Here is a 144,179-nt window from a genome sequence, read left to right on the forward strand (position 1 = left end):
AAAGAATTAAAAGTATTTCCTAGTTATTGAAAACTTAAGTTTCTTATGGGAAAATGTCTAAAAAAAACAAGAGAGAGCCAGGTGGTAGTGGTACATATCTTTAATCCCAGTATTTGGGGGACAGATGCAGATGGATTTCTAAGCTTGAGCCCATCCTGGTCTACAGACTAAGTTCCAGGACAGCCAGGATTACACAGAGAAACTCTGTCTTGAAATACAACAACAAACAACCGGTAAAACAACAACAAAAAAAACCCTACAACAGTCCCCTCAAACAAGCAACCCCCCCAAACACCACCAAAACCAAACCAAACCAAAATAAAAACCCAGCAACAATGAATGGAGAACAAAACATCCCCAAATCAAAGGAATTATTTGTTAAATTTTAGTGCATATATATATATATATATATATATATATATATATATGGATTTTAAAAGTCTTCAATCGTACAGATGTATTGAAAATAATTGCAGTAGTGTGTACTTTGAGAATGATAATTTGGAGTGCAGATATGGCTCTGTTGTGAAGAGCGATTGCTGCTGTTTCAGGGGCCAGAGTTCAATTCCCAGCACGCAGGTTGGGAGGCTGCAAGTGCCTCAACTCCAGCCCCAGAGTGCCATGGGCCCCTGCACACATCTGTATGCACACACCGTGTGCACACATGAACATAGACTCACACATGTACACATAAAGTACAAATAAGAGCATATTACAGCATATATAGCTCTTAATTGACACTTCATTGAAATGTAAATCTAAACAAACTGAATATTTTTACATTTTTGGCAAAGTTACAGGTATCTTAAATTTCTGGTCTATGCTGCCAGATTACTCTGAAGAAGGATATGCCAGCGAGGCTGGTGGCATTTTGTTAAGGCTCCTTGGCCTAAGTTATTTTAAAGTCCTCTTTATCTAGTAGCAACAGAAGTCTGTGAGAGCCCTCTAGTGGCCAACTTAAGTTTTGTAAAGATTATTTTTTTGTGGTGTTAAATACAAAGGTTTTTAATTTTAGGATTAAAACACCAAAGATTGTAAAATCTTAGCAGAGGTTTATCTTAGCTGTTTAAAAGGCCTTTTCTTAACTAGATGTGGTGGCGCACTCCTTTAATCCCAGCACTAGAGAGGCATAGTCAGGTGGATCTCTGAGTTCAAGGCCAGCCTGGTCTACATGGAGATTTTCAGGGCAGTCAGGGCTACATAGAAAAAAACCCTGTCTCGAAAAACAAAAGTAAATAAATAAATGATTAGATAGATAAACAAATAAAGACCTTTCCTTGTATTTGGAAACTGATGCCAGTTGTTTTTTTTTTCCTTTTTCAAACTCTGCTTTTGTAGTAATTAATGAAATATTTCGAATTTTACCATCATAAAAGTGCTCATGTTACTAACAGATTTATAGCCAATTAATTAACTTTTTAAAAATAGAAACTAATGTTTATTGATCACCCTCTACTTCTCCAAGCATTTTACATATCATCTACTTCATGTACACAGACACATATACATACAGATACACAGGCAAACACACACACACACACACACACACACACACACACACACACACACACACACCACCCATGCACCCATTCTGTCATATGGGCCCCATGGTCAAACTCAGTTCATCAGGTTTGATAACATGTGCTTTTAGCTGCTGTACTATCTTGCAGGTCCATTATCCATCTCTTGTTTTTATTTCCTCTTTTTTTAATTGACTCTTAATTGGAATATAAACTGCACCTTCATTTTTTTACAGCTACAGTGAGATAATTACTATTAATAATACCATTTTGTTGGTGGGAAACACAATGCTAGTTACAAAATGGGAAGGCTAGACATGTCATTCGAGTGATGGAGCCAGGGTTTCAACCCAGTGTTCATAACCACCTCACAGCAATGTCTCCTTGGTGCTTGGTGTCCAAGCATGTCCCCATTCGGGATAACCCAGAAAGAAAACTATTTATGTAGAAACAGAAAGGGGACTGGAGAGGTGGCTCAGTGGTTAAGAGCACTGACTGCTCTTCATGAGGATCTGGGTTCAATTCCCAGTACCCACATGACAGCTCACAATGAAACTCCAGTCCCAGAGGATCTGACAACCTCACACAAACATACATGCAGGTAAAACACCGATGTACATAAATAGAGTTAAAAAAAGAAACAGAAAGAAAAAGACAGACATGGTGGGCATGCCTGTAATCTTAGCATAGAGAGCCTGAAAAATCAGGAGTACTAGTTAGAAGCCAGGCTAGTGTACATGAGACTCAATCTTGGAAAAAAAAAATAAATAACAGAATTTTTCTTTTTCAGAGAATTATTTTTATTATTTTAAATCACAAGTGTATATGTGCATGGGTATATGTACACAGGGCTTAAAACTTGACAAATTGATCATATACCAATATCCCTTATAGTTAAAAGACAATGCTTGTTCTTACTGTCTGAGCTACTATACTTAATGGTGGGTGTTTTAGATTGTTTTCTCATTTTCCATCGATTACCCATGTATTTTATTATTGTCATGTTTTTAGGAAAATGTGATCTCCAGTGTAGGGTTGACACAAGTGATTCATGGCTGAAACCCACGCCATCACACGACTCTTCTTAGGCTTCTGGAAGAGGACCACAGAAAGGACTCAACCCCAAATGCCAGCTGTTTCTCACATTCATCACTTCACCTGTGTATCACTGGAAGGAAGGCAACTTTGGGATAAAAATGGCCTCTGGGCTTTCTTGAGTACAATTCTCACAGTTATGGAGGGAGCTTCCTGCAGCACACAGAGGCTATTACAGAGAACCACAACTGAGAAAAGGCAGAGACAATGACTGTGGAGTGTCCAGCCCAATAGGACATTCACAAGGCAACACTACACCCAAGGCTCAGAGAACTCTGAAAATGGCAGGTAAAAAAAACGGAAGCTGAAGGGTAGGCAGGGTTTCAGGCATACAGCGTCTCCTGGACAGGGCGGGATGTGAACTGTGAACTCTCAATATTTGTGATTGTCTGCAGGACCTGCACAAGACCACTCAACCTCCCAGCACCGATGGGTGTCTTAGTTAAGGTTTCTATCGGCTGTGAATAGACACTGTGGCCATGACAACTCTTATAAGGAAGCATTTAATTGGGCCTGGCTTACATTTCAGAGGTTTAGCCCATTGTTGTCTTGGCGGGAATCATGACAGCACTCAGACAGACATGGTGCTGGAGAGGTGGTGGAGAATTCTACATCCAGATCGGCAGGCAGCAGGAAGAGAGTGAGATACTGGGCCTGGCTTGAGTATCTGAGACCTCAAAGCCTACTCCCAGTGACATACTTTCTCCAACAACATCACACATACTCCAAAAATACCACACCTCCTAATATTGCCACTCCCTCTGAGTCTGTGCCGGCCATTGTCACTCAAACTACTAGCAGTCCACTGAGGGAGAGTTTCTCCAGGGACGAGTCCCTTGATGGATGGCCCATGACCACATAGTTAGCACTATCCTTCCGCATACCGGCGTATGTGGAAGATGACACGAATTTGAGAGGGAACTGTTAGGAACTAGCAGCCAGCTGACCCCTGCCCCGACGATGGGCAGGACGCTCATGGCTGTGTCATCGCTACATCAGCTTTACCTGGTGGCTCAAGCTTTACCTGGCTGCCAGAGGACTCAGTTATGCATGCGCAAGGCCCCCTTTTAAAGCAATCGTGCCAAGAGCTCCCTTCTTTCTGGTCTCTCTCTGGTTTCTCTCTTGCCCCCTCTTGCTCTCTCTCTCTGCCCCCTGCTCTCTCTCTCTCTCTCTCTCTCTCTCTCTCTCTCTCTCTCTCTCTCTCTCTCCTGCTTTCGGTTGGCCACCAGCTACCCCCTCTTTCTCTCCCTTCTCTCAATAAGCTCCACGTGGGCACTGAGTCTTGTGTTTGTGTTTTATAGGCATTAGTTGCATCAAAAGAACAACAGGAACTATTGGGGAAACATGGGAGGAATTGGAGGAAGGAGGGGATAGATGTGATCAAAACACATTGTACTTGTGTGGGAAAAAAATTAGGAAATAAAAATGAAGACTTTCGAAGAACTGGTTTAATTGAAAGCGAAGGCCCAGTAATGGAGCTCTGAGAATGTTTCTAGAAGCTGGATTAAAAAAAAATATTTACTTATTTTTGAGATTGGATCTTACTATGTTGCCAGGACTAGTCCCAAATTCCTGAGTTTAAGCAATCCTCCTGTCTCTGACTCCTGATTAACTGAGATTGTAGGTGGGCATGATGGCTCCTGGCTTTCACCAGAGTCTGATGTTCTAGATGAAGCAACGTGTGGAAGTCACTCTTTGCCAGTAGGTCTACAGAAGAGGTTGTTGGCAACCCTGAAAAAGCAGAGGTTTTGACTACAGGCCGAGCAGTCACGTCTCTTCTGTTGGAAAAGCTCTAAGGATAGCAGGCAAGTGACTAGGACCACAGAGGCTAGACTCTGCCTTTGCCCATTCCCTAAACCAGTGCCGATTTCTTGTGATGCTGTCTGCACGCAGTGTCCAGATCCCCTTCCTAATGGGACTTGGAGGCTTTGGAGTTTTGGCAATCTCTTTTTCTAATTCTGTGCCATTTGATTAGCATCGAATGTCCTCTTTGGTGCCTGTGCCACCATCGCAGGTTTCAGTGGTAAACACAATAGACAAAATCCTGAAAGCACAGGGCATTTAACTTTTTAAGTCTTCTTTTGAGACCCTTGCTTACTCGTGAATCTGTACGACAGTGATTCTAAAAATAGGTATGTGAAGGTTTTGTGTTATCAATATTTTAAATCCACCAGAAAAAATTGTCATTTAAAAATAGACGCTATTAGACCTGGTTCAGTTAGTAGAGTACTCAGAAGCAAGGGTGCTTGATCTTCAAAGTCTATGTAAAAACAAAGGCTGACTTGGGGCTGTTGATGGCTCAGCAGTTAAGAGTAGGTACAGCACCCACATCAGGCAGCTCACAAAGACCCACAGTTCCAGCTCCTGGAGCTCTGACACCTTCTTCTGGCCTCTTCAGGCACTTGCATACATATGCACACACCACACCACACCACACCACACACACACACACACACACACACACACACACACACACACACACACACTAAAATTCATTAAACAATTAAACAAGAATGTGTGCTTGGGAATTCCACTGTCTGGGAGACAGACAGACCCCGACAGACCCCTGGAGCTAGCTAGTCAACCATGCTAGCTTACTTGTTTCACTCCAGGCCAGTGAGAACTGAGAACAAACAAAAACGTAGGAGGTGAATGGCACCTGAGGAGCAAGATTGGATGTTGTTTTCTGGTGTTTTCATGTGCATGTGCACACCCACACACATGGGATCCCACCCTCCCACATACATGCAAGATACTTAATTTGTAATCTTAGAGAGTTGGGTTCATATACATCTTGTATTTTCTAAAGAGATGCGTATGTTTAGCATATAAAAAAAAAACTGTCCCAGAAAATGCAAATTTTAGTTAAGTCTATCACCCACTTGACATGTGTGACATCGAGGTTAGGTTAATCCATCACTGGGTTCTCTCATAACTCCCTTCAGGTTTTTTTTTTTTTTTTGTTTTGTTTTGTTTTTTTTTATACCTATACAACAACGAAATCACTAGTGGGCGCTAAGAGCACACTTATTTGACCCAAAGTTCTCAGTGTGAGCTTTATGATGCTTGCTAGCAAAAGCCCTAGCCTTGTGTTAAACTAGCACTCTAACGGAATAGCCAGTTTCATGGGTAATTGGCCCTCTAAACTCCCTGTCAAATATCTTCAGGTCAGAGGACAGCAACTCCTCTAGAACTTTGCAGTTCTGTGACCAACTGTGGGAACGTGGAGAGGTGACCCGACAGTTTCGGTGAGAAAATAAACCGAGATGAGACAGTCTGGGAACCCACTGGTAAGACTTTCTGGGTGTGGTTGGACCAGGATCCACGTCAGGGTGGAAGGGGTGCCTGACATTCCGAGGGGCCTTGGAATACTGGCTTATTGAGTTGTATTAGGTGGGAAGTCAGATCCCTATCACAGGGAAGACTTGAGATGCAGTCACAGTAAGGAATGTGGGAGAACCCCTACCTCAAATAAAATAAATTGAAAAAGGAAAACAAAAAACAAGAGAGATCTGATGGACTTTCACCAGAACCCAGAGAGCCTTGCCATGGGATTGCATCCTCCACATCTAGTGCCCAAAAGCTACATCCTATGGATAGTGAAGGACTCTCAGGGCTTTTGTCCACGTGTTGGTGACTGGTCTCTGTGCTTCAGTGGCTTCCTGGCTTCCTTTGGAGTGGATAATCTTTTGACTCATGCCTAATTTATAAAGCCATGTTATATGCCTGCTGCTCCCTCCCCAGGTAGCATTTTGTGTGTACTTGTCACCAGAAAATGATAATAATAATTAGTTAGCTTACATTTTCAGGTGCTATATGGTACCTTAATCTTTATAATACACCTAGGGGAAAATTCACCCTTCTAATTCCCAAGTGAAGATGGGTGAAGGAACTTTTCTAGAAGGAATGTGTACCTTGGATGTTGTTCTCCAAGACAGAAATTTTGACAGCTTAGCAAGTCATTTTACTACTTTGTGCCTGAGTTCTGAAATCTGACTTTGAAAATGTGTGTGCCTCTGTGTGTGTGTGTGTGTCTCTCTCTCTCTCTGTGTGTGTGTGTGTGTGTGTGAAAGAGGGAGAGAGAGATTGTTGGCACTAGTATGCATGTGTGAGACTTGTGGGCAAGTAGGTTTTACTCAACTCTGATTGAGCTGTCATGTGTAGGACATTAATTCTAATGGGGTTCCAAGAATATAAATTTCATAAACAGTTTTGCACTGCTTGGATTTTTAGAAACATTATTATGTGTACTGATGTTTTGCCTGCATGTATGTTTGTGTGAAGGTGTTAGATTGAGGAGTTACAGGCAGTGTGAGCTTCCATATGAATGCTGGGAATTGAACTCAGATCCTTTGGAAGAGAAGTCAGTGCTCTATAACCACTGAGCTGTCTCTCAAGCCCCTGTGCTTGGGGTTTTTTATATCTTATATTGTACTTAGTACAAAGCTAGTTTTGGTTGTTGTAAGAGAATATGGGAAAACATCCAGGTTAATAAACCCCATGATGAAACACTCTGTAGACTTGATATTTCATTCAAAAAGAGGATATAGTCCTACAAAATTGTTTGTGCAAATGCTTACCTAATATGAATGCAAGAAGGATGCAAAAGCAAGAATTCTGAGCACCATGGTAGCCAGGTTTATTGAGTATTTGTACCAGACATTACTTTCAGCTCTGTACGTATAGTGACTTGCATACTCATAAAAAGAATTACATTAGGTTCTATGTCCACCCCCACTTTACAAATAAGAGGGGCCAAAGAAACATTAAGTAGGGTTGGTGAGATGGCTCAGGTAGAGGCACCTATCACCAAGCCTGAAGACTGGAATTTGATTCCTGGGACCCACACAGAGGAAGAGGAGAACTGACTCCTGAAAATTGTCCTCTGACTTCTACACATGTGCCAAGCAACACACTCACACATGTATACATGCACACAAAATAAGTAAATAAAAATGTAATTAAAAAGGTATATCTGTGAAATTTCTCAAGGAATGAATACAAATATTATATTTTAAAAAAGCACTGTGAAATGTTTTGATCCCATAGCCAGCAGTTGTGGAGCCGGGAATAGAACTGTACAGCCTGGCCTGGTTGCACAAACAGTAACTGACATTGTCAGCAGTACCAGCCCCACACCAAGCGCACTGCAGGGTTATCCCACTGAGCCCACAGTAGCACTAACAAAGTGTTTACCATCCTCACTCCAAAGCCAAGAACACAGGCTAAGAGACAGTCCACTGTTTCCTCAAGGCCAGTCACTCTAGAAGACTGGGTGACATGCAGTGACTTCAGCATGGGAGTGGCTATGGTAAGCTCTACACCAACAGTGCATGATTGGTATCTGAGGCTTCAGAATGTTGAACACTAAGTTTTTGTGTTTGTTGAAATCCTTCACCATCTTAAATAGAATAGGTGGGGAACAGAAAGTGGCCTACATGACTAGGTCAAGAATACTTTCAAGAATAGTTCAGGACATACAGTAAGAGAAGCCAAATGCTTGCAAGATTTACAACTGTGCAAGCCTGAAGCTATAACTGAGTGGCAGATCACTTGTCTGGCATGCTCAAGTCTCTGGGTTCATCCTCACCAAGTACCTCCTTCCACCCGAGGGGCACACAACGGGCCTAATCCGAATGCACATAGAGAAGGAGGCTGTCAGGCTGTGGTTGCTGATAGCTTCTGCTTCCCATCTATCTGGGTTGGCGATTTCCTCAGTGGACAATAGAAGCTAACTTATTTACCGTGATCTGGGCAAAGTGCCTCACTTTTAATGTATCAGAAGTGGAACACCGAGCTCTGTAGGGACGTTCAGAAAGTGATAACCAGACTGGGCTCCCAGGGACACTCAGGGACAGTGATGAGATAGGCCCAGGGATTTTCATTTTCTCCTTCCTGTCTGTGTGAACTTGAGGAACTCACCCTTTTGGGGGCTGATTCTTTGGTGTGGAATTGACAGTTGTTCCCACTACAAAGTGTGAAGAATTCAGTGAGCTATAATATAAAAACACATGTACATAATAATCATTAACAACAGTGCTGTGTGTAGCTATTGTCATCGCTATTGTGGCTGGAGCTAGCTGCTGGTTTGCCACCACAGGAAAGCATCTTTATTGTTTTATTCATTTCTTGTGGAGTGTGTGTGTGTGTGTGTGTGTGTGTGTGTGTGTGTGTGTGTGTTGTGTATGCTGTGCATTAAGAGGATGACCCATGTCCTGCTCTGGCACCATCCACCACTGAACCTGGAGGTAGGGTGGCAATTGGCTAACTCCAGAGATTCTCTGCCTCAGCCTAGCTGCACTGGGGCTGCAGGCCACACTGGGCTTTTTTTGTTGGGCACTGAGGATTGGGATTCAGATTCTCGCGTGTGCGTGTGTGTGTGCAGCAAGTGATCTCACTAAGCCATCTTCCAGTCTTTTCTTGTAATAACATCGGAGTGCTGGTCCCCTCGGTTCCTTAGGAAACTTCAATAAGACACTGTACTGGGTACCTTTGGAAGAGTTTACAGCTGTGAAGAGAGAGAAGTTGAAGAGGAAGACCCAAACAGAGAGACGAGAGGCCTCAAGAAGAGAGACTCTGCTCAGTAAACAGGAGCAGGGTACGCCCCTTGCTCTCTGCTGGTCTCCATTGGGATGGGATTAATTTACTTTTTCCAGCACTGACCGTGCATCACCCAGCCCCTGCTGCCCCTCCCCGCCCCCTGCTTCCTTCCACACCCCGTTCCGGAGCCCGGCTCACGATTGGCCGGCTCCGCCCGGAGCTGTCTCGGATTGGCGCTTCCCAGCCGGGTCCACCGAGTTTAAAGAGGGGGCGGGGGCGCGCTGCCCAGCAGCTCTGCTGTCCCAGCCTGCGCACCTGTTTTCACAGCAGCGCTTGCAGCCTCTCCAGCTCCAACTCGCGTGTCCTGGAGCCAGAGGATCGCGAGGGCGGCAGAGGGCAAGCCTAGGGCAGATCCTGTCCTGGCCGGCGCAAGAGGCACGCACAGTTTGAGGGTTGAGCCCCGTGAACGTCGCTGCAGCCACTATGGTAGCCACGTGCCTCCAGGTGGTGGGCTTTGTCACGAGCTTCGTGGGTTGGATCGGGATCATTGTCACCACGTCTACCAATGACTGGGTGGTGACCTGCAGCTACACCATCCCAACCTGCCGAAAAATGGACGAGTTGGGCTCCAAGGGGCTGTGGGCTGACTGCGTCATGGCCACTGGTCTCTACCACTGCAAGCCCCTGGTGGACATCCTAATCCTCCCGGGTAAGGACCATGAGCTTGCAAACAGCTTCCAGAGGCAGGCTGGGCCAGAGTTGGGGGTTTTAGACAGGGTTCTTGGAAGTTTGGGCACTGAGAGACCTCTGGGTACATATAGTTTTGACATTTCCAATCCCACTTGTAGGAGAATTAGCCCTCAACAACCACCTGTTGGTCTCAGTTTCTTTATCTGGAGCGTGGGGTAACAAAGGCAATTTGGCCACCGGTTACACTGGTCAATGGCTTTGAAAATTTAATGAATCCAATCCTATACACATGGTAGGAACCCACTCTTGTTAATTCCCATTGCTCCATCATCCCAGGTTCCCAAACTAATCGACCAAAGATACTGAAGGCTGGCCCTGCCTTCTCTGATGTGCTTCTGATTAGCGTCAGTCTATAGCTCGCAGGAGGAAAGCACACAGTACGAGTGAGCAACCTAGTGCCTCCATAAGTATAGGCTGAGCTTCTGAGACCGGATGGGACTCAGAGCCATCCTGGTGAGGTTATGTTCACACTCAAGAACTCTCTGGATTGGCCAGATTAGTGAATCTCAGTTGTTTCTCTCAGGGCCTTATCTGATCCATCACCCCCTGGGGTCCTGGGGTCCCTCAACAGCAGGCTACAGTGACACCCCTCCCCTGCTAGGGTGACACCCTCCCCCAGTTCCTCTGAGCAGGCTGCTGGGTATTGAGAAGCTCCAGTACCCTGAGAGAGGGACATTTCACCAGAGACATAGGTCAGTGCTGAGGGTCATTCCAGGGCTTGTGGCTGTGTGCTCAGGAGTGTGATGAGCCTCTGAAACGCTGGGTGAGGCAGTTTGGGAAGGGACATCTCCTTTTGGGTGCTATGGGAAAGTTTGTGGAAACAGTTTAAAAACCAGTTGGATGACTTGGGAGGTTGTGAGCACCACTTACAGATCCCTGCTAGAAATCTGTCATGCCAGTGGATTTATTGTCTCCTAGGTGAGGTTGCCTAGCTCCCTCTGGCCTTTGATGATGCGTGTTATTTAAGACAGCCAGTCCTTAAGATGAGGCGAAATCAGCCCTAAAGTTACTGGTCTGAGAGCAACTGAATTTGTGCCTTCTCCAGAATATTTGGCTTTCCAGAGACCCTGTACCTCCTTGAGGAGCCCAAGTGCTCCTCTCTTCCAGACAGAGCATTTGGAATTCACCTTCCTCCACCCAGCTCACTTACTGCTAACTTCTAACCTTCATCCCGGGATGCAGTACTGGAATTGAACCTGGGGCTTTGTTCCTGTTAGGTGAGCTTTCTGCAGACTGAGCTATACTGCCACCCCCCACCCCCATTACATTTTAAGTTCTCTTTGCATTTGCTTCTGGCCCACACCTTGCCTCTACCACATAGTAGGAGGGCACAGTGCAGGTCAGACCTGTCTTTCACTACGACTTTCTCCATTTGGACATTTGGAAGGCCAGGCATTAGGGAACCCTGGTGTGGTTAATGCTGGCTTTGGTAGACATGGGTCAGACTCCAGGACTCAGCACTCATGATCTGGGTAACCTGGGACAAGTTGCTAACCTCAATAAGCCCTAGTAGTCTTCTTTAAAGAATTTAAACCAAACCAACCACTTATCTTTCAGGATTGCTTGCAGGAGTCAATGAGATGAGAAACCAAAGGCCCCGTTTGAAGTGGGAGATGCTCTAGAAAGGGAAATGTCGTTTTCTACTAGCAGATGGGCATGGCAGTAGAGATTTCTGACTGGTGCATGAAATCCTTTTGTTTCCTTCCCCTGGAATTACATTTCCTGAGCTTTCGATGCCAAGAGGCTTGTTTTCAGAGGACACAGGCAGGCCATGCTGGGGGCAGGGAGTTTTTGTGGAGAAGCTTAATTGTTCTATGCTTCCTTACCTTACCCATCGTGTGGGGGTAGAGACACTCCTCTATCTCTGACTTCTGACTCCCAGACATGGCCTTGGGACTGTAGCGCATGGACAGCCTTGTGCCATGAATTTCAGAGCATCAGTTTAACTTGACTGCTGCCTTTGTGTAGGCCCTGGCTCTTCTCCCAGATGCTAGGAGGGGCTGGGCTTCAGATTGTTCTGGGGCTCCTCCTGGGATCCACAAGTCTATGATACCTGATAGGTCTCTCATTCTTAAGATGAGATGGACAGTGGTTGGAAGGGAGCCCATGCGGCATACCTTCTTAAAGGGCAGTGCTGGTGCTGTACATTGGCACAAAAGGGAGGTTGGCTGGGTCTGACATGGGGTCCTGCTACATGGGAAAGAGTTAGGGTCAGTTCTTGACTTTGCCATTAACTCAGCCTCACTCAGGCCTCTAGCTCTAACTCTGCCTAAGCAAATGAAACAAACCAGACGGCCATCATTTATAAATGCAACACTTTTTTTTTTTTTAAAGTGGGGAGAATGTTTCAATGAGAAACAATAGATGACATAAAAGTAAACAGTAAATTTAAATCTGTGAAATTCTCCTGGTATCTGTTCAGGTTTATTTTACATGACATTGTGCTGTAAAGTTCTCACTTAGACATTTTATAGTGTGGATATCTTTGTTTTGCATTTTTCTATCAACTCACCTTTTCCTACGTGGATAGTTAGCTATGTCATCTGTTATGGGGACATGAAGACCAAGACAGGTGTCTACAGGAGTCCCCAGGGTTGGAGTAAATGCTTGGCTGCTGCATCATGGCCAAGTTCCTGCTTCTGTTTTTCTAGCACTCACACTGCTATTATCACCAGGTCCCTTTAAAAGTACCACATCAATACAGACCAATAATGTCAGTGATATTTGCTGCCAATTGTTTCAGTTCTTAGCATAGAACATTTCCTAAAGACTCTTTGAACTGTGGATTCTGTTGCCAGTGGAATTCTATTAAGGAGGTGAAGGGCCTTTTATTATTATTATTATTATTATTATTATTTTCACTCTGCAGAAAAACAAGTTAGATGCAGTAATAACTGACTTGCTAAGGTTCCACAGGCAGACGGTATCGCAGTAGACTAGGGTGAGTCAACAATCCACCATCACAGGTGACCTTTTGAGCATTTGAGTTTCCAGCTGAATCTTTGACAAGTTGTTATAATAATGTAAGTAAATGCTTGGCTGCTGCACTGTGGCCAAGTGGTCTGCACCCTTTCCTGTTCTGTTTTTCTAGCACGCACACCACTGTTTTCACCAGGTCCCTTTAAAAGTTGAAGGTGCGGTGATCTTGGACATTTATCACATTTTAAGTCTTATAGAGGGGGCAAGAAGGAAGAGGAAGGTGGTGTTGAATTCCTGAGAGAGGTGGGATTTAGGAGTAAGAGGACCCCTAGTCTAACCCACCCTTTCTGTTCTCTTGTTCCCAGGCTACGTGCAAGCTTGTAGAGCCCTCATGATTGCTGCCTCAGTTCTGGGGCTGCCAGCCATCTTGCTGTTGTTGACGGTTCTTCCCTGCATCCGAATGGGCCACGAGCCTGGAGTGGCCAAGTACAGGCGAGCCCAGCTGGCAGGGGTGCTCCTCATCTTGCTGGGTAAGCTTTCTTTTTGCCCCGCCCCCCAATTCTAGTGAATGTGAAGGAACTCAGTCCTTACAGTTGCTACTTCAAGAGAAATGTGAAAAGAAGTCAAGAGAACATACCCGGCAACAGAAACCCAGAATGGGTATCGCTTTAGATCATATTCCAGAGGAGTTTAGATAGGCCCCTAGGTTACATCCATGAGAGGAGCTGGTAGGTTAACAGGAAATGACTACCCAAGCAAAATCAGAAGGAAGGGGGTCACATGGAGCTTCTCTAAGCAGGCTCCCCAGTACAATCCCTTTAGAATGACTTGTTCCCAGACTTCATAGCAGATCAGTTGAACTGGAACTTTCTGGAGATCAGGTCAGGAAAGATATTTTTAGGAGGCTGCCAGGGTGACTCTCACTTCAATAAGAAATGAGCGCCTCATTAATATATAACAAAAGAACAGGGGAAGGGGAGCATAAAGGAAAATGTGTGTGTGTGGGAATGGGGTGGGGTAGACCAGTAGGTGATGGGTCAATATTTTTTCAGTAAGTGTTCATTAATCAAGCATAACAGGCCCTTTGGTAGGGCAATGGGGACCATGATGAAGAGAAGGAATGTCTTCTTTGGGTGTATATAGGCACTCCAAGATACGGATTCTGAGAAGGGTTGCCTTAAAATGGCTGGTATGCACTATACAGGGAGGAAGGCTCCCACTGGAGGGGTTTCCCACTGCATAGGAATCCAGAGGGTTGAAGAGACAGTGACAGGTCATTGTTTGGAGGGAGGACCAATCTAAACTCAGGAAGTGGTGTGTGCTCATTCAGTTTTGTTGATCATACCTGTACACAGGAGCTTGATCTGACTCCCTGCTGAGGGTCTTGTCTCCTGTACTGTAAAACTAAATGCAGGCAAGATGTATACATGTATTCTTAGCCCTCCCAAGGTGAAGGCAGGAGGATCAGAAGTTCAAGGTCATCCTCTTGGCTAATGAGGGTAGCCTGAGATACATAAGACTCATTGGGACATGAGATACACTGTCTCAAAAAATACAGTTTTTCTCTTCATTTCACGTAAGAGTTCCAGGATACCTCCAAGCGAGACAGAACATTTCAAAAACTGCAGACCAGCTTTCAAGAAGGACAGGAACAAGTGAAGTGAATAGATGTAAATTGTGGTTTTTGCTTTATTTTGTTTCTGGTTTTTGATTTGAAACTTCCCAGATGAATTGGCTTATCTTTTTTTTCTTTTTCTTTTTGAAACAGAGTTTATATAGCTCTGGCTGTCTTGGAACTTGCTCTGTAGACCAGGCTGGCTTTGAACTCAGTGCTGGGATTAAAGGCATGTGTGACCACCACTTGGCTGGGTTCTTTGTCTTATGACTTTTTTTTAACATATATTTATGTGTGTGCACCTGCACAGAGGTCAGTTGGTTCTAACCTTCCATCATGTGAGACCTGGAGAACGAGCTCAGGTTCCCAGCCTTATCAGCAAGCTCCTTTGCCCACCGAGTCACCTTACTGGCCCAAGCTTTCCCCTACTTTTGAAGGTGGGTAGGTGTAGGAAGACAGTTTGACAGCCGAGGAGAGTGAGGCGGGGCTGGAGAGAGGTGTGCATCTATGGGTCCCTGTTGTCTGTCTCCAGCCTGCTTGTGGGAGAAAAGAGACCTGAGCCCAAGGAAGCTTCACCTCCGTATCAACTCACTGTAAGAGTGGGATGGAGGAACGTGCAGTCCAATCCTAACCTCACACTTTGATACTGCCTGACTCTCCTGATTGCTGTCAGATTTCTTTCTCAGCAGGTCTCCCCTGGCCTTGAGTCTCATGTTGTGTTGCCTGGATGGAGCTGGCTCGTTGTTTCAAGGGTGTTATCTGCTTCTTGTCTTCTCAGTCCCAGCCACAAGAGCCTTGTCTCCTACCCTTGGGGATGGGTGGGAGAAGCCACAGTGTGAAGGCTTCCTTTGTATATAGCTTTGGGTTGTTTCTGCCTATTCACTCTCTGGGGAGAAGTTGGTCCTGTCTGGGCCCATGCTCTGTCCTGGGGTCACCGACGATGCCCCAGCAGAAGTGTGGCTGCTGAGCATGAAATAGAGTGGCAGCTGGGGGACCTGGAAACGGGCAGTGTCACAGCTGGTTCCGATGTGGAAACTGAGCATGATTCAGTTCTTTCTGGCCCTTAAAATCTCTTGACTGTTTTTCTGAAGGCTGGAAAGAAAGCCCGCCTTCTGGTCAGCTCCATCTTCTAAGTCTGTATATGAAGGGACAGGATTCTGTGACTTCTCAAGCCAGAGGCAGTGTTCGAAGAACAACATATGCTTCAGAGATGGGGAGGATTGAGGTGAATCTAACCTGTCAATTTTCAAGGCATAGGGCCCTGGGCCCTAACTTTTTTCATTTTGTCCGGTGGAGTCAAACCAACCACCCGGAATCAGGATGTCACTGTGTCACCTGGGGTAGCTACTGTCCCTGAACAGCTGAGCTTCCTTCCCAGGTTAGTGAGAACAGCAGTGAAGTATGGGAAATACTTAGCATGCCATCTGGCACATAGTAGGCCATGTTTACCATGTTTGCATTCTGTAAGGGTCATGTCCATGCACAGAGCTGGAGAGGAGTGGCATGATATCGCACTTCCGGAAGTATCACCGGCATCCCGACTTAGTGTAAATAGTCCTCCATAGAAATGAGAATGTGGGCACCCACAGCAGAGAAAGCCATGAAGGAACCCTGACTCCTTGTTCTGATTAAGTTCCTTCTTCTCTTGCTGCACAGTGGAAAGCCCTTCCGCTGGATGTCTCTCCGGACTGGGCAGGGAGGAGCCAGTGCTCGGCTTCCTTAGTGGCTTCTTTCATCTTTTCTTCTCCCCTTTAAACATCTGGGCCTGGTGGCTTTATTTATGGTGGACAAAGTTGTTTCAACTGCAAACTTTCTGGTTAGTGGTGGATTGTACTAGAATCAAGGCTGTGGGCAACTGTGAGATGAGCTGCTTAATGTACTTATAGCTTTCCTACAGGGAAAAGTGAAGTTCTTAATCCAGGCAGAGGAGAACAGCTGAAGACACTTCCCGGGCGTGTTTAGTGTATACACACAAGACCCTCATCTAAATAAAAATCCCTCTGCTTAGTGGAAATGATGGGGCATCTCAGTATGGCGGTGACTCTGATAGCAAACAGAGACCCTAAATGCTGTGTGAGGCCTTTCTATGACTTTTCTTTTCTTTCTTTTTGAAAAATATTAACAAGTGCCTGCATATGTGACATAGTGTAAAGCATCTGGGGACTATCTTCAAACCCTAGCGACACATACACAAACAATAAATAAGAATAAAATTAAATTTAACAGATAACCATGAGACTTGTTTAAGAATGCTGTAGGAAAAAGTAGATGGTGGTGCATGCAGTCAAACAACAGGAAAAAGTCAGTGTTGAAAGCTGGCCAGGAAAATAATGGACTCGCATATTCCACTGCCTTGATGACAGTAGTAAATGCTAGGCTTTCCTGACAATCACTGTGTGTTAGTATGACCATTGTTTTAGGAAACAATAGGCAAAAAAAAAAAAAAAAAAAAAGCTCAAGCCTTTCTAGATCCATATGGGAAAAGAACAACAAATAAATAAACAGCACAGTTCACTGAGAGATATTACTTGTTCCTTTACCCGCCCCACCCTGCCCCGCCCCGCCCCAATTCTGTATGTGGACTTCAAACTTACCATCACAGTGTAGTTCAGCTCCACCCCACCGCTCTTCAATGTTTCCATCCCCGCTGCCAAGACCTTAGATGTTTCTGGTGACTGTCTCAGCATACCGAGGAGGATGCAGTCAGAACACTCAAGTAATTTAGCGGTGCTTTAAAAAAAAAAAAAAGCCTGAAAACTCAAGTGAACATCATGGAAGAAGAGATGTCAGTGTCTGGGGATTCTCCACATTTGTTGTCTTTTTCTTCCTCTGTTTTTCTCTCATTTGTTACCTAAAAATTCAGACACATATGTATTCATTTTATTTAATTTCATCATATCTTTTCCGCCTTTCTGTGTATGTGTATGCACGTGTGTTTGTGCATGGATGTGTGTGTGTGTGTGTGCAAATGTGTGTGTACGTGTGTGAGCGTGAGTATGTACATACGTGTGTGTGCACGTGTGTCTGTGATGTGCATGTACGTGCATGAGTGAGTGTGTGTGTGTGATGTGCACCTGAGAGGGTATAAGGAGAACTTTGTACTCTATCACTTTTTGCCTTATTTCCCTGAGACAGGTTTCACTCAAGTTGGAGTGAGGTCAGAAGTCAGCAGATTCCAGTGACCTTCCTCTTCTGTCCTCTATAGTTCTGGGGTTACAGGCACAAGAGGCTATGCCCAGATCTTCACTTGGGTGTTGGGGACTTGAACTGAGGTCCTCATGGTTGTGCAATAAGTGCTCTTATCCATTGAGTCTCCTCAGTCCACATTTATTTTTCTTTTGCTACTTTTTTAGTCAACACCTAATAATTGTACTGAAGAGGTTAGTATATCTTATTTACTTAATTTCTGAATATTACCAGGTGTTATTTAACCCCTAAGAAGATGGAAAGATACACTTTAGTTTCCCTTTTGTAAACTGACTTCCTAAATACTTGTTAAGTTAAGACAGATCATAAACTTTTAGCAAAGATGTGTCCTGTCAACTAAAAAACTCACCATATTGCATTATTTAAAAATTGTCCCTAATACAGGCAAATGTTCTTACTCTTTAACAAGGAAGGGGTTTTACTTAGGAGAGGACTAAATTGGGTGTGTGTCTGCATAACTTTCTCCTCCTCCCCCTCCTCCCTTTGTTGTTAGCTTCCCTCTCCCTAAATAGACTGCAGAGCCTTGCTCCTTCCCTTGTGGGTAAGGATGGCTTCTACTGAAGGAGAAAGAGAGTCAAATTGCTGCCTTGTATTAAAGACTTAATTTAAAACAAATTCTGATATAAGTAGAGAAGGGAAACATCGGGTTATTCATCTTTCTTCTCCTTATGGGTGACTGTGACTTTTCATAAAAGCCTACTGTTTTTTCCCCCCAGATAGCAGGGCCATTTCTAACTCCTGTTTTTTGGTGGTGGGATGGTAGGTACACAGATGGAAACAGGCCTAGCAAGCCTCTGCCTTTGGGAACGCCAATAGAGGGTGCGGTTTTATCACTCCTCCAGAGTTTTCAGACTGGACAGTCAGCACCCCACACACCCTCACCTGTCCAAAGCTACTGCTGATATGAAGTATATTCTCCTATTCTCCTTTGTTTGTGTCTAAACATTTTCCCTTCCGGTTCAGCTGGAGGTCACTGCAAGTTGGCCTCTAACTCCCTTTTATGTGTGGTGGCCTGTCATTTCTCAGCGGTTTCGATGTGGCTGTCTTTGAGTGCCACAGGAATTCCACCCTGAGTTTATTCATCTGCTAGGAAGGAAAGAACTGTGGGTACTCATTTCCCTTGTTTTGCATGGATTATAAAAGAGGGGAGATTTTAATGAGGTAAACTGAGTTTGTGACTCTCATTGTGTTAAAGTCACATTAAAGTTTGTGATTGGGGTGTAGGCAGGAGAAAGCAGAACCAAAATGAGACTCCCTTTCTTTTATCTGTCTGTCCATCACACGTATCCACTCATCCATCTATGTCTTGTATTTGCCCACCCACTTATGCATCCAGTCCTGGTCATGATATAAATGTATAGGCATTTCCCCCCTTGTCTAGTGAGTTTCATACAGTAAATCTAACATCCCCAACACATGCAAAATCAGCCATCAATCCTGGAATGTTGAGCCTGATTTCCTGGCTGCTTTATCTGTGCTTAGGAAATAAAGGAGCTCTAAATGGATTGGAGACCATTTCTAGTCTTACATGTGAAAGCTAAAGTGAATCTGAATGTTCTTAGTTTTCACAAAGGTGAGGAATGGTGTAAGTGCTCATGGGTGTGATTGTGCATGTGTGTTCTGTGTGTAAATAAAAGTAGCCTAAATGTATAACACTTATTTTGAAGCATGAAGTATTTTGAAACCAGTAGCTGTTCATGGTATAGACTGGTTGTATTGACTCAAATTAGTTGTTTGGCAATAAGACCTTTCCCCCCTTGCTTCTCAATCCTCCGGATCCTCTGAGGGTGCCTGGGCATTGAGAAACCTCTACTGGTGGCTGGGTGTGTACTCTTTACGGCTAGGAACAGCCTCTCTTTATTGTGTATCTATGTCTTGCTCAGGAGGTGCATCTAGTCCATTGTCAATGAGAACTGTTGTAGGCTACATGACAAATATGATGACTAGGTAAGACTTGAATCCTTAGTTTGCAGTTGTTGTTAAAGAAAGACTGTTTCCTCTCTGTGGTTAGATAGTGTGAGCTAGCAAGCCTGAGTAGAAACCAGAAAGATAGCTTGCTGCATTAAAGGCAATAAGGGCACCCTAGGTGGCGTGTGGTGCTGTAACTTGAACTTGTCCATGGTTTTTAGGATGCCAGCTAGAAGTCTTGTTGTTCTGATTAGTGTCTTGTCTGGCAACTCTAACCAGCCATCTCAAGTTAAGGTTTTTAACTAAAATACCTGTCCTGCTGTGGTTGAGAGAAATCAGAGTGCACTAAAGGGAAACCATGTGTTTCAAGCTGTGTCATCCAGTAAAATAGTCATTAGACATATGTGGCCATTTGAATGAAAATCACTAAAATTAAAAAAAAGCATCAAAATTTCAATCTCAGTAGCTCCACGGCATAAGTGAAATGGCCCTATGTAGCTTGTTGCTACCCTATTTGGTACAGCCAATTTAAATATTTAAATTCCTTAAAAAATCTGGACTATCAGGAAGGCTCAGCAGGTAGAAACACTGGCCACCAAGCCTGACAGTTTGATTTCGATCCTTGGTACCCACATGGTACCCTGAAACTTGTTCTCTGACCTCCACACACACACCTCATGACATGTATGCTCACTGATACACATACACACATGCAGTAGATGAATTAATAAAAAAATTAAAAACCTTGACTAGATGAACTATTTTTTTTTTAACCCAAGAACTGTTCATTTGTGTGTTGGTGTTTGTGACCATGATCGACACCATGCAACACAGGATCTTGCCTGGTCCTCTGTCTCTGCCTAACAATGTTCACTCCAGCAAGGGAAAAGGAGTAACTCGTCCAGGTCTTTGTAATGTGCACTGACTACCTCAAGAAAATGGTGTGGAAAACTGAGATGAATACCATCTTGTTTCTCATTTTTGAAGAGCCTGATTATACTCATTCAGCCAGGAGACACTGAACTAAACACTGAGTTTCTACACATTAAATAAAGCATAGCCCCTGCCTTCACAGAACCCAGAGCATGGGGCAAGCAATAGACACATAAAGCCATAAGTCTAATATGATCAGGTAAGTATAAGAGAATTGTGAATGTAGAGATGGGGATGAGGCTCAGTTAATAAAGTATGCCTGGCAAACCATGGGGTTCCATCCCTGGTACCCCATAAACTGGTTGTATTAGCTCATGCCTAAAACCTCAGCATTCCGGGGATGAGATTCAAGGTTATTTGCTACATAACATGGCTAAATAACGAGTGCAAGGTCATCCTGGACTATAGGAGGCTTTGACCTGAAAAAACAAAACAAAACAAAACAAAATAACAGCAACAAACAAACACACATGCATGGAACACAAAGTAAAAGTAACAGGGAGTATAAGTAAAAACAAATACATGGGTTTGGGACTTAAATGATAGATTATATTAAATCTTTACAAAGGTATTTGTCTCTGCTGCCTGTTGAGAAAAACAAGGACCAGAAAAACCAATGGACATAGCCTACTGTAAGTCAACTCATTCTGTAGGGCAGAGGTTGCCAAACGAGCAGTGCATTGTGTATTGGCATCTTTGGAGTTGATTGTTAGGGCCATGTCTGTGGAGTGAACTTGCCGGACCAGTGCACTTGGTGTGTGATGGGTGTGCCCACTCACCCTCTCTCCCTGTCTGGTCTTTGCAGCTCTCTGCGCCATTGTCGCCACCATCTGGTTCCCCGTATGTGCCCACCGTGAGATCACCATCGTGAGCTTTGGCTACTCGCTGTATGCAGGTTGGATCGGTGCTGTGCTGTGCCTGGTGGGTGGCTGTGTCATCGTCTGCTGCTCCGGGGATGCACAGTCATTTGGAGAAAACCGTTTCTATTACTCGTCTGGCTCCAGCTCGCCAACGCATGCCAAAAGTGCCCACGTATAAGAGGGCTGCTCCACTGCCCACCGAGGTGCTGTAGATGCTGGGCCTGGGGCCCTGGGTTTGCTCGCCGCAGTGGGGGAGAAGCCCACTCTCTGCCAGGCACTAAAGCCAAAGGTCTAGAAAGCATCCTGCCTGGTGGTTTCCAGTCTTAACACCCCATCCACCCCACCACTTATTGGTTCTTAAAAAAGAAATCTCTAGCTCAGATTATGCCCACATAGTTTTCTCATTGTGTTGCCCGCTGTTAGCTCTTTCCTCGGGCATTCCATTGTTGTTGATTAAAAAAATATTTTGTTTCTCTCTTAAATTCAAATGTCTTGGGAACATTGCTGACTTGGGTGTGGACTGGGAGAGAAACAGAAGACGTTGTTCAAACGGTTACCAACCACAATGGAACCCTCATAGAGACACCTCACTCTGGTTTTTTCCCCTCTTCAGTTTTAAGGCCACTTACACATAAGAGATAGAAAATGATAGACTAGGGGACACACGTGGGAGGGACTTGGGAACAGTCTCTCTGTGAGAATGCTTCCCTTTGATAAGTTGTGGGGTTGGGGCTCTTTCTTAGTTTGTGATTTTACATTTATCTGTACATACTTTTTCAAGATTGATTGTTTTTATAACCATGGGTTTCCTGAAATTCTCAATTCACCAATATGAAGGAAATGATCCAAACAGACTTTAATATGCAGTAAGTAACAGTACGAAGATTATAACTTTAACTGACCGTCCACGTTTTCCAGGTTTGTATGCTGTAGTTTTTAATTCTACAGTTGTGTGTGCTTCAAATTAACACATTTCTCCCCCTGCCATCTCTGTTAGCAATCTTGAAGTGATGTTGTTTAACATAGATTGTACTGTTGAATTTGGCTTCCTGGGTGTAAACACTATGGTCTGTCAGTATCCGAGACGCCAAACAGGGTTGGTGCATTTTTTTCAGGTAAAATCCATGCAATAAAATAACAAAGTGTCTCCAAAACTGGCCTTTAGTCTTCTGTTGTGTTCAGAGTATCAACTGATTAAAAACAAAACAAAACTCAGCAAATTAATTTCTAATCCCCAACTAAGAACAAATCATTTGGGGTTGAGGAGTGGGCTCTGTTGGTAAAGTGGTTAAATACTGGCATCTAAATTCAGTTATAGACAGCTAAGTAAAGAGTTGGTAACCCCAGTGTGAGAGATCTTGTTTAAAACACACACACACACACACACACACACACACACACACACACGGGGGAGGGGAGGGATGGGGAAGGAAGGGAGAGAGAGAGAGAAAGAGAGAAAGGGTGTGAACCCTTCTGGATTTCCTTGGCTGGTTAAACGCTATGCTTTATTCACTATCTCATGGTGGCGGTACATGATCATGAAAATGTGACCTCACTGTTCTTGAGGTATCTTAAATGTGACTTTCTTGTGTCTGTGTCAGGGTAAACGTGTAGCCACAAGAGCCAAGTCATAAGCACAACACAGCCCAACTATGGCTTCAAACACTCAATGAAAAGACTGGCTAAGCCTCAAGGGAGCCTTGAACAAATTCATTTTAGATGTGTTTTGTCCAAACATGCGCAAGACAATTTGGACAAAGTGTGGATTTATTTATTTATTTTCTATTCCAGAAACTGTCAGGCTGTGAGCTTGCTCTAAGAGACCAGATTATAATATATTTTGGTTTTCTCCCAAATTATTCAGGCTCAGGAGAAGGCTCAGTGGACAAATTGCTTGCCATGCAAGCCTGAAGGTCTGAATTCCAAGCTCCAGAAGCCGTGTAACAGCTGGAGTAACATCTGGAGGCAATAATGCTGTATGCCCACATCAGGAGGCAAAGGCAGGGATGGGGCAGTTACCGGAAGCTTGTGGATCAGCTAGCAGCAGTGATCCCGAGAGACCCAGACTCAAAAAGCAAGGTTGAAAGAGAGGAAGGACATCCAGGGTTGTTTTCTGACTCCCACTTGTTCCATCGTACATGTGCTCCCCCAACACACACACACACACACACACACACACACACACACACACAGAGAGAGAGAGAGAGAGAGAGAGAGAGAATGAAAACATGAAAACACTAATTTCATTATGGAGTATCCGTAAGATCAACAAACATTCTCTTCGGAAATGCCCATGCTCAGATACCACAGTAGAAATGATTTCTAATTTACTTAGGCAGAAAAGGCCTCCTTCATGTTAATAAACATGCTTAATTTGTCAGGATCCAGTGTTTGTAAGGCTGAGTCATATGAGAGGACATTCTTTGCCACACTGCCCTGTCAGGGTTTTAGGATTATGAAAGTGAAGGACAGAGAGTAGGTACATGAAGCTGGAGGCCTCCCGTTCTCCGCTGGTCTGAAGCATCATCATGTAGGTGTTCTCTGTCCAGGGGGGGCTTGTGCTTTTCCTCTCCTGGATCTTTCTCCAAGGCTGCTGCAAATGAGAAATGAGACTTTAGTCTCCTTGATGATGTTGCTTGACTAATCGAGGAGCACATCTTGCAAGCCATGTCTGAAGTGTTAGGGCTCATTATCAGTTTGTGGTAGGAGACGAGATGATCTTTGAGACTACCACCATCCAACAGGAAGCTGTGAGCCATGTCTGAGACTTGAAAACTTCTGATAGTCACATTTAAAAAAAGCTAAAAATGGACAAGTGAAATGAATTTTAATATATTTTATTTAATGTAATCCATTCAAATTATTCTCATTTCAATATGTACACAGCTATCAGATTCTCCACAATGTTCTCTTGGTGTTAGGATTTTGGGTTCTGGTATGTTTTATACTTACAGTTTGGATCAGCCGTATTGCAAGGGGCAAGTAGCCGTGGGCTAGAGGCCATTGAATTAATTAGCCCAACTACAAAATAATAGGTTCTGTCTTTGTGATCCTAAAATGAATTCAATTTTATTTTATCTGCTTTCCTAGAGTTCCATCAGAATGCGGCCAATACACCTTTTGGACAGTCAAAGTAAATCATAATTCATGTGGAGACCCCCCCATCCCCAGCACACCCCAAATGGCAGTCTTAATGTACTATACTGTCCACCTAAACCACAGGGAGCAGAGAGCCCCAGGTCTTGGGACCTGGTCCCGCAGGAGCTTTCCATCTTTTATCTTCCCACAGTCCCTGCTTTTTAGATGAGGAAATCAGAGTGGAGTGTTTATGTGGCTTGTACAGTACAGAATGGAAAGGGACTTCAGCCTACATAGAGTCTTCATTCTACACCTAAAATCCTCATCACTCTAGGGGGTCAGATATTCACTTTCTTCTCTTCTGAATGCTCACTCAGTAGATCTGAGTCCAGAGCCAAATGCATGGACATTTTTGGGTGTGTCCTGTGGCCACTCTGCTGGGGTGGCCTCCAAAACACACTTTGAGAAACTGGATTGAAAATGTTTTTTTCATGTTTTTCTGGAGTGCGGAAATCCCATCCCTTGTCTCCTCTTTGACGCTCACTGGAGACAGGATGATTTTGAGAGTGAGACCATCAGTTCTCCAGCCTGCTTTGAATAGACAGCACGGAGGGATCTTTGCATTGAAAATAAACCCGTTCTATTCATGCTTTCCAAGAACTTGATAGGAATCAAATTAAAGCTGAGAATGTTTCCAGGGAAGCGTTGGATTTGGAGATGCTGGTGACAAGGCTGGGACAAAAGGAAAAGCCTGTGAGCTTGGAGAATGCAAGTTACACACCCGTGCTGCTGGGTGGCTTGGTGTAACAATAGAACAAGGTCCGGCTGTCTCTTCATGCCTCTTTTCTTGTTTTAATTAAAAATAACCTGCGTGTCAGTGTTTCTCTATACAATGTACACAGTGAGCTGCAGCATATTAAATGTTTGGCAGGACATTCGTGCTCATGACATCACACGCTGCGAGGACAGGGAGGCCACTGTGGGACTGGCCCTGGGGATGGGCAGCATCAGTGCAGCCTTTGAGATGGCCCCACAAAAGAGTGTGTGACAGCCAGATGTGCTGCTCATGGAGACTGAAGCAGGATTGTGGGAGGAACGTTGGCACATGCTGCTCGAGGCTTGAATAGCAGCTCTTGAGGAATCTATACTTCTTTAGCTCATGCAAACCAGAGCTCAGGCACTGCGGCTGTGTCTGGAAGAGTGAGTGGAGATGGGGGTACTTGTCACTGCTTCATGTCCCCTTGTAGAAATAAAAAAATGTGGCAATGTGGCGCCATTCCTAGAGGACTGTGGAGGACAAGAGTCACGTCCAGGGAGGTTCCAGAACAGCAGTGGCACCCATTGTCACAGCCCAGACCTGTGTTTAACTAAGACTGTTCTCTCTCTCTTTTTCTCCCCCCCAAGCTATTTGTAACTCAACTGTGAGTCTTGTTGAAATGCAGATTCTGATCAATCCAAGTGGTCAGGCCCGAGATTCTGCATTTCTTAAAAACAATAGCATGGGAATTCTCCACATAGTGTGTATGTGGAGGCCAGAGGACAGGGGACCAGTTCTCTCCTTTCTACCACATGGGTCCCAAGGATTTAGCTCAAGTTGTTGGACTTGGCAGCAAGCACCTTTTCCACTGAGCCACGACACTGGCTAGGTTCTGCATCTCTAACAGGCTTTTAGAATCTGCTGGGATTCCTGATCCATTCTGCACCTGGGGTGACCATCCTCCCTGGGCTGAACACAGGCCGTCCTTATGCACATACATCACAAGGGTGCCTCTTTTGTACACATTTCTGGGACTCAGTTGGTGTCTTTCTGAATAATTTTGAGCTTTGTTGGCTGATAATTGTGGTGTAGAACCATCATTTGACTTCGGGGATTTGTTCTTCATGAAGGCATTGAGTACCCTGTAGGCTGAATTGTCTCCTCAAAAATGGCCACTTAAGGTCTATGGATTTTGTTTGCCAATTGGTATGAGTGGATCACTCTCTTCCTGCAGATCCAGATGTAGGCCTCTCAGCTCCCACTCTAGCACTACATCTGCCTGCAGGCCACCATGCTTCCCATCATGATGCTGTAAGCCAGCCCTAAAGAAATATTTTCCTTTATAAGAGGTGTCATGGTTATGGTGTCTCTTTAGCTGAGACATGCCTGAAGGCAACTATCTTTACCTACAGAACCATTTTGCTCTCCTGCCTTCTAGACATTTAATCCCATGCTTGTGTTGGGTAGACAGCTTACTTTTTATGTTTTGCCTGGTTTTATTCACTGTTTTAACAAAAGGTAATGGAAACACACCTTGAGATAGATGTGAGGAGGCCCTGTACTTGGGCAGCTGAAGGTCTTTGTGTGTTTTCTTTGTTTTTGCCCTGACCTTCATGAATAAGGTAGAACTTTCCATAACATAGTAAGTAACCTCACTCATGTCCTGGTCTACAGGCTGACCTGGCTGTGTGACTCTTCCAGATCACCCCCTCAGCTCCTTCAATAGGACAGATCTTAGCTTGTTCTGGTCATAGATGTCTAAACAAAGATCTGTAGTCATTCTCTCTAATATGGGAATCATCAGACACACAACTCACTCAGTCAAATTTGTGGCCCCTACCCCATCCCTGGGTGTGTAGGGTAGGGGATCCTTGGAAAAGAGCCAGGTTATTCTTATCCATCCTTAAGTTTAAGAACCATGGAAAAAGGCAAAATGAATATAAGTTAAAATAATTTGCCCTAGGCCATGTTGCTAGGGAGTCATGTCCTGATTTTGAATGGAATACCTAACTCGGGCTGGACCAATCATGACACTTCACTTCCCCAAGATGAGTTGGATTGGTCCAGGAAGTCACCATTTCACCCAGTCAAGATCTGCCATATCCCACCCTTCTTTGGAAGTGTGGTTGAGAGCATATTTCTCCTTGGCAGCAGACCTGAAAGATGTGAGTCTAGAGGCTCCCAGTAGCTGCCATATTAGCTTTGTGGAAGGAAGTAGAAACCAAACTGAACCAGAGTCTGGTCCAATGAGGTCAGCATGAAGAGGGAAGAAGGAATCTTAATACAAGAAGATAACGTGTGGGACACCAGAGGCCCTTTGGTTATACAGACAATATCCTCATTGAGCCTTTTACTTTTCCTCCTTGGGTTCTGTCAACTGTAGCCTGAAGCATCTTGCCTACATGGTCTGTAGTGACAAGTTACCATGGAAATACCCCCTGGATTATCTGCTTCTTGGGAACATCGAACCTTTTCATTTACTAGATCTACAATCTGAGTAGATCCTGAGTAGAATCCTGACCCTATTTAATCACCTTTGGAGATCCAGAAGGTGTGTAACCCAGGTCAGGCCAATCCAGTCCTGTTCTGGAGGTCTCATGCTCAGGCCCTCAGTTATGAGGACCCCAGTACTCATGGTATCCATTAGCTTTGTGTGGAAGACTGTCTGTCGTGATGGAGAGGAAGTAGAAATAAGACCCAGAAAACAGAGAACCAACAATGTCAGGTCTCTAGTACTAGGTAACGATGGAGCCAGCACATGACATATTTTTTTGGCCAAAGCTAGTGTATTAATTGCTTTTCTTGTCAATGTAATAAAGTACATGACAAAAAGAAACATCGAGGGCACAGTCTATTAGGGGGTAAGGCATGGCAGCAGGAGTGTGAGTGGGTTACTCTGTCTATGATCAGGAAGCAGAGAGAGACAAATGCTGGTGCTCATCTTGTGTTTACTCTGCTCAGTATTCCAACCCATGGAATGCTACCATTCACAATCAGGGATGCCCTCTCATTCTCTCTGGCAATACTGTCGTGGACACACCCAGAGCTGTGTCTCCTAGGTGATTCCAAATCAAGCACTCAGAGATGCATCTCCTAGGTGATTCCAGATCAAGCATTCAGAGATGCATCTCTTAGGTGATTCTAAATCCAGTCAAGTAGACAGTGAAGACTACCATTACAAGTGGTCTCAGGTGAGGTGCTGTCCCTTTTTTTTTTCCTTTTTTCCATCTTCTCCTCCCTCCCTTTCCCCCTCCTACACCCCTTCTTCTCCCCTCCCCCAACTCCTCCTCCTTATCTTACTGCTCTGAGGCAGAGTCTCACTTTACAGTCCAGGTAACCTGGAGCCCACGTTGTAGGTAACTCTGGCCTGGAGACTCACAGCAGTTATCTTGTCCCACACCTGAGACCTTTCACCAACTACTGGGATTCTGTGTCTGAGCCACAACATGTGGCTAATAGCTGTTATTTTCAGCTAAAAACCTCTTCGGGGGAGCTGGAGAGGTTGCTCTCAGTGGTTACAAGAACTGCTCTTGCAGAAGACTCAGGTTGGGTCCCCCAGCACCCACACAGTGGCTCACAACCATCTGTAACTTCACTTCTAGGGGATCAGGTTTCTTCTTTTGGCCTCTGTGGGCATCAGGCACACATGTGCAAACACTCATACAACATATAAAAATAAATAAATCTTAAGGGAAAAAAACCCAAAAAATAAACCAACAAGGAGAGGGGATGATGAGGCTGAGAGGGTGCAAATGATGAGTGTCCTTGACACTTACCAGTGCCCAGTGGTTTAACTCAAGCTCTTAACTTCTTGTGCACTGTCCCCACCCCCAGCTGCTGTCGGTCCGTGACCTCACCGAGGGCAAATCAGACACTAAACAAAGGACACTCTGTAGGACTGTATCCTGCAGAATTAACTGTGGCAAACTCTTCCCCTAAAGCCACTTACATTTTCAGTAAGTCTACACAGTTTCCAATAACTAAACTATTCCCCTATCCTGCCTTCCACACAGAAAGGCTTCTGAGTAAGCAGGGTGTGGTGTCAGCTATGGCTGCATTTTGTTTCTCGATCACGTTAGCTTTCTGACACAGGAATTGGAGATCTTGCTAATCTGGTGTTTGAAAAATCACAAACTCTTAAAAGTTTGGTCATCTTAACAGATTTTGTGAGCATCTACTGAGATTATATTTTGTGTGTATGTGTCTGTGTATCTATGTGTGAGTGCATGCATGTTGTCCTTGATAGTTTTATGTCAACTTGACACAAACTAAGTTAACTGAGAGGAGGGAACTTCAATTGAGAAAATATCTCCATAAGATCCTACTGTAAGGCATTTTCTTAATCAATGATTGATAGGGGAGTGCCCAGCCCATTGTGGGTGGAGCCATCCTTGCGCAGGTGGTCCTGGGTCTATGAAAGAGCAGGCTGAGGAAGCCATGAGGAACAAGGCAGAAAGTAGCACCCCTCCATGCCCTCAGCATCAGCTCCTGTCTCCCAGTTCCTGCCCTGCTTGAGTTTCTGTCCTGACTTCCTCTAGTGATGAACAGTGATATGGAAGTATAAGGCAAGTAAACCCTTTCCTCCTCTACTTGCTTTTGGTCATGGTGTTTTGTCATAGTAATAGTAACCCTAACTAAGACAAATGTGGAAGCCAGAAGACAACTTTGAGTGTCATTGCCCGGGCATCATCAGTCTCTTTTTGGTCTGCAACTCACTAAGTTGGCTGGGCTGACTAGCCATCGGGCCTCAGGGATCTGCCCATCTCTGTTCCCTTAGCACTGGAATTACAAATGGGACAGGTCCTCACTATATAGACTGGCTGGCCTGGAACTTGCTGTATAGACCAGGTTGGCCTTGAACTCACAGAGATCCTCACATCTCTGCCTCCCAAATGCTAGGATCAAAAGTGTACGTCATCATGGCTGGCTATACTCCACTTTGGAAAAAGTAACATTTATTATGTGTGTGTGTGTGTGTGTGTGTGTGCATGTGTGTGTGCCATAGAACACATGAGAGAGCAGAGGGCAACTTTTAGGGTTCAGTTTTCTCCTACTTTTATATGGGCTCTAGGGATTGAACCCAAGCTTTCGCGGCAAGCATCTTTATCCTTTGAGGCATTTTGCTTGCCACAAATTCAGCTTTCTAACTTTTTAAAATTAAAATTGTTTATTTTTAATGAGTGCTGGCTTGCTTGCATGTGTGTACCACATGAGTGCCAGGTGCCCAGGGAGACCAGAAGAGGGTGGATCTCCTGGAACTGAAGTTACATATGCTTGTGAGTGGCCTTGTGGGGGCTGGGAATCAAATCAAACTACAGTCCTCTAGAAGAGCAGCAGTGTTCTTGACTGCTGAGCCATCTCTCCAGCCTCTATTGCTTAAAAAGGAATATTTTTAGTTTATTCTCTGACAGTTTCATGCAGGTAAACATGTATCTTGACCATATGCACTTCCAGCTACCCCCTCCTGCTCACCCTAGCATGTTTTCCTCTGTTTCATGTTCTCCTTTGCTTTTTTTTTTTTTTTTAACCCACTGAGTCCGATTAGTGATGCATATTGGATGTTGGCTGGTGTTAGCAGACAGTTGCAGCTACAGTGAGTTAGTTCATGCATGTACTGGAAGTCAGAATTTCACACACTTCTTCCCCATTCTCAGGCTCTTGCGTGCTTTCAGTCCTCTCTTCTGGGATATTCTCTGAGCTTTTGGGGTAGTGGTTGATATAGATATCTCCTTTAGGGACATGAAACAAGGGCTCCAGGGATTAAACTCAGAGTGCTTGCAAGGCAAGCACTTTATCAACTGAGCTGTCTCCCCAGTCCTACACTGTTGATTCATCATTCTTTTGTTGATACAATAACCATGTAACGAGCACTTGTTACATGACAGCCACACAGTAACCATAAGTTATAAAGTTATAAAAGGGCACATAGATACAGCCTTAGCCTTCAACTAACTCAGTCTAGGGACATAACTCAGTCTAGGGTTTTAGTTGCGAGTGATGACACTGCCAGTGCCTTGTGGTTTTCACCTTGAATCTACACTGGGCAGCCACACAACCAATGCCCATCACTGGACAGATTACAGAGAAACTGTATTACGTTTGATGTGCACATGAACACTGACTTCAACCTTGCATATTTTTATGAGCTAAGGGAGTCAGGCAATTCCTAAATTTTCAGAAGCCTAGTGGTTTAATCATGAGGAAACAGTGAGGTATTGGCAGAGAAGTGCCTGTTTGAGGCTTCCTCAGGACTTCCTGCTGAGGCTCCTGGAGGAGCATGGTGCTCCCTTTTAGGGCTACACATTAACTGAAGGCATCAGTCTTTAGTTTACCAAAATTATTTAAAAATTCACCATCTAAGTGTCAGAGCTCAGCTTCTGTTGTGGATGTGTAGTGAGAATACATCAGGTTTAGCTGGCCCCCTTGTCAGGCACAGGAAGTGAGCAGTGTGAAGCAGGAACTTGAAGCAACAGCCCCTGTGCTGGGGACTGTGCTTGGTTTAAGGATGCTGGTCTGTCCCAAAGGGAAATATGAAGAAGAATCTGGCCTTGCATAGTTGCTTTAAAAGGTACTCAATCAACAGACAGTAACAGCATACATCTAGGCACTGACTGACATTTGGGGCAAAGACACCATTGACGAAACATTCCTGAAATCCATTTTACAGAGCACCACTATGTGATCTAGCCCAGGTCTAGTCTGGAAGTGTTCATGAGGGATCCCAGGTCCTTCCAGACCGCTGCTTCATCCATCCCAGGAGGCGGGCGATTCCCTGTAGAAGACAATAGCATACATATTGCTGGTGGGAAGGGCCAAGATGGGGAGCAAGATCCATGACTGATCTCTCTGGGGAAATTCTTGACATTACCACAGGACTGTCTCTTTCTGTATGCTTGTCTAAATAAAGGCCAGAGGACATTCTTAGTTATCATTCCTCAGGTGCTGTCCACCAATTTTTTTCTTTTTAGGTAGGCCCTCACAGTGGCCTGGAGCCTGCTTGAGTAGCTAGGCTGCTAGCCAGTGAGCCCAGGGTCTGTCAGCCTCTACTTCTCCAGCACTGGGATTACAAATGAACAAACAAACAAACAAAAAACAAAAACAAAACAAAACAAAAAACAAGTGTATACTCATACCTGGCTTTTCATGTGTTTTGGGTGTTAAACTCAAGCCCTCATACTACAAGGCTTTACTGACAATCTCCTGAGCCCTTACAGGACTCCTCAAGTTATGCAACCATGCATGCCTAGCTGCAAATGAGGCTGAGGAAATACAGCTGCTTCCAAGGCTTGTAGCATAGCTCGAGGTTCTCAGTGTGAAACAGAAATGTAGGATGGTTTTTACTTCCCCATTGAAGGTATAAAAGCACAATACTTTTTGGCTTTTAAAAATGCTCTCTCTCTTATTGTGTTTTTACTATTTAATATTATCCTCAGTAAAGACAAATACTATGATGAATTTTGCCATTTTTTTTTTTTTTTTGGTTTTTTGAGACAGGGTTTCTCTGTAGTTTTGGAGCCTGTCCTGGTACTAGTTCTTGTAGATCAGGCTGGTCTTGAACCCACAAAGATCTGCCTGACTCTGCCTCCCAAGTGCTTGGATTAAATGCTTGTGTCACCACCGCCCGGCTTGTGCAATATCATTTTAAAAGAAATACACATTATTACTTTTGTTTGTGGATGTCTGTATGAGTGCATGGTTTGTATGGGAACCTGTGGAAACCAGAAGAGAGCATTGGATCTCCCGAACTGGAGTCACAGGAGGTTGTGAGGTGCCAGATGTGGTTTCTGGGAACTAAACTCTGGTCCACAGCAAGAGCAGCAGGTCCCCTGTGGCAGCTCTCCAGCTACAATATAAAATTTAAATACAAGCAAAAGAGCATTTAACTTTCACCTCAAACAGAGAAATATGACAATTTTTATTGTCACTTGTATGCATATTTATATTTTGCCTTTTTAATGGAACAATGAAAATATTACAATAGCAACTGGAACTCTTTTTGAGACAGGGTCTCATGCAATCCAGCCTGGCCTCAAATTTACCTTGTATCTGCTCTTCTTAAGTGCTGGGTTTAAAGCAAGAGCCACCATGCCAGATTTGTATCTTAATAAAAGACATTTCCAGGTCTGGAAAGAATGCTCAGTGGTTAAGGGTGCTCTTGCAGAGGAGTGAAATTTGGTTCCTAACACCCACATCTGGTGACTCCAAACTGGTGGTAACTCCCACTTCAGAGGATCCCACACCTTCTTCTGGCATGCTTGGGCATCTGTACTCACATGAACACACACACACATGCACACACACACTCACATGCACACATACACTCACGTGTACACATGTTCCCATGCACTTACACACAACTTGAAAAGTAAAATAAATCTTAAGAAGTATTTATTTCAGTGTGTACAAGCTGTTCTCCTGAGCCAGCAAGGACTGGGGCTGCAAAAAAATATCTTTCTCTCTCCCTCTGTATCATCACCTTCATTGTAAAGTCACTGATTAATAACAGTAAGCTAGCAGAAGTAACGATGTACCGGGCTCCTTGGTTATTTGTGTTTCTCAGAATTCTTAAAAGAAGTTCTGGTTTTAGTGGAAAGCATGGTCTCTTATAACACCCCCCCCCCCATACAGTGTGCATCTACTCAGTTATAGACATAATATACTCTTAGCTTTGAGCTTGCTGAACTTCCTATCCAGCAGGGTCTACCTGGCTCTGTGTTCATGGGGCACTGTTAATGAGTGGTACCCACCTACAAGTAGGGCAGAAAGCTGCGTGCTTGGCGAGTGAGCATGTATCATTGACCCATACACTTTACTTACAAAACATGACTTCAGTGATGACATCATCAGAGATCTCCAGAGGTTGACAGCAGAGCTTTAAGCTAATGGCAAGTTCCTTCTGTGTCTGAAATGCTGAGGCTGGCATGGTGTTTCTTTGTGAAGCTGGGCACAATCTTTTAGCTAGCTGGCTGGATGCCCAGGAAGATTTTGATTAAGTCTGTAAAAAGAAGAGACTAGGTTTTGAGGGAAGCTTTCAGCCTAAGCCACACTTTTAACAGTTCCTGGGGGGAGGTGTCCTTTCCTTGTCATATGAACTAGGCGTGGCTCAGGGAGCTGCAGTAGGAGGCAGGGTGACAGCCAGTAAGAGCCTTTGTCCTTGTGCTCAGGCTGGCACCCACCCTGCCGTGGTGTATGTAATGAAGCAGAATCCTGTCTATTCAAATAGAAGGAGCAAGAAGGAAGCAGTGAGGATCCACCATAGAGCATAAACAGGAACAATTCCATTTAAAACTGTAACGTATCATACACAGCTCAGGGATTTATTCATTTAATTCATTTCCCCCTACTATCTGTGATTAAACTTAGACTCATGCATTTGAGGCAAGTGCTCTACCACTGTTATATATTTTATTTTTATAGTGTCTCAGGTAGCTCAGGGTGGCCTTGAACTCATTACATAGTGAAGAATGACCAGCAATTCCTGTCCTTCCTTCCTCCATGTCCTCCTGAGTGCTGGGATTGCAGCTGTATGCTTAGTCTGCCTTATGTGGTGATAGGTCTGAGAGTCTGGGCTTCATGCCTATTAGGCAAGTGCTTACTCATATAATCCTTAGAAGTCCCATATATTAGAGTATTTGTTTTTCAGAAAGAAAACAGAGACCCCGAGAAGTGAAACAAACTTTTTAAGGCTTCACAGTAAAGATGAATGCCATGCAGCAGCAGAACCTGCCCCAACCCTGACAGACAGACAGACAGACAGACACACACACAGACACACACACACACACAGCCCAAGGTGCCAACAGCTATGCTAGCCCAGTGAGAGTTTTCCCCAAGGAAACAGCGTGAATCCTGTTGGAAAGCCATTTCTGGAAGCACAGGTTCGAGGCTAGTGTTAAACCCTTGGATGTAAAATAATAGTTTTAGGTGCAGTGTTAATTTCTGCATCTCTGTCTTCTGAACTGACATTCTTAGATAACGACCTTTCATCTGTCATCAGCTGGGAATAAGGAGAGACCAGGCTTCTCCACAGCGTGAGGGCAGTAGGATCCGGGCTCTGGAGAGAGCAAACATACTGCTCGATACCACTCCACACATGGGTTCTCAAGAAGGGTGGATCTTAGCCAAGGGTGTAGGCTTTGAGGACTGAGTAATGGGGAAGATCACGGTTTATTCCAATGGTGGAGTCACATGGGAGCTCCTGTGCTAGGAGTGCTACAGGCGACTCAGCACTTTTCCTGTCTTAGGTAGCAAGGGACAGTGTTCAGGCTGTGGGTTTGATTTGCAAGCAAAAGTCTGCGAGTACATGTACTTGCGAGGGAGCATATGAGGTGTGTGTATGTGCGGGATACCTGCATGCCAGTGTGCAGGTATGCGCATGTGCAGGCCAGAGCAGGACCTCCAGTGACTTCTACTATTACTTTTCACCTTATTGCCTTGGGATAGGGGTTCTCACTGAGTCACAATCCCACCACTTAGACTAAGCTGTCTGGCCTCTGAGCTCTCAGATCCATTGTCTCTGTGCCCATCTCAGCCCTGAAATGGTAGGCATGTGCAGTCCTGCTGGGCTGTGTATGTATGCTAGTGACTAAAAATCAAGCATTCATGTTTGCATGACAATCTCTCTTACCACTGAGCCACCTTCCCACCCACACTCTTCCTTTCTTTTTAAAATTTATTAATAAGAAGTCATATACCTGGAAATCCTTGGGCATTCTGATTATTCAATAAAGCCTCCTTAGGAACAGTGTTACAGTTTTTTAGAATCTTCGCAGTTAACCAGTTTCGGCTTAACCATTGAGAGCACATGAGGTCAGCAGGTCCTTCTGAGCGAAATTTAAATCCTAGAAGGCTCTTAGAGGGCATCAAGACCTCTGTTTGCTGTTTTAAATTTGGCCCTGTGGGGGAAAAGCTGGAGAGCCAGGGATCTGATTTCTTAGTGCTGCATTGTCCTCCCTGGGCCAGGAGAAAGCATTACAGGGAACCTAGGTGGCCATCAAAGGGTCCTGTCAGCATTGGGAATGCCCTTCTGATGTGAAAAGAACAAAAGCATCCCTGGCTGTGTCTATCTGAGAGAATGCTGCCTTCTAGGTGGGGCAGGGGGGTGGGCTAAGTACTCTCCTCGAAGACCACCTCCCCCATCCAAATCCAATGCTTTCTTCTCCAGCAAGCTGGAGCATTATTCTTCACAGATTCTCTGAACCCTCCTTGAACCCTGAAATGTTCCAGCTAGCTTGTCACTTGGAGTTAACAAGCTCCGTATGTTTACCACCCATGGTGAGAGTAGCTTTCCCTTTTGTTTGTCCTCAAATTGTCTCGTGCAGGCTAGTTACTTTACCACACCAGTTGTTCATTTGGCCGTCTCATTAGGTTTTAACACCTGGAAAAGCCATTCACAGGCGAAAGTCTCACAGAGGAAACCCAGTTAACTGTTCTGCAGGCTTTCTGCACAGAGCGATGAGTGAAGTCAGTTCAAAAGGATCTGTCTTCTAATCCGTCAAGTGGAAGCATAAGCATAGCAGAATCAGCCAGAAGAAAACTAAACATGTTTCCATCTCATCTTCAAAACACTAAACTGCTACAGGATGATAAATGATGAAAATGCCTCTGATTTCTTCTTGTCTTCTTTCCCCTACTGGCTGGGCATTTTCTGGCATAGCAGACTTTCATCATAGCCATGAATCCAAAACTTATTTTGATTTTTCCACACCCAGAAGTATACACTTTCATTGTTCTAATCTTCGGAATTATCTCTCATGTTGTCACTTATTACTCATGTAAAAAAGAACCAGGCGTATGGGAATAATAGAGTCATCATATCCACTGGGTTCCTAGTGGGCTCATCACATATTCACTGTAGGTTTAGAGGTCAATACCTGAGCTCACGTCAGTCAAATTACTGTGTTCTTAGGAGAGTTACTAGATGTGTTTTTGTTTGGTATGGTGAACTTGTTTAATTATCAGGATTTTCCAGAAAATGGCACATTGATTATATTTTCAAGAAATGTTCCCCCTATGTTATATTTTCTTACATGGAATATATATATATGTAACTTCTTGTTACCTTTTATTCAGCAGGACAGTTCAAATTCTAGCCTGCTAAAATGTTAGAGAATTTCTTTCCCTACAATTATTATGAAATAAAACAGTGGAATTCCCTCCTGTATTAGCTACTTAATTTGCTGCTGTGACAAGATAAGCCACACACATGAACTTAAGGTGTCTGTGTGTAGTCTGTTATGCAGGGCAGGCTTGGCAGCAGGAGCCCTAGCAGCAGGCCACACTGTGTCTGCAATCAGAAGAGAGACAGAGGGAGGCTGGTGTACAGCTGGCGCCCTTTCCCCTCCTTATTCAGCCTGAGACCCAGCTCACAAAAGGGGTGCTGCTTCCATTAAGGCTGGGTCTTTCCACCTCACTTAAATCACTCTGGAAAAACCCTCTCAGACATGGGTATAGGTGATTTAAAATCCAGGGGATGGCAAAGACTGACCATTTCTTCCTCTCCCTAGTTTTGTGTCTCTTATAGAACTCATGGTATCTTAAAAATCTATTCTAGTAAACCTTATCAGGTTTTCACTATGTGAACTTTCATTGGCTATCTTTCTTGTCTAGAGGTGTATGCATATGTTTAGTTATTTTTAGATGTATAATTATATACAGGCTGCACATTTATACATAATTATACAAATGTTATGCATGGTATAAGATGATCACAAAATATTGGAATAATAGAAAAGACAAAGCAACACTTAAATTTTGTTTCATGTTATTTATTGATGACACAACTCTTTTTATATCTTTTAATACTAATGATGATATCTTAGTGAGACAGTGATTCTGCCCTAAAAGCCTTCTCTCTGAGGACTAGCTTCCATAGCACTAGACGATGTTATGAAATTTGTCACAGGAGAAAAGTAATCAGTAGTCCTATCCTGTTATGATGCCTGTGAACCATAGCAATGACCATCATAGCAAGATCGCTCCAGAGGTTCAATAGTGACACTTAGATATTGGCAGTAACCAACAGTTGTCTAATTGAACTTAAGACCCACTCAACAGGAGGGAAATCAAGCCTTCTACTAGAAAGCTAGCCAATTAGTCCTTTCTGGTTAGGCCATGGGACTTAGAAGAGAGCTTATTACTGCCATATTCCCAAACCAGTATTTCTGAATCCTTTCTATTATTTAATATTTACATTAGAAACTCAGTATCTCATTAGTGTTAGTCACTTATGCTTCTTTCCCTTTCATATCTCCTTTTAAAAAAGGACTTATTTTTAAGTGTGTGTGTGTTTTGTGAGTGTGTGTGTGTGTGTGTGTGTGTGTGTGTGTGTGTGTGTGTATGAATGCAGAGACAAAGAGGTCAGAGATGTCAGATCGCCAAGGCAGCTGTGAGCCATCCGGTGTGAATATGTGAAACAGAATTATAGTCAGTTGCAAGACCAGTACATGCCCTGAATTGTTGAGTCATCTCTCAGTCCTGACTTTCCTTTCCTTTCCTTTCCTTTCCTTTCCTTTCCTTTCCTTTCCTTTCCTTTCCTTTCCTTTCCTTTCCTTTCCTTTCCTTTCCTTTTCTTTTCTTTCCTTTCCTTTCCTTACTTTCCTTCCCTTCCATTCCCTTCCCTTTCCTTTCCTTTCCTTTCCTTTCCTTTCCTTTCCTTTCCTTTCCTTTCCTTTCCTTTCCTATTCTTTCCCTTTTTCTTCCTCCCTCCATCCCTCCCTCCCTCCCTCCATTCCTTCCTTTCTTTCCTTCTGCCCCTTCCTTTTCTCTCTTTCTCTCCATCTTCTTCCTTCCTTCCCTCCTTCCTTCATTCCTTCCTTCCTTCTCTCTCTTCATTTTGGTTCTGGGGATTGAATCAAGATCTCTGTCTCTTTTGTTTTTTTCTTTGATTCTTTGTTTATTTCTCTCTTTCTCTCTCTCTCTCTCTCTCTCTCTCTCTCTCTCTCTCTCTCTCTCTCTCCCTTCCTCCTCACTTGCTTTCTCTCTCTTTCTTCCTTTTTCTTCTTTGTACTGGGGATTGAAACAAGAGCCTCATGCACAGGACATGTTCACTGGATTACTAAGATACACCCTCAGTCCCTTAATGGCTCCTTTGGCAGTGAAATATCTTTGCTGCACATATAGAATCATATTTGGAAAAATATATCAGTAGATAATTACACTCTGTGTCAACTGCTACCAATTTTACAAAGACTTTGTGTTAAAATCTGACAGTTCTTATTTTCATGGATGTTTTTCTTTTGCTCTTGAAAACTCATCAAAATACATTGTACTTTTATAATTCCGAGAAAGCCCAAGGAGGCTCTTCTTGATATGCAAGATTATTACCCTAATTTTAACTAAAACTATTGACGGTTTGCATAGTTGAAGTACATTACATTTAGAAGATTAATATCTCTTTAAAAACTGGTCTTTACACAGTATTAATTTCCTTTGAAAATCAGTTGCTTCCTCACTAATTGTTACATGCTCATAGACTAGCAATGTTTAGTGTGTTTTAAAATTTCCACCAAGTAGCAAACTTTTGTACTTTTGCCGTTACTATTTTTACTGTAATGGTGTCTTTGTAAGAGCCTTTTAAAGCAACTTTTTCTGATAATGTAGTGTGTAAAGTCCACTTAAATGGGTATTTGTGATCTACATATACCATATCTTATGTGCCACCTTCTCATACTATGTCCCAAACTTTTGCACAATTGCTGTGTCAACTACAACATTTCTTAAAATTTTACATTTATTTATATATGGGACATGGGGAGATGGTTCAGTTGGCAAAACACCTCCTGCACAAACATGAAGATGTGGATTTGGATCAGATCCTGGGTTAGAATGGCTGGTTGTGATGGAATGTTTGAAACCCCAGTGCGGGAAGTTGTGTGTAGAGATAGGCCAGTGAGAAATAACTGAAGAGACACCCAGTGTCAGCCTCTGGCCTCTGTGTTCACATGCACAAACATACACACAGTCCAGCACCTATGGGAAGTTGCTCACAGACACCTGTACACACAGTACAGAAGCACACATAAAAACCACATTTTGATTAAGGAGTGATCCTCACTGAGGGGCATCTTCTTCCTTGATTTGAGGCCCATAGAAATGTGGCCTGATGGTTGCATGGCCCCTACAGAATCTGTAATAAGCTCTACAATACAACACAGTGCAATGTAGTGCAAACTGCTTTTTTATATCAAATATATGACTTAAATTTTTCTTAACATTTAGGTTAGGAATAATCTAGAATAATTGTTCTCATATATGTATATTTCATATCTTCTTGGACACTTTTGATATATAGAAGCAAAGAGACACATAAGCAAATAGCTGATTTGACATGTAAAATATGATTGTAGATGATGAAGAGGGTTCCATGGAGCAGGAGACATGTGGTTGGAGGAGAGAGGGATCAGGGGATAAATCTTAGACATTTAAATCCAGGTAACACACTTAAAAGGAACTTGAAGGGTAGAACTATTTTTGAACTGACAGAGAATTGACAGCAATTTCAGAAACCACAGAGGGGAGGTGACCATACTGAAACTGAGGAGTGTGGGGCTCGAAAATAGGACTCCTGGGGAGGGTCAGAGGAGACCAGCTGGGTGGATGGGATGCTGGTTATAAAAGGCTTTGCTCTGCTAATCTTAGGGAGCCACTGGAGATTAAAATAAAGGGATGATCATAGTGATATATATATATATATACATGTATATGTATATATATATGTATGTATGTATGTATACACACACATATATGTATACACACAAACACCATTTGTAAAGCATGAAGGATATGGATGTCTTGAAAATAATTTTTGGTAAGTATAGATTAATTCTTTTCAATTTAATTTAGCAAATACTTATTTGACACATTCCTTGTCAGATAGGATACTAGAGCAAGGCAAAAGTAAATCAGAACGTATTTTATATTTGGTGGAAGTACTAAGCTGATCATTTGCAATGAAATACACAAGCCGTTCAGTTGTCCTTTAAAACTGTGAGTTTTGGGGATGGAGAGGTGGCTCAGGGATTAAAAGCATTGGCTGCTCTTCCAGAGGACCTGGGTTTGATTCCTAGTACCCACATGATGGTTCACAATAATTTCTAACTCCAGTTCCAGGCGGTTTCATGCTTTTTTTCCCTATGAGTACCAGACACACACATAGTACACAGACTAATGAAGGCAAAATATTCAATAATAATTAATTGTTAACTTTAAATTTATCTCTAATATCTAGAACAAACAAATCTTAATACTCAGAACTTAGAAACATACAGCCATGCATTGTATCATTAATTTCAGTTAAGTTTCGGCCACATATGGCAGTGGCTCCTCTTTTTACCACTCCTAACATATATTGCTTTGTGACATTGTAAACATCTTAGGGTTTCCAGGTATATGCAAATATGTGCACAAATGTGAGATAGTCCAATGTCATAGCTATGGACGTATCTTTCTTGTTAGACAACATAACCCACAGTATTTGTTGGGGGTCTTTGTTATGGGACTATGTGTTGAAGAAGGAAATGTCTCCACGGTGTTCTGTAGAAGTCTATGGCTATGGAATTTGGGCTATCACAATGGTGAATATATTTTCAGAAATTCCCAATACACTTTTCTTTCCTAATTGAGAAAAAAATTATCTATCTATCTATCTATCTATCTATCTATCTATCTATTTATCTATCTATCTAATCCATCAATCCATCATCTATCTATCTTCCATCCATCATCTATCTGTCTATCCATCCATCATCTATCTATCATTTATCCATCCACCCATCATCCATCCATCCATCCATCCATCCATCCATCTATCTAATCATTAAGTGATACTTACATCCAGCTTTCCCAATGTAGTTTTGAGCCAAGCATCCAAGCTGGTGAACTTGAAAGAGTGCAGCCTCTTGCTCAAGTAGATTGTATTATGTATTTTTCTGTTGTGATAAATAGCCACGGCAAAAGCAACTTACAGAAGGAAGGACTTATTAGAGTTTACACTCTAATGAGCCCATAAGGGTGGGGATGTGTAGCAGTGTCAGGCATGGTGACAGGAGCAGGAAGTGTATCTCTTCAAACATAGTCACAAAGCAGAGAGATGAAACTGGAAGTAGCATAAGGTTTTAACTCTCAAAGCCCCATGACATGCTTTTTCCATGAAGATGGCACCTAGCAAACTTCTCCAAACAATGCCACCAATTGGGAACCAAGTGTTCAAATATATGTGCTTAAGGGGGACATTCTCATTCAAACCACCGCAAGGATGAAGGACCTTAACCAGCATGGACTGATGCATTGAGAGTGGTCAGTATAGTGTAAGCTTGAGAGCACAGCTTCTGTTACTTGTGGGAGGGACCAGGATGGCCCCTTGGTTGTCTGTTAAGGACATGGCAAATATCTGAAACAAAACAAAACATCACTGAAACTTCTAGCAGCCCCCAGATTAATTAGGGTCAGTGCTGTGAGATGGTTCAGCAAATAAGGAGACTTGACATGTTAGTCTGACAACCTGAGTTGGAACCCATGGTGGAAGGAGGGTGCTGGCTTGGGAAAATTGTTCTTTGACCTCTACACATCTACAGTCACACACACAATGACCAATAAAAATCAAATGAATTAAATACAATCAATTGCATTTTATTTCTAGTTATGAAAGTAAAATGTGCCTTTGAAGGAAAGAAAAAGTATAAAGAAGAAAACACAAAACCAGACCCAGTCAAATTTCTCAGGGTTAATATTTGCCAATCTTGTGCATTGTTTCCTTCTAAATACCTTTCTAAACTATGTAAAACATGTATATTTTCAAATTCTATGTAGTCATTGTATCCCACATTTAGAATTAAACACAGTGAATGAAGAATCCTCATGTTATGACACATGTGATACAATGGGCTCTTTGCATCTTCTTTCTAGAATTCAATGAACAGCAGGCTGAGAATACTGGAGAAGAGACGTCTGTACTACACTGTATGAGCACAGTCTTGTTTTCTTGTTATTAGCCCCCAAACACTACAATGTGACAAATGTTTATACAGCATTTGCATTGTACTCATTATTGTAAATGAGCTAGAGATAATTTAAAGTCTATGGAAGGATTTATGAACCTATATACAAATAACCACATCACTCTGTATGAGGGACTTGAACATCTGTGAATTTTGGTACCTTTAAGGAAACCTAAAAATCATTCCATATGGGGATTATCAAAGAATAGATGTCTTGAGTTATTTTGTTGTACTTTAATTAATTTGAACCCCACCCCTCATTTTGAGGCCTGGTTGACTATATTTTGCCTGGTGATAATAAATACATCCTTTGGTATAAACATTCCACCACATATCTATTTATTTTCTCAGGACCAGTTTATGAAGGGAATAGAGGGGACCTGGGATTTGTCAGACATGCAAGCTGCTGGACATGCAAGTGGAATGATGGGAATATCTTGGTTTTGCAAAAGCACAGCAAGAAACTCTAAGTGGTGAGAGAAGACTTTGCTTCTACCTATTCCTTTTTTGAACCAATAGCTATGGAGTGGATTTTGCAGCACAGGCTGAGCACTGGGGGCAAGGAGATGTATGCACAACTCTGCTGGCAGTGACCTGGGGAGCTAGAAATCTTGGGTCAACTTGTTTCAGGATGAGGAAATGGAGGGGGAGTGTCTGGCCAAGTCTATATGGTTAGTGATGAGTGATGGACAGCTGGTACAAGACTTACAGGTGAAAGTTCTTTGTCCCCCACCAGCTATTTCTTCCCTCAAAATGGTCTCTGGGGCTTCAGATCAGGGCTGGTATGTCTCTGGGCAAGAGTGTAAGGTAAATAGAGCCAAGTCTATCTTTGGGTATCCTGACCTCTCCCTTAGGTGCCCCTTTCTTCTCCTGGATTCCCCCAAATTCTGCCCCCACATCCAAAGGACCTAGTAGTTATTTCTCAACACTTACTTAAACCTGTTTATTGAGAAGGAGTGCATGGTATCAGCCAATCTTATCTTGCTATGGATGAGTTAAGACACAGTGCTCCTTCTTTGTGTGGCAGGGGTGGCGGTGGTGGCAGTTAGCCAGAGATATTTAGAGATCACTTTTTACCGAGGACCAACAGACATTTTTTTTCCCAATGGAGAGAGTCCAGCCCCAGGCAGCAGACAGCACAGAAGGACTTTTCTCTACTGGCCCTAAATCTCCCAGGTTGGCATGAAAGGTTTCTACTTGCCTGTCTCTCCTCCTAGGTCAGCTAACACAATCTCAATCTTCTCCTACAAGATGGAAGACTGAGTGGGTTGAAAAACCAAGGGCACTGTATTAATATCACACCTAGAACAAATGTAACCCAGCCCACTCAAGAGACTCTATTAGAAACAGAGCTGCATAGACTGGGGAAAGCCTACTTTCATGCACATTTCCCTGTTTACTTTGCCCTCCCCCACCCCATGAGGAGTATGTCTGCTGGGGAGGAAATTTAATCATTGTCTTCCAGCCACCAGCATCGAGTTTAGATTCTGTTCCAAACTGCATTCCTGTTCAGTGTTTGATGTTAATTAGAGTCACAAATCATTCCTATTTCCTTTCTCTGCAAGATAGCCTGCCACGGTACTGATGTCATCCAGCTAACTGATGAACAGAAGACACATTCCTTTCCAAAAACATTCTAATGACTTTGATGGTTGGACACCAGCCTTGACACATCTGCATAAAAGCTTGGAGACCTGGGATTTCTAGACCCCAGACTGGGGCCTGTGGATATTTTCTTGGCTCTTCACGGGCCAGCATTTTGCTACAGTGGGTTTGTTTGAGGCCAGCACGAGAATGGGAGAAGTTATCCTGGCCAGGGGAGACAGAAGAGGAAAGTGATTTAGAACCAGATAGACTGTTTGCCCGCCAGTGAGCTGTTGACAATTGGAACACAGAAGAGCAGTGTCAATGTAATGTTTGATACGGAATTTTTAAAATTTCTAACGGAGCATAAGATTGCGAGTGTGTGTGCACATGTGTGAATGTGATGTGTAGACAAAGGTTGATAGACAGTCTCCACCTTATCACCATCATTGATTTTTGTTTGTTTATTATTTTTTGAGACAGGACCTCTCCCTGAACTGGAGCTCACTGATTTGGCTAATGTGAAATCCCCTGTCTCTGCCACCACGGATCTAGAATTACAGGTGCTCTGTCATGCCAGGCTGTTATGTGGGTGCTGGAGATCCGAACTCAGGTGCTCATGCTCACATTGCCAGCCTTTCGCTGACCAAGTCATCGCTCAGCCCCTGAAATATTTGTTTTTAGGAATTGTTTTAAAGTTATGGTTTAAGGAGCAGTTGCCTCTGAAGCAGCTCCGACACCGATTAAAAACCTGTGGAAAATAAACACGACATGAAATTTGCCATCTTCAGCGTCATTCAGTGACATCAAAGACATTATTTTGTGGCTGTTAGCAATATTCCCTCCTGAATGCTTCATCTTGCAAAAGTGAAAAGTCCACATGCTAAGCTACAGCCCCCTGCCCTCCAGAGCCCCCCTGCCCTCCAGAGCCCCCCTGCCCTCCAGAGCCCCCCTACCCTCCAGAGCCCCCCTGCCCCTCCAGAGCCCCCCGCCCTCCAGAGCCCCCTGCCCTCCAGAACCCCCCTGCCATCCAGAACCCCCCTGCCATCCAGAGCCCTCACTGCCCTCCAGAGCCCCCCTGCCATCCAGAGCCCCCCTGCCATCCAGAGCCCCCCTGCCCTCTAGAGTTCTTGGCAGTCCCTCTCTATCTGACCACTCTAAGTACCCCACCGGAGTGGAATCCTACAGCACATGCTGTTTTGTGACTGGCTCACTTCAGTTAACGTAATGTTTTCAAAATTCACCCTGTGGCCTGTGTCAGGTTTTTTACCCTTTGAATGTGGAAAATTCCATTGTTGCTATTTTCCAAGTTTGTGGACCTGCTGATGGGCACCTGGGTTGCACTCATGGTTGGTTTTCTATTGTGAATAACACAGCTGTGAGCAGTGGCATTCATGTATCTGTAAGACCCTGTTTTTAATTCTTTTTCAAGCATATCATATTATATATAATTGGTGGATCATATGGTAATTCCCTTGTGAAATACTTTGGAGGTAATGCTGTATTATTTTCCATAGGAACTACAACAGTTTATATTTCTGCCAATTAGGGTTCAAAGGTCCAGTCTATCCACACTCTAACACTTATTCAGCTGGGCTGTGGTGGCACATGCTTTTAATCCCAGCACTCAAGAGGCAGAGGCAGGCAGATCTATATGAGTTTGAGGACAGCCTAGTCTACAAAGCTACACAGAGAAACACTGTCTCAAAAAACAAACAAACAAAAAACAAATACAATGTATGAGATCCACACAGTCAGGATGTATTTTAGGACATTAAAATAATAACTTTTAATATTGATAATTTCTGGTGCCAGACTGTCCCATGACCTCTTTTTGACACTATATGCAGTTTCTTCCATGTTAGAAAAAAATGGGCCACCATACTACCAGTTATGCAGCTAATAGTCACTAAGAAGAAGGACAATATACAGTAGGGAGGTCTAGTCAGCTTAAAACTTATCTGCTATTCCTTACCTCTAATGGGGAAGGGAAGAGAAACAGAGGTAGAATGGAGAAGGAAAAATACTTGCTCAAACTCTGCCCACAGTGCCAGGGTGGAGTAAAGAAACCCCCAACAGGCAAGTGGTATACTTGGTGGGAAAGGATGTCAACAGTGATGCAAGAAAGGATGTGAGCAGTGATGCAGGAAAGTAAGCAGTGATGCAGAAAAGGATGTAAGCGGTGATGCAAGGAAGGATGTGAGCAGTGATGCAGGGAAGGATGTGAACAGCGATGGAGAAAAGGATGTGAGCAGTGATGCTGGGAAGGATGTAAGCAGTGATGTAGGGAAGGGTGTGAGCAGTGATGCTGGGAAGGATGTGAGCAGTGATGGAGGGAAGGGTGTGAGTGGTGATGCAGGGAAGGATGTGAGCAGTGGTGTTGAGCTAAATGTGTGCATAACAGGCTCCTTGAGAAAAACACTAAAAAATATTTGTCAATTTCCATGCTGTAACCAGTCCTACCATGGCCAATTTCAAGCCAATGATGTGAGTTAGAGTTGGCAAGAGAGGTGAAATCATTGTTCAGCAGTCCCTTCATATAGATGAATAATCTCAAGAACATAGATAATAAAATGTAATACAATAAAAAGTTAGTAAAAGATTAGCTGTTAGTATTTATTACATTTTATCTAACATCCTAACATTATTAGCTTACTTGTAAGTTTCAGTAATGGTTTCATGAAAAGTTATTCATCATCTTTAAGAGAATCTGTGGTATACACTGACTCAGAGCTTCTGTGACCAGAATCTTGAAATGACAGTGTGTTATTATTGGAAGAGGAGAAGGTTGCACACCTGAGCATGAAGTAATACATCTGGCCGCACGGGTCTCAGGATCATATGCAATGGATTCTAAAGTGGACCAGCAAAGAGTTAAATTCTGAGTGGAGAGGTACCAGTGTCCAGCAGAGTCTCAACTGAGTTCAGTGTCAGACTGTGACCTGTCCTCTTTAGAGGTCACCTATCCAGGGAGCTGTCTAGACAGCCAGTGTGCAGCCATGGTTTTTGAAGGCCCAGAATATGCTACTTTTCACCTGGGTCCTCTAGCTTCCTTCCATATGAGATCATGCAAGCTCTTGTGTATGTATACATGTGTGATGCTACATGTGTGGAGGTTGGAGGACAACCTGAGTGTCTCATTGCTTTCCACCTTATTTGAAATAGGATTTTTTGTTCTTTTACCACTGCATGTGACAGGCTAGCTGGTGCTTGGGTGTCTGGTACTTCGGGAGATTTGCCTGTTTCTACATCTCTTCTAATATTCTCATCTAATAGGAATTCTGGGGTTGCAGGTGCACACCCACATGTCTAGCTTTACATGGACGATGGATGGGGATATGAAGTTATGGGCCTTCTCCCTAGCCTTGTTTTTTTTTTCTTCATTTGGGCAGGGTCTCAGGTAGCCCAGGCTGGCCTTAAACTGTAATGTAGCTCAACACTACCCCAAATGCCTGGTCTTTCTGCTTCTGTCTCACATGTGCTGGGGTTACAGGTAATGCAACCAGGCTGGGATCGTTATCAGGTATAATTCTGTGGCATCAAAAAGAGACAACATTGCTGGTGGTGCATGCCTTTAATCACAGCATTCAAGAGGCAGAGACAGAGGCAGAGGCAGGTGGATCTCTATGAGTTTGAGGCCAGCCTGATCTAAAAAGCAAGTTCCAGGACACTCAGGGCAGTCACACACAGAAACCCTGTCAAAAAAAAAAAAAAAAAAAAAAAAAAAAAAAAAAACAAAAAACAACAACAAAACAAAAACAAACAAGCAAACAAACAAAAAAACCCAACCAACCAACCAAACAAACAAAAAACCCCCACAATATTAAGCTACCATCTATGGCATGGTGACTGATTTGGGATGATGGGCAGTCCACGTTTTCCTCATTTGTTTTAAAATGAATAGGAAAAATGTCTTGAGTGTTCCATATTAATCTTGGGCTCATACTGGGAGGGGGCAGCAGCTGTGGCACTGGGAATGGGACAGTAAAGGAGGCAGGCATGAGCAAGGGCCAGACAGTGTCTTGGAAGGTCCACTGAAGTGGAGATTCTGTGCCCTCCCCCAAGGAGAAAAGTGATTTTCTGGTTTTCTTCAAGTTTACATTGTTAGTTGATAAGCTGTGGCTTTGAAAATATTTTGATGCTGAAAATGATGTTTCACAATAATGTGAATAGTTTTAAGTGAGGCCATTTCTCTGTCTTTTCTACAAAGGATAATTGCGACCTGTAAGCCAAGAGTCACTTCCTCATCTCCATGTTGGGATGGAAGACAGCAGGCTTCAGACACTGCAATGCTAAATAGCACAGGAGCTCTGAGTCCTTCTCTTCTGGTAGTCCTCAGAGTTAAGCAAGCTTTACACCACTTTGGATAGTTAACAGCAAGACAAGTTTGTTTCTAACTTTTTTTAATAACCAAAAATTTAGATGTAAAGGCACACAATAAAGCTTTATGCATTTATTAAAATATACACATTTTGGTAAATTTATAACTTTCCCTTAGTATTTTGATAAATCAAAATATTGTCAACACCACAGTCATTTGAAAATAAAACACACTTTATAGTACATCTGCATATCCTTTTCTTCATGGTACATTACAACACCCCATTGTACAGTGCACCAATGGGAATTAAAAACCACAAAACGAACACACATTAACAATACAGCAATTTCATACAGAAAAAGAAAGTAGCAGAGAACACACCAGAAATGACCATCTGCATAATGCAAGTTGTACTTCAAGGACCAAACAAAACTGAAACAAGTTAGTGAAATTTACAGGTATTTATAACTTTGGGATATGAATTAAATGGTAATGTTACTTTTCCACAGTGAGAAAAACTACAATGTCGGGTTCTGTTGTTGTGACTACATGGAATGAGGACTTCAGCCGCTCTCTTGAAAGCCTGCAGCTCCTTTTCTCAGCCCAGATAGTTGAGGTATTTAGGTGCTTTTATAACATTAACAGCTCCTCTGCTTTGGAAAGTGGGGTGCTTATGATTTCCCGTGTAAATTCTCAACTTCATGACTATGAGCGTGACTACTACATCAGCAACTGCCAAGAGCACTCAATGGATGGTCCTAGACCAGGATATCATCCTAACACCAGAATGAGCACAGCCTTTCTGAGTCTGCACTTCTGCCAAAATCCACACGACCCACAGTTTCCTTTAGCCAATATCACCAGTGTTAATGTCAGGAAAGCTTACGAACAAAGAGCACAGAGGAAGTTTTCAACACAAAAATCCAGGCTGCCCTTGTTCCCTGCTTCTAGTGGAATGCTATTTTCCTTCCTTATGTGAATCAACATGCACTAAATACTCAGAAAGAGTAAAAGATTAGAGCCATCTGTGGTCAGGAGACTTCAAACCTATGAAGTCTTTTTGGAAGTCTCCTTTAGGCTGTGTAATTCCATGCATGTATTGACAGAGATCTCAACACTATTCTAGCTGACACGACAGAAAACATACACATTTCTGATGGACTTTGAATTTTCACTAATCCCTTTGGGCTTAAAGCCCTAAACAGGAAGAGAGGACATCCCATATTTCTTCAAAGAATTAATTTTCTTTTAAAAAAAATATGTGTATGTGTTGTGTCTTGAGTTTGAGTATGTGCACATGGGTGCAGTGCCTGAGGAGGCCAGAAGAGGGTGCTGGACATCCTGGAGCTGGAGTTACAGATAGTTTTGAGCTGCCAAAACTCAGCTGCAATCAAACTCAGGTCCTCTGGAAGAGCAGCAAGAGCTTTTTACCACGGAGCCATCTCTGCAGCCTCACATTCTATTATTTCTTAGAGAAGTAATTTTGGCAAAAGACAAGTGCCCAAGTGTTTCAGAATGATCTGAGAGTTGCTGAGGCAGAGGGAAAGAGGCAGTGAGATGGAGCGAGCATTTCAGAAAGTTGCTTTTGAGGAAAAAAACAACAAAAGCAAAAGCAGATGATATGGTCTGTGTTCTAATGTCTTGGGAAAGTAAGGCAGGACATAGGATTGGCAGGAGCTTTTTATTCACATGTCACCATTCCAATTGAAAATGCAGTGTCAGGGTCTCTGGCCTTGCTGGTGTGGACACTTTGGCCTAGGATGCCGTTTCTAGCCTGAAATGATGTTGACTGAAACTATGGACTCTTACATGGTCTGGCCACTGACAATTAACTGATGGTCTTAGGGTCTCCAAAGGGCCTCTCTGAAGATAAATGAATAATGAGAATTAAAGAGGTACTCGGGGTCAGGCCTGACAGAGGCTTCATAGAAATGGCTTGGAAACGCCTGTCTTAACAAGTCTTGAAACACACTTGAGATTGGAGAGAAGTCCCATCATAATTGCGGGGCACTTTTTCCTTGCTTTCCTCCTTATTCCGCTCCATGGGAAATGGAAGCTATGTCTGTCCCACTCCCTATGCGGAGGCTATAGCCCAAGAGTGGACCACTGCCCCCCCAGGACTCCGGAACTGATCCAGCTCTGGCTTGAGTGTATTTCCTGACTTTTGACTCTATATCGCAGAACGTTCTAACATGAGACTCAATCTGTGGCTGAGTCTCAGGGACCTCTCAGGCTCCTAGTAAAAGCCCAGTGGCAAATGAGACATTAATTTTCCCTAGTCTCTCAGGTGGACACTCAGGGAGATGAAAATTTTATTTATGGCTCCATATATTTTGGAAAGGGATCCCCTAATGCAATTTCCAGCAAGCAAGATTCAAAGGGTGTCAAATTTCTCAACCATTTCAGTGGAGCAGATATCTCTAAGAATGCTGCATTTGTAGCACTACGACCAGCACGAAGGCACAGGACTTTGTCTTATTAAGAAGCAGAACCAGATTTTTTTGTATAATTTCAACATACAGCTCTTCTCTATAGTCTAAACCAGCCTAGAGCTCAATTTAGGTCAAGTCAGGAGCAGAGGTTTTACTAATCAGATTAGATTGATACAAGAAGTAGTGAATTTGGTCATTGATAGGAATTATTGGAAACTGCAAAGTGGTTGAAAAATTATGTTGCATGTCTGCATGTTAGAAGATTACATGTTTCCTCAGGTAATGTAAAATCTGATAAGGAAGAAAGTACAGTGCATTGCTCTGATTATGGAATTTTTTTTTTGTTACAGTGCTATGTGTATGTATGTAACCTGTTCACTCCTTGCCTGAGCAATGGTGCTATTGCCCAGTTTTTCTCAAGTCCAACCTTGCCTGACTCACCCCCATGCCCACTCATGGAGAACCATGGGCTTGTCACTGGAGTCTGTGTGATCCCCCCTAACTCTCCTGGTATTATTCTTTTTGTGCCACATGTGAATCACACATGAATTATAGATAGCTACAGCGAAACCTGGAAGAAGGCAACGAACAAAACACTCAGAGGGCAATGCTCACTTGCAGTCTGCATCTTAGCCCTCTTCTGGGTGGCTCGCCTCTCCACCATTTCTACCTTGTTAAGACTGCTATTTCTGCAGGCTGCATGTGTATACTGTAGTCTTTGATCTTTTCAATGTATGGAAGTGTTTTCCACATTTAATCCCCAAAGCACATTATTATCTCCATTCCATCTGCCATCTTTGATACTATTTTAAATATATTCAATTAAAAAAATGTTTATGATTACTACATGCATGTGTATTGTGTGTGTGTGTGTGTGTGTGTGTGTGTGTGTGTGTGTGTGTGTGCCTGCATGTCATGCATTCCAGAACACCCATGTGGGGGTCAGAGAACAGGCATGTTTATGCAGGTTCCAGGTTTGCTAGGCAAGCCGTTGACCCTCTGAGCTGTCTGGCCAGCCCTCTAGATCTTATTTCTCAAGAAGTGAACCTTTCACTTATTATGGCATTAGAATATGCGACAGCAAACAATAGGCACTCTATGAATAACTACTGAGTAGGTAGTTTATTTTTCTCTATTCCATCCATCCATTCATTTATTCATTAATTTTTTTCATACTCAACCAGGCTATATGGTGGGGAATATGTCTTCCTTTTTTCCTTCCTTCCTTCCTTCCTTCCTTCCTTCCTTCCTTCCTTCCTTCCTTCCTTCCCTTTTTTTAGACAGGGTTTATCTGTGTACCCCTGGCTGTCCTGGAACTTGCTCTATAGAGCAGGCTGGCCTCAAACTCAGAGATCATTCTGCCTCTTCCTCTCTGGGATTAAAGGCATGCGCCACCACCTCCCAGCAGATGTTTCTTGGTAACTAATATCCATTGGGCACATGTAGCTACTGTAATCTAGCATTGGAGCTTTTCTGTGGACTTCAGTGGGTGGCCTGTGATATTTTAACACTCTGACCTCATTGGGGGGGGGCAGGAGAAGACTTATTTATTTATTTTTTATCATGTAGCAGTACTGGCTGTCATCACTGACAAGTCTATGCTTTCTAAGTTGTTCTCACTGGAAAACTTCGCACAGCCCTTGAGAGTTCTGTACTTGTGCACTCCACATACTCCTGGCTTTGTGGTACCCTTTCTCCTTCTGTTTTCATGGGATTCTTCCTTTTTGTTTTGGAGCACATATGTTTTAATAGCTGCCTTCAATCTTTCTGAAATGATGCAGAGTATTGATAAATAAATAGAATACAATTTAATAATGCTAAATTATTGGCTCCAAAATGACATATCCCACACACACCAAACCACCACCAGAAGAGCTTCCCTAAGATAATTATTTATAAAGTAATCCTACTTTTAATGCAGTCTTACAAATACAATGTTCAGATATGGTGGTATTTGAAAACTTCCTTGTGAAACCCGGACTCTTTCATAGGAGCAATGAAACATGGTGAAAACATGTTGTGTACCTGAGAAAACTTTCCAAACCATATATATATATTAAAAAAAAACCCAAAAAACAAAACCAAGATAGTTAAGAAGATAGCCCCAACCATTTTAGAAAAAAAGGAAGAGCGCAAAGCCTAAAAACACCTAAAGCTACTAACTGAGAAGAATGGCCTCTGAAATGAGAATAATTCATTGATCTGCACAGAATCAACACTAACGGCATTAACTGAAAATGCCCATGCTTTCTTATGCTGCAGAAATAAGTAGCACACACCTGCTGCCAGACCATTGCTACTTCAATACCTAAACAGCATCAGTAAGACCGAGCTTTCCATCCATGCTAACATCTGTCACTTTGAATCCATATTTCTCCTAAATTCATCTAAGGAAGAGAACATCACCTCATCTGTCTAGAAGTGGACCCAGCTTATACATGCTTAAATGAAGCAGATTTCTTGCATCCTACACCAGTTTAAAACTTAGTTTTAACAAACACAACTCACAATTATTTTACAGTGATTCTCCAGGGTAGTTTGTTGCAGGCCAGGCACTGCTGTGATGGGTAAGTTTAGACAAGAGGAAACAGCTTTGTCAGACACTACATAAAAATGATACAATGAATATTGGAAGTCAGGGTTCTACATAATTAATAGGGAATGATGAACAAGATCTAAAAATGCAGTTATTTGAATGCAATGGCATACGTTGGCTAAAAGCATGGTATGTAACTTATCTAAAAGCATTAACTTAAAAAAAATAGTTTCAGTTGATCTTTATCTGTTATGTGGAGGCCTTGCACCTGTGATGGGCTCCAGAGTTGCATTTCTTCATGGCCTCCACCTAGCCACTGGTATATTTCAGCTAGCCAGCTCAACAGGAAGCATGCCTTCTCTGTGACTGTAGTACATGCCAAGAAGACATGAGCTTCATAAGGAATAAAAGATGTGAATGTTAGTTGGTATTCATGAAAATTTTTGGCGGATGATAAATTGAGGAGAAGAGGGCAAGGAATCGCTCTTTAGCTCCACTTCCGAAAAATTCTCACATCGATCTTAGTATGAGGAAAGCTGTTTTCATACACACGTGTACACATGTTATTGAAGCAGTGTGTTTTTCCTGTAAACTCATCTATCCTGTTTTGGAGAAAATTCTTTTAAGAAACCCTTTGGTGGCCAATACTTAAACCTCACCAGGCAGCCGTTTCTCTGGCCTCAGTGAAGCGCTTTGGGAACTGACAGGAAGAAGGCTCTGAAAGTGAACCAGCCCAGAGGACTGAGGTCCCAGTGGGAAGGCCATGGCTCTGAGCTAGATGGCCCAAGTACCTGGCTTTCCACACCTGTTTCCAAAGCAGCAGCATCCCACCAGGCAGTCACCTAGTTAAAGAAGAAACCCACAGATTCTAGAGTTTTAGAAATATGAAGTAGGATTTGCAATGTGATCTCAGTGGCTGGGTTGCTTCTGCTTGCAAAGATTTTTATCGGATTAAAAAACAAATAGCCTATTTCTTCCAGGCATATCAGAGGCATGGAATCACGCTCCACCTCTGCCCTTTCGCCGGTATTGGCAAGAGCTTAGAGTCTCCTGTAAGGGGATGCATGACAGATAGTTCATTTCTGCCACTGCCTTCTGACCTCTACTCAAGAGATGGTTACCTAAGCCTTTATTTTATTTTCTCTTGAGCATTAAGTGAAGCTTTGAGGGAACTTCTCACTATACTATTGTGCCTGCATGGTTGCTTCATGGGGATATGGTCTCAGCATGTTCTATCTTTTCCGGATCCAAAAATTATAGTTTGGAAACTGTAAGAACTTTGGTGAGTAAAGAGAAGCCCGGGTCTCCTCCGTGAATAGTTTTGGGGAGGTGAGATATAAGGACACAGTGTTGCTGACTGAGAAAGTACTGAAACAGCCTGACCTGCAACCCTGGGAGAGTAGCTCCCAGCTTTGCTCTGGGGGATCCGAAGATGCTTCACCCCACAGCCACCTTTGTGGCTCCTCTCCAGAGGGTCTGTAGCCTCAGCAGGGCTGGAGAAAGTTTCCTAGGGTAAGAAGCACAAGGCTCCATCCCTCAAGGCATTTGCTGCCATCTGTGGGGACAGCTCACTGACACAGAATTTCATGTAGTCTTTTGATTTTTGACAAGGGAGCAGTTAGGAGCTCCAGGTAACACCCTTCAACAGAACTCACCTGAAGAGCAAAAATAGCAAATGACAGATTATGCCTGGGAATGGACTGTGGGAAAGGCTGGGTTTGTGAAATGAAAGTCGGAGGAAGTTTCCACCTTCTAGCACACAGGCTGATTTACGGAGAACCCACCCTACCCTCTCTCTCTAGGCTCCTCACGTTTAGCCTTACTCAGGAGAGCAATCTAACTCATCATTTGCAATCAGGGCCTCTGAGTTCTGTTTGTGTTTGCTTTTACTTTTCGCTTTGCTACTCGTCCGGGTGCTTGCCTTGGCATCTGACATCTGTTGGTAATAGAAGCCTTTGTCCTCAGCTGGCCCACCCCAGTCCTCCTGGCTCTCGCCCTCTGTGGCGTAGGAGAACCCCTCCTCCACGGAAAAGGGGTCATCGACGTCGTAGCGCTGGTATGTGCTTTGGTGCAGGGCCTGCTCTCGGGCACTGATTTCCAGGGTGCTGTTCCAGATGCCATACCCAAAATAAATGAGCATACCTGTTGGGAGGGGAGAGCACAAAGGAATAAGCTGTTGCCGTAGGACCCCTGGGGGCTACTGGGGAGATCACACTTGACTATAGGCAATTGAAAAAGAATTAAATGCCCTTTGAAATTTGGGATTTCTAAGAGAGAGAGAGAGAGAGAGAGAGAGAGAGAGAGAGAGAGAGAGAGAAAGAGAGAGAAAGTTTCAGCCCCAGAAACTACCTAAAAAGCTCCCTTGCAGTGGCCTAGCTAATAACCAAAGCTCTAGGGAGGTGGAATCAGGCAGATTAAGCAGAGTTCTGCATCTCACTGGCCAGCTACCCCAGCTAAACTGGTGAGTTCCTGGTCCCAGTGAAAGACTCTGTCTCAAATCTCAGGAGCATGACTTCTAAGGAAAGACCCAGAGGCTGACCTCTGGCTTCTATGTGCATGGGTACAAGCTCACACCTCCCACCAACAAGCACAGCCTCCATGTCCCCCTGCACAGAATTGGCAGCTCTCAGGGTGTGAAGGGGCATGTGTCTAATCCTAGCACTTGGGGGTGCTGAAGGAGGAGGATGGGAGTTCAAGGCCAGAATGGTAAGACCCTATCTCAGTACATGAAAACAAATCAACAGCAAACCTAGAATAAGCTTAGGAGAGCTTGCTTAAGGCAGCCTGTGTTTACAGCTTCAGGTTCTGACAACACTGTCCTGGCACTCCTGGGGTCAGGTTTTAGCTGAAGGTGAGAGCTAGCTGCCTGCTTAGGTAGCACCGGCCTTTCAGTCACCTCAACCTTCATCTTCCCAGTGGGCACCCATCATTATTCTCACAGAGCTAATGCAGGAATTTGCATCTTCTGTCCTGGTTAGAGAAACAGGCTCTTGGATTTGAGTGCTCAGTCACCAGGGAGTGGCTCCATTTGAAAGATGAGGGTTGTGATCTTGTTGGAGGAAGTGTGTCCCTGGAGGTAGGCTTTGATGTTTCAAAAGCCCAAGCCAGGTCCAGTAACTTGTTCTTCATGCTGTCTATGGGTCAAGATTGCTATTCATGGGCTGTAGCTGATGGACTGGCTGGATGGTCAGGGGTTTGGAAAAGAGCATGGTGGGAAAATTGGTGAGAAAGACCTCTGGGGAAAAAGTATGTGGAGAGTTCTCCGGAAACAGGCAAAGGATGTGAAGATACTTGTGTCCATATAAATGCTCATCAAAAGATGACTTCAGTAGATAAAATGACCCATCCTGTGGACAGTCAGTTGCTTTCCCCAGCCATCCCTGTCATTGCCCAGTGGCCCATGAACAGAGTGACCATGGTGGCAGAGATGGGGGTTAGACATGGGCTCAACAGCATGGACTTCCACCCACCAAGGCTGACCTGGCTACAGCTGCTTCTGAGTGCCAGATGTGCCAACAGCAGAAACCAACATTGAGCCCCAGATACGGCACCATTCCCCAGGGTGACAAGCCAGTGATGTGGTGGCAGGTTGAGTACACTGAATCACTTCTTCTGTGGAAAGGACAACACTTTGGCCTTACTGGAATAGATGCTTATTCTGGTGATGGATTTGCCTTCAACCTTCTCAGAACATTTTATTGTCCCCAGACTCCATGTAAGGCTCTGACTCTCAGCAACACATATAATATTCCAATTTATCTTGCTGGTCCACACTCACCAGTGTAACAAACTATTCCTGACCCTTAAGCTCTTTTTTTCTTTTCTTTTTCTTTTTTTCTGCGTGGACTCCCAGATTGCCTAGTGGTAAATGCCATTGTTATGGCCCTTATGACATTTGTCCTGATATTGTCTGCACTGGGTGGTTCTAGTTTATAGTCTTGCCCAAAACCTGGCCCTTAATGTTTGTTAAATGAATGAACCAGAGCTCCCAATGAGCATAAGTCCAGTGTATCATCTCTGTGTTGACTTCATTCCAAACAAAGGAAACTTACCTCCCTGGCAAAACACAGCCTTTATATGACTAATGTTCCTTTTCTGTATTTTTGAATAGCACATTACCCTCCTTTTTCAACTTGAAAAGCCCTTAAAATTCAGGGTCTGGAAAGGCAAGAATTATAGTGTCACCAGTCACAGGCACTATTATAAGAATGTGAAATCTGGGTGGAAACCCAGTCCCCATCATTCTTACCGAGGTAGCGTTGGGCCTATGATTTACCCTTGCAGCCTCCTATTCTGTAAACTGTGAGAAGCTGGGCTTGCTCTGTGGCAAGAGTTACACAAGCACGAAGACCCAACTTGGCATCTTAGCACTCACATTAAAAAAACATAAATTGCTGATGTGGCCACGCAAGTGCCTGTACCCATGCAGAGCTGGGGGGGGCGGTTGGGGTGGGGCAGGAGGATTGTTCGCTTGGGTTTTCTGCTCACAAGCCTGCCTTGGAGTTCAATCAGAGACCCTCACCCATGGGAACAAGGCGGAGAGTGATATAGGTGAGGACACCAGATGTCTTCCTTTGGTTCCTAAATGCCCTTGCAGAGGTGTGAACACTCAAATACCCATGTGTGCATCACACACACACACGCACACACACACACACACGTCAAACAAAACCAAGCTCCACCCCTGAGAGTCAGAGTGATTACTGGGCAACTTGGTGGTAAGATGAAGCCATGGTTTGGCCACTGAGGTCAGACCCTCCTTGTCAGTGGCATTAGCCCCTTTGTCTCCACTGACCCTGGGCCATCTGCTCAGCTCTTTGCTCAGGAGGCAAGCCTGACCAGCTTTCCTCCTCTGGCTCTTGAATCTGAAGTGTGTCTCTTTAAGCTTGGATTTCTTCCTCTTTGTCTCAATTGACTTTCTCCCTGTTCCTTCCAGCCCCCCTCCTCTCAGAGAAGTCAGCTTTGCAGGAACCAAAGTAAGCAGAGATTTATAGTCCTAATTGGTAATAAACCCCGGAGTTAATCATTTGCAGATGTAGCCATTTGGGCTCAAATAGAGGCCTGATCTTTTTCATCAGTGGTGGAGGGTGGGGATGGGGGATGGTGGTGGTGGGGTGTGGTGATGATTGGGGGTCTTTACTCTTTATTTTGTGTGTGTGTGTATGTGTGTGTGTGTGTGTAGGTGGTCACATGGGACAGTTATTATTTTTGTGCGGAACCAGACCCCCCATTCAGACTTCTCAAAGGGCCAGTGTGCATGCTTGGAGAATGCCTGGGAACAGAGAAGGATTGCAGGTGACCAGGTAGATGGGTAGCACACTTCTTTTGCTTAATTTTTCATCATCCAGGCAGGGGATAAATTTTGCCTTTTACTCCTATTACATTAGCCCTTTTTAAAAGATCCCTCCTCTGACCTTTTTATGGATGGTTCTATTTCCCTGCTATCATTTTGCTGTGGTATACCTTCCTTTCTCCCAGAGTAGATATGTGAGTGTCGGGGAGGTTCCTGTTTTGGGACTTGGTGAAATTGCTCTCACACCACTGATAATTGAGCCAGAGAAAACTACAAGTTACAAACATATCTAATGACTTCATTTACAGGAAAAGCCAAGGCTAGGGAACATCAGGTGTCACGCTTGGATCTGAAAGGGGCAGGGCCAGCCTGGTACGAGAGGAAAGTCTTTTGCACATCCAGTCTTCCACACTTCTCTCCCCAGTTGATGTATAGAGACACTGATGGCAGTAAATATTCAGTAAGAGTTATGTATGTGTGCTCCTTGGGAGTGCCAGGCCTGGAAGGAGCACGTGTGTGTGCCGGCCGGGCCTTTGTAACACACGCCTGCCACAGATGTGTTAGTGGGCCCTTTCACGTTTGCTGTGGCCCCTGCAGTGTCATTGCCTTGTTATTGTCTCCAAAATACATTGTGTTGGACTGGCTGGCGGTGTATCCAGGCCGTCTGCTTGGACAGAACGACCCTCTAGCATCTTACATTCTGCCTGCCTTCCCCTGCTCCCCTGGCCTTTAGTGAATTTGGGAAGACTGCTGAGAAGCAGAGAAGGGGGGAGAAGGGAAAACTGGAGAGGACAAAACAACAGAGGGAACAAGTGAAGAGGGGGAGGGAGGGAGAGAGAGAGGGAGAGAGAGAGAGAAGCATGAACTACCATCTGTCGCATAAACAGGGCTTTGTGTGGAGGAGTAAACAGCAGGGCTGAAGGTCTGCTATGTGGAAGCAGGGCTTTGTGTTCCTGCTTCTCTTTTCAGCTGGCTTGGGGAAGGATGCCTAAGGTAGTTTCTGCAACCTCAGGAATTCTGGGAATCCTGAGTCATCCCAACTACCCTGTACACAGCACTGTGTGCCCCAGTTCTCTGGTCATGGTCAGCTATGCAGTATAGGTACTGGTGTGTGTGTGTGTGTGTGTGAGAGAGAGAGAGAGAGAGAGAGAGAGAGAGACAGAGACACAGAGAGAAAGAGTCAGAGAGACAGATACACACACAGAGAGAGAGAGACAGAGAGAGAAAGAAGGAGTCAGAGAGACAGATAGGAGACAGAGACAGACAGACTGACAGATACACAGAGAGAAAGAGAGAAAGAGAGAGGGGCGGGGAGAGACTGTGGACTTATTTCCTGGTTAGGGACTGGAGATCTGGGTAAATTAGTAGTGCTTGACAAACGTGAAGACCTAAGTCTGGATCCTTTGTACCCATGTAAAAGCCAAGGCAGTGGTCTGTGCCTGTGTTCCCAGTGCTAGAGAGATGGACCTGGGTGAATCCCTGCGTTTGATGGCTAGCCACATCAGTCAAGCTGGTGAGCTCTAGGTTCAGTGAGAAAGTCTGTATCAAATTAAAAATAATAATAAAAAAAAAAACAAGAGTAATTAAGGAAGATGCAGGATGTCAATCTCTGGCCTCCACATACACTCCTCACCTGTACACACAGACACACAGACACGGACAGACTCACAGACACACATTCTCCACGCTCTGGCTCAGGGGATATGCCTTTTCATTCTGCTCCCATTTACCAGGAGAGATTCTGGGGCATGAGGATGAGGTAGCTATTATTGGGAGGCAGTTTGGTATTCTTGAACATTATTATTTTACTATTATTATTAGTGGTATTTGGTGTTGAACCTAGGACTTAGAATATACCAGGCAAGTACTGTACCACTGAGCCACATCCTCAGAAATTTTGAGCCGTTTGTTCTGAAGTATTCCAAGAATATACAGAAGCGCAAAGAGTAATGCTGTGTTCATCCAGCCTTGTGCCACCCTGCCTTTCCCCAGATTCCATTGGAGCAAATACCTCCTACCCTAGGTAGTTCGTATTTCAGTATTCATCATTAGAACAGTAATATTTCTAAAACAGTAACTGATATATGCCAGTTATTAAAAGTTCTCATATTACTGTACACATGGAGCAAAATTCTCCACCATATTAGACCACTCACTTATTCTAATGGTGCTATCCTTGTTCTATGTAGTTTGGGGGCATTTTTACTTAGGACTGTCTCCAGACTGGTATTATATTCTTTTGTAAAAATTTGGAGATGGCAAAGATTTTTCCTTTGAGGGTGGGTTTGGTTATTGGCACACGAAAGAAGTAGAACCGACCTTAAAACTGAAGTAGGAGTACAAAATGAGAAAATCTTTGCTGACTGTACATCAGACAAGGGATTAGTATTAGGATATATAAAGAACTACAAAAGCATATACCCAAACCACTAAATAATTCACTCAACAAATGTACTGAATGTTTTCAAAAGAAGAAACACAAATAACCAGGAATCACTTTAAAAAGTGTTCAATATCCTTGTCTAGCATGGAAACACAAATTAACCATACTTTGAAGTTTCCATTTCATCCCAGACAGAATGGCCATCATCAGGGAAATAGTGGACAATAAACGCTGGTGAGGATGTGGGGAAATGCAAATGTGTACAGCCATTATGGAAGTCAGTATGGAGGTTCCTCAAAAACTGAAGATAGAATTATTATGTGACCCAGCTACACCATTCCCAGGTACATACCTGAATAACTCCGAGTAAATATATCATAGGAAATGGACCATCAAGAGAAGTCCACCAAGAAATAAATGAATAAAGAAAATGTGGTACACATACATATTTTATGAGATTGTTTTAAAAAAATCCAGTAAGAAACTGGATGCAACTGGAAATTATTGCATTAAACGAGTAAGCCAGCCCAGAATGATAATGATAATGCATTTTTTCTCATATGTGTGTATATATGGAATTAGGTTACTAGTTGTTTTCTTTGAATATTTGATTCTGATGCTTCTTATGCACTTTGACTTGTTGACTTTCAATGGCATGAATTATATCTATCTATCATCAGTTACCTAATTTCGGGTGTGACAAGAACAGAAGGAGGCAGTGCTCGTGTGGTCACAGAGTCCTGGAGACTCTGCTGTCAAGCTGGAGATGTCTTCTGAGTTAGTGGGTCCTGGTGGGGTGTCTGGGGTGGACAGGCCAGGGAGTAGTCAGTGGTAAGCACATGGGTCTATTGACGTTTCTGCTACAGGTGCAAGGTGAACAATATGACACGACAAAGTAATGGCCATGTGTCCCTTGACAGATCAGTGGGTGGGGGTGGGGGGAATATGGATGGGAAGCTTTGACTTCTTTCCCAGTGCAAGTTCCCTGGTGGAGAATGTACCTGGGGGAGATTCAGACAAGATGAAGACTCATGTCTACAGCAAATGAATAGGATTTCTTTATTACTAAGAATTTTGTGAGATGGCTCAGCAGTTAAGAGCACTGACTGCTCCTCCAAAGGACCTGGGTTCAATTCCCAGCACCCCACATGGTGCCTCACAACCATCTGTAAGTCCAGTCTTAGAGGATCTGACATCCTGCTTTGCAGACACTGCATGTACAGGGTTCATGTCATATAGGCAGGCAAGACATCTGTACACATAAAAGATAGATATTTAAGAAAAAAAATCCTGAGCATCAGTAAAAAAAAAAAAAAAAAAAAAAAAAAAAAAAAAAGACATTTTGTGATCTTAAAGTTCTTCATAAATATGGTCAGATAGCAGCCTAGAGAAGTTAAGAACCACAAAGCCACTGAAACAGCCCTGAAGCTTACTGCTCTGGTCGGAAAGTGAGGGCTGTTCCTGTCCCACCTAGGAGTCTCCAGGCAAGAGACTCTGTTGAACTTGCCTCTGGATGCTACAGAGCCTAACTAAACACTGATCAATTTATGTGGATCCACCAGGGGCAAGGCAAGCACATGCTCCCAATCTCCAAGTGAAAGGCCTGATTAAGGTACTGGGGAGATAGCCCTATATTCTACGGGGTGTGGGGGTGTGGGGGTTAGGGGAGGGAGACTTGGAACTCTCCTGGAATTCAACCCTAAAAAGAAAGTGATGAACAGTGATAGCAGATTGCCAACGTGCAGGCACAAACTTGCCTTGAATTCTAGGCCTCTGATCTCTAGAGTCCCAAGGGAGCTCCTTGTCCTCTGCATGAGCTCAGTGCAGGGGCTGGAGTGGTGGGTTACCTGACCTCAGCTGGGTGGAGCAGCCTGCTCCTGGGGTGCACTTTCCAGCAGGAAGCCCTGCCCGCAGCAGATAGCTGAGGTACTCAGCTATGCCCAAAGGGCTTTTTATTTTGACTACTCTGGGATCAGCTTTCCAAAACAGACATTTGCCAATTCAGGAATGGAGACTGGATGGTAATGAGAAGGTGTCCACCCCACCCACCACAATCCCCACCAAGTCCTAACTCTTCCAATTGTTTTTTTACATACCACCACAAACCCTGCCGATTGTAATAACAGTGAGGTTTGTTTGATGTAGTGTGCCAGGAAGAGCAGGCTTGAAGGGTGGGGCTCTATCCCTGTGAAGTCAGATGACTGTGCTCAAGGTCTCATCTGTAAGGCAGAGTTGGGGACCCTTCGAGGTGTGATGGTTGCCACAGTGAGAGAGAAATCTGATATTATGAACTGGTAGTCACACATCACACAGAGATTCGCTCACCAAAGACGTGTGAAAGAATATTCCCTGCAGCCTGCTTTATCAGGACAAAATGCAAACAACCTACGTGGTGTCTGCATGGTAGTGACACTGTGGAAAGCTAGTCCACAATCACAGTTTGACAGCTACACGAGTGGGTGGATATCACACCAGCGCTGACCAGCAGGGGACAAATGCTCAGGGTTGGTGGCTTGCAGTTCCAGATGCACCACCCATGCTGACTCCAGGGCCTTCTACCTCTCCCACGGTTCTTTCTCCTTCCATTTTTTTCTTTTGACTGATTCTGGTGGCAAAGCCCCTTGATTTCCTCACCCCTTCTTGCCTATGCCTTCCTGTGTCCAGAGCAGTACCGGCTGCATGTAGGCACAGGGCCCCGTGACAAACTTCCTCTCTACATTCTCTCCTTTTGGACATCACACAGCTACCGTTGCCATCCCTGCCTGTGAGGCCTTCAAGACTTGGTTCTCACTCTCCTGAGCATGACTGATGTGGAAACTGCAGGTGGTTTTCTCCTCTGCCAATCAGATCGATTGATGGAACATGCTGTCAAGCATTTGGGTATCTTAGCAACCTTTCCTTCCACATTCCCCCCTCACAATGGCAGCCTCCTATTACTTTCTCATAGTACTTTAAACGGCAGCTCAGGCAAAGACCAGAAAGGCAGATGTTTTCTCTTTATAATATTGACATTTTTGGGGACTGGGGACGAGGCTCACTTGGTAGAGTGCTTGCCTAATGTTCACAAAGGTCCCCCCCCCCCCGTTTGGTTCCTGCCACTGAATAAACCAAGTGTGGTGGTTCATCATGCTCGTAACCCCAGCACTGAGAAGGTGGGTCAAGTAGGGTCAGGAGTTCAAGGTTATTCTGGCACTACATGGAGAATTTGAGGCCAGTCTTGGATATCAGAAACCTCACCCCAACAAACAAACACGACAAACAAATGGAAAGAAGAAAAGAGTATCTATCTATCTATCTATCTATCTATCTATCTATCTATCTATCTATCCATCCATCCATCCATCCATCCATCCATCCATCCATCCATCCATCCATCCTGGCATAAAACACATGAAGCCCATTGTATAAATCCCAAGTCCTGTTCATTCTCTGAATCTTAAAACAAAATTTCATTTTCCTCAGAGAGACTTGACAAATTATGAACACTTACCTGGTTGTTCTTGTGGTAAAGGTACCAGTGAGCTAGGCTACCTGATAGTTCTTCTCCAACCCTATTTTTTGAAACAGGGTTTCTCTGTGTAACAGCCCTGGGTGTCCTGGAACTCACTCTGTAGACCAGGCTGGCCTGGAACTCACAGGGGTCCTCCTGCTTCTGCCTCCTGAGTGCTGGGATTGAAGGCAGGAGCCGCCACCAGCTGCCTTTTTTAATCCTTCCTCTCCCCCATCAATTGTTAATATGAGCCCTCTGGAGACAGGTCTGAAAGAGACCCTGGACTTCCACAGTTCCTGAGGCGGTGTCTGACACCCGGGAGATGCTCTCACCAGCTTACATCCACTGAGAGGAAAAGGCACTGAAGATGGCTTTGGGCTCACTTTGTTGGGATTGATGGACATTTATTGTTTGTGTCATTCCTCTTGTCTAAAGGGAGGGAGTGTGCACAGGGAAATCTGGTTGAGGCTTGGGCTTCATTTCACTCTGTGAGTTATGCTCTTTTGAAGGTCAAAGCCCAGCAAAACACTGTTACAATAACCCTCTGATTAAGATTCACTTAGGGAAGGCTGGATAAAAGAATGTGTCCTAGAATGTTATCTCACCATGACTCAGCTTTAACCATGGAGGTTTTGTTGAGAAAGCAGTTGATTTCATAAGAAACTTCATTTAGAAATATTTCTACTGTTCTTCCTAGGACAGTTACTCTGTGCATAAGCCAAAAGGTGTCTGGAAGCCTCAGAAATTCAGAGGAGGGATATTTATGGTAATTGTGTAAGATCATAAATATTTTTATAAGTCAATTTGCGGCTGTGGGATGGATATACTTCTTTGTTTTTGAAAGAACAAATTTTACAATTAAATTAACTTCCCTGGTCGATCATGTCTTCTCTCTAGAACAGGAGCTCTCATATTTGAGCATGAATTAGAATCTCCTGGAGGCCTTGTTAAGTCCCAAATTGCATCCTCACTAGTCCACTGTAACATTAGCACTGCTGGTTTGAGATGACACTTTGAGACATATTGATTTAGAAGGTTATAGGCATTAAAAACCTGGCTGCATGTTAAAAATACCTTGGCAGAGCTCTAAAATAATACTCTATGCTTGACCGCCCAAATCAATTGAATCATAACATTATGTGGGGGAAGTCTGTGTTTAGAATGTTCCAGAAGTAACATGGAGTGTTCTGATCTGTAGCCAGAGTTGGCAATCTTTGTTCTGGATGAAACTTAGTAAACTAACTGCCTTCAAAAGTCATGGTAGGAAATCGGCTGGCAGCCGGTGCCTGGAAGAATTAGCAATTACATATGTGGCTGTTGGGCTGTGACTCTGGGTGAGCACAGATGCCAGCCAGCCCACTCTGCAGTGCCATCCTGCTAGGTCAGTGAGAAACAGCTTCTTGAGGGAGTCTGCAGCCTGTGCTATCAGCAAGATTGCAAAAGGCTCCCAGGGAGTTTTCCGCTGCCCACTAACAAGTGGGGCAGCCCGAGTTGGGGATGGTTCACACTGTGCTCTGCTGTGTGAGAGCCAGCCTGTCACAAACTGGTGGACAATGAGTCACTTCAGAGCTTTAAAAGGAAAACAAGAGATAAGGATTTATTACTTTGTCCATAATTTTCTCATTTGTGTCCCCAGCAGCCATCAGGATGACTAAATGGTCCAAGCTCAATGCGGTTAGGTGAAGTTTTTAAACTTGTAAGTCAAGGCTGGGACAGGGCTCCCATTTGAACTGGCATTGTTAGATGCCAGAGGGGAGAGACCTTCTTGGTGCCACAAGAACCACAGATAATAATAATAGAGTTGGCTATAAGTTCGTGAATCTCTGTGCAAAAAAACCCAAAAGAATAACAACAACAACAAAAAAAACATGGGGTGTCTTGCTTAGAAATTATTAAGCTTTCAAAACAGCCCCACAGACTGTTGGCCCAGGCCTTGGGTCCTGCGCAGAGATAATATGCCCAGGAATGTGGCCCCACTGTCAGGTTTTAGCCCACCAAACATTCATTTTCAGAGATCAGTGATGTGATAAGAACCCCAGGACTGAATTGTGGCTACACTGGAGTTAGGGATCCATTCTCCCACTAACTTCAGGATTATCTGACTTTTTGGATCTTTAGTTCATTCCTTCATAGAATCAAGAGGGACAGAGGCAGTGATAGGCCACATGTTTAACATGGTGGCTGTGATGGGGGTCTCTAATTTAAGAAGCTCTAGGGAGCAACCCAAGATCTTGCTAAGCAAGAACTCTGCCACCAAGTTATGTTCCTGGCCCCGATAAGGCCTCTGCACCCACGCTTCTGGAGTCCTGGCTTTGGCTCTGTTAGATTTTGGCTCACTGGTTTCCTCCCTCCATCTCATTAACCCTTTCCTTCAGGATCCACACACCTTATTTCCTCCAAGTGCTTTCTGGCCTCTCACTTTTTTCTCCGCTGAAAGAGTACTTCACAATCATTGAAGAAACATTTCTTGAGCATGTCTCACAGGCACTTTGTTCTAGGCATTCACTGGACACCTACATCCCTTGGCCTTAAGTAGTGGACAGGCTACTAATCAATGTGTGTGTCAGTCACCTGAGCCTGACAAATTGATCTATGACTGACCTCTTGCTTGAGGCGGGAAATGCTCTACAGAGCTCCCAAGGCCACCAAGGACTTAGGAACAGTGACAAATGAACTTTAAAATTTGCTTAGATGTCCTTCTCATGTTATAATGATCCATCCCCAGGTGCCTCATAAACACTGGCAAAGGTCAGAAATGATCAATATGGAACAAAGGTACAATACTAATTGACCACAAAGTCATTTAGAATTCTTGAAAAAGCTTGGGGCTTCTTAAAGTCAGTGAAAGAGAGTTTTGAGCACAGCGTGGGTTTATACCAGGAGATGAGACTGATGGAGGCTCTCATGGAGAAGGCACAATGGGCACCTTCCATTGGCCTTTCATAGGGTAACATGAGGACCTCGGGAAAATCTTGAATATTTACAAAAGCCAGAATGAACTGAGATATGTAAAATGGTGTCATGATAAAATTATGTCAGAAAAATAATTCACACTTGGCTCAGGCTTTATTTATTTAAAAAATTAGACTATGATTGACCTTTTAGTTTAATTTGGCCAAATTAAGATCAATGGATTTTTAAAAAAATAATTTACCACAATTTTTAGTGTCTAAGCGGATTTTAGCCAACCTCACCAGACGTCTTAGCATATTTCCTTCTGGTACTTTTATGTCTTTAAAAGATGGGTATTCATTTTAATTGAACCCTTTCTGGCACTAATTATTCTCACCCAAGAAGAACTTTCAGTAATTTGGCATTTCATGAAGTAATGGATTGATTAGCATCATCCTTCTAGGACAATGACCAAGAGCATATGTTAGGAAGAACAGGGGTAACTGGCTTCATTGACCAATGAAGAAAGCATGGATTTATAGAACCAGCCCAGTTTCTCTAAGAATGTTGGTGTCTTGTCCAGTTAGGGCATAATGTTGGGATAAGCCTTAAATGTTGGGATAAGACCTTAAAAGGGGGATGCCCAAGTCTCCAGAGGACATTGCTTACCCACAAAGCACCAGACGGCAAACCGGATCCATGTGATGGTGGAGAGCTTTAGCATGAGATAGATATTCACCAGCATGGCAAAGGCAGGCACAAAGGGGAGGCAGGGGGCCATGTACGGCAGCTTTTTGGGGTTCTCGGGCTGCTGCAGGATTACGAACACCAGCGCAGTGATCAGCAGCACCATCAGAACAACCAGAAGGATGGCCCACCAGCTCTGGCCTGAGATGTAGTCGGAGCCGAAGATGATGAAGGAGCAGAAGACGAACATGAGGATGAAGAGCAGGAGCACGCATATGGTCACTGTGTGTCCTGTTGCTGCTGTGGGTCGGTCCATTTTGCCTGGAAGGCCCAGCCGGATTCTCATCGTGTAGTAACGGGGTCCAATCAGCTTCTTCAGCTTGATGAGATAGATGTTTTCTGATTCATCCGCTTCTATGCCGGTGGTCATGTCCACAGTGCCGTAGTTGGGGTGGCTGACGTTGTAGGTAGACTTATCTGACTTCCCTATAAGCATCTCGTTGTCTCCCAAGGATGGCAGGTTCTTGGCCCCGCAGGTGTTGGTGGCAGAGCTGGAAAACTCTTCCCCTTCACTCACAGGAGAGCAAGTCTCCTTCTCACAGTCAGCCAGGATGCCTTCCTTCTTCTTGGTGTGCTCCTCAGACAGGAACTTGACAAAACCATCGATGTCACTCTCGGGCTGGTATCGAAGGAGCAAGACGCAGACAGAGACCAAGGTGTAGGCGAGGAGTGTACCAATGGACATCATTTCTATCAGGTCCCTTAGGCTGACCAACAGTGACAGGAGAGAGGCCAGGAACCCTGACACGATGCAAGCTACCACCGGGGTCTCTGTGTAGGAGCTCACATGGGCCAGGAACCTGGAGGGAAGGGGCAAGCAGAGGCTAGGAGTCACGCTCCCCATGGTGACTGGTTCTAGCATACCAGCATGTTAGAACTGCAATATCAACAGCTTGCTTGGGATAGCTCCTCCTGGCCCTGCCGTTCCCATTAACCTGTCTGCTACACTATCCCCAAAGTCTGGCTCATGGGATATCATTTGAGAATTCACATTAATTCCCTTATTTGAAACCTTAAACAACAACAACAACAAACCAAAAAACCCAAGGGGTCCCTTTCATTATGTGACAGGAAGGGTTGATTGAATCCAGGAGGTCTGCCAGACATCCACGTGGAAACCCATGGAAGCTGGGAAAACCTGCCAATCTGCAGCATTACCAGTGCTTGCTGGGAAGGAATATCCTTACAAGCTCTACTACATCAGAACTTTGGAGGTGATGTCAGCCAACTATACTTTAAAAGACACCCTAAGTTTTCAAACGTGAGACACGCTGCCCTACAATGGAAGTACAGGGATTGAGTTGGTAAACAGCATGCCAGTTAAGAAGATTATAGACACAGGTTCAAGTCCAACTGAAGACGAGAAAGCCAAGCAGGGTGGTTACAATATGGGCCCTTCTGCAGCAGGTCCTGTGAGCTTTAAAGAGGCTCCTCTCCCCTCCACTCTCCACTCCTGGCCCAGTCGCCTCCATTCCCCATTATTTCTCTCCTAAGAACCACACAGAGCTGTCAAGTGTGCCAGGGCCCATAGCATCTTTCCTCTAAGTGTGTGTGTGTGTTTTTTTTTTTTTTTTGTGGCAGGAAAAGCTTATAGATGTGTGAAGTTATAAGTTGTCACACCATCACCATCTTGGTCCTTGTCTTGATCTACCCAGCACCCCAAAGCAGCTGCTAGAGGAAATGGAACAGAAAGTCACAGCTAACGGCAGAAATAAAGCCCCTGAGCCCATTCTCTTGACACCTCTGAGAGCTGCTTGACCTCCCACAATAGGCACTGGGAATCAAGTAAAAGGGTGCATCCCATTTTGTCAGTGGGAGACAGACCACTTCATGGCTACCAACAGGCTGGAACTTCAAACGTACTGCTGTGTAAAGTTCGAGGATCAGGGCTGGAGAAATGACTCAGAGGTGAAGAGCACAGCTATTCTTCCAGAGGACCTGGGTTCAGTTCCAAGCACCACATGGCAGCTCACAACCATCAGTAACTCGGGTTGCCCAGGATCTGATGCTCTGTTCTGACCTTTGGAAGCACTAGACACACATGTGGTACATAGAAACAAACTGGCAAAACAATCTCACACAATCAAAAAGGGAAGTCTGAGTTTCAGAACCAGAGAGTCCTGGTTTCAAGTTCTGGCCCACCAGCAAAAAGGTTTGGGTCAAGACTCATCCCAAACAGTGTCTGATCAACAAGTGGACACAGTGCACAGAGAACCCAGCAGCACCGGATGTCTGCAACTGTCTCACAAATGACAGTTACTGTAACAATTACCATGGCATCATTAGAGGATTTTATCTCCTCTCTGACTGTTGAAGGTTTTCAGCTTCATGGGAGCTTTGGAGAAAGGAGCCAGGTCTCACTATGAGGCAGCCTAAGATGCCCCTGGGTTCCTCCTTCTGGAAGTACCCTCTGCCCCCACAAGGGAAGTGCTTGTCAGAGGAGGAAGAAGAGCTCCCATCCCTCAGCTCTGTACCTAGAGTCAACTGAGAGTCTGTTTCAGAGTTGGAGCTCTTTAAACCTAGACTTTTGGAGAGACGGTCCTCACACAGACTCCCCGTGCCTGCAGTCAGTCCTCCTGGATAGCAACAGCACATTCCCTGGAGACTCTTACCTGAAAAGCAGCCCATCACCAGCCATGGCATAAATGACCCTGGGCATGGGGAACAGGGAGCCCAGCAGGCTGACTGTCAGTCCTGCCACCGACCCGATGGCCACTACAAACTTTGCAGCATAGAAGCCATGGGCCACAAACATCTCCATGAGAGGGGACTCCGTGTCGATGGCATAATATGGCACCATCAGAGTTAAGATCATGCTCACCTGTTAAGACAAAAGAAGACAGGCTGGAGACAGACAGCACGGGTGGGTGACCCTGACGTGGAGACGGAGACTTTTGTGGTGCTTTGCAGCCATTAACTAGCATGTGGCTTTTATTTGGGCCAGTTGGTCTCCATGTTTTCTCCCCACTTTTGCTCTTTCAGTGGTTGGGATCAAATAATCTCCCAAATGTCTCCGTGGCCTTTTCGAGTCTGAGGATAAACCCACAGATGTTTCAAGCCTCACAGTGAAGGACCACCCTGAGACATCCCCAGATGGAAGGAGTCGTGACCAGGGCCTCAAGGGCCCTTCCCCTAAGGATAAGGCTCTTGCTTCTTCTCCTGCTTTTTTTTCATAAAGCATTTTTGTGTTTGTAAATGTGTGTGCCCATGTGTGCACATATGTGTATGTGTGTGTTTATGCACATCTGTGTGCATGCATGTGTGTGGGCATGTGTGTGTGTGTAAGTGTATAGGCTGAAGCACATCTTAGGGCAGCTCAGTTCTCTTCTGTCTGTGGATTGTGGGGATCCATCACAGATTGTCTGCCTGGTAGGAGCAGCATCTTTATCCACTGGGCTATGTCACCAGGATAAGCTTTTACTTCTTTTATTTCTTCAGGACCCTACTGGCTCTGATCTGTCCTCCTCACTTGAAGCCTCAGAGGTCAAAACACTGAAAGTGTTTGAGACTCCCACAGACAATGAGCTGATGGGGTCACCATAGGAACTCATATTTCATTTCTTCTTTCTGGCTTAGTGCTGAGGGTCATGTAGGCCAACAGAGAACTGTGGCCTCAGGATGGATCTAATTGTGCTCCGTGAAGCCACTCTGTCTTCTTAAGCAGGGTACACTTGTCTGGGGATTCCTGTAGGGATCCTTTTCTCCTTTCTATGTCAAAGATCTGCTGTAAAATTGATTTATTTGACATTGGACCTAAACAATGGAGGCAGCAGGCACACATGGCTTTTCTTGGCATGTAAAAAAACAACCCTGATACCAAGAAGGGAATTGAAGCTGAAATGGAGAGGGTAGGTCATATCAGACCACTCCCTTACCTGATCCTCAGGAACCAAGGTCTCCCAGGGAAGCCATGTGTCACCAGGAATATGCCATGGCAGCACAGCACTGTTTACTGACCGGCACAAGACCCAGTGGTCCCAGAGGCATGACTAAGGCCTGTGTAGTCTGGAAGATAGTGGCCCTCAGGGATGTATCACTTGTCACATTGCCTTTGAGGAGGCAGTAGAATGGCTGGAGGCTTGTGATTGATTTTCATAGCAAATCTCAGAGTCTTCTGACCACACAGATGAGTATGGATTAAGCTACCAGCTTGGTAGAGGCTCAAGAGGACTGTGCAATCTATAAAGTGATGTTTAAGAAAGGAACCGTGATGGTCAGCTTCACTGTGTGTGCAAGGATCTGCTTCCACAGCGGGGGTGGTGGTGGTGGTGGTGGCGGTGATGAAAGTGTGGGAGGAGACAGACAGAGCAGAGGACTTGTTGCTCCTGCCCTGCCATCTCCCCCACATGCAGGACAATCAGGATCTGGATAATATGAAGCTACTTGAGTGTGTGTTTAGAGAGGGAGGTGACAACTGGCCCATTCATAAAATATCTAGGTGGGCAACTGAATTTCCATCAATAGATGATCTTGTTTTGCGTCTTGCCTCGTCATTTGGTCTGGATTCCTTAGGTAATGGCTAAAGATGAGTTCTTGGGGTAAAGGGCTGGCTAGTCCAATAAGCTGTACCCCATCCCAAGTCTTTCCTAATTGCCATGACTTTTAGCTCATTAGACATGTTTTCTCAGATTAGCATATCAGAATGTTTGGTGGGGGACATCCACCCTGGATGCTGTCTTTTTCCTGAGTGTGATGACCCAGATAGATTTTCATTGTTCATGTCCTGGTGGCTGGCCAGATGGTTCTAGGAACTAAGATGTTGGGTAAAGAAAGCTAACAATTTCTGTGAGAGAAATTCTGCTATGGGAACCAAGAATGACACATTAGAAGTGTGTGTGTAAGTGTGCATGTCGAGGAGACCAGGCTAGAGGCTTCACTCTGGGGGAAACTCTGAGGGTAACTTTGAGCTGGTGTTAGGAAACTGAGCTGAAAAGAACTGTATTTCTCTCCAGATTTCAGGGCAAGAGTATTTCCCAAGGACTGAGTGTTCTCCTGCCCCCTCTGTGGGAGCCTTGCCTCTCCATTGCCGGGAAGCTCCCAGAAGACAGAAGAGCATTGAGGGCTGTACAGAGGCCACCCGTTACTGCCAGCCTATGACCTGACTGCTTGGATGACAGCCCACTCCTTGCACACTGTCCCTAGGCACAGGGAAGTGAAGGGATGGAGACTTGAAAGGCACAGGCTAAGGCAAGGACTTGTGGCTTTTCTTTCCCTACATTTTGAGGTCCTGAGTGTCTTCTTGTCATAGATAGGTAGAGCTACAGGGGACACAAGGAAACACCATGCAAGCATCAACAAGGAGTGAGGAGAAGTCTATGTCCAGAGAGAGGAGGTGTCATAGTCCTACAGCCACATTTGTTTCTGTTGCTGTGAATGTGTATGTATGTATGTGTGAGTGGGAATGTGATTGTGTACAAATTGTGTAGAGGCCAAAGATAACCTTACATATTCCAATATTTCTCAGGTACTGGTTACCTATTTTTTGTTGTTGTTGTTGTTGTTAGGGCCTCTCACAGGCTTAGAACATGCTAAGCAGTTGAAGCTGAATGCCAGTGAGCCCCAGGGATCTGTCTGTCTGCTTTCTCAGTGCTGCAATTACCAGCTCATATAACCACGCCTGCCTTTTGCTTTTCGTGTGAGTATTCAGGATTGGTCTCATGTCCTTGTGCTTGTACTACAATACTGAACCTTCAGAGTCCCAGAGTCATCCACCATTTAAAATAAAATATAAAGGGTCATGAAGAACATTTGGTACTTACAGTCACATATGCTGTCAGACAGATGACCAGGGATGCAGTGATAGCATACGGGATGGATGTATTGGGGTTCTTGGCCTCCTCCCCAGTGGTGGCAATAATGTCAAAGCCAATGAAAGCATAGAAACAAGTAGCTGCTCCTTGCAGCACCTGTGAAGATGATGACATATGTCAGGCTCTGAAGATGAGGGCAGGACCATGGCTTAAATGTGGTACCCAGAACTGCCCAGTGCTCTGTAGATACACTCCTAAATGGCACAGGGGAACTGTGGAAAACCCAAATTCTCATCTACTATACTTTGCTGTATGACTTAGGCATTTCCTCATGTGTTAAATACAGAGGAGAATTTTATGACCAAATAAAAATTGGGTTAGTGAACATATTTTAATTCTTTTTGGAAAAATAATCAGTATGTAGGCTGTCTTTTTTTTTTTTTTTTTTTTTTTTTTTTGTGGTGGAGACATTGGGCCTAGGGCCTCATGAATGCTAGTGAAGCTCTCTACCACTGAGCTACCCCTTCAGTTGTGTTATTACCTGTATATTTTGTATTTTATATTTTATTTTCACCTATCAGTACTCAACCACAATGTAAATTCTCTTGCAAACAAATATGAGTACAAAGAACCTCAAAAACAAGCTGTGAGAAGGTGTGATCCTGAGAGCTGCTTTCCCCCTTGCCCTCTCCAGATCCCATCTGGCCAGTGGCATTTATGGTTGGGATACCTGTAACACTTGAAAACCTATGTGTGGTGAGCCTATGTACATGCTTGCCCAGATGATTCAGAATGGGCTTACCCTGCCAACAACTCTGCAGAGAAGCATCATACCACATGGAGGGCTCTTACTTGCTTATCACTAATATGAGTGCCTTGCTACTCAGTGTGCGGGGTCCCTAAAAGCTATACCCCTTCCCCTGGGCTTTGATGATATTTTGCAGGCATTAGGATGAGGTAGGCTTCCTGTATTGTTTTGAGAAGCTTCAGATGCTAGAAAATGACTAGACCCCTTTATCTAATTTACTGCCAGGGTGACAAGACAAAATGACAATGTTAATAGCATTTTCAACCACCCTCATGCCCTACCTCTATTAGCAGCCTGTCCACAGTGACAGTGGAATGTGTTAATAGGTTCCAACAAATGGATTCAGACAAGGAGACTATGGAAAATAATAGCTTTTCTTTGGAGGCCTTCAGAATTCCTTGCAAATTCTTACTATGGACTATTTTCCTGGGAGCTGTTTGTGCTGGTAAAATATCTTATTTGGTTAAAGAAAAACCATAAGATAGCATCAAGAACAAATAACATAAAGGGCACACACATCCAACAACGTCCAGGGACTGAGGAATTGCAGATGGAGGCAGGGGTTCAACTGGGGGCCAGAGTCACTTGATATAGGGGAAAATGTTTGTTGTTCTTAAGCTCTTCAAGACCAAAGAAGCATTTGACCCAGAACCTTTAAGTGAGTAAACCATTCCTTAAGCTATTTTCTTTGGAAGGAGGTGGCTGGAAGAGGTCTGTGAGGGCCCTGTTGAAGAGGACTGGTTGTTCATTAACCCTTTCATGACACTTGTGCATTGTGTCTAAACCAATGTGATGGTGTCCTTAAGGCATCCTACCTTATCTCCTCATTGCCTTCTACCTAAAGCATAGCACATCCCAAGTTACTGGAACTCTGTTAGTTCCCTATTTGGCAGCGGGGCTCAGGAGTTCCCCAAGCAGCATATACAGTCATGCAGCTGCCAAGCAAGAAGACATTTTTGCTGACATTTGTTAGATACGAGTGGGGATCCATTTACTACTGTGGTAGATGATCGAGTCATGAGAAGGTGTCGGGCTTTTGCAGTATGTGATTTAAATTCACAGTGGCCTTGCTGCATAAGAAAAATGATTGAAACTAAAGTTGGGAAGGAGCAAGGCCAGGTTGTTCACTAGAGAGCACATGTACGATGCAGAAATCCAAGGCCAGGCAGAGAACAGGAGGGAGAATCAACAGCTCATGTTGTCTATCGTGATCAGACAATACTTTGTTGTCACAGCACGGGGATGCACACTTGTTTCTAATAGATATGCAATTACAATCCAAATTCCCAGCCTACTCAAGCTACTAGGTGAGGTCAGTGGTCAGAGGTTTAAACAAAGCTGGGTGGTCTCAAGGGATTTAAACCAGGGGATGGTCGAGTAAATATAGACTTCAGGGTTACCTAAGACTGGAATTCAGTTTCAACTGGATTGCTTACTAGCACTGTCATCTTGAATAAAACGTCAGCTATTTCAGTGTAAAAGTGGAGAGCATTGATGTTCCTGGAGCTCCTATGAAGAATAAATTAAACATGCATTTGAAAGAACTAGTTACAAAGAGAATGTTAAATGTTAGGAAGGTCATTATTCCTTTCCTTCTTTACACCTAAATCTGGACCTTCTTTTCTTTCTATAAAAGCAAGTGATAACCCAAGGTGCATAAACTGGGGCCCCAAAGCTGATCTGATGACTTCTTGAAGCAGTGACATCTTGACTGGGAAAGGTGTAGAATCCCTGAGCCGGAAGAAGACGTCCCAAAGAGAATGAAGACCCCAGAACAGAGCACTAGAGGGAAGAAAAGGCCAAAAGATGTGTCCACTTTCTTCCCAGCGTGGAAAGTGTGAGTGATTGCAGAGGCCCCTCACTCCAGTCCTTACAGCGGGCCAAGCTACTGTGTGTGTGATGCACATTCAGTCTGAGCGAAGACATGAACTTGTTATTTCTTAATGTTTCTTTCAGCTCCAGTGTTCCAGTTCAGGGGCTGGAGAGACGGCTCTGCAGTTTAGAGAAGCAATTGTGCTTCCATAGGGTGCAGGTTTGAATCCCAGCACCCACATGGTGGCTAACAGCCATCTGTAAGTCCAATTCCAGGAGATTTGCTCCCACTTCTGGCCTCTGCAGGTACTGCAGGCACATGGTGCACAGACACACATGGATACAAAACACCCATCCATGTAAAAATAAAATCCCAATATTCTAATTCTTCATGAAAGTTTAAAGAAAATGTTAAAGATCAGTTACCTTATTGTTATTGTAATTTTATGTACATATGTGTGGGTATGTGTGCCTGCATGCATTGGCTCAGTATTGATGCCAAGAGTCTTTCTCTGTCGTGCCCCACCATATCTGCTATCTGTCAGTAGAGCCAGCCATCTTGCTCTGGGATCCCCTGTCTCTGCTGTCCAATACCTGGGATTACTATTGGGTCACCATGCCTACCTGGTTGGCATTTATGTGAGTTATGGGCATTCAAACTTTGGTCTTCCCGCGTGTTGCCTATGCAGCAAGAGACTTACCAGGGCATTCTCTCTAGCCCTCATCATCATTATTATTTTTAAGAATTCTTAGAAGGGAGAGGTCAGCACAGTATACATAAGGTATAAAAAGAGAGGAAAGGGCCTGGGAACCACATAGCCCTGGTCAGGAACATCAGCCCCTGTCCTGACTAACTAAGTAAAGTGAGATCAAGGGTGTCACCAGTCCCTCAGAGTCCTGTGTTTTCCAAGTGTATGGTGGGGCTAACACACCACCTGCTTTAGAGTTTGGCTGTAAGAGCAGGACAGTGTTGATGGAGCAGCATCTAACATGGCAGGCAGGCGTTACTCTCACAGCACTATACAAAGGCAGTTGAGAAGGCAGCCTTTTCTGCAAGCATTTGGTTCAAGTTTGTCTCCTCCCTTGATAATGAGAAGCGCTGAGGACACAGAAGTTAACTGTGTCCAGCATCTTCCCGTAAGTCCTTGACCCAGCCATCTCTCCCAGTGTTGAGAAAATCGTGAGAAAGCTTTCATGAGTTACAATAAGAATGCAGTTGGGGTCTGGGAGGCATTCTTTGTTTCCACTCTAATAATTTGTTGTTTCTCCTCTGTGATAGGAAAAGAACAATTTGTATCATAAGAAAACTTGGGATCCAACAGTGCTTCTTTGTCCCCCTTTCTGGTTTCTACCAGTTTCAGTAATTATTCTTTTTGGAGAGGAGGGATGCGCTTTGTGGTTCTGTGGAATTCCTGTAGATTAGTAGAAGACTCACAATTTTGGCTGAAGTGACTTGCTTATTTCTCTGCACCAAGTAGCGTGGCACAGCTTGGAATAAACAAAAGTTATTTTGAGTGTTCTCCAAGAGTGATTTCTGATCCCTGGACATTTTGGAGGAAAACCAGTCTACCAAAAGCAAATTGAGCAGGGTCCTGCACTTATGTTCTAAGCAGCACAGGCGGCCCTGGCTCTCAGGGACTCTGGACAGTCACTAACTTGTGAAATGAGAGGACAGGATCTGGTAACTTCTGAGATGCTGCCATCTGCAAAATTTCTGACTTATGCTCTATTGTAAAAAAAAAAAAAGTCTGGATTTATTTTCCAATAAGTCCACAAAATAAATATTTTCCATTTACACTGTAGGAAAAACTCAGGTGGGACTTAGAGCTACCCTTAATGTAAAGAAATTTCCACCCTGACTTACATTTTTACTGGCACCAGGTCCTGGGGATGGAAACTGAAGATGTCCTTTCTGCTGAGCTTGCCCTCCTGTCCCTCAGACTATACTAGATAGACTGTGTGCCTCTCAGATGGTACTTAAAACTGTCACTCCACTGCTTTCAGACCACAGGACTCTCTTTCTAGGGTTAGATGTTGGAGTCTGATTATAAATGATCTCCCCTGTAATTTTACACTGAGGCAAAAAAGCTCTTTCCCATTCATCCACTCTTCCTGGCTTCCTTTACTAATTTGTTTATTTCTGTGCATGACTTCTGCTCTTAGCAGAATCCAGCTGTTTCTTTGCAGTCTTTAGAACCAATACTCCTGGCTTTGGACTCTGATTCTGCCACTGGCACCGTGCCAGGGAGCCACTGGCCATCTCTAAGTGTGGATGCCTTTATCCTTCAGTCCCAATTTGGAATATTTTCTGCCCAAGGTTATTGTGATGATGGGATGAGATAGAGCATTTAGCATGGAGATAGGCATGTTGAGATAGATGAGATGTGGTATTCTTCTAAACATTCCCAACTAAAAGATGCTTTCCTGAAAATGCATCTTAGACTGTTCCCAGCATGGAAGGCACCTCAGCCTCTGGGAATGAACTCACCCCTGACCAGCCGTGGGGCAAGAACTGGCCCTCAGCCCAGTATTTGCCATTGACGAAGAAGAAGCCTGCGATCATGATGAACACCCACACTGCCAGGTTCAGTACATTGAGGACGTTGTTGAAGCCCACAGAATTCTTCACTCCCAGAGCCACAATGATGGTCACGATGACAGCAATCACCAGAGCAAGAAGGTCTGGGTATGATTCCTCTCCTTTCCCTACAGGAGGAACACATGGTTAGTGTTGTTCAGAGAGTAGAAAGGGCCCGAGTACTACGTCCATCATTGCATCTGCATTGCTATGCTCCTAGCGGTTAGTCTGTCAGAAAGAGCAGTGAAGGCTCTGTCTGTCTGTCTGACTCTCTGTGTGTACACACACATGTCACTGTATGGTCCATAAGTAGGTATGATGTTGACTTGCAAATGAGGAAGTTTGGGACACAGATAAGGTTATCTGATACCATAGATCAAAATTTGGAACATGTAATGAGGCACTTGCCAAGTACTGTGGAAGCATGGTGAGCGTATGTAGAGTCAGGGGCTCCTTGAGGCATTTGTAGCACATACATAGGCCTAACATAGTCTTTGAAAACTTCTTTACCTTCACTACTGCTAGCTTGTAATCTGTAAGATTTCTATTCAGTGTCACAATTTTTTCCTTTATTATCAAGTTTTAAAATGTGCACATTTGAATGCCATTTTAAGAGTTTTCCCTCTCTCACTTGCAGCATGGGGTTACAGAGAGAAAATTCCCAGTGAACATTGGTCCTGCTGGTTTGGTCTGCCTATCGGCTAGTGGACGCCTGCCCTCTACGGAGAGGAAGAGGTATTGCCTTGGCAGCCGGGGAGCCTGGATTCCAGCTGTACTTTTGCCAACAGCCCACAGTGTGGCCTTGGGCACATGGCTTCATCTTTCTGGAGTGAGACAGATGACTGATGTTAGGTCATTTCAGAATTTAAATGTTAAGAAATCAGAATACAGCTATCATATTTATCCTTGTTATCACGGCATTGGGGTGATCAGCAATTTAAAAAGAAGAGTTATTTTTGTTATTTGTAATTGCGTGTCTCTCTCTGTGTGTGCCTATGGATGAGTCTGTGCACATGAGGGCAGGTACCTGCAGAAGCCACAGGCCTTGGATGCCCTGCAGCTGGAGTTATAGGAGGCTGTGAGCCACCTGATAGGGATGCTGGGAACTAAGCTCAGGCCCTCAGGAAACACACAACTCTTAACTCTTAACCACTGAGCCATCTTTCAACCCTGGTTAGCACATTGTCAAATAATTTCTGAGGAAAATAGAATGAAGTCAAATGATTTGAGATAGCCTCAGAATTATTTTTGGAGTCTTTCCTCTCCCTCCCCCTTTCTTTCTCTCCTCCCTCTCCCCCTCCCTTACCCCCTTTTCTCTCTTCTCTCCTGCCCCCATACTCCAGGGATTGAACTCAGGGTTTCAAACAAATCACATAAGCACTGAACTACTGAGCTCCATGCCCAGTTGTTTTGGGAAATTCTGAGGCAAGACTCCAAACCCTCTTCAACTATTACTGTGAATCCTGCAAATATGGAAGGATACACCAGGCATTAGGATAGAGAGCTGGTAGCAAGTGACAGATGGTATGTCTCTTGACTGACCCATTCAGTTCTTGTTCAGTGATAGTATGCCTTGTGGTTGGACTGGAATACATTTTATTCCTTTTTTAAATTGTTTTTTAATTTTTAAATTTGGAGCAGGGTGGTGGTGGCACATGTCTTTAATCTCAGCACTCAGGAGGCAAAGGTAGGTGGATCTTTGTGAGTTCGAGGCCAACCTGGTCCACAAAGTGAGTTCCAGGACAGCCAGGGATGTTATATAGAGAAACCCTGTCTCAAAATAAAATAAAAATAAAAAACAAAAAGAGTGAAAAGATTTGTTTGTGAAAAATGGGAGAAAATTTACAGTGAAATCACTGGCGAAGCTTCCCCAGCTCCTTTGGCTGCATTAGTTTTATTTTCATATATTCAGTGGCAGGGCACATGTACAGTACAGCCTATGTTCTTTGATATGTGACATTACATTACATATTCATACATAGTCCATGCGATGTCCTCCTTAGACATCTTTTCAGTTGTCAGGAACATCATATATATTCATAATTTACATGAATACTTCTCCCTCCGAAGAATTTCTTAAATTATTATAATTGAGCACCTATAATCTAAAAATCCAAAATTTGAGATGCTATGGAACCTTAAACCTTTTCAGTGGATTCCATATACCCCAAGTGATAAGATTCACACATACAATGAGACTTTGTACAATATATTGAATTGGTTGCAGGCATCTCAGATAAAAGGTGTGTATCCTTTGAAAATAAGAGTGGGATGAGAGTCTCTTTGTATGATGTGTTCATGAAAATTAGAATAATCTCTTAGAGTGAAGAATTGCCTTGTAAAAACAAAAAGAAGCATTTAAAGTTCTTGACACATTTTGCCAAATTGGGATGTGTGTGTGTATGTGTGGGGTCTGGGGATACTAAATTCAGGTTCTCAGCTTGCCCAGCAAGTACTTTACCCACTGGGCCATCTTTCCAGCCTCGATGTTGCATTCTTAAAGGGCAATCTATCCATCTGGTTCACGACTTTGCATGTTAGGGGAGAGGTTGATGCAATCTCACCCAGGCCGTTGAGGGTTCCCACTGTGTCCACCATCCAGCGGCTGATGGTGTGGTTTGCCAGGGAGTCAAACATGCTGCTCAGGGCACTGGCGCCAGCTGCCGTGCCAATCAGGTACTCCAGTATCAAATTCCAGCCAATGAAAAATGCCACAAATTCCCCAACAGTGACATAGCTGTAGGTGTAGGCAGATCCTGTGGTTTTGGGGACTCGAACTCCAAACTCTGCATAACACACACCTGCAAGGGACAAACAAATGGAGATCAGCAGATAGCTTGGTGCCTGATGATATTAAGAGGAGAGATTAGGAACCTCTGGGCTGTTAGCACCAATACTCAAACGTTTGTGTACAGCCACAGGTCACTTGATGAAGGGGGCATGGTCTATGAAATGGGCCATTAGGAGATTTCCTTGCTGGGTGAGTACTGTGTGTGCTCACACAAACCTAGCTGGAATAGCTTGCTACCCGCTTAGGTTATAAACCTATATATGGCACACAGAGACATACATCCAAACAAATAAGTACTGTACATCTTACTACTCCTAGGGTTGTGAGGAACAATATGATGCGGAGCTAACCAAACACAGAGGAAAATGTGAGACTGGAGACACAATGAGTATTGGCTGTGTGCACTGCTGGTGTAGTGGGGCAATCCTGCTTTACTGCAAATGTTTCTTTCTATAAGTAAGAAGTAGCACATCACAAACCAAAAGCCAGTAGCCGGGTCATTTATTATATTTATCAAGTGTTATGATCTGTACATGGCTGTAGGTGTTATGCACTTACACTGCTGACAGAGTAGTAGCTCAGTAGTAGTAGCAACACAGACATGTTGCATGACAGACTTTACATGGTTATGCTAGCTACATGTCCTAGTCAATGGCAACTTTTCAGTTCTTATGGGACTAAAGTCACATAGGTGTCTATCACTGAGTAAAACATTGCCACGAGGCACAGGACTGTATGTGACACAATTCCTAGCCTACTGTAGACATTACCAATCTTCCTTCCTAGAAACACAGTTGAGACAGGGGTGTCACTGTGTAGCTATTCCAGTTTGGTTCCTGTTGCTATGATGAAATACTTGGAGAAGCCTCATGGGGAGGAAAGGCACTCACTCTGTAGACCAGGCTGACCTAGGATCCACCTGCCTCTGCCTCCCGAGTGCTGGGATTACAGGCGTGTGCCATGCTTGACTCACAAGAAAGAACTCAAGGCAGAAACCTTGAGGCAGGGGCAATGGAGAAGGCTGCTTACTGGCTCGTTCTCTCTGGCTCATGTTTAGTCAGTTTCCTTTTACATACCAGGACCACCTGCCCAGTGGTAGCACTGCCAGAAATGAACTTGATCTCCTCACACCAATCAAGGAACTCCCTGGAGGCCATCTGCTCTAGGCAAGCCCCTGCTTCCTAGGTGACTCTCAGTTGTATAGAGTTGACAATAAAAGCTAACCAGGATAGTAGCCCTAGCTGGCCTTTGACTCACTGTGTGGACCAGGCTATCCCATGATAATCTGACCACATCTTCCTCTCAAAGGCTGGGGATATCATCACGTGTCACCATGTCTGGCTTCCAAAGCCTTTTTAACCATTGTACTTGGGAAGGCAATCAGCACAAATTCTCCTGAACTATTGAGAATGACTTCTCTTTAGAAAAATGCTCATTTGTTTTGTATGTTTCTATTGTGTTCCTTTGGGGGGAGCTATTGTGAGTGCAGGCCTAACTCAGGATGACACCCCTCAATGGTAGCAGGGTTAGACTGTAAAGTGACATCTTCCTTTTAGTTTTACATGTTACAGAAGATGCTCTTTGTTTGAGAGTGACACTTTACGCTAGCTGTGGAAATGCCTCACTGTAGCAAAGGGGAAGACAAAGGTGCACGTTATTAATAAAGAAAGTTAGCACACAGCCCCAAAATGAACAAGGTTCAGAGAATATCGTGGAAGAGGGGGCAGGGAGATTCTAAGAGCCAGAGATAAGCAAACAGTGTCCTCTGGACATGACAAAGCCATTGAACCCACGAGCTCAACAACAAATGCTGCTTGTATAAGGCCCGCACAAAATCAAGCCAGTCAACAGTCCACTATGCACAAAGCCCCAGTCCTAGCTGGGGTATTTGCAGTTGAAAGAGAGTTAGTTTTCATTAGGGGTGTGGCCTCTAGTAGGTTGCTCACACTCTAGTAGACAGACCTATGTGGTCAGCACTGATTGGACTCAGTGGCTATAGAAAGTGTTATAAAACAGAATTGACATGGCCATTGCAGTCATGAACACTCAGTAGCTGTGGCTTCCTGAATAAGATGGGACCTGTCAATATTTCATCACAAACGGGGTGGTGCTAATGAGGCCTCACATTTCCCTGGGGAGCTATTGGCAACGAACAGATTCTGGGGGGGGGGGTGATTTCTTCAACAGTGTGGCCACTGGTAGGTTGTCGCTGCTTCATTTTGCAGTTCCCTATCTATGCTCATCTGACAACCCTAGGTAAATTTGTTGGGTCTCTCTCTCTCTCTCTCTCTCTCTCTCTCTCTCTCTCTCTCTCTCTCTCTCTCTCTCTCTCTCACACACACACACACACAGGACATGAAAGTAGGAGGGGACTAGGTGGGAAGAAGGGAATGGGAGTCAACAGTGGTAGGAAGTAAAAGAGAATGGGGGATGATTATGATATCAGTATATTGTATATACTTGTATAACACTGTCAAAAATAAAAATGTAAGAAACAAAAATGTATTTTCTTTCTACATTCAATCAAAGAAAACCACTGGGTATACAAACACTTTCACGAAAGTTCTTTTACCCAGGAGGGTTAGAACTGTTAGTCGTTTGCCCCCAAATGCCAGTCATGCTATACATGGGGGGGGGTCACCCACCAGCATGTACTTAGCTTACTTTAACTAGTTTTCCAATCTGCTTCTCAGCTAACTCAGCACTTTTCCCAAGTAACATCTGACTTCCTAATTCTCCCACTTTGTGCAACATTCACTGTAACAAGTACGGTTTTTCCGCCTGCCGCCGCTGGTCTTGTCCTGCTGCTGCACCAGCCCCAAATAATACACAGAGACTCTGTATTTGATATTATACTGTTGGCCAGGTACTAGTTTCTTATTGGCTAGCTTTGTCTTAAGTATTAACCCATTTCTGCTGATCTATGTATTTTCACATGGCCTTCTCTTACCGGGGAGGCGGCTGCCGTCCAGATCTCTCCAGACTCTCTATCTTGACTCCTCCTTCCTACTTCCTATTTCCTCCTTGTCTCCTAGTCCCTCCTATCTTCCTTTCCTATTGGCCAACAGTGCTTTATTATTAACCAGTATGAGAAACATATACAGAATGACATCTCCCATCAACTCACAGCTGCCTGCAACTAAATCAGGTGCTTTAGCATGGGATATGGATATAGCCTGCAAGCAATAAAGAGGTCCTGACCCTGAAACATCTGTTGACTTGGGAAGGACTTTAATGCAGAATTGGTCCCATGTTGCCGAGCATTTATGAGATGCTCTTTGGTGCCCCAAAGAGGTGAGCGTGTGCTTAGGGAGCCTGGTCTTCATGGTGGGTGGGTGCTGGTGCGTGTGATGGTGGGAGCTGCTTCACTCACCATGAACACCACACTTCCTAAGCACAGCTTCTTTTCATCCCAGTGAACCAGGAAGCAGAGTGTTCTACAGGAAGCACATCTTGCTACAACATTGAAAGGCCATCTGTCTTCAGGGACCTACCACCTCTGCCAGCCAGGCCTGCCTTCCCAATAGATCTACAGCCTTTCAAAAGAGCAGGACCAGCTGGGGACCCAGAGTTTAAACAGAGTTCTATGAAGAACATTCAAACCATAACAGTTGTCAATTGTTCATCAGGATTGTTGAGTTGTAGACAACATGCCAAGTATGAACTTGCATGCTCACTTAATGATAATGCTGGCTGTAACCAAATTTTAACCATCAGTTTTAATAGTTTTCCAATTCATTCATTGTATTTACCCAAGTTACTAGGAAAGTGACATCTTTGCCTATCTGTGTTAGAGTTGAGACGAAAGGTGAACAAGAGAAATGCAGCCTCCTTTTGGTGGGCCTTTATAGTCTTTCCCACAGATTCTTAAACTGTCCCATAACCCTTATGGGCTTGTGCTCTAGTTTCTTTTTTTTTGTGGCTGCAATAAGAACAACATAGGAGAAGAATGGATTTGCTTCACCTTACAGGTCTTAGTCCATCACTGAGGGAAGTCAGGACAGGAACTCAAAGAAGAAACCATGGAGAAATGCTGCCTGCCGACTTACTCATGCTTAGCTAGCTTTCCTATACAACTGATGACTATTATCTAGTGAATGATGCTTCCACAGTGGGCTAGGCCTTCCTACATCAGTAAACCATCAAGACAATCCTCCATTGACATGCCCACAGGCCAATCTGATCTGGACAATTTCTCAGTTGAGATTCCCTTCTCAAGTGTCAAGTTGATAGTTAAAGCTAATTAGGACAGGTTGCATAATGGAAAGAAAAATTTGACAACAGTGAAAGCTTTCTGTGTTGGGGGATGTCCTTCTGTATATATGTTTCTCTTATTGGTTGATGAATAAAACACTGATTTTCCAGTAGCCAGGCAGGAATTATAGGCGGGGCTACCAGATGAGGAGAATGCAGAGAGAGGTTGCCAAAGAGATGTCATGCTTCTGAAAGAGCAGCATGCCGGATTACAGGTAAGCCACAGCCTCATGGCAATACATAGATGAATAGAAATGGGTTAATAATTAAGAGAGAGCTAGCCAATAAGAAGCCTAGCCTTTCAGCCAGTTTTATAATTAATAAAGTTTCTGTGTATTCATTTGAGACTAAGGGCTGCTGGACCAGGTGGAACAGAAACTTCATTTCCATATGTACAATGGTCCCAAATTAATTCAAGATCAAATGTGCCATGCTCACTTGGGTTGCATGGCATGACTTCACTTTAGCCTTGGCTCTAGACATACAACATGCATTGTACATTTACATATGTGTAAATGGCACACAAAGTCAACTAATATGCTCTAAAACATTTGGGCTCAGATTAGAGACCATCATATGCTATTGTGCAGGCTAGTTTTATGTCAACTTGACATGAAGTAGAGTCATTTGGGAAGAGTGGACATCAATTTAGAAAGTGATCCCACCAGATTGGCCTGTAGGCAAGCCCTGGTGCATCTTCTTGATTGGTGATGGATGTGGAAGAGCTCAGCCCAGTGGGACAGATGGTCCTGGGTCCTATAAGAAAGCAGGCAGGTTACAGTGCCTTATTATAGCAATAGAAACCCTAACTAAGACAGGTATGAATTGCATCCTTTTTACTGTGTACATAAACTTTTCTGCTTTTATAGAAACAATGGTTTAATTACAGAAAATAAAAATTTAAAGTATTTCCTGCTATCATTCCTCAGCATCTAAATATCAAATTGATATAACTTTGGATTATGTATTAGAATGTTTGATTTTACAAATTGCTTCTGAGTTGGTGGCCAGTTCATAAAAATTATTAAATTAACTTTCACTGGAAAGTATGACAGAATTTCTGAAATGACCTTAAACATCTGTGTATGTGTGTGGGGCAGGTATGCTACAGTGTGTGTGTGTGTGTGTGTGTGTGTGTGTGGGTGTGTGTGTGTATGTGTGTGTGTGTGTCTGTGTGTCTGTTTGTAGGCCAGAGCACAACTTTCAGGAGTCAGTTCTCTTCTTCCTGCATTTGGTTGCAGGAGACTGAACTGAGTTGTGGGGCTTGGCAGCAAGTGTCTTTACTCACTGGGCCCTCTCACTGGCCCATGAATGCAAATGTTTATGGAAGAATTTCTAGCTCTTTATGCTCTGAAACTGCTGGCTGCGTTTCGGTGGTGGGATGGGCTGATGGATAACTCAGTGATTCTTCACCTGTCCGTCTCATTCCTGATTAATGTTAATTATCCACCAAACTCCAGCTACAAGAGGGAGTCTACCACTGGATCACACCACCGTGATTTGCCGCTGAGCCCAGGCATGTCTTCAAAAACATCCTCACCAAATACAGCATTTTGCTGGATGGATGCCATCTCTCTTCTTAGTTTTCATGAAATATCTGTTTCTTTGATACTTTTCCAGTAGGGTTAAGATACTGTATATATCACCAGGTGGCTAGTCCTTTCAAAATGTAGTCGGGATTGGGACACGAGGAGAAATTACCAAACTTTAGAGGGAAATAGAGTGTAACTTCTGTTGGAAACATCTATTTTCTTCAGGACACCGAATTCCAGATGCCACGTGATGAAGTGTCCCTACCCCAGCTGTCTCCTTTGAGAAGCAGGTTTCTGGATTCTGAGAAACACTTTTCTAGCCTCAAACTGCATGGGGCTAGGCCCAGCGAACGCGTCCTCGCATGCTCTTCCTCACGTTCTTGGGTAGCAGGGAAAGTTGTGGGGTTTGTTTTCAGGCGTGATGCATCAGGCTACATCTCCCTTCCACCTCACCACCACCATCTCTTACCTGGGCAACCTTGCTCACTCACCCTGTTGCCTGTCACAGGAACCCAGGCAAGTTTTACAAATGTGTCTGGAAGGAAAGCAATTTGTCTGGGAATGCCTCTGTTCGTGTCAGAGAAGAGACATATGAATTCTGTGCCAAATAGGTTCAGGGGCAGCAGCACCACCAATCAGGGAGGGCCTGAAATAATCAGTTATTGAACCTGATAGTACTCCAATTAAAGATGGGTAGGTAACAAAGTCCCCCCCCCAAATCCCAGCACAGATCCCCAGACCATGGCACCAATATAGCTACATTTAAATTAGAAGGGCACAAGCTAGCCTAATAGAGAATTGACCCCAAATCAGGTCAAGTTGAGTAACTGGTTCACAAAGTGCGTGAAAAGTCTACCTGCTTACTCTTTTTTCTTGAAATCTCCATCTGTGAAAATATTTCGGAGGTAACTGGAGGTATAGTGTCCATCACAATATGAATTAGTGTGTTCTATGATAGCAATCATGGCTGATGCAGAGCTTGGCTGGTTATGTCTGATGGAAGGCTGCTCAAAGGCTTAGCTGTTCCCTGAGCCAATCATGTGGCTCATGTCCGTCCCTTACAGAGCCTTGGCTTTCCCACCCGGAAGATGGCGATGGTGCCTATTGTATAGGTGGCTTTGTGTCTTGGGTGGACTCATGTATGGTTCCTGGTGTAAGGTGCATTCCCTTGCTGGCTGTCTAGTTGTTATTTACAGCTGAGAGAATGCCTTGGTCAACAGCTTCTGGAGAGTTGATACAAGAGTATTTGCCTTAGGGAGGTTAAGAGACTGCACACAAGTGTTCCTGGCTGACAATGCCAGGACTCAGCACTGGCAGGGAAATGAAGGATTATTCTAGGCTCTAGACTATGTTGTTTCTGCTCAATGTGCTTCTAAAACAGACCTGGATCTTTTTCCTCCTGGACTTTAATGTCTTTCATAAAAAGATTTTTTGCTCAGGCCTTCCATAAGAAATCTACTCCTTGCTGATCTCTTTTTGTGAGATCTGTTCCTCCTTGTCAAGGTGACTTTTAACATCTGAGCTACAAAGGCCTTGGGCAGAAAGGACAAAGAGGAGTTGAGGTGGTGACAGCTGGTTATCCTATTCTCTTGAGGAGCAGGAGGGGACCATTACTGACTCTGTCCCTCCCTCTCTCCCTTCCTTCTTTCCTCCCTCCATCCCTTCTTTCCTTTAGATAGGGTCTCACTATGTAGCCCCAGCTGTTCTGAAACTCACTATGTAGACCAGGCTGCCTTGAGCTCAGAGAGATCTGCCTGTCCCATGCCTCTGGAGTGTTGATGGCTCTCATCTCAGAGTGCCTCTGAGGAGCAGGGGAGACCACCACTCTGTGAAGAGGTACCTTCTCAGCAGATGTCTAGGGAGAATAGCCCACAGCCAAACTTTCAACGTGGATCATCTCCAGATTCCTTGACTTTTCAATTTCCTTCAAATTGGGACAGCATTCAGGGAGGGCTGCAAGGGTAGAGACTCTGGGATCTTGTGAGAAGATGGTGTGGCTATGAGGATTTGCTGCAGACCCTGCTTCCATTTAACCCAGCCACTTCCCTTACCTAACTTCCCCTTTCTCCCCTGTCTGTAAAAAGACCCATGTATTTTTATTTGTGTGTGTGTGTGTGTGTGTGTGTGTGTGTGTGTGTGTGTGTGTGTGCATGCATGCCTGGTATTTTTGTGTGTGGGCACGCGCATGCGTGCACGCCTGTGTAACTTTATGAGCACATCTGTACAGGTGCCAAGGAAGCCAGAAGATGCCTCAGATCCCCTGGGACTGGAGACAGAGGTTGTACGTCACTTGATGTAGGGGCTGAGAACCAAGCCTTGCTCTTTTGCGTGAGCAGGCAAGCATCTGCTGAGCCTGGTCTCAAGGCCCTCCTTTCCTCTTCATACTCTTCTGAGCTCTAGGAAGTGTAAGTACAAATTTTGTATTCTCAAGTGTGTTGGGAAATTTAAGTACTTGTCCCTTACAGCCCTCTTCCTCCCCACCCAGCTGTAGAACTCCTGTGCTCTCAAGGTTGATTAAACAAGGCTATTCTCATAACTTTCTGGTGTGCAGTGCCTGTGCCTTGACTCCAGGTGTGGGTGGTGCATGACTTCCTCCTATGCTTAGCCCATCCCCTGGCTTGGGTATATAAGCCCATTACTCTCTGTAATAAAAGGCAGCAGCTTCCTCTTCACTTCTCGAGGTGGTCTGTTAAGTGTTTCAATCCCAACACCCTCTGCCAAGCTCAGTACTCTGGCCGCACGGGCACAGCAAGTGGAGTTCCCACCGAGATCGGGAAGAAAGGCTAGGCCGATTAGTGGAACAGATTGTAGCACAAGTGGGAACGTTGCCACCTGCTCATGTGTTGAAAGGAAGGAATGGAGCCCCTTGTGAACAGTGGCCGCAGGGTGTTCTGGCACAGGTGGCAGACACAGGTGGGGTTTCTCTTTCCAAAAGTCTAACCCATAGGAATCTGATAGATTGTTTCTGACGAGGCTGCCCCTGTTAAAGGCCACAGCAGTGGTATATTTTTAGCTGAGTTTTGAATAAAGGAATGACAGAGAGGGAAAGAGTGACTCCCTTGGCTTTTGAAATGGTGTTTACATCCCTAAGTGAGACATCAAGAGTGCTCTTGGTTACATTCATAGTATTCGGCTGTGAATGTTGGTGATTAAGATATCATTGGCAATGGTTTCAAAGGAGCTGGTATTCTGTATCCACAAACAAGAGAAATTTGTTAAAGTTGTTAATTTTCTTTAAGTCTGATGGGCTGAGCAGTGGAGATGGCTTTGCTAATATAGTGCTTACCCTATACTAACAGTTCTCTCTCTCTCTCTCTCTCTCTCTCTCTCTCTCTCGCTCTCTCTTTCAGACATGATGGCATGTACTTAGAGTCTGTTAGTGAGGAGGAGGAAAAGACAAGAGGATTCCTGGAACTGGAACTTACTGGTCAGCCACCCTTGCCTGCTCTGTGAGTTCCAAAATAAAAATAAAAATAAAAATAAAAAAGGTAGATGGAGGCTGCAGAATGCTCCTGGAGTTGTCCTCTGATCTCTCTGTATGCACAGATGTGCCTTGTACACATACAAATACCTACACACATGCTCACACACATAAAATAAATTATAAGCTGGGCCATTTAAAATCAGTCTCAAGATATATGAATATAGTCAGTGTTTTTGGTGAATGCATTTTAAAATAGAAAGAGTGAATAGCTTTGAGGATAGATATGTTTGCACATGAACGTAAATGGGCTCCCAGCACCTCAACACAACTGACACCATGAGAGAAACCCGGGGAACCCAGAACATAGGCAGCAACACTAGCAAAACAGGAACAAAGACAGACCTAATCCACCTGCCCAGACAGGGTGTGGCTGCGAAAGTCCTTAAATGCACTAATCTTGCTTCTTGGCTTGGGTCGTTCTAGTTCCGTTTCTTGCTGTTTTGCTAACTGAAGTGTGCTAACTCAGGATGTGGGTTTTGTGCTGTAAGCCTCAGGACTGCATGATTTGGATGAGCTCTGCATTTACTGGCCAGCTTTAAAGGCTTTCTGTTCAACTTTAATAGACCTTGTGCCCTCTGAAGGAGTCCCCTTACAATGTATACACACATGTAAATGTTTATGTTATGAATTTATGTTAGTTACTTTGGAAGGGACTTTTTGGGTAGATGGCCAGTGGTGAGCATATCACAAAATGTCTATGACGCGCAGTAGGCAGCCATTGCTCTCCACACAGCACAGCTGAGGTGGAGGACCCATTCGGTTTCCTGCCGTTTTTTCTCCTTTATGCCAATGGCACCCTATACTCTGTGGCAGTTGTCTCCATCAGTACCCAGAAACTGTCATCCCCATGTCCTAGGCAGCCTTTCAATGGTCTCTACGTCTTGCAAGTGTAAATCTGTCCTTCCTTTCCCTCTACTGCTCTACAGCCATTCCTTTCTCCACTGCTGCTTCCTTAATTCATTTCCACCCTGTGCAGCCATTTTACAAAGCTGTGCCAACCGCTCTTTTTTCTTTTGTTTTGATGTTCTCATTTCCTGCATAATGCAAATGGAATGTGCTGGAAGCTCTCTGATTACCCTGGATGGTTGTGACCACTTAGGGGCCACTCCCTGGGCACAAGTGATAGAAGGAGTGGACCAATGTTAGAGGCTGATAGACTGGCACCATCAAAGCCATGGGGCTTCTGTGGTCAGCCAGTTAGATCCAGGCAACAAAGTTCTGGCCGCTGAACTTCAGCATTAACTCTTAATCATTGGCCTTCCGTACTCAGGTGTTTATCCCACGGCCATCATCTAGTGCCATGCCTTGCTGATCTGTTTGCTTGGATATCCCTTTGCTATGGGACCCAGTGCCCTTTCTCTTTTAGAAGGGAATTGTCCCTGTAGAAAAGATAATTCCATGGGGTTAGACACCTTCAAGAATAAAAGTGTACTCCCTTTGTGTTAGGTCAACCTGCAGATACATGCACAGGAAACCTGCCTCTTGAGTCTTTTTGCTAGGGCTAGACTGGGGGCTTCAGATTTGGAATCCTGGCCAGCTCTTCTGTATTAGGAAGGGCTCTCATGCCATGAGGTTAGGGTGGTAATAACAATAATAAAGGTGAATATTATTGGTCATAGTTCTGTGTGGGGTTTGCATACGTAGTCATAATCCTCAAAATGGTTATGTTACTGAAACCTTTATTGTATTCTTTAAGATGGTGGATCCGAGATCTGAATGGGTTACTAGAACTTATCATCTTTCCCACATCACAAATTTGTGTTTGTGTGTCTGTGGGAAGGAAGGCAGAGGTGACTGACCTGGTGCCATCTCCTAGATTGCCTGAAGGTTAAGGGGCTGATATTCTGGCACCCCTGTAACTTCCCACCTGCTTGGGATGTTCTCAGTTAAGTACGACTGGAAGTTACATCAGGAGTAAGCTGCAGAGCCGGGCTTGCATCAAGAGGGCTCAAGTGTGAGGACTGATTCCACCTGACCTCCAGATGCTATGAAATAGATAAGGCTGGGAGTTTGCTGTGGGGAGACGAACAGCTCTTCACTCTCCCTCAGCTCTCCTTCATCCTAACTCCTACTACAGATGATTTCATTCAAGCTCTTCATTTTATAGATGGAATGGGGGGAGGGCAGAGATTGAGAATTGGGTGACTTGTCCAGGGACCCTGAGTGCTGCTGAGGGGTAGAGCTGAATTAGGTCTCTCATGTCCTGACATCTGGCCTAGGCCTGGATGGCTTTGGTAGTGTTCAGACTTGCTTCACAGGTGACCATCCTGCTTCTTTGCATAGATGTCAAGCCCTTTGTCTCAGAATTATTTCCTGTGTTCAGCAGCAGTTCCCACCGTGCAGAACCCAGAGTGGTCTGTCCGTCCTATCGCCACTGTACTGCCTACTCTACTAGGGGCTGCAGAAGATGTAAAAGAAGCCCAAGTTTTCCTGGGTTTTCTGGAGGAAATTGGTTCTCACTTTTAGCAGTTTGAGACACATGCAAATTTCTATTGAGATGCACATATCTTCTCTGAAGCAGTAACTGACATCCTTCCTCCAAGGCTGTCAATCAAGCCCTGTGCAGCAAAGAGACATGGCCTTCACAGAACCTTTCATTTTGCTGCTGACAGGTGACAGAAGACATTTTCATGACCCAATTCAACAGAAGTTTTGACCCACAAAACTTCCCTCCTAGTCAGTAGCATAGGGAGAGCTGAGCACTATGTTCAGAGCTCAGGGTACGAAGGCTTCCATGCCTGCTAGGTTTGTAATTTGTGTCTGTCATGCACCATTTGTCCATTAAACATAACAGCCATAATGAAGGCTCACATTAGCAAGGGTCTTACCAAGTTTCAGCTCCCAGAGACTCACAGCTACTGGACTGGCTGCTACCATCATTAAGATTTCAGACAGCTTTGTGTTTGCACACTACCTGGAGAGCTGATCATCCCCAGGACTGGAGCAGGTATGCATTTGCTTGTGCATTTCCTTACCACTCTCTTAAAAGTTTACTGTTCACATCCTGGTGTAGTGAAGAGAAACTGCTAGAGGAAACTGACAATGCAAGTCTATGGAATAGATGTGACCTGAGATCATGGAAAAGGGGCCACTGAGCACCAGCCCTCCTGTTCACCCCAAGTCTGTTTTTCACTGGGAGAGTGAAAATGGTTTGTTGTGCCAACAGATGAAATGGGAACTCATTAGAATCTGTATGTATATGCATCCATATCTATGTCTACACTTTGACTCTCTAACCTTGGCCATGACACTGCAGCCTACAGTAACTAGGAGACACTGTCCAAGCTCGGAGAAAGAATGGCTTTGGGAGAAGGCCAGCAAGGTTGGAAAGGCAGACACTCAATAGGGCTCTCCACCCCGATACCCTGTGTCTCCCCCAGGAGTCCCATCATTATGGGTACACCTGATGACAGATTGGAGGTATAAAAACTCTTAAGGATAGTGGAGGCATATACATACAGGTATGTCCAACCTTTGACATTGTATCAGGATGTTGTCATGTATAAAGTTCATGCTTAAGAATTGCACAATTGCTGTCTTGAACCCCCTCCCCCCAAATAGAATTGCACAATTAGCTGGGTAGTGGTGGCTCACACCTTTAATCCCAGTACTTGGGAGCAAGGGGCAGACAGATCTCTATGAGTTTGAGGCCAGCCTGGTCTACAAAACAAGTTCCATGATGGACTCCAAAAGCTACACAGAGAAACCCTATCTTGAAAAACAAAAAACAAACAAAAATATCGCACAATTGATTTAAAAAAAATTGCAAAAAATATCTCGTTTTCTGTTGGCCCACATTCATTATTACACTCAGCCACACATGCCTGTGTGCTACATTGAAGACATGTCTGCCCAGGCCCCCATGCTAAAATGCTAAGAAAAATGTACTCAATATCCTGAGCTTTAAAAATCATCTCTCTGTCTCTTTCTGTTTCTCTGTGGATATCAGAGGACAACTTGTGGGAATTGGTTCTTTCTTTCTACCATATAGATCCCAAGGATGATTTTCAGGTCATCAAGCTTAGTGGTGGTGTCTACATACTGAGCCATCTCCATGGCTTTTAATTGTCTTTGTGTAATGATCAGTGGGAACTGGTAATAATTCATCAATCCATCAAGCTTGACACTATTCCCCTCCTCAGGCTCATGGGTGATTCTTGGAACTTTGAATGGCCAGTCACTGTGGGCATAATAACTTGGCTTTGTTTCATCTGCAGCCAAGTAAATTAGAAACTGCACAAGCTATCCTGCCTCCACCCACTCTCCCCAGAGCTATAGGTAAGAACCAGGAAGAAAAAACGATATTCTTTATCAAAAACATAATATAAAAGGGGCTTTGGAGGCTTGGCAGGGCACAGGGCCTGTGGAGTTATTAAAGAGCAGATAGGCCTTTGGACAAAAGAGGAGGGGTTGGGTAGCAGCTGCTTCCTCTGATAAAATGACCACACCTGGGACTGGCCAGAGGGCAGCTTCCATGAAAGAACAGAGCTGGGGAAGTTGCTGGACCTGTGGGTCATGGTAAGTTAGAGAGAAAGTAGCTTTAGAGTCCCATTTGTTTCATGTTCCACAAAGGCTTGTGTAGCTTGGGGAATGGAGCTGCACGCTGGTCATACAGAACTCCTTTTAGCATGCTCCCTCTCCATGTGGGTCCTGGCTGTGGCGGGTAGGCCCTGTTTCCTCTCCACAGACATTCCCAAGCCTGGCTATGTGTTAGACACTTAGGGGATTGTACGAAAACACCAGCCCCAGGGCACCCCATCCAGCCCCAGCTGAATTAGAATTTCAGGGCATGTACTTTGAACACCAGTATTTTAAAATATAAGTAAAAAGAAATTAAAGGAAGAGTTACCAATTTGGAGAAAAAAATTACAAAGCTACATATTTAAAGCCAGGTATGACATCTTGCACCTTTAATTCCAACACTTGGGTTGCAAAGGCAGGCGGACTTCTATGAATTTGAGGCCAGTCTAGTCTACATAGTGACTTCCAGGCCTGTCAGGGTTATATAATGAGACTTTGTCTCAACAAAACAAACTTACATATTTAATGAAATATTTGCATCTAGAACATCTAGGAAAAAAATTTGAGACAAGGCCTCACCTAGGCCAGCCTTGACTAAGATGTGATGTAGTCGGAAGAGCATCAACTAGAGCCAGTGCTGGACTCTGGAACCTCCAAAACTGCAAGATAAGCAACCATACACACACATAGCTAATATATATCACATATATTAGCTCTCTCTCTCTCTCTCTCTCTCTCTCTCTCTCTCTGTGTGTGTGTGTGTGTGTGTGTGTGTGTGTGTAAAAGCTGGGTTCTGGTATTTAAAGTAATAGAAATAGAAAAATACACCTAGCTTGCAAAGATACACTGAATCAAAAAATACTATATAGTATAGGAGGTACGTAAAATAGAGTTTGACACAAAACAACGTAGTGCTGTGTGTGGGCATTGTTACCAGGTATTTGGTAGATATATTTAATTTTCAAAATGGGGAAACTGAGGCTTAGAGAAGATCCAGGGCTCACCTTAAGTTTCACAGCTTGTTAGCAGCTTAGCCAGGCTCCAAGTCTAAACTCAGCCTGACTGGTTTCATATCACTTCAGATTCTATGTTTCACACATTTCCCTCTCCGGTGTCACTTCCTGCCTTTAGCCTCACTTTGTTAGCAATTTTATTCCATTGTTTTCCAGACTTCATTGAAATCTGCAGTTTCCACGGATCTTATTTTCCCTTTTCTATTTGTTACTAATTTTCGTTAACATACAAAACAATGGGCTTCACTGTGACATTTCATTTGAGAACATCTTTGGACTCTGCACATTCGCCCTCCTGATCCAATGAGTTGCCATGGGCACCATCACTCTGATGGGTTCCTGTCCTCAGCCACCCTGGAGTTCAGAAAAATTTGCTTCTCCTTTGCAAGCACCCTTAATCCCTTTGTTCTTTTCTCTCTGCTTGGGACCCTCTTCACTCCATTCTTATCACCAAGCAGTAACTGTTGCTGGAGACAAACACACAGTGGTAGAGTCAGGTTTTAATGAAGGCCAGGAGACAGGAAACAAGTATTACCAAGTGTGGAGATGGAGAGGAACTGGGTTATTGTTATGGAGCAGTGGGAAGGTTGGTTAAGTTCTAAGTGACATGGGGATGACAGAGGCAGGGAAATGAGATTGTGGGAGGGGACATTTGTGACCAAAGAGCACAGTAGTTTGAGACCTGGCTGCAAAAACCCACTGTAAATCTTATAATATTGGCCCAAGTTATTTTGGTTTTGTCTCTGGCTGAGGCTCTGAAGGATTATGGCTAGCCTCAGCAGGCAGATGAGTCAGTCAGAGAGCGTGGAGAGATGTTGTGGATGGGACCATCTGGGGAGAGGGGGAGAGGCAGGTGTTTCTTTTCTGGCGCCTGGTATGGTGGCGGATAAGGTGCGAGTGACATCTGGGTCTGCAGTGGAGCCAGGCCAGGAGCAGGCTGGGAAATGCTGAACAACCAATTCCATGGCAAATAACAGCAGCAAAAATGCAGTCCCAACACAGCTGATTTCAGTCTGCAGTGTGATGTCACTGGCTGTAAAGCTGGAAAGTGGTGTGACCTAGCAGGGCTACAAAGAGCTGGTGCCAACTGGCTCCAGCATCATACTGGCTGGGTGGGTTCTGAGCTCTCCATCCATCCCAGTGGTGAAGAAGTAGATCTTATACAGTGCTGTGAGCAAGTCGGGGGATGGGCTCCCAGGATGCAATTGTATGTGAGGGATGATTTGCATACAGGAGTCATCTCAGCCTGGGACTGTACCCAACTAGAAGGAGGTCTGGGGAAAACTGTGTAGTGCTCATTAACTGGCAGGGACCTTAGGTGTCGTCTTATGCCCCTGTGTCATCTGGGAAAAGAACCTTAATGAAAGGTTGTCTATATTGGGTTGGCTTGTGGGCATGTCTACAGGGGATTGTGGGTGTGCACCATGCCCTTGATGCTGTCCTGGAGTGTTGAAGACTAGAGAAGACAAATGGACCTGAGTATTACCAAGCAGGCAAGTGATCATGAATGCATCATCTTCTTCCTGTTCCTGTCCATGACAGCTTCAAGATTCTGTTGCTATGTCTTAACCCACAGTGATGGGCTGTGCCCTGGAACTGTGAACCGAAACAAACCTCTTTCTACCTTGTTTCTGGCTAGGGTATTTTATTACAGCAACATAAATTAAACTAGGACAGCCCCCTGGCAAGATGCCTGCCCCTTGTTCTGCTGTCTCTAATCAGTTCTATAATGATATCCCATAAATCTGTGATGAACAATTTTTGTCAATAAAATTTGGGAAGAATTTAAGTCACATTACTTGTTTCAAATAGCCAGGTAATTAATTCATGTGAACAATGCATTCATTTTTAAAGGGGCAGAAGTCCTTTAATCTGCATAAATCCACTTTGTTAGAGTTTTCATGCAGAATCAAGGGTGATTCCAGGAAAGGGAATGGGTAGAGTTGAGTGTGAGGCTTGGTTCTAGTTGATCCTTACTAAATGAAAAGCATCAAGTAATAGCCAGTATACTTTTGAGTTTGCTGTTGGTAATCTGTCTTGCTCCTTCATGGATGGAGACTAAATGTATAGGGATGAATGGTACTGTAGGGCTTTTCTTGTGATACTTCACCCAAGTCACAGAACTCCTGTCCTGCATTAGAACTGCCATGTCTGAAGCAGTTAAGAGCTCAAATGTTCGCTGCGAGTACATTGGCTGCCACACACAATCAGTGGCCCATGGCCAGCAAAATCTCATGTTTTGTGCAGTTGCCTCCAAGATTCTCTTCATTTCCTCTCCTTTCTTCTTCTTCTTTTTTTTTTTTTTTAAGTTGTCTATTGACCTACTTGTGGTCCTCTGGGAAGATACTATGGCCTGCAGCTCTAGAGAAAATGAGGGAAAGGGAGAAAGGCAATAGGAGAGCCGTTCCACAAATCACCAATGTGTAGGTCTTGGCATCCTGCTTTTGACCCTGGGTCGAGAGAGAGGAGCTGCTGACCTCCCTGTAGGTGATGGGCTCACTTGCTGAGGCAGAAAGTGTTGTGTATCTTCAGTAGCACTAAACCCCCTTGCTTGGTTGGCTTCTGCCTCTCAGTGTCAGCTTGAGGCTCATCAAATCCCAGTCATGTCTAAGTAATTGACTGTTTTTTTTTTCTTGTTTGTTTGTTTGTTCCTTTGCTATTATTTTATGCTAGCTGTGTGATCTGCTCCTTCTACTAGGAGAACCAATCCATCTTCCAAGGAAAGGGAGCATTAAAACAGAAACAGAGTAACTAGAGCATAACAGAGGGAAGAAACTAGGAGACCAAAAGCTGGGGCACCAGAATAGTTGCTTGTACTGAAAAGCACAGAAAATGGAAGCTATTACAATCAGGTCAAAACTTAGTCCCCTGTCTACCTACTGTTGGAGATCAGAAATACAGGGGAGCCACTTCACTGCCCCCTTGGTGCAGCTCACTACCAAATGTTCTAGAAGAGGCTGGGACGATGGCTCAGTGGGAAGGCATCTCCTGCTCACACTGTCAGCATGGGTTCAATCCCCAGGACCCATCTGATGGCCAGGGAGAACTGACTCCCACAAGTTGTCTTCTAGCATGCACACACAGGCATGTGCCCCCCCAACACACAAACAAACAAATGTTGAAATAGGTACTCTGAGAGAGTGACTTGAGCAGCAACCACGCCATCAAGCAACCTTGCCCTGGGATGTCCCTCCCCTGGACACTTACCTGATAGTATAGATGCCACAGCAGCAATGATGAAGGACACAATGACACCAGGTCCTGCCATTTCCTTGGCCACCAGGCCAGACACCACGTACATGCCAGTGCCCACACAGCTGCCGACTCCAAGGGAGATGAGGTCCACAGTGGTGAGTACCTGGGCTAGTTTGGTACCATGCGCTGTGGTAGTTCCAGTCCCTTCCAGCATGGACTCCACTGGTTTGGTGCGCAGGATCCGAGAGTGCATTGCATACCAAGCAGCCCCCCACTGCACCCGCCGTGGGTCCAGTGAGGCCAGAAAGCCACTCATTTTGATCAGGAGGGCTGCAGTGAAGGCTTGCTGATGGAAAAGGACTACAGAAGCCTTAATGGATGATGCTGGGACTCATGGAGCAATGAGTGTGTGTCCTTTTAAGAAAGGCCCAGAGGGACCCAAAGCAGCCTCGACTTGGGTGGGCATGAACGTCTGGAAGAGAAACACAAGAAAGAAGATAAGAGTACTGGGCATAAAATCATGACTGGAGACATATTGGGCGTCGCCTCAGGAACAGGTATGATGACACTGTCCTTTGTGCCACAACACGGGGACACTCCATTTCTGTGTCCTCCCTTCCGAGTTCCCTTCCAGTCCCATATGACAGCCTGAAGCTTGCCCCTTGTTTCATAATCATCCCAGAAGTTGGTTTATTATGATACCTGCTGGTGGCCATTTCCTACAGGGTTTCTCTGTATTGTTTTGGAGCCTGTCCTGGAACTTGCTCTGTAGGCCAGACTGGCCTTGAACTCACAGAGATCCACCTGCCTCTGCCTCCCCAGTGCTGCCTAGTAAGAACTTCCAACTTAAAATTTAAGAAAAGCTTAAAAAAAGGGTTTTAGAAACAAAAGAACAGAGACAAGCAAGGTTTTTTGAAAGCAGCATTTTTCTTGGTTGAACGCTGCTTTGCGAGAGACAAGCAGATTTTCACACGGCTCCTTTAAGGGAAGGTTCCTGACTCAGCATAAGCGGCGGAAAAACCACACAGCTTTTAAAAAGCACTGCTAACAATTTATTGGTGTGTATGAGAGATGGCAATGGCATTGATCACATCTCCAAGCCGGCAGCATGCTTGCTAGATGGCAGCACAGACCAAGGCAGTGGGCACAGCTTTCAGTGCTGGCGGTAAAATAGCCGCCACCATCTTTTATAAACCATGTCAGAAACAACTATGACTTTCATTTTAACAATGTTGTTGTTTACCAGATAAAAGACTTGTGGCTACAAAAAGATAATTTGCAGTAAAGACAGATTCATATTTAAAAAACCTCTAAAGGTTTACAGTGTGTTTTTAAAAATACGAAGGCTTGGGAGAAAAAAAAAATGGTTTTAAAAAGACAGAGAGGAGCTGGGTGTGGTGGCACACGCCTTTAATCCCAACATTCGGGAGACAGAGGCAAGCAGATTTCTGTGATTTCAAAGTAAACCTGGTATGCAGAGTGAATTCCAGGACAGATAAGAGTTACACAGAGAAACCCTGTCTCAAAAAAATAAAAAATAAAAAGTAAAAGAAACGGAGTAATAATAAAGCCACGTAAAGATGAAAAGCTCAGAGAGAATCTGGTTACTGTGTGGTATTATATTGTCTTTGTATTGTTTGACTGCTGAGGAAACAACCGTTAAAACAAATGCTGCTGAATTAATTCAATTTATATATTTTAAAAATGCTTTGACTCAAAAATTTAAGTTCAAGGACAAGTTTCTGGGGAAAAGGATTTCTATTTTTGTTTCAACAGGAAATAAAAAGCTGTGGATTCCTTCCAGACTAATGTGATTTGATCAAGCCAGACCCCCTGAAACAGAATTCCTGGTGATCCAACATTCAAAACAGCTTGAACAAGGCAGACTTGCAGACTACAGCCAGGATATCTGCACCTTCTTGGGATCCCCATAACAGCGCCCCCTATCAGCAGGAAGTAGTTTGGAAAGAACGACGCCCAAATTCCCAAATATTGTTTATAAAGGTAAAAAGGGGATTATGGTATAGATATGAATACTTTGTTTTGGAACAGACTTTCATTTATTGATACAAATTGAAGGTCAATTTTGTGAGTGTATATTCTCCTTTTGTTTAGGTATTGTGTTTATATAGCTCATTTAGAAATGTAATGTATAATGTAGTACAGATAATAGATAATTATCTATGATAGTCAAAGTTTAGAGTTAAGTTAGTTAGGTTTTTCAAGATACACAGAGATGTATTTGAGATAGATAGGCATTCTTCAAACCTTTCAAAGACCTACAGAATATGGCATTTAAAATGGTTTAGGGTTTTCGTGACAGTGAGACATAATTGCTCCTGGCAACACCACCTGTACCATAAAGGAAGATGGACCTTGAAGAAACGCATTATGAAGTTTACTTCCAATATGGCAACACTAGCCATTTGGACAAGATACTGCTCTTGTCTAGACTGTTTGACTTTGTGCTATATAAACTGGACATGCAGGGCCCACAGAAAAATGACTGCTGATTGAAGATTGACATTGCTACAGAGTTCCTGCTTCATGGAAGAATCTGCCAGACAGTGTGCAGGATACAGAGAAAAATGGCTAACAAACTGCCAATACAAGAAGACAGTTTAAAGTCTCCTGTTTTGCTGAAGAGTCTGCCAGACACACTATGGCCTATGGGCTGAAGATGGAAGATTACAAAAGAACTTCGGCCACCAATGCCTGGCTGAAGTTGGTTTATTATAATACCTGCTGTAGGCTATTTCCTTTCTCTGTGTGTTTTAACTGCTCATGGGCCAATAAAATCTTGACCAGAAGGAAGATATTCTGAAAGGATGGATATACCCTTTCTTTATAATTCCAACCATTCTTCAAGGAATTAGAGTTTCTCTAGGAATCTCATGCTGGGAGAAGGAAAAAGTTGGGGCCCTGGTGCCAGCTTGGAGAATCCATTCCCTAGAGAGATTGTTCACACAGTCTGACAACTTGTTAGAACAGCTCACAGGAAAGACTGAGGCCCAGATATTGGTGTTGGAACCACTGATGAAGGTTGTGTAGCTTCAAATAGCCCTCTGCTTAAACCCAGACCTCATGTTAGGACCCTGAAGATGGACTTGGAAAAGGGACTCAAACTTTTTGTTTTCCTTCCCAGTGTTGCCACACTGAATACGTCTCCCCTTTCCGCTTTTAGCTATTTGCTTTTACTTGTCCATTGTAGTCATTAGTTTTCTGTTGCTGTGATAAAATATTCTGGCAAAAGCAATTCAGGGCTTCTTTTGGCTTATAGTTCCAGAGGGATACAGTTCATCATGATGGGGAAGGCCTTAGGCAGGGAAAGCATGTCAGCAGGAGCAGGAAACTAGCTAAACACACTTTCAGTCACACACAGGAAGCTGAGAAGGAACAGGAGTAGGGTGAGGCTATAAAATCTCACAGCCTACTGATGTACTTCCTCCAACTAGGCTCCACATCCTAAAGGTTCTATAGTCCTCCCAAATACATAATACCACCAGCTGGGAATTGAATGCTCAAATACATGAGCCTATGAGGGACATTTCTCATTCAAGCCACCATGTGGATTGAGGACAGGTAGTTGAACCTAGTTCATTAGGGCTGCCAGGACCTAGACTCTGACCCAGCAACTCCAGTAGCAAAGTCATCTGCTTGGTGTTAATGTGCTAGGCATGTCAGCCCAGATATGTAAGCAGCTGAGGACAAGACCTGGCTCATAGGAAGCACTAAGCTGCCTCAACTCCTATGTACTTCTTTCTTGCCTCTGCCAAGATTTGATCTGTGATGCTGGGCATATTCTTTGTGGACACAATATCTTCATTTGTAAAAAAAACAATAGAATGTAAAGTTAGATCTATGATTCTGAGACAAACCATGTCACTCATGGGATTGTTTCTAATTTGATTTTCAAATAAACAGAAAATGTTTTGGGTACTTTCTTACTTTGCAAGATTATATGGTGAGGAACTCTGCTGACTTTTGGGGGTGGGTGGATGGGGCTAGCAGTGAAAATGCACAGGATGGTGTTGTACATCTCTGGAAGACCTCACATGATGTTCTTGGCAATGGTGATCTGAGCTTCATTACTGAATGTGAAAGCCTGCTTGATGTGTCGGTGTTCAGCATACTTTAGATGGTCTTAAAATATGGGGCATGGGAACGTCTAAGAAAGCAACTCTAGAATGAGTTAAATGGTTGTTGTAATTTGATAGTTTGGAACTTAGAGAGGAATGTTCATCATCTGAGAAGACCGAGGCTCTCACAGCAGCGCTGCTCGTGGGTTCTTGCCACCCTCACACAGCCCCTTCTAGTAGCTGACTATTGAGAATGGGTGTATTTACAGCGAGTCTTTGCTTAATGTGCTGGATAGTACTTTTGGTCATCTGCACATAAATTGGATCACCTGGGAAGAGGCAACCTTCATGTTGAAAATGCCTCTATCAGATTGTCCGGTAGGCAAGTCTGTGGGCATTTTCTTGATTGATGATTGGTGTTAGGTCATTGATGTAGGAGGATCCCCCACTGTGTATGTCCTGAGGCTACTTTCTCTGGAAGCCAGAAGCTTTATAACATTCTAGAAATAAATTTCGAAGAATGTGAAACATCAATTCCAAGCACTGCACTGGTAAGCCTAGGTTATTTACACACAGAAGCTCCTGCCGATGTAACCTGTGACTATTGTTAGTTTTGCTAGGTGTGGCTGTTCTTAAATTGGAGATTCTCCCGCATCTTCTTCCTGAGTGTTGTGATTACAGGTGTGTGTTGTGACACCAAGCTTACTCGTATTATTAATTAATACTACTTAGCCTTAATGTGCTTGTCTCTTCTCAAAAGCTTTGCAAGCACTGACTAATTGGGAGGACCAGGTGAAATGTAGAAGCTTGGTTCATAGGGTTTCGGTGGCAACCCTTCTGGTTTAATTTCCTCCTGGGGCCTAGTGTCCATATTGTGCCCTTCCTCCTTGTCAGGTCCAAATTCCAACTGGTAGACAAAAGCCAGCATTCCTCAGGATCTTGTGAAGCCAGTCCTCTCTGTCAGAGGAGCCACTTCTTTATTCTTGGCAGAAGGGACAAATGGCTATCCATGGTGCCTGCTAGTATGTTAAAGGCATGCTGGCCTCCAGTTTCCCTCAGTGTGACAAGTGCCTGCCACACATATCAGAGTTGTGTTGGTATCCTGGCTCATCCTGCTCTGCATCCTAAATGTCTCCAGCTCACAGGTGACCCTCCGCCAGCTGCTCATTTCTCCTTATAACCCCGCTAGCCCGGCTTTGCTCCCTCTCTTTTATTTTCTGCTCCTGGTCCTCTCATTCCCCGATCCATGACCATGTCCACTCCGCCTGCCATGTTCACTCTACTATTTTCTCTTGCTCTGGACTCTTCCAGATGCCTTTGATTGTTCTCTCCCTCATATCTACAATACAAACCTTCCCTTTAACCACACCTTTGAATGGTCATGTCATCAGTTTATACTCTACTCCCTCCTCTTTCTGCTCCTCATCCCCCCCCTTTCTCCTGTTTCTCCTTCATCTACAGCCTCTTTTCTCTTCTTCATCCTCATCTTATTGTGTCTTCTTTCCTGATTAGTGAAGCAACAGGACCCACAGATTGCAGGGTCCTTCTTTGGTTGTGGTCTTATAGGAAAACGAGTGTGGATGAATGCCTGTTGCTTCACGCCTAATGGGTGATGCACTGCTTGGCAGCCTCAGCAAACTAATATAGGCTGTGAGTGACAGAAATAAAACAGGAGTGACAGCACCAGCTGACATGTCAATGTGGATAGGGAAAATTTCACAAGACTCCAGCCCTACATGAAGAGCAACAGGCAATCAATGGCTGCTGAGAGGGAGAGAAACTGTTCTCCAGGGACAAACCCCATCGTTGGGTAGCCAGTCCCAAGTAGTCAGCCCTAAACATGTACATACAAACAACACCAAATGGACTCAGTAGGCCATATGTACACACATACATAATTCTTTAATAATTAAAGAAGAAATCATACATTGAGAGGGGATGGGAGTTAGGGGAGGAATTAGGACAGGGAAAGGAAAAGATAGAAATTATGTAAACACACTACTCACTTGTGAAATTCTCAAAGATAAATAACAAAAATAAAACTAGGTGACATGGGGTTGGAAATTCCCCGGAGACACGGCATTGGCTCTTGAGTAGCTTGAGGGGCCGGCTGTGCCCAGCATCAGGGAAGTTCTTGACAGTGAGGAGATTGGCAGAGTGAGGCAAAAGATCTTGGTACCGTGAATGAGTTAGGTGAGTGGCAACAGTGGCTTCAATTAGCCAGAGCAACCCTTCCTTGCACAACTCTGATTTATATGACCATTATTTGCATGGCAGAGACTACACAAGCGGGGATGACATGTGTGGTGGTTCTCACTAACCTTTCAGAGTTGTATACCCACTAATTCGGACTGTCCCCCTTTGAATAGTGTGGATTACACGTCAGGGAACTTCACACAAGGAACCACCCAAATCATGAAAGTATGCCTCCCAAGTGGGCACCCTGAGCCCCATTTTCTCAGGCTGTAGGAGTACTATAATTACAGCTCAGCCTGCTTCCCTCTTGAAGTGTGCTGAACTATTCTTCCTATGCCAGTGGTTCTCATCCTTCCTAATCTGTGACCCTTTAATATAGTTCCTCATGTTGTGGTGACCCCCCCAATCATAAAATTATTTTCAGTGCCTCATCATAACTGTAATTTTGCTACTGTTATGAATAAAAATGTAAATGTCTGTGTTTTCTGATGATTTTAGGTGACCCTGTGTAAGGGTCATTAGACCTGCAAGGGGGTCGGACCCACAGGTTGAGAACTGTCTATGCTGCGCTAGAATGGGACTTCATAAGCCATGTCAATGCTCTCTCTGTTACCGTGGTGGCTGGACGCTCAGTACATGACATTTAGTTGAAAAATTACCAGTCCTTTTGTTAGCGATGGGGTGGGCAGAAGTGTAGGGGTGAGTGGGGTGCAGGGCTGCAGAGAGAGATCAGTAGGCGAAGAACAACTTAACCAATATTAGCGGAGCTGAGAAAGAGGCCCGTGACCATGAGTACATGCAGAGAGCCCTATTCCCAGGGTGTTGAGCGGTGTTGGTGTTGGTTTGTTTCCATCTTCAGAACCCTTTGCAGAGACTGTGCCTTGACTATGTTGGAATTGATGGAGTTTGTGGATACTCTGTGGGTCCTGTGTTCCAGCCTAGAATTCTGCTTAAAAATTCCCAGATGTGTGACTACATATAGGATTTTAGACCAATATACAGACAGACAAACAAAAAATAAGATTGAGGCCCAACTCCCCAGGCCAGACATAATGATGCATTATGCCACAGGGAGAAAGTCACCAGGTCCTTTCTGGGTCATGTCATGTTCTGGGTCTCTTGGCAGCCCTCCTTTGCCAGCAAGGGCATGTGTGTGGTGCTGTCTGCCATATTCCCTGGGAGAGTTGTATCATCTTGCTGAAAGAACACCAGAGCAATCCAACAGACACATCAGGGAGGCAACAGCTTCTATTTGCATTCCGTACTCTTGGTTACAAGAAACTGTCGTGAAAATGTGGATAATTAACTAGAACAAAGGGTGAAGGTGGCAAGACTTTCTTCCTGGCTCAGTTCCCTCCAGGCAGTTCCTCTTTGCTGGGAACAAACAGGGGTTTAGGGATGTTTCCTTTTTTGGTAGGAAATTGACTGGAAAGAAAGAACAAAGTGTAGACAAGGCAGCCTGCTTCTAGGTGACTATTGACAACATCCATATTCATTATCCACAGACTATGTTAGTCAGCAAAAGTTGTTGTTTTTAAAGCTCACTGCTGTGGTCTTTCCAAGATGAGCAATAAAGGCATGTTGTGCTTTCTCTAGCACTTGGATCCAACTTTCTCAAAACACTTCACAGCTATCACTAAGGCTTACAGCGCCTGGGGAGGAGTCAGTCCGCTTTAGCTGGTGCGTTTGCCTGTTCACAGCTCCAAGTCTGAAGATGCTAAAGGCAGGCTAGTTGCAGGACGAAAATGACTATGGTTCAGAAGATTACTCAATAAATAGGTTCTAGGTTAGTTTGAAACCTATCTTTAACGGCTGAGAGGGAAGGAAAGATGTAAGCTGACAAGGCAGTAAACAGCCAAAAGTCATTCCCACCCTGCTTTCACAAAACAAGAACAAATCCCCCAAAAACACCCAAAACAAAAAACAAAACAAAGCAAAACAAAAACCCCTAGGGGTTATGTTCGCCTTTTCATGACATTCCTGGCGAACAGTACTCCAGTCTTTGCTGACACATCTGGGCAGCAGACTCAGTGGTTGGTGACAAAGCCCCTTTGAGGGGCTGGCCCAGTATAACCACTACAGTATTCCAGTTGGAGTGAAAGCTGCCTGGTTTGTAAGTAGGCTTGGTGACTGCAGGTCTAAAGGACCCTCCTAGGCCCCTTGAACTTGTATATCTCAGTGCCTAGGACTGACCTACCAGCCACACTGATTTTCCAAAGGGCTGAGATTTTGGCTGCTGACTAAGGATACAGCCTAAAGTTTCAAATTCCATATTTGCCCTTCCTGCCTCTGCCCTTGAGTTCTGCCATCTCTAAAATGGGATAATACTAGCTCACAGCTGTGGTGAGGAGTAGGAGGAAGGCATGAGCATATTGTTAACACTGTCATCTCCTGTAACTCCTGATGATCGTTTTGTCCCCTCTGCAGAACCCACTCCCGTGTTTACCTCCCCAGGTGTCTCTGAGAGCCCTTGGCCTGTCACCCAGCCCTCATTCAGGATATTGTCTGCAGAAGCTGCCCAGGCTTTCTCCTGTCCATAAACCACACTGCATGGTATTTACTCAAGGAACTCAAGCCACCCTGCTCAACCAAGTCTGTAGGCACCAACTTTCTCCCTCATGTTTCTTCATCTTGGCAAGAGATTAGGGTGGAGAGTGAGGTCATATGATGGCTACAAAATGGCTTCCAAGTCCGAAGACTCAAGTTCCCCAGGATACACCTGATAGTAGGAGAGAAATGACTCCCACAGGTTCTGGCCTCCATACATGTGCAGTGACACATACACACACCCACACACATTAAATCAACATGTAATTTAAAATTAGCATATGAAGGAAGTCATTTGGCAAAGAGGAAGACGTGAGAGTCTTCTCCACCAAGGTTGACATGTAACGAATAAAGTACATGTTAAACAACAAGCCACAAGTGTAAGGATTCAGGCAGTACTCTGGCCAGCCTAGGGTTCCATGAGTACCAGTCTATAGGAAGGTGTAAAGGATCCCTTTAAAAGTCAGACCCCTGCCCACTTATGCTCTCTTTGCTCTCTCTCTCTCTCTCTCTCTCTCTCTCTCTCTCTCTCTCTCTTTCTCTCCTGCTGTCAGTTGGCCACCAGCTGCCCCCTTCTTCTCTCCCACTCTCTCCTCTATGTTTCCGGTGCCTCTATGTCTCTTCCCTTCTTCCTCACTCCCCTTTCTAAATAAACTCATTTAAGCTCTATCTGCCTGGTGTATTCCCTCCTGACTGGGTCACCCTCACCAGCTATGCAACCTGCTATGTTCTCCCTCGTGGTCCCCCACTCACTTGGGACCCTCACTAGGGACCACCACCCTCCACCCCTCTTCTCCAGCTTTTATTCTTATAACTGTAACAAAAGAACAACATTTTGGTGCCGAGACTCGGTCAGGCCCTCCTCGAAAACTCAGCGGCCATCTGCTGTTGGACAGCCAGCCAGAGGCAATCCGGGACCCTGATTACGAATCAGCAGTTCAGTTCCATCCACCCGTTTGCTGGAAATACCATCCCACACAGACTACAATTCGGTAAGGTACCCTTTTTCATTGTACTGAGAAATGGCCTAGATATCCCCTAGGCAATAAGTCAAATTGGATATAATTACTGCCAATGAACAGGTAAATGGAAGGAGTTACCATCTATCCAGGCTTTCTCTGCCTCTCTGCTAAACAGTCTCTTTCCTTAAACTTGTCTGTTTCCATTCTCTTCCAGGTATGCTAAAACTTACCTGCCTGCCGCAGCTGCAACCCATCTTAGGGTGGGAACCTCCCTCCACCTAAAAGTGTCCTGTTCTGTTAGGTATAGTGGTTTAATAAGGATCAGAATAAACAAATAGGCCGAATAGATGTTTATTCAGGGAGAAATATCTTACAACTTAGACAGATGAACACCAGCAGGTTCCTGGTCCCAAGGATGCCTCTGGATCCTCTCCTGTCCATGTCTGGCCAGCAAGAGAGTGCTCCAGGGCTCCTCCTCAGACCTAGTTCCCCAGGTCACTTCCCACCCTGTCTCCACCCCAATGGGCGTGGTCAGTGCCACAGAAGCAGACAAAGTGAATATCTCACTACGATTCCCCTTTTAGTCTAAAGAAAAGATTTAGGCTCGATACAAAACTATATACAAAACAGTAAATAACAAGTGTGCTCTAAGAAAAGTAAAATCAAGAACATACAAACTTAAGACCTACATATCTAATCCTACGGTGAAGGCATAATGGAGTTTACAATAGAGTTGTCCTAAGCTGGAAATCTTAAGTGTAGTACCTAATATTTCTAACTAGGAAGAAAGAATAATAGTTGTGGAAGTTTAATTTTCAACCTCATCAAAGACCTGAGAAGAAAAATAACAATACTAGGATAGACAGGAAGTGCAGATGGGCAACTTCCAAAAGGTGCAGGGAGGACAGAAACAGAAAGCTACCTGGACAGTCACCCAAGGTCTCACAGCTAAGGTCTAGAGTACCTGACAGACCACAACAACAGCAGGGAGGTAGAAAGGCTGTCTTACCCTGACTTGGCAAAGTTCAGCAGTCTTCTATGTTTGTCTCCTGCATGCACATAGGACAGCATGTCCAAATCAGTGGTTGAGGTGGGGCAGTTCTTTGCCCAAGAGGCCATTAGCCAAAGGAATGACAACAGTGTCCAACGTATTTTTGGGAAGGTGCATGGTGCTGTCATGAGCAATAGTGTCTCATGTCAATGGAGTACTAATATTAAAACATTTAAATGCCTTTTTCTGCAGGTCTATGAAGTGTTTGAAGATTAAGCATCTATGTCTGACTAATCTCTTAGGTATAGGAAACATGGTCCCAGAACCAAGACAGCCCCAAATAACTCACAGAGACTCTGTTTTAGATATAAAGCTGTTGGTCAGTTAGTAGTTTCTTATCAGCTAGCTCTGTCTTAAATATTAACCCATTTCTATTAATCTAAGTATTTCCATGTGGTCTCTTCTTACTGGAGAGAGGGCCTGGACCTCTGTTCTCTCAAGTCTCTTCATCTTGACTCCTCCCTAATACTTCCTCTTTCCTCTGTCTCCTAGTCCCACCTATCTTGCTTTCCTATTGGATAATAATGCTTTATTCATTAACCAATAAGAGAAACATATTTATAGAATGACACATCCCATCATCTCCTCTTTTCTGTCTAAAATCAAAAGAAGGTTAATGAAAAAAGCACTGTTGGCCAATAAGAGGAGAGAGAGAGTAGTAGGGAGGAGATTCAAGATGGAGGACCTACAGGGTAGTATACCGGGCCCTCTCTCTGACCAGCATAGAAAAACCTGCTCTTAACAGCCAGGCATCTAATGCTCCTGTTAAATGTCTCACTCTGTTGTTTGTCCTATCTTGTTTCTTCTCTGTGCAGATGCCTTTGTGCAGTGGCTCACAGTGGGCTGGGCTGAGGCAGCATCTGTTCAAGATACTCTGAGAGTTTTTTGGGTTTAGTGCCCTAGCACCACTCATGCTGACTGGTGAATTTGTTTCTCAGACCCATGAGGGGTCTCTCAGGTTTTATAACCTAGCACTGTCCTTAGACTTGTACATTCATTTCTCAGACTTATGGTGGTCTTTTGGATGTTGTATCCCTTGGACTCCATTGTCCTGCTAGTTTTACAAACCCTTCTGCCTCACTTATGGAGAAAAAAAGTCAGCAAAATTATATCTCAAAACTTTATGACTTCTGCCAGTGGTTGGGAACGTGTTTATGGCAGCTAACATCTTGACCATGTGGCCTAGCCTCACCCCACACGGTTCTTCCCTCTGCTACACCAGCCGTCCAGGCAGAGGGACAGTCTAGCCAGCTTCTGCAGCTGAGAAAATCTGTAATTCATTTACTTTTTGCCTTTTATTCTCTGTCTCTGATTTCTTTTTTCACTGACTCTGTTGCACGTGGCTTCACACTGTGATTTTTCTTATTTTTACCCAGTCCTGTTTGATATATCTGTACATGTGATTTAAATTTAACTTTATATGTAAATGTGAGCTAACTCTATATACAACTTAACTTCAACTGTACTGTCTCAAATATTTCTAATTGTTATGTGTTCTTTAAATGATGGTAAGCATTTAAGGTTATAAAGGTTTATTTCAATTTAACAAACTATTTATGCCACCCAGTCCTTCCTGTAAGCTGCTTATAAAGGTTACACTTCTATTTTATAAAAGGGAATTTTTCTCTACCTCTTTGTCCTTTACAGGTGTAAGTCTAACCTACTAAGTTAAAGCCAGTTACAGTCAGGCTGGAGGGCTCTGAGTAAAACATCCTTCCACAGCCTTTCAGCTTGGATCCAGTTTTCCAGACAGGTGAATTAATTACAGGGATAAACCTTACCTAGCCACCTATGTGCTTAAAACAAATAACTAAAGACAAATTTTATCTACTGAGATACACTAAACAGACAGCCCTCAAATGCTCAGAGACCTGGAGAATATGGCATTTAAAATGTTTCATTAAAAATCTTTTATAATAGAGAGACAGGCCAGCTGCTGTCACCACCCATTTTCTCCAAGAAGACTGGTGGACACTGAAAAACTCCACCCACAAAAGTGGCAACGCTAGCTACTGAGAAATCCTGCCTTTCATCTCAACTGCTGCAAAGGATTCTAAGGACTGTGGACAAGAGGGCAGTGGAATTGACTTTCTCAACATTGCTTGGGCCAATGGTAGGTAAGTCTTCCAAAAGCTTCTAATCTACAGGTCTCATGCCATCAGCAGAAGGCAGACATCCTTAAAGCCTCTGACTTCAACAATTGTGGAGGACCTGGGGGTGGCTGTCCATGCTGCCAGCTAGTGAGTCTCTGTTACTCTCTAATCATTCAAGTAAAATTTTATCCTTCTCAAGAACTCTGATGCTTTTGATGACTGGAAGCTTTGTCAGCTTAAAGCAGCAACCAAGGCTCCAACTGTTACAAAACAGATTTCAGAAATGGGTATTTTTATGGTTGCTACTGTTTATACTCTTAATATTAATCAATAAAGATTTAATGAGCTACTAATCAAGTCTAACAGAGTACTAAACACCATACTATGCCATTATACAATCATAACTATAAGCTCAAAATTAAGGTGCTTTTCATTGTGCTAAAGATCTGTCAGTTGTATGTGTTAATTCTTTCAGTTTCTAACATGAGTATGCTGCTAATGTGCCTAATATTTATGTTTTCACAAACTCAAAGGATTCTTGTAAGTTCCAGGGAGCCAAATTGGAACCACTTAAACAGGTCAGATTCACTCCAAATAAATATTCAACCTTTCCTTGGTCCTAGGACTCCCTTCCCTCACCTCAGGAACCCTTCCCTCATCTTACAATTCTCCCCTCAAGTACCAAGACCTAAGAAAAAACTTTTTTTCCTGAACTTAACCTTGTCCTCTGCTCTACCAACATCTTGCCAGGTCTCAAGAATTGCCAGAGTTCCATACAGCCAAGTCAGTAGGAAGCAGTCTTGAGAACTCAATGTCCTTATTCCCTAACCTTCCATGCCTAACTCCTCACCTTTTTAATAAAAAGTAAATGTGGGAATGTAAGGATTCAGGCATTGCGCTGACCTGCCCTATCACCTGGCAGAATGTACTCAGGCAGTACTCTGGTCAGCCCAGGGTTCCATGAGTACTAGTCTGCAGGCAGGTGTAAAGGACCCCTTTAAAAGTCAGACCCCTGCCCCCCCCCCTCTTGCTCTCAGTTGGCCACCAGCTACTCCCTCTTCTTCTCTCCCCCTCTTTCTCTTCCTCTCTCTCATCTTCTGTTCCCGGTGCCTCTATGTCTCTTCCCTTCTTCCTTACTCCCCTTTCTAAATAAACTCCTCATTTAAGCTCTACCTGCCTGGCGTGTTATTCCCTCCGCCTGGGTCACCCTCACCAGCTATGCAACCTGCTATGCTCTCCCTCGTGGTCCCCCACTCACTTGGGACCACCCCCTCCACCCCTTCTCTAGCTTTTATTCCTATAACTGTAACAAAAGAACAACAATGAGGACTCCAACCCATGGGACCACAGTGCCATTGAGCTTCTAGCCTGTCTCTTGGCTCAGGCCCACTTCCTCTCTTGGAAGGATATTATTTCATAATAATCCTTTTCTGCTTCTGGTGTTATCCATAAGTCTCTGTTCAACCTTTTGTTTTAATTTACAAGAATTCCAGTAGGTGTGTATCCTCTGATACCCACTGAAAACAGAGACCACCCCCATTCATCCTCTTACAGCCTTGACTTTTATCACCATGCAAACACTGTGGATGTGTTGGACATGGCACATCTACCTGCACTGTTGTTCTGTCCCTGAAACCATGGTCCCTTCTGACTCTGGTACCTGTGATTTTTGTGCCATGATCTCTTGTGACTTTGGCTATGTGGATACCTCAGCCTTCTTGGTGGACTTCTATACTGAGACCCTTGCCTTTGTTGCTCATCTTTCCCTGACATGCCTACTACCTTGGTTCTTTGATTTTATCCCTGTTGTAGAGATGCTTGTTCCTAGGTTGCTATGACTATACTGGGTGGCCAGATACAGGGCTGCTGCATCACTCTCCTGGCCTGTTTAGCCCCAACAATACCCTAGTATACCTGGCTTGAGTTTCATTGTCTTCTATTGTCTGCAGATTTTTGTTCTGTAGCTGTACAGATTAGAGCTAATATGTTTCTTGAACACACCTTCAAGTTTTTTTTTTAAGGCAATTGACGTATTTCTTGGAGTCTTAGTTTTCAATAGACTATACATCTTTAGTATATTCTGTGATCAAAAGTGCCTCCTCATATTAGGTATAACTGTAAGACACTCTTGTTCTGACTGGGCAGACCAAAGTTTATCATGGTGGATTTTTTTTTGATCTACACAAGAGTGGTAAGGGAGATTATTTTTTGTTATTATCTGTTCTGGGTTTTGAAGCAGGGTCTTCGAATTCCCTGTGTAGACTAGGCTTCAAATTCACTGTGTAGAATTTGCTTCATATTCACAGAAATATCCCTGCCTCTTCTGCCTCGCAAGCACTGGAATTAAAGTTGTGTGCCACCATGCTAGGCTGTAAAGGAGATATTTTTTGATTACTCTGGCCATGTGTGTGTATGCATGTGCATGTGTGCATGTGTGCTAATGCATGCATGTGTGTGTTTATATGCATGAATATGAACAACTATGCTAAATTACACATTAACTTAAATATACAACTGGCTACTGCGTTTCCTGATTTTTCAATTATCAATATTCCTAATAGTGCCTTTGCTAAGTGTTTGATTCATCCAACACATTTGAAATGCTTTTCTGATAATCCGCCATATTATTAACAGTGTGCCGCCTCATATATACTGTACACAGACTCTCAGAAACAGCTGGCTTTGTTTTGCTTGGAAGGCCTTTGAAGGGAATTGGAGGACAACCACCTATGGTGCCTATGTGGAAGAGGTAGTCCCAGCTCAGCTTCCTGTTCAATCCTTTCAGCTTCTTTCTCTGTTTCTGAATGGTATTGATCGGTTAATCAGCTTCTGCAGTGATGACAGGCAGCCCCAGATTTAATAGATTACACAATGGCACTTGTCACTTGTCTCTTGCTGTGTATCTATTGGAAACTGTGGGTCTTGAATAAACCAGACTGTGAGTCTTATACCAGGAGCCAGACTGAGGGAGACTCTGCACCTGGTATTTGCAGGTCCCTGGCTTACTGGAAATGACTCACTATTGGCTGAAAAAGGCATCCAACCAAGCTCCAAGTAGGAGGGTGGGGCATGTTCTCCAGGAGAGTAAAGGAGGATATGGCTGGTGATTGGTAATGTCTCAGAGCTCTGACTACACACTGGTCATATAATTGGATTTTCTTATTAATTAATTAATTAATTAATTAATCAATCAAACAAGTAGTCAATTAATTTTTAGAATTAGGACTCATGTATCACAGGTTGGCTTCAAACTCACTATGTAAATCCAGTCTGGTGTAACACCTTTACTCCCAGCTCCTGGGATTGTAGCTGTATACCAACACCAACACATGTGTATTTTTCTTTGAATCTAATTCCTGCCGCCTTCAACCCCAACCCAAGAATGAACACAGCCTGTCTATCAGAGGCCTCCAAGCTTAAAGAGAGTCTGCTGTGTTCACACTTGAGCATCCTCAATGAATTCCATAAAGATGTAAGCATTGATTTTCTTTAATGGCCAGCTTAAACTAAAAGCTTATCAGGCTCTAGATACCAAGCAGAACAAAACAAAACCCAGATAGTTTATCTTCATTTGTTCTAAGCAAACAATTCTCTAAGGGGGAGAAAACTTCTGAGGATAATTAATCTTTATATGGTATGGGACAAAATTCCTACTTACAAGTTTCCCACCTGGGCCCTGTTCATCAGTACTCTAGGGTAGAGAACATGATCTTAATGCTTGCAACAAGCTTGCTTAGAGATCTGGTCATCTGGCAATAAGAGGCTGCCATCCTCCTCCAATGCCTGACAGTTTGCTATCTCTCTTCCACCGTGGACCTCAAGTCCAAGGCTTCAGGTCTCCTCTGTGGCCATGCATCCCTGAGTGTGGCCACAGCCTGACATCACCTTCCATTCCCACTGATGCCAGCTCCAGGGTCTTAGAACTCCTGGGTGTCATTTGTTATTCACTGTGCAAATGGTAGTATTGGCAGCCAGAATCCAGAAAAACAACAATTTCTCCCAGATTTCCCTGGAAGACCCTTTGGGAAGAGATACACCAAACAGGAAGTCACTTTTCATTCCACTGCAATGAATTAGAAATTTGTATTGGGATAACATGGCAGAGGTCGGATGAAGTCCCATTATATACTTTCAGTTAGCATGCACATACATTACCCGAAGACAGAAATATCGGAGACTTGCACACAGGCTCCAGCCACAGGCTCTGTCCTGTGGGTCCTGTTGCTGGCCTGCCAGCTGGAAAGCGGGTGAGGCCTGACCTGTGGAAAGCTCTTGCTGTCTGGCTGGATTGATCAGCATGGGGACAGCCAGCAAGGGATTAGGAAAGTGGGTGGGAAGGAGGCTGTGTGTGTGATCCCAGCAGCCCTTTCCAGGCCAGGGTGGCTGTGTCCACTCATTAGACCATGCTTCCTGTCAGGTTGCTTCTCCACACGGTATCTCAGTGTGTTCACAGTTCCTCTCCTCCTACTCTTTCCCTCTTTCTCCCTCCCTCCCTCTTCCTTCTTCCCTTTCTCCCTCCCTCGCTTTCTTCCTCCTTCCTTCCTTCCCCCTCCCTCCCTTTCTTTCTTTCTATTTACTTTTTAAAATTAATTTCTTTTTGTGACAGAATCATCGGGTATCTGACCCCAGCTCCTTTTGTCCTTCATCATGGGCTCAATACCAACAACTCTGCTGGGAGTGTCCAAGCTCAGAGCCTCTCTAGCAAGCCAATGGCCATTGTTGAATGATCCACCCTATATGGTGTAAGTCAATCCAATATCTAACCCGTCCCTTCCCCTGTAGCCACCATTCTATTAACAATCCTGTCTGATACAGTGACTTACTTCTTAATGTGATCCTGTAAGTTTCAAAGTGTATTTGTGCCTATGGTGGCCTTTTGCACAAAATTCTGATCTCATCTCATGAGATTCTTAGTGGCTATTCTGATACAATGGGTCCAGAGAATGTCTGTGTTAGTGAGCGATCCAGATTGGCACCCTCACACCATGTGTCACCTCAGTGTCACTGAGCTCCAGAAGTCAATTTATATTTACTTGGGCTGCATGCTCATGTCAGCATGTCCTCACACCCAAGGCAGAAGCACCAACTGGACTCCTAAGATACTAAGGGAAGGGTTGACTTTACTGAATGCTACCTGACAACACAGAGAAATGCTGTTAGAACCCAACAGAGCCCACTCTTGTGTGAGGTCTCTCTTGCTTTTACTCATGCTCATTGACCTAAAACAGCCTGAGGCCTCTAGTGTATAGTTCTGAGTCTTCGGGGTTCTAGAGAGAAGTCAGTCTCCTTCACTTGTCCTGCTTGGAGAGCTTAATGGTCACCCCTTTTCCTTGACTTGTGGTCCCTTCCATCATCATCAATGTCTGCTGACACACAGCATCTTCCTCTCAACTTCCTGCCCCCTCTTCCTCTCTCCTCTCCTTCTTTCTCACTCAATGTCTGATTCAGGGCACTGAGCATGCTTGACAAACACTGTACTACTAAACTCTATCTCCAGCTCTAAAGGGTAGCCCAGGCTAGCCTTAAACTCCTGGTCTTCCTGTCTCACTCTCAGCAGCACAGAGATTACTGTCATGTTCCATCACAACCAGCATTGCCTTTCCTATAAGGACCTTGTGTACATCGCGGCCACCCCCAATCCAGGACAATCTATTCACTTCAAGAGCGTTAATCTCATCACCTCTGCAAACAACACCTTATTATATAAAGTAGCATGCTTACAAGTTCCTTGGTTAGGCCATGGATGTCTGTGGGCATGTGGGGGTGTTTTGCATCTGACATACCATCTAAGCACTGCTTTTATCTTAAGTATCTCTATATTTCTACTCTGTATGGCAAATTGGTATCCTCTCCTCTCTCCTCACTCTGCATAAACCTGAACTGGTTCAGCTTTCTCTATATATTTTCTCTAAAATTTTGCCCTTAATGAAAACAAAATCTCTTTCAAAAGTAAGCCTGGTAGGCATGTTGACACAGCTGTTTCCAGAGTTGAGTGTGAGTTGACTTACTGGGGACTACACACCAGATAGTGGCATGGTTTCTGATGGATGAATGTTCACATCTGAATGGCACAGTCTCTCTGTCCCTTATGTGATGCCAATCTGATGTCAGGCCTAGGGACGTGGGCAACCATTCACTCAGCTGTCTATGCACCAGCCATCCATGTGGTGGTTCTCTTCCTCATCTATGACCTAATTAAGCTTAATATGTAGTTAGCTTCGTGATTGTGTGCTTGTGTCGTCAATACTGTCACTACAGTTTTCTGCTCTTTGATGAGGAAAGTATGCTGGATGCTGCCATGATTTTTAGTTTTAGACAGCATCATGGGGACCATTCCAAGTGTCACCAAATACTGTTTCTGGAAGAGGTTGAATAAAGGACTACTAGTTCAAAGGTTAAGTGTGCCTGCACAGAACGGGAAGTGATATACACCCTAGCTCTCAGCTGTCATTCCTCAAAAATGCCATCTACTTTGTTTGTTTTAAACAAGGTCTCTTATTGGAACTTTCCAAGTAGGCTAGGCTGCCTGGACAGTAAGCCCTAGGGATCCGCCTGTCCCTATCTTCTCAGGACTGGGATTCTGTGTCACCGTGCTAAGCAATTGTCGATGTCATTATGTGTATATGCTGGAATCACACTCAGATTCTCAGGCATGCAAGGAAAGCTGTTTACTAACTTAGTTATCTCCCCACTCCTGATGTTACTTAGAAAAAGAAAAAATACCCAAATCCCCATGTTATTGTTCTCAACCCACACTGTTTGCCCCACTGGGCTCAGTGGGTTCTGTTTCCTTATAGGAACCAAGAGAAGGGAGGAGAATGGGCCAGCAGTGTTTCCTAACTCTTCCCAGTGACATGATCTTGATGAATATTCGTCTGCTGAGTCAAGAGGACACAGCTCGGGAAGGAGCCTTCTAAATGCATCTATTCTTGGTATTAACCAGTTGACGTGCTAGGGATGCTTGGGGAAAACCTGTAAGTAGATACATCCCTGTGACCTTCACAGCCTGGGTACTGTAAATAAAGCCCCCCCCCAAATCAACAACTGTAATTAGATGACCCATTTTGGGCCTCTGGATTTAGAGTTCATATTAGAAAAGACTTTTGTTCTGTCAGTTCCTATACATATGTTGGATGCTACAGTTTTGGAGTCTAGTGTCTGTGTTTTTGCAATTCCATCCACTAGCCTCAAAAAATAAGATGAGACACGATTTTTAAAAAATCTAGCATTTCAGAGCCAACATGTGAAGCCAGGTAATTTCAATGAGACAGAGCCCTTCTGTTTTTGTGATCCAACAATGAACAGATAAATGGAATCTTAAATTATGTATGCTGCATGAACTTCCAGTTCTCCACAAAGGCTGGCTCTTCCCACCGAGCCCCATTCTGCTCCTGGCCTGTACTGTTCTCAATCCACACTGTTTGCCTTGCTGGGCTCAGTGGGTTTCTATAAATATTCGTTAAGCTCCCTGGCTTTGTGTGTGCAAGGTGCAGAGATAAAGCTGGGAGAACAGGGTTTCCAGGCTGGCTGGGGAGACAGGTGTGAGGTGATCTCTGAGTGATGCTAGCAGGTCTCTACTGAACTGTGACTCACTCCTCTGCTTAGTTGCCCTTTGTTTTTTTCCCCCTTTCTGCTGGATCCAGTCCCACACCTCCATGTTCCTCTGGGACTCAGTTTACAACTCATCTGTCATTAAATGTTATGTTAACCACTTGAGTTGTCTGTTCTCTGGTTTCTATGGAATTTCCAGCTCAGTGTATATTCTTAAATTGTCCTGTGCAGATTGTCAAGCTCTTGAGGGCTAAGGTCTCTTCTTAAATCTCTCCACTGAATTTGTGTTACAAACAAAACAAAAGCAAAAGTTCTTGCCGTGGCCTCCAGGGTGCTATATAGTTTGTTGTCTGCTTCATGTCTGAGTTCATCTCTTTCACTACCTCATCTCTTGGTTTAGCCACAATGAATTCCTGTTTCTAACATGTGCTGGGACTTACTTCCTGTCTCTGGAATCTCTTGCCCTAGGGTCTTTGCATGGTTCAGTCCTCAGTATTTAAACTTCTGCTGACATGTTACTTTTGCAGTGATTTTAGCTCTACCGAAGTTGAAAGTGGTCCTGATGTCCTGTTCTCTATTATCTACCCATCACCAGATTCAGCAGTAGCAGCAGCAGCAGCAGAAGCATCTTCTACTTCCTCTATCTCTTCTATCTATCTATCTATCTATCTATCTATCTATCTATCTATCTATCTTCTATTTCTCTGTCTTTCCATCCATCCATCCATCCATCCATTCTTTCTTCCATCCATCCACCCACCCATCCATCCAACCATCCATGCACCCACCCACCCACCCACTCACCCACCAACCCATCCATTCATCCATCCATTCTTTTTTCCATCTATCTACCTACCCACTTATTTAAGTGCCAGTGTTTTTATTATGTTTCCTCCCTCTAGACTGCTAACTAGAAGGCACAGTCTTTGCTAAATCTCCAGTGATCAGAGCAGGTACTCTGGCAAATAACAGATATTTGTTTTTCCATATGACTAGCTTTGCCACAGTATATAAAGGAGTAATGAGAACAATTTTATTTCCTCAAAGAAGACATAATTTCCTATAGTATTTGTACTAATCTCTGATATTTTGAGACAGCTTTTGCAATGTAAGATAGTTGTCTTTGTTAACTAGTTTCTGTACCAATTCAGAGAACAAAAACTATAGAGATCATCTGGTTCAAGTCCCAGATTTTATAAATGAAAAAATTCTCTTTTCTTTAACAAGCTTCTACAATTTCTTTTGAGAAACTGAATTATCTGAAAACAATTATGTCTAGTTATAAATGAATTATCTTTATATGGCTTTTATCCTTTTATATTCATTAAGTCAAGGGAAGCCTGAATAAGAACTACACAGGATTAGAATATAAAAATCTTTAATATTAAAATATTAAAATTCACCTAAATTTAGAATTACATTTTTTGAATAGATGTCTCACACAGCTCCTTGGAAACTAGGTTTTTATCCAGTCATTGTGGTAAAATCTGATAAACCATAGTATGTTCAGTATGGAAGAGAAGGTATTTTAAAAATCTGCAGTTTGCTTTTTTCTTTTTCATCTGGGTGAGAAAACAGGAGGCTTTGACAGTTTGGGGACTTAAAATATTTTTGAAGAATGAAGATATACATTGAATTTTAGGGATATGGTTCATGTCTAGTGTTTAAATTCTTATTTGAGAGCTGGGAGATAGAGACAGGTGAATCCCCAGAAGCCCATAGACCAGCTTGCCTGTCATATACACTGGTGAGCAACAACAGCAGTCTCTCAAGCAAGGTAGAGAACGAGGACTAACACCCCAGGTTGTCCTTTGACCTTCACGTGAACGCTGTAATCACACAGGAATATATTCCCCATGCCCACACATGAGGAGAATTAAATATTAAGCATGTATTAATATGTTGTTCTGAACATTCAATGCTGTTTTGACTTAGAGTAGTGCTAACTTGTGAGAGGTCCACTGAGATGTATCTCCACAAGCATCTCTATTTAATTTAAAACAAACCACAGATGGTTCCAAGAATAACACACATGTTCCTGCTCCTGGCCATAGCCCCAGAGGACATTTGTATCTCTTGTTTTTTGAGTTATGCTTCCATGCATCTCCATCTTGGCACTGGCTTAGGGTCTGTGCTCTCCACCGCTGCATGAAGCTCACACCAACAATGTCATGGGGGATCGAATCTGCTCCAGAACCAGGATGTCAGTGCTTTAGAGCTTGGGTTTCTTTCTCTTCATATTGATGCCTCCCCTGGTGACCAATTGGAATAAATTTATTCTAGCTATCCTCCACAGGAAGCAACATAAACAAGTAACCATGCCCTCCCGGCACCATGACCCCCAGGTAATCACTACACATTGGATTCTGTCCTCCATAGCTTGCAATCCCTGGCCCCTCTATTCTGCCACGGCTCCCTTTGCTGAGAGCATCACCTGCCTCTCTCTGGCTGTCACCTCCCTCATCTCAAGCTCTCTTCTTTATCACCCTCATCCATTAGCTAAGATTCAGATTCCTCCCAGAGCTCTGAAAGCCATGGTTGTGTGCCCATGTCTATGTGCTAGGTAACAATGACCTCATGCCACTGTTTTGGGAGTAGGTTCTTGGGATCCTTTATGGTTCTTCCCCACCAATTGTAGGGAGAAGTGCCTCACTGGGCTCACTAAAGTGTCTACAGCATATGGAATTACACAAGCATGTATGTGGACCTAGGCATTTCCTGTGATGCTTAGAATAGTTTTATTTAAACCATAAACTATAGCCCCAATCCATTCTCCTCTGACTGACTGAGGAGTGAAGCTGAAGTTGAAGGTACAAAGTGGCCGTGCCAAACCAGATGGGTACACCCATTCCTGTGCTATTGTGCTTTTTCTATATGACAAGGCCATGCCAACTACTGTTCAAGATGAGCCACATTACTGTACTCTGCAGTCAAGGGCATGCATCAGCTCTGGGACTTCTGTTTGCGAGAAACAGTTTTTCCAGGGCTGAGGGAGCTGGAAGGAGGACATGCCAAACTGTAATTTGTATTTTGACAACTTAAACCATTTCCAACAAATAAGCCTCCATGTTCAGAGCCTGATCCTGGAAATGCTTAATGTATTTTGCCTGCCACAAGCAAGAGCTGTGGGTTCAGTTCTCCCGGCTTGTGTTTTGGGTCCACCCCTTTTCCACTCATTTAGTTAGAAATACCCAAACTAGAAAAGGGCAAACTGGATTAACTGCTCTTGGGATGCATTGCAGGACTAAACTATCTCTTTTTTTTACTCTCAACTCTGGGTCTCAGGTTCTGCTGCAAGAAGATGAAGGGCTGAGATCGACTGGAAGAGACTATCTTTTGGTGAGGCAAAAACTGGAGCAGTTAGTGGTGATACATCTGAAATGCAAACCATAGCACTTCAAAAAGATGGCTGTGACTCTTGATCTTTTGTATTTGTTCATATGAGGTAGAAGAATTTGACTTTTATGCACCAGATGTTGCTGTTTCTTAGTGCTCAGTGCTCAGCTAGAGAGTAGCTTTACTTTGGGTAATGTTTACTACACACACACACACACACACACACACACACACTCACACACACATACACTTACACATACATAAACACACTCACACATACACATATACACATACACACACATATGCACACACACACACACTTCCAACAACTGTTTTTTTATTCATTCTCAAGTTAGAGGCGAGGACACTAAGATACAGAACAGTTCAGGCAAAGGCGGAAAGCCCTGTAGCTCCTGAGGATGGGGTGTGGTATAAACATTCATTGGTACGAGTTCCACTACAGGATGATGAAAAATTTCTATGCTGTTCACTATGGCTGCCACTATAGCTATTAAACACTTGATATGTGGCTAATGCTGCTGAAAATGGGATTTAAAATTTTACTTAATTATAACTACAAGATATGCCTCAGAGATACTGTGGGTTTAGTTCAAGGCCACTGCAATGCAAGTGAATATTACAATAAAGATATTGCAACAAAATTAGCTATGAATTGTTTGTATATATAAAAGCTGTGCATACATTGTTTTATAGAATAAGAATTCAGTAATAATATGCCTAAAAATGCATACACCATAATTAATTCCTGCCCCCCAAAAGTAACTAAACTGCTATAAAAAATGGTGCCAGTGACTTACTAGAGGCAGAGTTGCTAGAACCCTTTCAGTGGGGAGGAGCTGGAGATATGGCTCACTTGCTAGTAAAGTGCTTATTGCACAAGGGTGAGGCCATGAGTTCAATCCCTAGTACTTGTGTAAAACTGGGTATGTTGGTGTGCTTATAACTTCAGTACTGGGAAAGCAGGTCCTTGGAGTAAATAAGTTGCAAAGAGATTGAGGAAGATATCCATTGACCTCTGGTGTCCACTCTGACATACACACACACACAGATGCACACACACACATACACATGCACACAAACACACACACACACAAACATGCATGAATATAAATACCCTGCAGACATGAACATGCACACACATCTATGCTATTCATAAACTGTTTTTATGAAGTGCACTAAGACAGAACCCAATGTGATGATGTATGTCTGCAATTTAAATTTATATATCCAGTGGCTGTTCCACTGGATAACAAAACTGTATAGTTTGTACTTAATAACTGCAGAGGTAACATCAGAAAGACTTTGGCATCCTTTAGAAGAGGACGCTGAGCACTGGGACAGCTGCAGGCAGGACTGATCCAAGGTTCCCGAGTTAGGATGCAGAAGAACCAGGACACAGCTTCTAGGGCCACATGCTCTGCCCACTGGTAGTGTCTGTACCCTGCCCCCTGCAACCCTCTCTCCTGTCTCTTTCCAAAGGGACCTGAAATCGTATCTTTCCTCTTTTGCCCTTATCCAACAGTCTCTTTCCCTTCCTCTATTATTAATGTAGTAATAGTAGAGGAGTGTGCTGTGGCAGATGTGTGGGGGGCTGTGAGGTGGCCCTGTTAACTGGCCAAACTGACATTAAATCACGTTGTATTATCCTAAGGCTGCTGCCCTTGGCTACATCTTTCTCCTTTTTTTCCCTCTGGCTTGCTCCAATCTACCTTCACTGGAAACAGCCATATACCATATTAGCAAAATAGGCTTTGACTAAAATTGCTGAACTTACACCCTTCTCAAAGCTGGCTCCTTAAGTTTCTTCCCCCTTGTTAAGAGATAGATTTTCTTCCTGTTAGGTATGTGCTGGATAATATCATTATTCCTGAAAATGAACATACAATAGTTTGTGGATTGGGGGGGAATCTCTCACCTTTTCCTAAGCACCCCTCCAGACAGACCAACTTTACAGTAATCTCTCTATTGAGTCAAGTGAGTGTCCTGTACCATGGCCTGCTATTGTCAACATACGAGTAGCTCTCCTCTGCCTTCCCTTAATGACTTAGAAGTTGCCTATGTAGGAAACCTTTCTTTAACCATGGTTGTAAACAGAAAAGAAACACAAATACAGGCTCACCCCGGATAAAGCACCCAGGCTCTCTCTTTTGGCATTAGAAGAGAAGGAAGTGTTTTCCTCTCCAACCTAATCACAAGTAATGATCATTGTTGTATCTAGAGACAGACACCTGGCTCCCAGACAGACTGGAAGAATCTAAAGTTACTTGGGGACGAGGAGCATGCCAGTGTTTCCAGTGACCAGGAAAGTAGAGTGTGCTGGAAAGTGGATGGAGAAAGTGACTGAGGAAGGCTGGCTTTCAGGTCAGTGAGAATACGGAAAGAAAGGGCATTGTGTGTTCATATTCCTCACAGTGTCAATTCCTTTGTGAAACATCGTAAACTCAGTGGCTTGAAAGGCAGATTGACCTATACAAGTGCAGTTATCCTGCTGGTTTGTCAAGATCCAGAACCATGTCATCAATCAGAGAGATCAGTCCAGAAGATGCAAATTTGGGAACCACAAATGAGAGAGAATGTGTGGTGTTTGTCTTTCTGGGTCTGGGTTACTTTACTCAGTATAATATTTTTTAGTTCCATCCATTAACCGGAAAATTTCATTATCTCTTTTGTCTTTAATGGCTAAGCAGAATTCCATTGTGTATATACGTGTGTGTGTGTGTGTGTGTGTGTGTGTGCGTGTGCGCACACACATACACACACACACTTAAATGAAGTTTCTCCACCCAGGTTAATAATGCTCCTATCTAACAATAACCCCAGCACCAAGCATGGTACTTTCAATTTGTTGGTTAGGGGAGTCCAAGAGATCCCACAAACAATATAGGCTATTTCTATTACTCTGGGTTGCCCCCCCCCAGAACTTGGAGATATGTCCCCATTGTTGATGACACCACACACCTTGGGCATGGGACTTGGAGGAATCAATCTGCCCCTGACCCAAGCCTCCTGCATTAAGACTAGCTCTCATAATGGCAGAAGGTGCTCTGTAAGTTGATGAGTGAGAAAGGCCATAAAGAGTCCTATGAAGCATTGCACTTTTTATTCACAACAATGGCCAGCATGACAAGATGGCCTCAAGACACAATAGTGGCATCTATGTCTTGGCAGCAATCAATGGCCATATAATTTGATGTAAAGCCTGCTCAAAAAGAAGGACATTATGTCTGGCATTATAAATATAGCCTCATGATGTCACTTTCCTAAGTCACAGTGGTAAGTGTTTAGATTAACTGCCTTCTAAATACTTATCCCTGTGCCCACAGATAAGCCTTGTATCAGAGAAGGTTTCCACAGCACAAAGAGACCATTGCAGAAATTCACAACTCATCAAAGGAAGAGTACTGACTGGCCTGCCTATCACCAACGGACTCATCTAAACACAAACCTACATCTAAGGGTGGAAGAGTATGGGGGGAAATAAAAAATACCAGGGGGCCAGGATGTCTACTGTGACACTGTGTCCTCTGTATATTGATTGCAGGGAAGTTGCATTTATGAAATCTCAATATGGGTGTTTTAATAAGACTCCTGGAAAAAAAAAAAAAGACATCACCAACTGACATGCCACCAAGGATGGAGGAAACCTCACAAGGTCATACCCCATGCCCTACCGCCCTTCCTGGATGATGCAATTAATGGTGGCTCTGAGAGACAGAATCAATCTTTCTTAGGGAGATCCTCCTAACTGATTATCTAATATCAAGTGGTCAGCTGTAAGCCAGTTAAATATGAGCAACACAAAATGGACTCGGCAGTTGGCATTTATATATTTATAAGTATGTGTGTGTGTGTAACTATAATTTAAAAAAAAGAGTCTGAATGTGATCAGGAGTTGAAGGGAGGAGAGGGAGAGGTGTAATGATGTGAAAACAGTACTCATATATGAAATACTCAAGAAAGTAAAAAATTTAAAAGAGAACTAATTGGTTCTCATGGTGGCACAAACAGAGCGGGAGAAAGGGACATGGGGATATCTGTATTTTGGGGATGTAGCTCATTGTAGAGTACTCATCTCACACATATAAAGCCCTAGATTTAATACTCACCACTGAAGAAAAGATATACTTTAAAATTATTTTAAATTCTCATCATTATGTGCCCACAAGAATGATGTGAGTGTACAGAGGTCAAAGGTTATTGTGTCAATCTTAGCAGCTCCCATAGCCTAACACTCTACTTGATTCAAGATGTCTTTATTTAGAGTCAAATAAGTGCTAAGGACTTGGGAATGTAAGCCAGGGTTCCGCTTGAGGGTGCTTTCCATCCTGCTACCCAGTGCTTCTGGGAGTGTTAGTGTGGATTAAAAAAAATTGTTTTTTATAGAACTGTGCTTTCTGCCTCCATAGTTTAGGTCTGCATTCTTAAGACACTTCCAGAAGATGCCTCTGTTAGTACAGTTGGTCTGCATGAACAACAGGCTCTGCCCAGCTCTGGGCCATCTCAGGCACTATTTACTCTGCTTAACTTGTTCCTGACTCTTTGCTTAGCTCTGTAGTTCCTATACCTGGCGATCCCTGGGAATCACCCAGGAAATGTAATGAACAAGAGCAGAGACCCAGCTCTCCCATTTTCCACTGGGCTTCTGCAGCCACATGTTTGCATCTGGGGCCTAAGAATCAGAGTCTTCCAATGACAACCACTTGACAATTGTTGTAATCGCTTGTTGGGGTGACTTGGCATGCTGAGCCTCACTGCAAACATCGTTTCTGGATGGAGTAAGGGGGCTTGGACCACATTACATGTTCACAGCACCTGCAATTTTCCTTGAGAGTCTTCTCACGACAGACCAGGAATGCCACTACCATTAGTACCTGTTCTCTGAGTTCTCTGAGCTGTGCTTTTCTTGGGAACTGTGGTATTTTTGGTGCCAAGCAAAGGCCTACTGCCATATAGGTGGCATTTGGACACAGGAATGAACAAATGAATGAATGAATGAATGAAATACCTTACAGCTGTTCTCACTCAATGTTCATAGTCTAAGAACTACAGACTTTAACATTTCCATTTTCCATAAGAAAAAAGGCAGTGTATCAGTCAAGGTTCTCTAGAGAAAGAGAACCTATAAAGCGAATGTATAATCACAGGGGTTTTAGTAGATTGGCTTACACAAACTGTTTGAGTAGTCCTATAGTGGCTGTCTCCACATGGAAGGGGCTGAGACCCTCGTTCAGTTCATTAGGTTTTTACGACACAGCAGTCCCGATTTTGTGCTGAAGACATGAGGGATTCCCAGGGAGCTGCTGGTCTTTACACGGGAAGCCTGGGGACACTGGGTGCTGATGTCACTGAAGGACAGCAGCAGCAGTGGTGGAGACAGTAGGCAGAGGGTAGGTGGACTCCCCAACAGGGTAGACAAACTTGCCAGAAGTATGGGAAGGCAATAAGACAAAAACTTTCCCCTCAGGCCTTCTTTTATCGGGCTGTCACAGGAAGTGCTGCCTACACTTAGTGTGGGTCTACCCAGGCCAATTAATCTAATCAAGAAAATCCCTTACTCCCTTTCCTCCTACTGGGTTGCCTTATCCAGACTTGGTACGATGGTATGTGCCTAGTAGTATTGTAGCGTATGCCATATTTGGTTGATGCTCTTTTCTGAGAGGAGATGGAGCTGGGGTGGATATGGGGCAGAGGAGAGGTTAGGGGAAGATACTGGGGAAATGAAATGGAGGGAAAACTGGTGTGGACATAATATTTGTGAGAAGAATAAGAAAATTAAAAATCCCTGACAGGTGTGCCACAGTGGCTTACCTCTTAGTCTAACCCTGATCCAGTCAAGTGGTCAGCCAGGATGGACCATTACATATAGAGAAAGTGGCCCAGTCAATGATGACATCTATGAGCTCACCCTCAAAGCCAGCCTTTGAATGATAGAGTCCTTCTGCATCCCTCTTGGATGCTCACCACAGCTTTTATAGAGTCCAAGCCAGGAACATTTATTTAAATGTCCCAATGTGATACTGATTGCAGAAATTAAGACTGCTAACAGCTTTCTCTACCTGGCATCCTGAGGAGAGGCACTTAGCTTATGCATTTTATTAGAGTAGACAGTGGTTCCCCCCTCCCACTGCCTCCATGTTTTGCAGAGTACCTAGATCAATCAGCTGAAAGCCACCTTCCCTCAAGCCCACTGGGAAGTCTGGATGATAGGCAACCAAACTTTCCTTGAGGACTCTATAAATTCCTGGGGTGGAAGCTGCACATGGGAAAGCTTTAGTCTTGGAAAATGATAAAGGCTGGGCTGCTGTGGCTTCACCTGTTTGTGACACTATACACAGTAGAAAAGACAGACCCTGGACTGTAATGAAAGTATGTTTCTGACTACATATGTGTGTGTGATGAAGGGTTGATATGAAAACACTTTCATGGTCTTCAGTTCTATTGACCTCAATGACAACCTTGTGTGAATAAGCATGACACGAAGCATGTGATGGGCATCCCTACCCTGAAGTAAAACATGTAGATAATATAACCTATCCACATTCATTAACTGAGATGACTCCATATGGTCCATTTACTACAAACTAGAATGCTGGGAAATAATCCTTCTGTACCCTGTGTGAGTATATTTCATTTTGATTGGTTTAATAAACAAGCTGAACAGAATAAAGTTAGGATGGAAAGCCAAACTGAGAATGAGGGGAAGGGGGAGTGTGAGGAGTCACCAGCAGATGCAGAGGGAGCAGGAGATGAATGTGCCATGTTAATAAAGGTACTGCCCACATAGCAGAGGGTAAATGGGGAATATGGGTTAATTTAAAACATTAAGAGCTAGTTAGCCTGAGCTATTGGTTGAGCATTTATAATTTACATTTAAGCCTCTAAGTGATTATTTGGGAGCAGGTAGTCGGCACTGGATATGGTGCCCTACATTGGGTGCCAGATGAAGTGTTAATCTAATTAATCTTTATCAGTAAAACATCTGGAGTCAAATATCTGCGTAAGGATCTGAAAGATCAGAGAGTCAGGGAGCAGCCATCAGTCCTCCTACGTCTTCCATTCCTCTGTCCAAAAGAGCCCAGGTCCTCTCTCAGCTCCTCCTCACTATTTCCTGTCTCCTCCAAACCTCTATAGTTAATTTTGGTCAGCTGGTGACTGACTCTGCCCTCTGACTCCAAGCAAGCTTTATTTGTCAGAACACAATCAAAATATCATACAACACTAGCAGGCAACGTACTCCCCAAGCTGTAAATGCTCAAGCACGATATAATGAAGTACCTTAACTTGATCACCTAAGGTGTGGGTTGTTGGTGACTCAAATGCTACTGCAATGGCTTGTGGGTAAAGCACTTTTCTGAAATAGTAAGCAATTATAAATTTCCAAACTAAGCCCTGTATAGCCTTTTCTTTGATTTGCATGTTAGTTGTTACATTCATTCAGCAAACACAAAATTTTAAATTAAAGTATACTTCACAAAATTTCTCTCTCTCTCTCTCTCTCTCTCTGTCTCTGTCTCTCTCTGTGTGTGTGTGTTGCATGCACACACTTGACACAGGTGAGCTACTGTGCTGGTTTGGTTTTGTGTGGATTCTGAGGAGCCAAACATAGGCCCTCATTCTTGTGTGGCAGGTGCCCGGTCCACTGATCAATCAATCTTCAGCCTCCAATTTACTTTTTTGAAGTTCATCCTCTTCTTGATGTATTCAAAGTGTTGTGTTATGGTTGCTATATCTAATTTCAGAATATCTTTATTGCCTGCAAAGGAAATCCATACTTCCAAGCAGTAGATACTCATTACTTCTTCCCCCAGTTGCCTAACCACTAACCTACTTCTGCATTTATGCATTTATGCCTATTTTGAACATTCACATAAATACAATGATAAATTATGTGGCCTTTGGATTTGTGTTTTTACACTCATCAAAATAACCATCCAGGTCATACATATTTAATTATGAACCAGAGGTTCATTTCTTTTTATGGCTAAGGTCCATTACATGGATTTACTGTATTCTGTTAGTCTATTCATTTGTTGGTATCATATGCACTGAGTCACTTATTATTCATAATAAGATATGAATTATCATTCATAATACTATTCTTATGAATGTTTTACAGTATTTGTGTATATATTTTTATGTTTTTAAGATTTACTTGATTATCTGTGCATCTATATGTGTATATGTATATGTGTATGATGTATCCTCAGAGACTGGAAGAGGGTGTCACATCCCCCTAGAGATGACGTTATAGGTCATTGTGAGTGGCCTGATAGCTGGAAGAAGTTGGGAACTAAACTAGTTCTCTGTAAGAACAGCAAGTGAGCCATCCAGACCCTGGATTTCTATTTTACAATTTCTTGGCTATTAACAGGAGTGGAATTGCTGGGTCATATGGCAATTCTGTGTTGAACAGATTGAGGAATTGTCAAACTGTGCTTTGAGGCAACAGTACAATTTTACAGTTTTTCCATTTCTTCCTTAATAATTGCTATTATTTAATATCTTTAATTATAATCACCATGGTGGGTGTGAAGTGTTTTCTGATGGTGGCTGTGATTTTCCTCTCCCTAATGACTAATGCTCTTGAGTCCTTGCCCATGCATGCTTATTTACCACTTAACATATATTTTTGGAGAAATGTTTATTCAGATTTTTTTGTCCATTTCAAAACTGGGTTGTTTGTCATTCATTGTATTGTTTGGTAATGGCAATCCATTTCATATTTGAGATGCAGCATTCTTTTCTTTCATTATGAGGTTTGTCTTTTGCCTTTTTTGATGGTTTCATTTTCAATTCAGGTTTTTAAAATCTTGTTCTTGTACAATTTACCCATTATCTTCTTTGATTGTTTAGTGACCTTGCTTGCCTATGTTTCTTTCTAAGCATTTTTCAGTTTTAGTTTTGCTTAGGCATGTGATTCATTTAGTTAATTTTATGTGTTTACATAGACAATTTCTAAGCCTTTCTTTGAGAAAATAGACAGCCTGTATGCATAATTTTAAGAAAGAAGTCTCCAGCTCATATCATCATCATTATCACCATCATCATGCCATTTAATCACCACCACCACCATCATTATCACCACCATCATCATTACCAGTATTAATACCACCACAACCCTCACTATCATCATCACCACCAGCATCAAAACCATCAACAGCATCACAACCCTCACCATCATTATTACCGTCATCATCATCATCACCAGCATCAATACATTATAACCCTCACCATCATTATTACCATCATCATCACCATCATCATCACGAGCATCAACACCATCACAACCATCACCATCATTATCACCTGTAAGGTGTACGGTTTTTCCGCCCGCCGCCTGGTCTTGTCCCGCAGCCGCACCAGCCCCAAGTAAAGCACAGAGACTCTGTATTTGATATTATACTGTTGACCAGGTACTAGTTTCTTATCAGTTAGCTCTGTCTTAATTATTAACCCATTTCTATGTATTTCCATGTGGTCTCCTTACCGGGGAGTGAGGCAGGCGTCTGGTCACCCCGGTCTCTCCATGCTGACTCCTCCTTACTACTTCCTATTTCCTCCTTGTCTCCTAGTCCCTCCTATCTTCCTTTCCTATTGGCCAATAGTGCTTTATTATTAACCAGTATGAGAAACATATATACATAATGGCATCTCCCATCATCTCCTCTTTTCTGTTTAAATAAAAAGAAGGGTTTTAACCTTAACATAGCAAAATACATCACATAACAGTTATCAAATAAGAATTACAGTTAACACTATTTAGTCCATTAACATTTATCAAGATTTAAGAAACTATTCCATCATCTATTTCGTCTTTGTGAGTCTAAAGTTCTATATGTAACTTATCTTTAATCCTGACTAAGGAAAACTATAACCATAACTATCTGTCTTCAACTCCTTCAAAGACCACAGAAGGATAGTATATAAACTCTAGATATGACAGAGACATCTTGCTTTGTCAGTCACCTGAAGTTCTGTTGTAATCTTCCATCTTCAGCCCATAGGCCATAGTGTGTCTTGCAGACTCTTCAGCCAAGCAGGAAACTTTAAACCGTCTTTTTGTATTGGCAGTTTGTCAGTCACTTTTCTCTGTGTCCTGCATACTGTCTCGCAGACTCTTCCATGAAGCAGGATCTCTGTAGCAATGTCCATCTTGAATCAGCAGTCACTTTTCTCTGGGTCCTGCATGTCCAGTTTATATAGCATAAAGTCAAACAGTCCAGACAAGAGCAGTATCTTGTCCAAATGGCTAGTCTTGCCATATTGGAAGTAAACTACATAACGAGTTTCTTCAATGTCCATCTTCCTTTCTGACACAGGTGATGTTGTCAGGAGCAATTGTGCCTCATTGTCAAGAAAAACCCTAAACCATTTTAAATGCCATATTCTGTAGGTCTTTGAAAGGTTTGAAGAATTTCTATCTATCTCAAATACATCTCTGCATATCTAGAAAACCTAACTCACCTAGCTATAAGTTTTGACTATTATAGGTAACTATCTAAAATCTGTACTAAATTATACATTACATTTCTAAATGAGCTATATAAACACAACATCTAAACAAGAGGAGAAATATACTTAATCACAAAATTGACCTTAAATTGTATCAATAAATGAAAATCTATTCCAAAACAAATCAATCACCACTATCATTTCAGCTACAACATAAAATGTTCCAGAGGATTTTCTAAGGAGGCAAAGTTTTTGAGTTTCATAAGGGAGAGATGGTTTAAAATTCAAACCCCCTCTGTGAGATACCCGAGGACAATGGTGATGTCTGTTGGAGGATGAGCAGAGGCTAGTGAGACATGAGGAAGCCCTAGAACTTACAGCAATTTATAGTGTTCAGGTCTCCTAAATGAGGGCTGGTAGGAGAGCAAGCTTGCCCTGTGGCAGCTGCTTCATTTATATCATGTTTTAGTCAGGGTTCTCTGTTTGTCTGTCTATCAGTCTATCTATCTATCTATCTATCTATCTATCTATCTATCTATCTATCTATCTATTAGATTTATTAGAATGGCTTACAGGCTATGATCTAGCTACTTCAACAATGGCTGTCTATCAACAGAAGGTCCAAGAACTCAGTAATTGTTCAGTCCACCAGTCTAGAAATCTCAGCTAGTCTTAGTATATACATGAATCCTGAAGAAGTAGGTTCCAATGCAGTGAAGGAATGGACCTGCCAGGATTTAGTGAAATACTGAATGTAATCTAACAAATAAAGCTTTCCTGAAGATCAGAGTGCAGAGTTAAGCCACTAATTATACACACACACACACACACACACACACACACACACACACACACACACACACACTAAGCCACTAGTTAGCCATAGAGGACAGGCAGTGGTGGTCATACATTTAATCCCAGCACTCAGGAGATAGAGGCAGATGAATCTCTGTGAGTTCAAGGAAAGCCACCCTGGGCTACATGAGAGTAAATCAGTCTAAAAGAGAAACAGAGCTCACATTTTTGATTCCAGCACGTGGGATGACACGCCTCTAATCCCAGCATGAGAGAGGAATATAAGGCAGGAGCTCAGTGCAGTCTCAGTGCAGTCTGAGGTTTGGTGGAGAGCATTGCAGTTTGCAGTCATGCTGAGAATATGATGGCCCCCTTTGGTCTGAGCTTTGGTAGAGGTCAAAACTGCTTTGTTTTTCTGATGTTTATCTTGAACCCCAATGTCTGTCTCTGGGTTTTTATTATTCTTGCTACACCAGGAGAGCAAGAAGAAGCAGGCAGAGAGCAAGCTTCCTCATCCCATGTCCTTACATAGGCTGCCAGGAGAGGGTGTGGCCCAGATTAAAGATGTGTCTTCCCACCTCAAAAGATCCTAATTAAAGTGTATCCTCCCACTTCAAATAAATCTGTTAAGACAAATCCTCACTGGTGTGCCCAGTTGCTTGAGTTTTTGTTAATTCCAGATGAAGTCAAGTTGACAACTTGAAACAGCCATGCTGCATAATGAGTGTCCTTGCAGATACCTGTCCTTGAGTCCACCATGGCCACCAACCCTCCTGGTATAGCTCTGCCCAAGCCACTGTTAAACTTTGTTTTCATAAGAAGTAAATACTTTGTTTCTTCTCTTACAACATCTCACAAATGTTGATTGGAAGGGTCCTAAGACCTACGAATGAAAGGAAGGGATATTTATCATCGAGAAGTCCACTGCCCACAGGTGACACAGTGACTATTCCTCATTGGTGTGATTCTGATCTTCACTTGTTAGGGAAAACTGCACATTTCGGAGGTAAATCAGAAAGCAAAAGGCAAGAGGCACACAAGAGACATGGGAGATTTGCCAGCCTTTCTTTGTCCCAGGATGGTACGGGGCATGGCTAGGAGCAATTAGAATCATGATTATGTTATGTCTTTAACCTCACTGCCACAACGTCAGTGATGCAATTCAAAGCAGACAGAATGAAATCAAGCAGGACTCAGACGCCAGCTCCTGGCTCATTAAGCCCATGTTTTTTGCAAGGAGTTTTATTATTCAATGTTTCCCCCTCTGCCTCTGTTTCATTTTGGAAGAAAGCCTCTGTGTTCGGTCTATTCCTCCCCTTTCTCTGTCCATGGTAGTTATACCTTCAGAGCCCAGCCTGGCTGCTCCTGCTAGGGGACCTTGCACAATGCCCTGATACACAAAGAATGAAGTTCTGCCCTCAACTGTCTCTATCTCCCCAAACTCACTTGAAGATGCCCTGGCAGGAAGTTATCTCTCAACAGGTTGCTAAGCACTTTGGAATATCATTGCTCCTTAGCTAATTATGGCACAGAGTTCCACCACGGCAGACATTATAAATATTAGTTGAATTAGTTCAGTTTATTTAGCTGGGCCTCATGTTAGATGAAGCTATTGAATGGTACCACATTTTACAAATGTAATTTTATCTATCAGTCTGTCTCGTGTGTGTGTGTGTGTGTGTGTGTGTGTGTGTGTGTGCGTGTGTATTCACTATCATATGGCTGAGGCTGGCATCAAACTTGTCTTTCTTCCTTCTCAGACTCTCTTGTTCTGGAACTGCAGGTATATATATATATATATATATATATATATATATATATATATATATATATTTATTTATTTATTACAACAAGCTATGGTAGGAATGCTTTTGTCATGTGTGGGGGTTTGTGTGGGGATGCCTGTGTATGTGGAGGTTAGAAGCCAGCGTGGGTATCTTCCTCATTTATTCACTTATACACTGAGGCTGAATCTCTCACTTGGTCCCAGAACTTGTCAACTGGCCTAGTCTTGATAGCCAGTTTATTCTTGGATTCTCATGTCTGTCTTTTACATGCTGGGATTACAGGCTTGCTGCCATGCTCACCTGGCCTTTGCATGGGTTTGGGGGATCCAGATTTTGTTTTGCTGAGTCAGCTCCTCAGCTCAATTGCTTATAGCCCATGTAGTAAGAATGTCATTTAACTGGGGGACTTGGAATGGAAAAAGTCACAGTAGTGGGTAAGAGTGGAGATCTGGTGCCTCACTTTCTCCAATCAAATCCCAGCCCTGCCACCCTCCAGTTGTGTGGCTGTGTTGCTTAACTGCCTACATTTCAGTTTGTCATTCTTCCTTTTGTAAACTAGGATGAGAGTGTCTTTAGATGTTGTCTTAAAGATGAAATAAAATGATCACTGGAAAAAGCTTAGAGACTGAGAGTATTAGCACAAACCAGTAAACAGTTATTGTGGAGAGTTGAGGATATTGAATTCCAGTCCTTTGGTCTCACTGGATGCCTTTGTGGTCTAGAGACAGACTCATGGACCCAAAAGCAAGGGTGTGGCTGCTGTGTTGCTAACATGACTCTGGCTGTCACAGGGAACATTAGCTTGTATAGCACACTGGGGCAGAGACATCTGGAATTCAGAAGTTCCTTGGGTGTCTGAGCTGTTTCCTGTCCCTTCTGAAGTCAATGGATAGCTGCATGAGCACAGCTCAAGAGAACACTGGGAATTGCCTTGGTGGTGGCACCTGTAACCTAGCACTTACAAGGCAGAGCATGGCTGCAAGTTAGAGGCCAGCCTGCATTACATGGAGAGGTTCAGGATGGGCAAGCAACATAGTGAGATGCCCATCTCAAACAGTAGCAAAACAGGCAAAAGGAACCTCTGAAGAGCAAGTGAAGAAGCTGTTTACCCCAATTCCCTTTCAGACTTTAAATTCTCAGGTTCTAAGTCTCCATTTTCCATTTGTCTCTCTGTATTTTATACACTGAGGTGTCTGGGCAAATAGCCAGTTTTATTTTCATGTCACCATGGTAGATTTGAGTAGCTCAGTAAGTAGATTTGTGTGGCTGAAATTCAAATAGGAAACACACCCACTTCATATGAGAAATGTCAGTGGATAGAGCTAAACATGATGTTTTTCCCACAATGACATTCTGCATGGAGAATTACAAAGTCACATTACAATAATGGGAGCTTTTTTTCTTTTTTGACTGGTGTAAATAAAAGGTTATGGTATAAAATTGGCCTGTTTAAGCTTCTTTTTATACCAAAGCGAAGGGGTAGTAATTCCTTCTTCTTATAATAGTGCTTATCCCTACTATAAACAGTCCTCTCTGTGTGTGGCCTTGCTCAACTAAAGGATGTGAACTGCTGGTTTCCATGCTAGGAACTTCCAGGTCTAGTGACTATCTTGGGAGGTTTATATAGGAGTTCCATCATACAGAAAACCCACTTATAAAATCTACAAGTATGGGCCAGGGAGGTGGCTCACTTGGTAACACCCCTGTTGAGCAAGTACAGAACCTGGGTTTGGATTCCTAATGTCCATGTAAAAATTCAGGCACAGTGTGTATGTGTGTGTGTGTTACCCCAGAACTGGGGGGTTGGGGGGAGACAGGTGGATTTCTGAAACTCGTTGTTAAGTCAGTCTGGCTGGATGGAAAAGCTCCAGATTCAGTGAAAGATCCATGACCTCCACATTCACACGCATATATGCCCATGTAGTCACATCCGCATGAATATATGTGTATACTGTACATACATGGATTCCCACAAGTGGCAGACACAGCACCCTGAACTGTATCTCTTAGAAACAAAACCCTGCAAGTTAATATGTTCCTATGGATTGCCAATGTTAGCATGCACAGAAGATCCACTTACATGTTATACATTAGTTAATATGTTCCTATGGATTGCCAGTGTTAACATGTACAGAAGATATACTTACATGTTATACACTAGTTAATATGTTCCTATGGATTGCCAGTGTTAGCATGCACAGAAGATCCACTTACATGTTACCCTAGTTAATATGTTTCTATGGATTGCCAGTGTTAGCATGCACAGAAGATCCACTTACATGTTACACTTATTTCAAAGGCAGTTTTACCCTTTAGATAAGTTAATTTTTTTGGGGGGGGGTTCAAGCTGAAGCAAAGCAAAGTGGCCAGTCACCAGAGAGCTCTTAACTTTACCAAAGCTCAGACCAAAAGAGGTGATTCTGTCCTCAGCAAGACTGAAGACTGATTGACTCCTTTCTCCCCTGTCCTATATTTCTCTATAGTGCTGGTATTAAAGGCATGCACCACCACTACCCAGCTTCTATGGCTACCTAGTGTGGCTGATGGGACTAAAGGTGTCTGCCACCACTGCCTGGCCTCTATGGCTGACTAGTGTGGCTAGCTTTGCTTTCTGATCTTCAGGCAAGCTTTATTTATTAGATCATAAACAAAATATCACAATGGTCCAAGTCCTTCAAGTCTGAAAAACACCCAAATCATAGTGGGATGTGAGATGAAATGATGCAAGGTAAAACTTCCATATTCTCTATCTTCTAATCCTTGTCATGTGTCCCTTTGATAAGTTAATTTTTTGTTATTCCTTTTTTTTTTGGGGGGGTCTATGAATAAAGTTCCCACTAGTACTTTCATAAGAAATGAATGACAAAATTAAAAACATCATTCCAACCAAATTCCCCTTGAAGTCAAACTTACACTAACTATCAGGGATATCTTAGGAGATGTAATTCTTTTCTCTTCCAAAACGGGGATTGTTACTAAATTAAAATTGATTTCTTAATGATCGTAGCATTGTCTTCTGGCTCCAGGAAAGATGTGTTTCTCTCAATCACCACGACCAAGCAGTTTCAGAAATACAACACTCCCTGTTTAAGATTTCTGATACTGTGTGATAACCGCCATTGTTGAAAGTGTGAAGCTAGGGAAGAACTGCAGTGTCTCACCTTGATGTGCCTGCTATTACACCTTTTAAATTATTTTCATGTAAGCAATATTCTATTCTATTTTGCTCATTAATTTTTTTCCTCTGGCAAGTTTATGTTCAACCTAAACACTCAATAGTTTTCATTATTCAAGAAAGGGATATTAATCTATCATGTTTTCATGACGGTCCATTTATCACAAAAAAATTACTAATTATAGTGAGTGGGTCTAACTGTATGCAAATATGGGCCAGCAATATGGCTCAAAAGTGTGTTTAGTGAAAGCCAGGTGACCTAAGTCAGTTCCCAGATCCTGTGATACAAAGAGAGAAGTGATTTGAAAGGTGTCTCTGAACCCCACAGGTATGCCACCCCATGCAAAGCCCCCTGTAATCACACAATACAGCAACAACTGCACACAAAATAAGCAAGCAAACCAAACGACAATTACAGATCTTTATCTTGCTCTGTCTCCCCTTATCATCTTGAATTTGGGAGGCCCCACTGTGGTTGGCTTCATTAAGGATTTCAGTTTCACACAATGTGTCATTATAACCAAAGAGAATTAAACACTTTTAGAGACCCCCCCCCCCCACCTCACAACTTCCTGGTTCTCAGTAAGGCGGGTTTTTTTTTTTTTTTTTTTTTTTTTTTAAATACTGAGGGGTCCCAGACTTGCCCTGGGAAAGCATTATCCTGGCACTGTTCAGTTTTGCTGGAGATGTGTTTCTATGCTGGGGCTATAATTCAGTGACAAAGAGTGCCTTTGAGCCAGGTTTAGATCCTCAGCCACCCCTCAAAAAGTGGGCAGAAGAGAAATAAGAAACATTGTTTTCATTTGGTATACCTCCTTTAATAGTTAAAATATTGATCAAAGAATCCCTGTTGATACTTTTTCAACTTATTTTTACTTGATGCCAAAAAACAAATTATACCTAGTCATGGGCTATTTTGATATTTTAATGCATATATACAGTGAGTTTTAAAGTTTGAATCTGATTAGCTATATGAAACTTTTCAAATAGTTATCATTTACTTATAGTAAAAATATTCAAATTCTTTTCCTAGCTTTTATTTAATTTTTTTTTACATTTATTTATTGTATGTGTGCATGCTATGGTATATACATGGAGGTTGGAGGACAACTTATGGGAGTCAGTTATCTTCTTCCATCCTGTGGGCTCTAGGAACTGAACCCAGGTTAGGCACACACCTTTATTCATGCCTTTAAGCACCCTATTCAACAGCACAGCACAAATTTGTACTTTTAACTCTGATTTCATACCCACTACTCAATGCCTCTGCCTCTCCTCTGTGGTCCCTCCCCAGTTTCTGGCAACCACTGTCTAACACTCATCTTGTTGGATTTTCTTTTTCCTGAGATCATTCAAGTCTCTATATGAGAGAGAACACATAGGCTCATCTTTCTGTGCCTGACATCTCCTGTGTCACACAGTCACCTACAGCACCAGCCACGTTGCTGCAAGTAGCAGGGTTTCACTCTTATGTATGGAGGGTTCTCAGTTGCATAGGGTCCATATTTTGTGTGTTATGCCTCAACTGATAGAATTATTTCCATCTACTTGGGTTACTTCTGTCTCTTGTTTGTTGTGGGTAGAGCGGCAGTGAGCATGAGAGTGCAGATATCACACCAGGCTAAGACTCTAGATGACTTAGAGGGAACTTTTTGATTGTTTAATGCAAAGAGTTCTATCAGATGCCATTCTGTCTTCTCTCACTACCCATTCCATTTAAAAGAAGGTGTCATGTCACATTGATGCTTCTGTGAGCAGAAATGTTCACTTTTACATCTTGTTTCTACCTCCTTCCTCTTGCTTGCCACTCTGTGTGCTGAATAGATTTCTACTGTGAACCTTTTGCTGCACAAAAGATGTGCTAGCATTAGTTCAACAAACACCACTTCTGAGTCTGCATAATGCAAGCTTCTGCAAATAGATCATCATATTTCCACAGTACATATCACCCGCTGTCCCTGGCTTTCAGTTGTCTTTATCAGGGCTGTTTCCAGTGTATAAGCTCTGATATTGTCTCCATAACAGCCCATGAGCACATGATGGGTAGGAATCCAGGGGATTCCCTTTATTAATTGGAGACCTCCTAATTGTTGATAATTCCAGCCCAATCTATCATTCCCGTGGTGTCATAATTGGTTCTTGTATAAAAGGTTTGTGTGACTGTGGTATTCTTTTCTGTCATTTAAACACATGAGTGATGAGTAATGAGCACAGCCCTTCCCCCTCAAATGACATCAGAGTGCCCTTGAGGGGCAGAAGAATAAAAGGCAGTGGGTGTCCTCTAAGCCAGCCGGAGCAGCAGTGATCACAGCCATATGAACCACGGGTTCTCTCTGGAGAGCAGAATTGGTTCTGAGTCACTGCCAACAGTGTGAAGTGGCTTTTCCTGTTAGAAATCTCGTGTGCTGAGGATAGTTACTGGCTCTGTGGAGGAGGCTCAGAGAGAATGAACCACACACTCCCAGTTTCTGGGCTGAAAGGAATAATTAGATTTGACAATCTCATTTCATACACAGGAAATAGAGGCCCAGAAGATGTGCTTGGGGTCAGGCCTGGTGATCTCATTTCCCAGACAAGAAAACATAAACCCAATGTGTGTTGGGTCACACTGTTAGTTAGAGGCAGTAGTCCTAGAATTCCCGAGGTAGGAATCTTCCTCTGGTTGACTGGTTTGGGGTTTTGGCCTGTGTAGTCTCTGAAACCAGATCTTTGGTCTTGCCCGCCTGGTTATAGATTTCACCATCTCCCACTCACAGTTTTCTTGTGTGGAAATTGAGGACGATAATTTCTACCCTGTAGGGTCAATGCCCCAATAAATGTTAATGGGTATGAAATGCTTGGTATGTTCTAGATTAGGATACTGGGATGGTTAGTTTAATTTTTTATTTGACAAAACCTAGAAATCCCCGGGAAGACTCCCAGTGAATGATTGAGTAGATTAAGTTGGCCAATATTGTCTTCATTGTTAGTTTATGTAGGAAGACCTATTCCAAGAATGGGCAGCACTGTTCCTTGGTTTGGGACAGCTAGCTGGAGAAAGCTAGCTGACACTAAACATGCATGCATTTACTAGTTCTCCGTTCTTGACTACAGAAGTGACCTGGCCATATCTCAAGCTCCTGTGCCTGAGACTTCCCTGCTGTGATGGATCCTGACCTGGTACTGTGAGCTGAAATAAACCCGCTTTTATTGGGGTAATTCATCACAGCAGCAGAAGTGAAGCAAGTATACACACCGATATATTGACATTGTTCTAGGTGACCAGGTTGACCCTATTTTTAATGCAGCTTGTACTTTGAGAAGCACTTGCTCAGCAATGCACTCTTTCCCTATCTTGCCAGACTTGGGCTGTTTGTAGGTTCATGTTTCCATTGACCTATCTCAGGAACCAAGTGCAATGTTTTATTTAGTCTAAGGATTCCCTGAAATTCAATAATCTGTTTCTGCCTGCAGAATCTTAGACTGTCAAGAGGAAACCTAGCTTCCTTTACAATGTGGGCAGCAGGACAGAACCAGGCAGGCATAAGAAGGAAGGAAGGT

At 43.6% G+C, this 144,179-nt stretch overlaps 2 protein-coding genes across 2 annotated transcripts; one reads left to right on the forward strand and one right to left on the reverse strand.

Annotated features, from left to right (window-relative positions):
* Positions 1 to 9,481: 9,481 nt before the first annotated feature.
* Cldn11 (claudin 11) lies at positions 9,482 to 21,829 on the forward strand. The gene is made up of 3 exons (XM_051185877.1): positions 9,482 to 9,864; positions 13,190 to 13,354; positions 21,293 to 21,829. The coding sequence occupies exons 1-3, from the start codon at positions 9,639 to 9,641 to the stop codon at positions 21,523 to 21,525; spliced, it is 624 nt and encodes a 207-aa protein (XP_051041834.1). The 5' UTR covers positions 9,482 to 9,638; the 3' UTR covers positions 21,526 to 21,829.
* Positions 21,830 to 55,848: 34,019 nt separating this feature from the next.
* On the reverse strand, positions 55,849 to 101,047 carry Slc7a14 (solute carrier family 7 member 14). The gene is made up of 7 exons (XM_051185878.1): positions 100,607 to 101,047; positions 82,369 to 82,605; positions 79,715 to 79,932; positions 74,616 to 74,762; positions 71,469 to 71,677; positions 68,779 to 69,656; positions 55,849 to 56,193 (listed from the first exon to the last, which is right to left on the reverse strand). Exons 1-7 carry the CDS (start codon positions 100,908 to 100,910, stop codon positions 55,871 to 55,873), a joined length of 2,316 nt encoding a protein of 771 aa, XP_051041835.1. The 5' UTR covers positions 100,911 to 101,047; the 3' UTR covers positions 55,849 to 55,870.
* Positions 101,048 to 144,179: the final 43,132 nt, after the last annotated feature.

This window comes from Phodopus roborovskii, unplaced genomic scaffold, assembly GCF_943737965.1.
Source record: "Phodopus roborovskii unplaced genomic scaffold, PHOROB, whole genome shotgun sequence".
Lineage (NCBI taxonomy): Eukaryota > Metazoa > Chordata > Mammalia > Rodentia > Cricetidae > Phodopus > Phodopus roborovskii.

Excerpts from the sequence above, each read along its gene's own strand:
- Cldn11 (XM_051185877.1), top strand. The coding sequence starts at position 9,639 with ATGGTAGCCACGTGCCTCCAGGTGGTGGGCTTTGTCACGAGCTTCGTG. Across the intron at positions 9,865-13,189 it reads GGACATCCTAATCCTCCCGG|GCTACGTGCAAGCTTGTAGA; the intron begins GTAAGGACCATG and ends TCTTGTTCCCAG. Across the intron at positions 13,355-21,292 it reads GGTGCTCCTCATCTTGCTGG|CTCTCTGCGCCATTGTCGCC; the intron begins GTAAGCTTTCTT and ends TGGTCTTTGCAG.
- Slc7a14 (XM_051185878.1), bottom strand. The coding sequence starts at position 100,910 with ATGAGTGGCTTTCTGGCCTCACTGGACCCACGGCGGGTGCAGTGGGGG. Across the intron at positions 79,933-82,368 it reads GGGAACCCTCAACGGCCTGG|GGAAAGGAGAGGAATCATAC; the intron begins GTGAGATTGCAT and ends TTCCTCCTGTAG. Across the intron at positions 74,763-79,714 it reads TGCCCCACGGCTGGTCAGGG|GTGCTGCAAGGAGCAGCTAC; the intron begins GTGAGTTCATTC and ends TCATCTTCACAG.